At 39.5% G+C, this 144,179-nt stretch overlaps 2 protein-coding genes and 1 long non-coding RNA gene across 3 annotated transcripts; 2 read left to right on the top strand and 1 right to left on the bottom strand.

The window, feature by feature from the left end:
• Positions 1–11,891: 11,891 nt before the first annotated feature.
• On the bottom strand, positions 11,892–23,865 carry LOC134316455 (uncharacterized). The gene is made up of 3 exons (XR_010013103.1): positions 23,625–23,865; positions 23,296–23,446; positions 11,892–12,196 (listed from the first exon to the last, which is right to left on the bottom strand). It is a non-coding gene; the product is annotated as an uncharacterized LOC134316455 (long non-coding RNA).
• A 2,716-nt stretch (positions 23,866–26,581) lies between these two features.
• On the top strand, positions 26,582–29,291 carry pou3f3b (POU class 3 homeobox 3b). Its single transcript, XM_062996816.1, has 2 exons — positions 26,582–27,989; positions 28,314–29,291. The coding sequence occupies exons 1-2, from the start codon at positions 26,682–26,684 to the stop codon at positions 28,428–28,430; spliced, it is 1,425 nt and encodes a 474-aa protein (XP_062852886.1). The 5' UTR covers positions 26,582–26,681; the 3' UTR covers positions 28,431–29,291.
• Positions 29,292–65,244: 35,953 nt separating this feature from the next.
• Positions 65,245–110,941, top strand: mrps9 (mitochondrial ribosomal protein S9). Its single transcript, XM_062996815.1, has 11 exons — positions 65,245–65,343; positions 66,719–66,901; positions 82,012–82,074; positions 82,163–82,193; positions 82,307–82,386; positions 99,492–99,577; positions 100,204–100,279; positions 100,643–100,811; positions 105,062–105,170; positions 108,649–108,818; positions 110,646–110,941. Exons 1-11 carry the CDS (start codon positions 65,245–65,247, stop codon positions 110,735–110,737), a joined length of 1,158 nt encoding a protein of 385 aa, XP_062852885.1. The 3' UTR covers positions 110,738–110,941.
• Positions 110,942–144,179: the final 33,238 nt, after the last annotated feature.

Raw genomic sequence — 144,179 nt, 5'->3', positions numbered from 1 at the left:
TACTTCCTGCCAATGCATAGAATTAAAACCAAAAATACAAAAAGGAAAAAAAAAAACTATTTGAAAGGTCTCGAACCACAGCCCACATTTCTACTCTAAGCTTAAGCCCACAGAAGGTGGCAGTGTTTCTGGATGTTTGTTGATATATAATTCCACTTGCGCTGAGTTTTAACATGCATTTAAAGATGCAGTGACAAACTGTCTTTACTGTGGATTTGTGGAGTGCTGTCTGGATGGTTGATCATCTGATAGGTTCTCCCATCTCCACAAGGATACGCTGGAGCTCTGTCAGAGTGACCCTCGCGGTCCTGCTAACTCCCTGGCCAAGGCCCGTCTTCCCCGATCGCTCAGTTTGGCTGGGCGGCCAGGAATAGGAAGATTTTTGGTGGTTCCAAACTTCTTCCATTTACGAATGATGGTGGCCACTGTGCTATTTGGGACCTGTAAATCTGCAGCAATTTTTCTGTACCCTTCTCCAGATCTATGCCTTGACACAATCCTGTTTCTGAGGTCTGAGATAATTCTTTTGACCCCATGGCTTGGAGTTTGCTCTGATATGCACTGTCAACTGTGGGACCTGATATAGACAGGTGTTGGCAATCCCCAATCATGTCCAATCAATTGATTTTACCACAGGTGTACTCCAATGAAATTGTAGAAACATCTCAAGCAGTAAAACAAAATGCACCTCAGCTCACTTTTGGGTGTTATATCAAAGGGTGTGCACACTTGTGTACATATGATATTTAACATTTTGATAATTAATAAATTAGCACAAATGTCTAAACACCTGCTTTCACTTTGTCATTGTGGCTATTTTGTGTAGAATTTTGTGACAAAAAAGAACTCATGGAGACGGTGAAAGGGGCAGACTGTAGATACTTTATTAATCCTTTGAAAGAAAATCCTTTGTTACAGCAGCTCACATCAGACAAACAACTTGTTAAAAACAAACAACATCCACTGACAGTATAAAAACAAGCTAATAAATTCACAGGAATATCTATATACATGTAAACATTAAAGGTTGGTGTATACATAGCATACAATAATGGTAGGTATTTATTATAAATTATGAATTGTTGAATAGTCTGATTGCAGCTGTTAGAAAAGACTTCCTGTAGTGTTCAGTCCAGCTTCTAGAAGAAATCAGCCTATGAATGAATATTATCTATATAATGTAATATATAATTTATTGAATTTTATCTGCTATAGGTCTGGACTGCATTGTGCACTGAGGCAAAGTCTTGCTAAAACAGTGGTAGGCCACTGGAAGCACATCATTAGTTTTACATCACTGGGTTTTAAACATCTGTTAGCAACTGTTGCGCCTGAGACACATGAATTCATCATATGAGTGTCCACATATTTTTGTCCATATAGTGTTTAGTGTTTGAACTGGTTGGAGCTTTTTAGGTGTGTAATGAAGTGAACAGGTGAAATCAGGCAGGAGGTTTCTTGTGTAAGTCTCACACCATGATGAGAAGAGTGAGGGCAGTGCAGGGTCAACACACTCACCGCTCTGTCGAGTTCATTTCCACACCGTCCAATGAAGGGTGCTTCCTTCCCGGAGACAGACAGAAAAAGAACGAGAGAGAGAGAGAGACAGAGGAAGAGAGAAAGAGAGACTAAATCACAGTGACCCTGCATTCATACCCCTTAGTAGCCCTGCAAAGCCAATGCAGCTGGTCCTGGTGATCAGTGAAATAAAGCCCCCTTTTCCATTGCATGGTACATTTGAGTACAAAGTGGTACACATCCAAATACAGAATTATGTGAACCGTATGTAATATGCAGTTGAACATTTTATCTACACCAGGGTAACCTCAAACAGTAAACTGAAAAACAAGCTTTGTTGCACAGTCAAGTAAACAAAATCTATAATGGCTGGGTTGTAAATATGACTGTGTCTCTGTGCACAAAGTAAGCTTTTTTGTTTAAATAGGCACAAATACCCACCGACACATCTCAAAATCTTGTGGAAACCCTAATATGGTCACAAAGGGAGGAGCTACATACTTTTGGCTATTCATGATCCATATACACCGATCAGCCATAACATTAAAACCACCTCCTTGTTTCTACACTCACTGTCCATTTTATCAGCTCTTTGTAGTTCTACAATTACTGACTGTAGTCCATCTGTTTCTCTGCATGCTTTGTTAGCCCCCTTTCATGCTGTTCCTCAATAGTCAGGACCCCCCCACAGGACCACCACAGAGCAGGTATTATTTATCCAGCACACAGCACCCCGTGGGCAGCGTCCTGTGACCACTGATGAAGGTCTAGAAGATGACCAACTCAAACAATAGATAGCAATAGATGAGCGATCGTCTCTGACTTTACATCTACAAGGTGGACCATCTAGGTAAGAGTGTCTACTAGAGTGGACAGTAAGTGGACACGGTATTTAAAAACTCTAGCAGCACTGCTGTGTCTGATCCACTCATACCAACACAACACTCACTAACACACCACCAACATGTCAGTGTCACTGCAGTGCTGAGAATGATCCACCACCTAAATAATACCTGCTCTGTGGTGGTCCTGTGGGGGTCCTGACCATTGAAGAACAGGGTGAAAGCAGGCTAAAAAAAAAGTATGTAGAGAAATAGATGGACTACAGTCATTAATTGTAGAACTACAAAGTGCTTCTATATGGTAAGCGGAGCTGATAAAATGGACAGTGAGTGTAGAAACAAGGAGGTGGTTTTAATGTTATGGCTGATCGGTATAATTTTGGCCTTGCAGTGCAAAAGAATAGACATAGAAACATGCCAATATATAAAAAGGTGTCTCCAGCATGAGTCAGCTATACACCTGTATATACAGTGAGCAACTGCTCTAGTGAAGTACTAAGCATGTTCAGGATTGTAGTCTCTGTCCTTCATTTGTCCCCATATATGCAAATCCCAAACTTAGATCTTGTACCTATTTTTGAAAATTGCTAACAGACAGTTCTGTCTCTGACCCATCAGAGTCGGCATTGATTTATGTAGTTGTCTTGGAAGTCTGGAGGGTGGAAAAATGGCACATGAAGTAAAAATATTTGTATCAAAATAAAAGTGTCAAAGTAGCCAACACAATTTTTATTTAAGTAATACAAAAAAACAACTTTCTAGGTGCCCAGGTGGCGCAGCGGGATATTCCACTAGCACACCGGTGCCGAGATTCTAAACTCCTCGGGCCGAAACTCAGCATTGGCTGGGCGCTATCTAGTGGACATAATTGCCGGTGCCTGCAGGGAGGGATGACCGGAATATGTGGGCAGGATCTTCAAACGCTGTGCAAGGACCCTGATTGGCGGATAGAGGCACCTATGCAGAATGCATGGGTGGAAAAGGGTTCCATTAAGGGCTGCATGTGGTTCAAGGCATGAGCAGCAATATACCCTCCTCAACTGCAAAAAATCGGGGATCCCCAGCAGCGGAGAAAATGGGAGAAAAACGCATCAAATATATGTATAAAAAATGTGACCCCTCATTTTAAAATAGAACGTTGAACAAGCTCATCTGTGTTCAGATGTGCACATGCTTTCATTTTCATCAACCTCTATATACTGGTCAGAGTACACACCCAGCCTACCAGTAGCACCTCTGAGATTTGAATCTAGAAGGTGTTACAGACTGCACCACCTGAGTATCTTGGCTTTGTAGTGTAAGGTAAATAATTATGTGGACACCATCAAAATGACTGACGATGTGTTTTCCCCGGAATCACTAGGTGCAATACAGGCGGAGCCTTGGTCACCCCCACCTTCCCCCAGACATTGCCAATCATGTCTGGATGTTGACGCATGACCGGCTGATAGCACCACTGGGAGTTCAAACCCTGGACACCAGCAGTAATAGGCTAATGTCATTTTCCGCTGCACCACCCAGGCGACATGTATATAATAATAAATTATATAAATAAAAATAAGCTCCCAAATCGACATTAAAGCATGTGACTTTGGAATGGGATGTCCAGCCATTGGTCTTGTGTCCACATACTTTTGACCATTTACTCACTCACTCACTCACTTTCTTAACCGCTTATCCAATTAGGTTTATGGAAGGGGGGGGATTTGGGTTCTGGAGCCTATCCCAGCTTTTCAATGGACACAAGGCACACAGTAACACCCTGGACTGGGCGCCAGTCCATCGCAGGGCAGACACACATACACACACACGTCCATTTACCTATAGGGCAATTCAGTGTCTCCAATTAACCTGACTGCATGTTTTTGGACTGTGGGAGAAAACGGGAGCTCCCAGAGGAAACCCACACAGACACGGGGAGAACATACAAACTCCACACAGAAAGGACCCGGACCGCCCCACCTGGGGATCGAACCCAGGACCTTTTTGCTGTGAGGCAACAGTGCTAGCCACCGTGCTGCCCATTTAGACCATGTAGTGCAAGTTGAATCATTTAAACATTTCTACTGAAAAGCCAGTTTACGGCCAAAAGTCTGTGGACAGCGCTCCTAAATACAAAGTTTTGGAGTGGTATGTTCAACAAGCTTATGGTCATATGTTCATATAATTTTGGCTACATCATGTAGCATCCAGATAAAATAAAAACACATCATCACAGTAAAGTGCTGTAAAATCGAACTAATGGTTCATGAAGGTAACATTGAGCAGTTAAGAGGGAAAGAGTCACTCAGTGGCAGACGATCAAGAGAAAGTGTGCAGTTAGCGGATAAAACGGGCCATAGTGACTATAGGGGTTAATGAGCAGGCCTGGTCACTCGATGACCGCTCATTAAAGAGCAGTCAGATGGACTGCACAGGTGTTAACAGCATCAGCAGAGAAGTTTCTGTTCGGCAAGTTCCTGCTAACGATCAGGTAATCAATGATCAGTTCACTAACGGAACTACTGACCAGTTACACACACACACACACATAACCAGTGAAAGCAGTCTGCTGTAGGGTGATGCAATAAACTGGATCATGATCACAGATCTACAAGTATGGATACATGAGCAGATGGGATTATTTTTAATAAATGGAATATGCTTTAGAATCCTGTGAAATGCAGACATGCTGTTTATTAAATATGTTTGTAATTATTTGGCAGTTGTTCCCTTGCATTGATTCATCTAATAAAAATATAGATTCACATTCCATAATCAAGTTATTTAGGGTGTGTATATTATTATATTTTTTATGTTGTAACATCTGCAAAATAATTACAGGAGCAAGGGTGGCGCAGTAGGTGTGGAGTTTGCATGTACTACCTGTGTTCGTATGAGTTTTCTCCAGGTGCTCGGGTTTACTCCCACAAGTCATGCAGTCAGGACAATTGGAGCTACTAGAAATTGCCCTGTGTGTACACCGACTAGGCATAACATTATGACCACTGAGAGGTGAAGTGAATAACCCTGATTATCTCATCACTGCACCTGTTAGTGGGTGGGATATATTAGGTAGCAAGTGAACATTTTATCCTCAAAGATGATGTGTTAAAAGCAGGAAAAATGGGCAAGCGTAAGGATTTGAGCCAGTCTGACAAGGGCCAAATTGTGATGGCTATACGACTGGGTCAGAGCATCTCCAAAACTGCAGCTCTTGTGTGATGTTCCCGGTCTGCAGTGGTCAGTATCTATCAAAAGTGGTCCAAGGAAAGAACAGTGGTACACCGGCAACAGGGTCATGGGCGGCCAAGGCTCATTTGATTTACGTGGGGAGCGAAGGCTGGCCCGTGTGGTCCGATCCAACAGAGGAGATACTGTAGCTCAAATTGCTGAAGAAGTTAATGCTGGTTCTGATAGAAAGGTGTCAGAATACACAGTGCATCGCAGTCGCAGGACTGTTTTGGCAGCAAAAGGGGGACAACACAATATTAGGGAGGTGGTCATAATGTTATGCCTGATCGGTGTATGTGCGTATCTGTCTGTCTTTCTGCCCTGTGATGGACTGGCAACCTGTCTGTGGTGTTTCCTGCTATTCACACAACAAATCAGAGCCACTCGTGACCCTGATCATGATAAAATTAATGAATGCATTAAAATAATTACAACTGTTACATTTTAAACCACATATTGTAATGCTTAATTTAAAAAAAATTGTATAACATTAGATTTTTTATTGTTGATTATTTTTTGCTTACAACTAGCATTTAAGGGGTGCACAGTGGCCCAGCTGGTAGAATTGTAGAATGTCTGAATAGGTTTCTTAACATAGGTGTTTATGAATAAGGGTGCAGATTACTACAATGCAAATAAGTTAAATTAGTTCAATTAGTACCTGCAGGATGATTTAATATTATCAATATTACCAATTTAAATTACTAATAGTGCCAAGTGTGTCCACATTAACATCAGTAAAGGGTAGGTACACTCTAACCCACAATTTGCATGAAGAATTGAATTTGCTTACACCAACAAAGTTCATCACCGTGCACATTTTGGTGGTGTTAAAAATCTAGTATGTTAGGGGCCCAGGTGGCGCAGCGGGATATTCCGCTAGCACAGCAGTGCAGAGATTCTGAACTCCTCAGTTCGAAACTCGGCATTGCCACTGGTCAACTGGGCGCCATCTAGCAGACATAATTGGCAGTGCCTGCAGCAGACACGTTTCTGCTAGGGCGGGATGAACGGACTATGTGGGTGGGGTCTTCAAACACTGTGTAAGGACCCTGATTAGCAGATAGAGAGGCGCCTGTGCAGAATGCATGGGTGAAAAAGGGTTCCGCTAAGGGCTGCACGTGGGTCGGAGGAGTCGTGAGCAGCAATATACCCACCTCGACTGCAATAAGGGATCCCCCAGAAGCGAAAGACAAATTGACTACGCTAAATTGGAAGAAAATGGGAGAAAAATTCATAAATAAAATAGAAAAAAAAATCTAGCATGTTGATCTTTACAATATTCAGAATATTTGTTGTTGTAGTTATTACTTTTAAAATAAGTATGTACACTTAGTTCCCAATGTATGTACAGTTAACTTGTCTCTAAACACAATAGCCATTTTATTTGGTACACCTATCATAAAGATGCACTTTGTAGTTACTACAGTGCTGCTTTAACCATCAACCCTCCAATCTAAATGACTGAGAGTACTGTTGAGCTGCCACTGGACAACCTACAGAATTTTCTTTCCTTATGTTTATATTTTGTCATTTAGCAGACAGTTTCATCCAAAGTGACATACAGTTACATTCTTCAAAGGCCCAACAGTGTGGCCTTCAACTTACAGTCCTCAGATTGTTATTCCATAGCCCAAAAACTGACCATAGCCCACATCGTTGACCACTGACACTACCACTATCAATCTACTGTCAATGCCAGTGTTTTTTATAAAATGCAATAAAACAAGAATGTGATTTGTTAATTATGTTAAACCCTTATTTAACTGAAAAAAGTTAATTTAAGATCATTTTTACTGACCAGCTTGATTGTATTTTGGTAATGTAAACAGATTTTGAATTGTATGCCCTGCAACACACTCAAAAAAGTACAGAGGTGTGTTTACCACTGTGTTTCATCACTGTTTGTATTAATTACACTTTGTAAGCGTTTGAGAACTGAGGATAATAATAGTCGCAGTTTTGCCAGTAGAATTTTTGCCCATTTTTGTTTGATACAAGAATTCATGTGTTCAACAATCCGAAGTTGTCATTGTTTGATTCTTCTCCTCATGATGCACCACACATTTTCAATAAGAGACAGATCTGGACCGCAGGCAGGTGAGTCAGGCACATGGACGTATTACCTACAGAGCCCCGCTGTTGTAGAACATGCAGAATGAGGACTGGCATTGTCTTGCTGAAATAACCATGGACTTCATGGTTCAGCAATTCTCTGACTACGCTTAACACAAAGTGGGGAGCAATGACCTGTCTTTGCTTTCAAAGACTGAACCTGTGGTGGATGTGGTGGATCCTGCCTTTATAACCAAGCATAATATCCTCAACTGTTAACAGTTTACCTGTTTAATGTGGAATGTTTTAAAATAGTCTATAAATAGTCTATAAACTTGCCTGCCCCAACCTTTTTGACTGTGTTGAAGGCAACAACATTGTTTATTTTTATATATATATACCAAGTTGGCTAGCCATGAACAAACAACAGATTCTTGTTTTTATTGCATTTTACAAAATGTTCCAACTGTTCCATTCATGGGGTTTGTAATTTTACTTATGCACTTCTTAAATGTGCACCTACTAAAGGTGTAGCTGATAAAATTATCAGTAAGTGGATCTGCAGGGCATGTGTATCTAATACATTTGCAAATGAATATTTAACTCACAGCAAGTGTTGCCGCTAAATCTTTTGTTGAAAAAAAACAGTGTTTTTAGGCCTGAACTGGAATTAAATATTACCACCCATTCCTCTTTCTGCTCCTCTCTCTGCTGTCTTATGTGTTTCTGCACAGGAAGAGTCATTGTGCTGCACTGGAATGCCAGATAAAAGTGGTTTCATTCTCCACAGTCGGTGATACTAGATGTTGGTGTGAGTGATAAAAGGATTGTTGTGTTGGCCGGAGTTCAGAGAGCTGGACCACTCGGAACACGAGGGTTCTGGATGAAATCCAGAGTTGACAGGACACAGTGAGGGAGTGAGGGAAGAGAGTGGCTCTGGGTGACACAGTAAACAGCAGGAGGAGAGAGGCGATGGCTTAGTATTACAGAAACTTTATTGTTCAAGCATCAGCACTGTGTACACAGCTTACAGAGTTCATGAAAAAAAAAAAGAAATGTTTAAAAGCATTGAACAGGAGTATGTTAGAAAAGAATATGTTCTTTAAAATCTAATTTAGGTGTTAAATAACATTTATAAATATATGCAATAAAATCTAAGATGTATTTTATAATACACTTCCTCAGCTCTTTTTATTCTAAAGTGATATATTTACCTACTTGTTTTTTTTTACCTTTCCCACAACATCAGTGTACTGACTGCTTGGTTCAGATCAAGGGCTGATGACTAAACATTCTCATTTTGAATTTTCTGGTGGAAACCAGAACTCCTGGTTCCTTCAATTATGACTTGTGGTATTAAGTTGCACAAGTCCTGAATCAGCCAAGCATTCCTAACCCATTACACTATTGCCCTTCTGACTTGCTATGATGTTCTGATATACATAAAATGGACATAAGTAAAATTTGGCATGCATATACTTTGTGACTTTGCAGAAGAGATGAAATCTTGGTAGGCCATTCACTTCTAGGAAGATTCAATGTTCCAACTTTCTCTATCATCTCTATTTGGAGCTAACAGCTCTCGCTATGGTTCATTTGAGAACCATAGTTATGGCTTTTTATCACTTTCCAGGTGGATATTCTTTAATTACTTACTTTCCTTCCTTTTCCACATTTATTTTGATCGTGACATAGCATGCTGCTTGTTGAGACCTTTTAGACTACTGCATTTGGGTGGCTACCCCAAATTTAACTCAAATGTGTAAAATAGCTAGATTGCTTTCTGATACTTTGACTTTTATTACTGTTGTCTACATTCTTCTATGTTGTATTTCAAGTCCATCAGAGATGAGTTTAATATAGAAACATATATTAAATGTGTTCTAAGGAGAAGTGTTGTTGGCGCTGCAACCAAAACGATACATGCAAAACTTTAAAAAAAATAACAAATAAAAATATTCACATCATTTATTAATAAATTAATTTAGTACACATAAAGTCACTTACCTCTTTATCAATAAATGATTCAACCCTAAATCAGGAAAGTTGGGACAATATAGAAAATGATCATTCATGTTTTGTCTGATCAACTTTATTTCATTTCTTAACAAACATCCATTTCTGCATTTCAGGCATGCAACACATTCCAAATAGTTGCTACAGTAAAGCATTTACCACTTATATTGTTGCCATTCCTTTTCACAACACATAAAAGAAATTTTGGCACCGGGGATACCAAGCGATAAAATGTTCCAGGTGTTGTTTTGTCCCATTCTTAATGTGTGAAACAGTACGGTATTGTCGTTGTTGCATTTTACGTCTCAAAATTTTCCACACATTCTTTATTGGGGACAGGTCAGAACTGCAGGCAGGCCAGTTCAGTACCCATACGCTGATCTTCTGCAGCCATGCCTTTGTAATGTGTGCAGCATGTGGTTTTGCATTGTCTTGAAAAATACATAGACGTCCCTGGGAAAGATGCCGTCTCGTCTACATTAATGCTGCCATCACAGAAGTGTAAATTACATTTGTCAAGGTCACTGACACACCCCCATACCATGACAGACCCTGGCTTTTGAACTTTTTGCTCATAACAATTTTAGATGGTCCTTTTCGTCTTTGGTCTGGATCCCCAGGTGTCCATTTTTTTCAAAAAAGATCTGCAGTACTAATTTGTCTGATCACAAGACATGTTTCCACTGTGTGATGATCCGTCCTAGATGCCTCCAAGGCCCAGAGAACTCAAAGATGCTTCTGAACATGGTTAACCTAAGAATTCATTATTGCACAGTAAAGTGTTAGTTTTTTTTTTTATGTTACTCTGTATTATATATTATAGAGCTTGAAAAGTGCTACCCACTTAGCCACCGTGCCGTGTTGAAAATCATTAAAATTATTTAGTTTTTATATTCCATTACCGGGCGGCATGGTGGCTAAGTGGGTAGCACTGTTGCCTCACAGCAAGAAGGCCCTGGGTTCGATCCCCAGGTGGGGCGGTCCGGGTCCTTTCTGTGTGGAGTTTCTCCCCATGTCTGCGTGGGTTTCCTCCGGGAGCTCCGGTTTCCTCCAACAGTCCAAAGACATGCAAGTGAGGTGAATTGGATATGCTAAATTGTCCATGACTGTGTTCGATGTAACCTTGTGAACTGATGAACCTTGTGTAATGAGTAACTACCGTTCCTGTCATGAATGTAACCAAAGTGTAAAACATGACGTTAAAATCCTAATAAAACAAACAAACAAACAAATACTCCATTACTAGCCCCAAATTGCCCCATCCCAGTGTTTTTTTAAATGTGTTAAAGGCCTGAATTGCAGAAATGGATGTATATTAACAATCAAAATGAAGTTGACAAAACATGAAATATCTTGGGTTTATACGGTCTGCAATGAAATACAGGTCAAAAAAATTGTAAAACATTGCATTTTTTGTATTTGCATTTACCATACTGCCCCAGCTTTTTCTGATTTGGGGTTGTATTTACAGTGTATTCCTCTAGACGGCTTGTAACAACACTCAAAAGAACTACTTTCACTTTTGGGCGTATATGTGGCTGCAGCGTTTTTCCTAATTAGAACATAATCTCTTACTAAATGTGAAACATTTCTCTTGGATTTGGGTTCCTTTACCTTTTTCCCAATCTCTGGTAATTAATATTTGCCTATCAATGTTTTACTAATCTCCCCTGCTTTATCTGCACTGTTGAGTTGAAAAAATCTAATCCTGTATTTACTTCCCCAGCCGTTTTTCAGTCTCCTGATAATCTGTTTATGCGTGCGTGGCATTGTTGCCTGAGTCTTGTTGTGTTGAGGGCTTGGGCGCGATTACGTCGGCTCAGTCTTGGCTAGCACTCCGAGTTGTCAGAGCCTTTGATCTGAGGCGTCTTTGTAATCACTTCTGAAAGTGTTGACGGCACTATGAGGGCTTTGCAAATGTGCCTCCATACTTTATGCACTCTTTAAGTGCTTGATGCCATGTGTTTAAGACCTGGCATCCATGATGAAAGAGGGGCCTAGAGCGGCACTCTTGACACTGGACTGACAGAAGTATTAGAATGACTGCTTTTAAGAGCTATTTTTTAAATACCCCACCTGGTCATCTAGAGTGCATATTCACCTTGTTTCAGTCCGTCTATATGAAGATAAATGTGGGATTCTTTCACCCCGTGCTCTATAGTCTCACCAGGAACGCAAGCAGGGGGAAGAAATGCCTGTGCTTTCTTCTTTAACAATAGCATTTGCATATTTTTATAGTCTCTCAAAGAAAAATAGCCAGCAGGCGAAGGGCCGCAGCGGTAGTGCGAGCTGAAAGCGGAAACAGGGTAGACAGTGTGTGCGTGCGTGTGTGTGTGTGTGTGTAAAGAGAGAAAAAGTGAAGTATACATGAGTGTATGTGTGTTTTAGTGTGTACAGTATATGTGTGTGTGTTTGTGTTTTTGTGTGTTCGCAGCATGGCCACTTGGTCCCTCAGCTGTGGAGTAAGACACGGTCCAGCGTAGAGGCCCCAGTGCTCAAGAAAAAGGGATAGATTGATATAGAGAAGGGGAAGAAATGAAGGTCACCCCGTCCTGCAAGAAAAACATGAAAAATTATAAATTAGAAGCTGCTAGAATGAGCTAAAGTGTTTCTAAACAGGAAACTTTTTAAACTTTGGATGGTTTTCATTGATAATAGTGTGCACTGTATTAAGAGTAGAACTAAATTCATGAATAGGTCATTTAAAGCTGATTAACTAACCAAGTTATAAATTAGTCAGCAGATTGTTAATGCTGATAAAATACTACAATTAGAGAAAAAAGATTTCTACATTTTCAATATAATGACAAACTGCTATCTGAAATAAAAATCCACAAAGTACTCAAAATGGCATGGGAACAATACATTATTTTCATATGAAAAGATGAAATGATGACTTTAGAATCTGCTGCATCTGTTAAATGCTACAATTAAAATACCCTAGAACTTTTGTCACTGGTGTTACTGTAAGCTGTATACTAACTCTTAAAGAAAATCGTTGACCATGAACCACTTTTAAAGAAATGGTTTTAATATAATATAAAATAAAGTAAACAAGTAATTGTAAAGCATTAACAAAGAGAGAATTATAAATACTTCAGTATGTTTTGTTAATGCTTAGGGGAAAGTGGCCTTGGAACAGTTACACATTGTTTCCATTCTTCCTTCTTATCCTTTCATGATTGGAAGGCTAAATTGAATTGGAATCTGATAGAAGTGCTGTCATCTAGAAATTGAGGTTTTCATCATCACTGGTGTTACTGTTTATAGTAATAGGGTAAGTTCACACTGGAGCAGAGATGTTCACAAGTCACAAAATACGAGTCCGAGTCGAGTCACGAGTCTTTAGGCTAGAGTCCGAGTCAAGTCACGAGTCAATATAATATACACAAAACATATATACACAGTATATAAACAAATAATATGTAAGTTCAGATAAAAAACAACAGCAGATTAGCAACTGTTTTTTGCCGTTTTACTTAGTGCCTTCACTTTTCTAGTCATTGTGCAAATGTAATTTCCGTAACAAGAAGGTACCAGTTAAAAGCTTAAACTGATACGTTTTGTTTTCATTCCAAATTACAGCACAGCGGCCAAAATCCAAAACACAGCAAAAAATCCAAAACCACTGCTTACCTTAACTTATGTTGTTCCAGATGCTATTAAATTTATAACCGTGTGTCGTCCCTTTAGGAATAAAATCTGTTATTTTGTAAATTAAAAACCTCCAAACTTTTCCCGGTTGTGAAGTAAAACACTAATTCATTAGAAAGCCAATCAAGCGTTTCATTGACAATCATCTGTGTGATGCTGCAAACTAAATACATGCAAATAAATTTCCTACAAAAATGTATGTCAGAAGGTCTGATTGGTTCAGAAAGCGGTTCTTACAGTCATTGGGGCCAATTCTGTAGGAGCATTTCATTCACATTAGCTGTTACTGTGAAATGCACTACGTAGGGTATTCCACCATTTTAAGTGAGATTCATATTTAAAGTAGGGAGTAGGAAGCGACGCTTCATCTCTACGCCGGAAGCTGGCTGGAACATTTACCAGCGTTGTGGGTTAAGACGGCCGGAGCGTTATTAGAGAGCAGAAAATGACACGATCAGAATGATGTCGGATCATATATATAATTGTCACACGTAACTAATGTTAACACATTCTGACTTTTGTTGTCTACAAGTCATTTTTTGTGAGTAGCGAGTCGAGTCCGAGTCATTTGAAACGAGTCTCAGTCGAGTCTGAAGTCGCTGTGTGTGTGACTTACGTGCGACTCGGACTCGGGTCACAGACTCGAGTCCCCATCTCTGCATTGGATATTTAAGATATTTAAGATATATAAAAAGTGTCAATCCACTGACATACAGGTAAACTAATATTACCACTAGCTACTACATATGACTAACTGACTGACTGATTGATCGATTGATTACTTTATTGATCCCCAAAGGGAAATTGCACAAATATATCAAAAACAAACACATTAATGATTAAAAACAAGTCAATCGCATGAAGTGATACTTAATTTTCTTTAGCAAAGGGATTTAACTGTAAATTAATGCATTAATGTAATTAATACATGAATTTACATTAATACATGAATTTTTTTAAATGTATAATTATTGCAAGCAGTAGCCTAGTGGTTAAGGTACTGGACTAGTAATCAAGCCCCACTACTGCCAGGTTGCTGCTGTTGGGCCCTTAAGAAAGGCCCTTAACCCTTAATTGCTCAGACTGTATACTGTAACTGTACTGTAATTCACTTTGGATAAAGGCGTCTGCTAAATGCCGAAAATGTACATGTAATTAATGTAATGTAATAATTAGCTGAACATTGCTTTTGATCAGAGATTGTAAGTATATATAATTAAAGTGAAAAAGATTAACCAAGGTAATGGTGGTTTGTCCATAAATAAATATCTGAATAATAACTGATGCTACTGTTAAAACTTTAATAACCTTAACGGCATTAACGGCTGCTAAATTAACGTATCTGTGAAATTGACTCCAATGCTTTGATCTTACAAAATACCAACAATTTTCACTGCATGGTTCATTAAATGTGTTATATGACAAAAATTTACCCTTTCTAATAATTAAGTTCGGACAACTGACAATAGAAACAATAGAAACTACAGTATTTTGTATGCATTTCATTTCTGCCAACAATTTGGGGAAGGACATTTCCTGTTCTAGTATCTAGAACTTGAATCGCTGCCCATGTAAGATTCATAAAGAGGCAGAGATTCAAGTTGCCTGCACAAAACCATTACCTCAACCCTGTTTAAAATTGGAATGGATTGACTCTTGTTCAACATAACTGCCTGACCTCACGAAACTCTTTTAACTGAATGCGTACAAATTCTCACAGACACAGTCCAAAATTGTGTGGAAAGCGTTTCCAGATAAATAGAGGTTGCTAAAGGGGTGCCAGAGTTTTTAGGGGTGCCGGAGTCTAAAGCTACTCTCTGCAAAACTGACATTTTACTCTTAACAATTTCACATTTTAACTACATCTTCTGTTATTTTACCCCAAGGTTAAAGACTACACGTCGAGCCTGCTGTGCCAACAATGCTGCTCCAGCTAGATGTGACGGAAACCTGGCTTGTTTGCACCAAAAATGTCAAGAACTCACTACGGACCTTATCACAGACAAATAATAAAGAACTCCAATTAGTTTTTGCTAGTTATAACTTTTAGTTTAATTTAATTTTGTGTTTGTATGATTTGTGTAAATCCTATTTATTCAAAGTATACTCCAGGCCACACATGGAGGATGTGTCCCTACTGAGTCTGGTTCCTCTCAAGGTTTGTTCCTGTAATTTTAGGGGAGTTTTTCCTTGCCACTGTCGCCCTCGGCTTGCTCTGTAAAGTTGCTTTGAGACAATGTTCATTGTAAAAAGTGCTATACAGTATAAATAAAATTGACTTGACTTGACTAAAGCCACAAAGAGCCACATTTGAAGTGGGATACCAAACGTATGCGTATGGGCAGGTGTTTGCATACATTTGAACATACAGTATACTTGATATAAATGTTATGACATGTCATCTCATCACTGAGTATTAAAGTTGATATAGTATGCTACAGCCCAGCACGGTACTTGAGTAAGAGTATAATAAAGTAACTGTGAATTGATTTTTTATGAGAGTGAACACTGGAAATACAGAGAGAGAGAAATAAGAGAAGCTTTTTTGTCGACGCCTGAGGGCTGGGAAAGACAGAAATTTGATTATTTCAGTATAAAATCATTGTCTTTTTGTCATTTAAGTTGTATGTGTTTGCTGTGAGTTGAAATGTGTGGGGGTTTTTTCTATTTATATTTGTCATGTTTAATTTTCATATGTTTTTGCAATATTTCCCAGCAAGGAATATTAAGCTGGTATTGATGTAACATATATTAGTACTAAGCCAAGGTCTAACAGTAAAAAATTTTTATATCACTTTTAGTCTTTATTTGAATTTTTTCAATATTTTTTAAGTAGTCGTAAAATTATTTAATTTAGTTTTTATTTATTTTAATTTCAGTACCTTTAGTTCTGAAGACTAAGCTTACAGTTTAAATTTGCGTATGCAGACTAATAGTCAGTGTATGTATAGCTGAATGGTTTCCCATTAATGTGATATAATTAATAGAACTACATTAAATGATAATCCCTGTACACGTAGACTTTTTACACTGGGCTCACACATTTACTGCTTTGATGTAGAACATTTTATTCATTTTCAATCCATTTTTATCAATGGTTTTATCTTGGTCAGGGTCTCAGCGGGTCCAGCTCCCCCGGAAAACACTGGGTGCAAAATAGGAATACCCTGGACAGGGCGCCAATCCTTTGCAGAGCTTTGACCAATTCATTGGACATAGCCAATTATGTCTGTATAGACACCCGGCAAGCTGATAGCACAACTGAGAATTAAATCTGGGTTAGTGCAATAGACCACCCAGGACTTTTAGTCAATTGCAGAACTGAGAAATGTATATGTAAAACATATATATTACTAACATACACCGATCAGGCATAACATTATGACCACCTTCCTAATATTGTGTTGGTCCAACTTTTGCCATCAAAACAGCTCTGACCCATCGAGGCATGGACTCCACTAGACCCCTGAAGGTGTGCTGTGGTATCTGGCATCAGGATGTTAGCAGTAGATCCTTTAACTCCTGTAAGTTGCGAGGTGGGTCCTCAGTGGATTGGACTTGTTTGTCCAGCATACACTGTCCAGCTCGATTGGATTGAGATCTGCGAAATTTGGAGGCCAAGTCAACACCTCAAACTCGTTGTTGTGCTCATCAAACCATTCCTGAACCATTTTTGCTTTGTGGCAGGGCGCATTATCCTGCTGACAGAGGCAGCCATGAGGGAATACCGTTTCCATGCAAGGGTGTACATGGTCTGCAACAATGCTTAGGTAGGTGGTACGTGTCAGAGTAACATCCACATGGATGGATGTGCCTGGTCGGTGTATATTACTAATCTGTGACAGTAAAATAATTTGCTCTGCAACATATTAACTGTTTTGGGTTTTTTGTGCTAGGATGTTCTAGAAACAAATAAATATTATGCAGCAGGAGTAATACTTCTCCTAAGTGATCTATTTGGCATTGATACCTCTCTGTATTTCAAAGACTTAAGTAGATATGCCACAAATTGCACATCGTTTAAAGCTTAACATGTTATTTTACTCGTGTGAAAATACCATTCAAATTTTTGCAGGTGTTGTCAAGTTTGCAGGTGTTTATACACACAAACTTCAGTGGAGTGGAATGAATGAATGCAGACTGCTCATTATGTAACATATTGGGATGGGCCTTTATTCTTTCTGCCTGCGTTCACACAAAATATTCTTTCTTCTATTTATTTTTGGAGGCGTTTTTTAGTTTATTTACAGTCTCATTACAATTATTGGTAATTAAGATAGTTTGAATTTCTTAGAACAAGAATTCTTAAAATTTCTTATAGCTCTTTTTACTCATCTTTACCAGAGGTGCCAATAATTATGGAGTTGTTGTTGTTCTTTTTCATTTTAGCAATATTATTCTTTTTTGCTGTATTAATCCTGTTGCAAATCTACCCAAGCATTTCAATTAAAGACTAGAAACACTAGAACTGAACATACCAAACCCTATGCTTTCATTTATGGCTTCTTTGTGTTTCTGTTAAAACCAGACTCCACCTATAGAGGATTTAAAATGAACTAAAAATGACTGTCTATGTGCTGTGTATGTACGTGTGGTTTCAATTTGCATTGCTGCCTGCACACACGGCGGCATTACTGTCGAGGCATTACCATGTGCACTGCAAATTGGTCTCATTGACCTTTCCACCTTGTACACGAGACACATATGTTCCACCTGCTTTGGCTATTATTCAGACTTAATGCGTTGTTAAACACGTACTGTATGCGCATTTTTAAAAAGTTAGTGCAGATGATCAAAATACAGCATCTCATAACTGAAGGTTGCAGCTGGCCGATGTGCCCTGCACAAGCTTTGAGTAGTAAGCAGTGGGCAGCTTGGCACAATGTCAGGCCCAACTTAGTGGGTTGCTCAATGTTGCTTTTGTTGCCCCAGAGGTATGTGTGTGCAGCGAGAGAACGATATGGCACCAGCGAGTCTGAGCTATGGTACAACATTCTGTATAAGGCAAGAGCCAAGCAAGATGTATGCAAACCCATTTCTAAACAAATGCACCCTGACGCTGCTTGAACACAGAGAGGGCTATTAGCATCAAAAATACATAATGTGCACATGAATCACGGCTTCCCAACCGCAGCGCATGGCCACACATATGAAAACGCTAGAACGTCATCCACTCAGTACACGACGTCATTCACAAAAAAGAGACATCCAGATATATTTTTAATGTGACATTTGAGTCACCAGTCTGCACTGTTCCAAAGCAAACAGATTATAGTGCGGACCTTGGTCGCGTCGCCTTCTGTGCAAAGCAGACAAATCCCACAATGCATTTCACTTCATTTGCAGGTTATGATGAACCATCACTTTGCATCAGCGTGCACTTCTCTCTAAATGACTAGCCAGGCAGTGTAGCTGGCAGCAACGTTTTTCCAGCATTGCTAGCACGCAGTGGCTGTAGCTAACTCCAGCGGCGAGGCCATCATTTATCCCTGATTGGCCTGGGAGCACAAGAGCAAAATTGTGCGCCAGACTCATAAAGAGGCCGACATTTCCTCTGTTTTTTTTCCCCATGAATCTCACACAGTGCAAGTCAGCTACATTGGTACAATAGAAAAATTATGACCTTATTATTTTATTTGCATTACCTGTAATAGCTGGGTGTTGCTAGAGGTATTTATTGCACCCATTATTATAAAGCTGTTACTCTGACAGACGTGCACACTTCTTTTTTTTAAATGTATTATTTGTGACAAGCCGGGTAAGTTAGTAAAATATAGTATAGACAACCACACCAGGCTTGTTTCCTGGCTGCACATTAAGCTCCTTTCGATTTTAGGAGCATTTGCATTTTATTAAAATTCTTTTGGTTCCTTAAAATGATCCACGGTTGGATTTGATGACTAAGTGTAATGCTGTCTACAAGCAGTAATGCCAATGCATATCCAGTGTGTAATTATTTCAGTACTTTGCATTTACCTAAGTCTATTCTTTTTTTTCCATCTGCCAGGGATTTATGTGTTTAAATTGTACTGCAGAGGAGATTCTGGCTAAATCCTCAAAAAATCCACACCACACCACAACAACTACCCTTGTCTGTCATCACCACGGTATCACAAACCCACACTGTAACACTTACATTTATGCATACTTCACTTTCCTGACTAAAGCTGGAACTGTCTGAACTGTCGTTCCTCCCAAAAAAGAGAAGAGAAAAGGCAGAGAGGTCACTCATCGTACTATTTCTCTGTTATCCAGTTTGATTGGGATTTGAGCAGATTCGTGCCGTCATGTCTCAGGGGAAATAAAATGCTTTGATTAATGTAATCCTGAGCAGGAAGCTACCACAAACCGCTCTCATGGGGGATATGCTGCTGTTTGACAAACAAAAACACCAGAGCCACAAGCATGGGATAAACACAGTGGCCACCTCACACAGAAAACATCACAGCTCACCTTCCACACTTGGAGAAGAGCCATACTAAATGAGACTGCTGATGTTTGATTATACTGAAATATTGATCACTTGCGTAATCCTAATTCTATATCATATTATGCCACAAATATGTGTCATGTGACTTGTTTTGAACACCTTGATTACATAAACAGTGTAAAACTGAATCTGTTTTATCTCCAGGGGCCAATATTGGGCCTGTTTAACTCAAATGCCACCAGTACACCAATCTGTAAGCCTACAGCGAGACACTGCATCAGCAATTCCAATAACATATTCAAAATGTTGAAAATCTTGCCGAGCTGTCTGTTCCAAAAAACATCCTCTGACACTGACTTCTGCTTAAACTGACATACTAATTAGGATTAATTTTAGTAGTAGTGTTTGGTTCTAAAAAGCACTTTCCTTTTCATATTTCATATTTTATATTGTGATCAAGGTAACCTGGACAGATCCCTACAAAAGTAATAGTCAATTATTTCATCTAGACCATCATAAAATGCACAGCCTGTGCTTGAAGCTTAACCATTATGAATTATTCAAACTATGTTTAAGCAATGCAAGAGGTTTCAGTATTAGTAGTGGTTGTGCAAAACTAAAGCAACTTATTTACCATTGTTTTGTAATAAAACTATTTCATAAGTCATATGAATTTCAAACATCACAGTTTAAATACTGAAGTTTTGCTATTTAAAGTTAAATTTTTCATTCAATCTAAAATATTAAAAGATAAGCATCACCATTTTACAGTGCATGCTAAAGTCTCACACTTAATTTAAACTTTGTTAAGGTACTGAATATTCAATATTTTGCATTGTGTAGATATAAACTCTACTAGCCATAGGATGTTAAACAATGTTACTTTTGCATGGTGTTAATGGGTTAAAGACTGCTTATAGTCAGAAATGTTACATACATAATTTTACCTTTACTACTAGTGATGCCTAGGTTTGACAACAAGCTAAAATTTTACTGATGTTTTAAATAAAAATACAGTGGACAAAAAGAAGTTGTTTTAAATGGCATAATACGGTCTTATTAATTCAAACTGAATAACAAATCTTGCTAACTGAAATTTGAACATTAATTAAAAACATTAGTAGTAGTAGTAATAAATGGGGGGATATGCAAAGCAGTAAAGGTCCATCCAAAGCTGTTACATCACATTACATCTCACACTTATAAATGTATTTAAACTCATTGGACATTTTCTTATGCATTTACTTATGTGTTTGCTGCAACCTAACGTTTATACTTATTTTACATTCACCTCTAATGAAGAAATTAGTCTATAAATTATCAAATTATTAACGAGGCAAAATAGAAATAAAACATTTAACACAATTTATTGTGATTTTACTACGAATTGCATTAAGAACTACTAATCTGGCAGCATAACTCATGCATAACAGAATAAGAATAACTTTATTGGCCAGGTACACCTGCATACACTGAAAATTTGACTTAGTGTAGATTTGGTGTATATTGATATCATTTAAATTATAAAAAAAACTGAATGGGCTTTGATGGAAATTCGTTTTTAAAGAGTGGATTTAAAGACAATCAACGCAGAGCAAACACTGAAGTGGAGCAAAGCATAGTGAAATGGAATTTTCATATGTGTATCTAATAAACTGTAATAGGCTGCAGTATCCAAAGTGTTACTACAATAACACTTTCTTATTTTAAAATGAACAAAACGCATATTGTATTCATATTACCAATGCAATTATAATTATGAAAAATCACTTAATGCAAATAAGTAAGTAAGTAAGTAAGTAAAATTTATTTATATAGCACTTTTCACAGATAAGAATCACAAAGTGCTTTACAAAAACATTACATGACATAAAATATATACACACATTTATATAATACAATAAGTTTTATTACCAGTTTTATTGCATTTGTGTTCAGATTAGTTCAGTTAATAAGACTTTTTTTATTGCACGGATAAATAACTTTATTTTCTGTCATTCTTCATGCCCTGTCACTGGACTTTGCAGGGACTAAACTTTTTGGGTGTTTCGTTCTCAACTGCCCATGCGAATTTTTATGACTTGTGTAGTGCAGTTAATAAATAATGTATTAGTCTGGAAACTTAAAAGCTCAAAGTCACGTTTTGGCACATTCTTTTGATTCTTTTAAGGTAGATTGTGCTTCCTTAAAAAAAAGTTAAGTATAAAATCTAAACACGTTGTAAAGTGGAGTATGTGTAAGCTTTGTAGATTTGTAGAATTTAGTTTCTTGTTAAAGGCACACTTTTTGGTATATACTATTCGTTTATCTTAGTTACTTATTTGAACTTTTTAACCATTCTGAAATTGTTGCAGTTAATGCAATTTATATATACTTTTTAAAGGAATAAGAAACCCTCAGTCCATATTATCAATGCTCCACTCGCCAATCAGGCGCGCTCCCGTGACTAAGCGCGCCTCCTGCTGGAACCTACACGCGCCGCGCTACGCCAGTAACTAACTGATTGCCAGTTCGGGTTTTAGTCTCGGAAATCCACAACCAAAACAAAAAAAAAACCTTCCAGCGCTTCTGTTCAGCTCGGTGCAAAAACGTGGCGCTGAAGTAAAAAGGACTGTGAGGGGTCAGTTTGATCATCTTGGCTTCGCCAAAGGTCCTTTCATCTCGAGTCCAGTGCACAAACATATAGCTTAATGCGGCCAGTGTTCCCTCTTTTATTCCATTCGCCATGGCAACCCAAACGCGCGGCTCAGAAATGCAACCAGTGGGCTTTATTTGGGGAAGATAATGGCACGCAGTTCACCCTGGAGAAGAAGTTGGTGCGAGGAGAAAAACAAGGAAAAGCGTATGTTTTGTGCATGGAATAGATTCCATCCAAATGCATACATGCACTTGACGTATTCCCTCAATGCAATTAATTCTACAAAGCCAAATATTTAGCATTTTGCTTTTTGCGCATAATTCAGTCTGCTCGTGTTCGATGCCCCATATCTTTTACTCTGCGTGACTTTAACACCTCGGTTACAGAAACAACTCTAAAGCTTATGAGAGTGTTTGAACAAGTTACAAGTTACGCAAGTTTGGCACAGAGATCGATTCATGCGAACAAGGTTGATATGCCACATGCACGCGACTGCTGGAGAAATTCCACCGAGGGTCTCCTGTTTAGATTTGATTGATTGCCCTCTCTCCACTGGACATTCACTACAAACCGTGCAGCTTAACCGCAAAGCCCTATTGATTCTGTGTAAAAGCTCACTTCGTGTGCCTCACTATATATATATATATATATATGAGAGTGTATGAGATGTATATATATATATATATATATATATATATATATATATATATATATATATATATATATATATATATATATATATATATATATATATGTATGTATATGAGATATATGATATATGAGATATATGAGATATAGTGTTAGAATGTAGTATTAGTCAAAAGACGGTGTAAAAAGTATACGTCAACTGTATTTTCTTTGGGGCTAGCACACCACAGGTCAGAAGAATAAAGTATCCGACAATACAGTGTCCAATGTGCATCACTTACCTTCCCAGTTCTGGAAAAATGTCTTAAATGTTGTCTTTTAAGCCTCAGTCTGTGTCAGGCTGTGTCTCCCTCTGACTTGGTCCTTCCTAAGATTTTCTTCCCTCTGCCTCGACTGAGCGGAGAGCTCTCCTCGGCACCGCTATTATTTTCACTAAAATATATGAAAATTTATGCAAATGAAAATCAGCACTAACTGTTCGTCTCTTGTTATACTTGGGGATTTTCCCCCTCTCTTGCTTGCACCAAGAACAAATGACGTCCCCAGCAGGGAACGCGGGGACCTTGTTCCATAAACAAATAAATAATAAACACTCTGCATTTGAGATTACTTTCAAAAGAAGCGTTGAGTTTTAAAAGTTGATCGTCTGAGAGCATCCTTTCTCATTCTCTTCGTGCTGTTTTTTTTTTTTTTTTTTTTTTTTTTTTTGCGCGTTCCTTCACGGGCAGGCGAGACGCCCTGTTTCATGAAAGTGTGCGCTATAAGAACGCACGTATATTTTAGAATCAGGCTGTGTATTAATGAATAGACGGTCCCATGGCAGCGGCCTTGCTCTGGCGTTCAGTGTAAACAAATCCTCAAGCTTCTCTCGAATTTTTGGGTCTCATTCAAATTAAACCTACTGGGAGAAACGCACGCTTTTCTGTCGCACACTCTCGCAGTCTGTAGAATCTGCCTTTAATCAGGGCTTTCCCAGCACTGAAATTGATGTAGCATATAATAGTTTACTTTAAATATACCAATATAAGGAATTGGTGTTTACCTTTTATGGTCTAATAAAGGTTTGGTGGTTATACTTTCTACGGCACGTTAACCAGAGCAAATCGTTCCTTGCTCATCAGCTTTGTTTGGCTTCTCTTTGCCAAGAAAGCGTGCCAGCTCCAATTCATTATTTGACATTCATTTATGCCCCTGGATGCATCCAGTAGGGGTCTGATGTTGAAGCACAGGCAGTTTGAGAATAGATAGTATATGTGGCTGGTCTTTTGTTGGGCACGTTACACGAATTATTAGATTATTGAAATTTTAATGCGAATACTTAACGTTTTGCTTAATTTGTCCCTCAATCTAGTTGGCACTTTCACTAGTGCACTTGGAAGCTTCTCGCAGTCTTGAATGAACTTGTATTAAACTGTATCCAAGTGCAGGTGCTATTAGAAAACATATGTTTTGTTTTTGTTTTTATTTCGAACAGAAATAAAACCAATCATACAAATAAATAAATATTAGCTAGCTAGCTAGCTAGCTAGCTAGATAGATAGATAGATAGATAGATAGATAGATAGATAGATAGATAGATAGATAGATAGATAGATAGATAGATAGATAGATAACTTTATTAATCCCATGGGGAAAGTCAGTTATTACAGCAGCTCCAGTACATTAAAGCAAAAAGTATTAAAGTACAGAGAATTAAAGTATATAAGTACAAAAGTATAAAAGTACAAAGAATTAAGTACACAAGTAATGTTGTACACACTATGTAAAATACTAAGCTGTGGAAGTGTTAAATAACAACAGATATGTATACAGCTATAACAAATTAAGTAGGCTAACATAGAAAAATAAATAATTACAGGTACTTCGTGTGCACAGATACACCTGTAGAATACCTTTGTAATTTAATTAATTTAATTATGTTTATTTTAGACAACATAGTACCCATTGAGTCCATGAAGTCAGGTTAATTTCTACTGAATAATATTTTTACATTAATAATTTTTAATAATATTTTTTCCGTTTCAAAGCATCCTGAAAAACCTTTCTGTGTGGAGTTTGCATGTTCTCTCCGTGTCTGCGTGGGTTTACTCCGGGTGCTCCGGTTTCCTCCCACAGTCCAAAGACATGCAAGTGAGATACAAAATTGTGTTTGATATAAACTTGTGAAGAGATGAATCTTGTGTAATGAGTAACTAATGTTCCTGTCATGAATGTAACCAAAGTGTAAAACATGACGTTAAAATTCTAATAAATAAATGTCCACAAATAAATCACTCTTTATTGGTGTAAGAAAACCTAAAATACCAAAGAGTTTTACTTTAAACTCTATGTTCAATTACACATCATTTTACCTAAATAAAATACAGCACAATTTTGGCAAAGTAAGAAATCCTAAAGAGGGTTGTGTTGATCAGATCCATTCAGTGCAGCCGTATATCAATGCGGTGTGTTCGATTTCCAGCGCGCATTGAACTGTTATGTTTTACATTGCTGTTTTCTATTGCACTATGCTATGAAATATTCTTGGTAGACCACCACGGTCTGGTATCGATCCCTTGAGGATCGATCCAGTACATCTATGGACGATGCGCCAAAATGACAGCCAAACGGGCTTATTTAGGCTATTGGATGCCTATAGCTGTTATTTTCCTATTTTTAAAGCACTCGCTTTGTGCATCTTGATTTATTTATTTATTTATTCGAATTCAAAATTCAAACGCCAATTGCAATCGCCGGAAGGGGGGGTTACTTTACGCGCCCGAAGCGGGCTTTTTCCAGACCTGTCAATCATGCAACTGCGGTCCAATCGCGAGGAAGCATGCGCTCGACTTCCTCGTATTTTGGAAAGGGGGGACGCGGAGGACGCGCACGGCACAGGGTAAACAGTCGCGTGTCCTCAAGCGCTGAGGGAGGGACAGAGCTGAGAGAGAGAGAGAGAGAGAGAGAGAGAGAGAGAGAGAGAGAGAGAGAGAGAGAGAGAGAGAGAGAGCAAGCGAATGAGGAGAAAGGTTGGCGACGTCGCCTCGCACTGTAATAGTGGATTGTACTTCAGCTGGAGCGGCTTGGCAGGTTTAAACACATCAAAACAGAACAAAGACGCGAGACGCCACAGCAAAAAAGAATCTGCAAAAGAAAAGAAAAAAAGAACCAGAGCAAGAAATCTCTTCGTCCAGAGACAAAAGGAGCAAAGGAGAACCACGGTTAATATTTCCATCGTTAACGGTGCATCCATTCGGACTGTATTTAAGGACAAAATATCAACGTGTTACACCGGCAGAAGTTTTATTCAAGAGGCAAAGTTCTTTCTCCTTCAGTGATGCTTTTTTGGATATTTTTTTATTTTTGAAAAGCGCACAAAAGACTTCATGACTTCACTGTGCTTTTGGACTTTGACGTAACAATAGGAATTATTGTTTGAACTATTATGTTTGTAACGAATGAAAATTTGCATCGCATTGTTGAGTTTTGTTGAGTTTTTGTTGAGTTCTGGCTATTGTTTATTCTCACTTCGATGGTGTTGCTCCCAAAACTAAGCCTTTTAATGTTTGCATAATTCATGAGAAACAGTTTGGCTGAAACAAATCCAGAGTGAGAGAGAAAGTTTCTTCAAGAAAAAAAAAGAAAAGGGAGGGGGGCTTAATCAACAGTCGTTGATAAGATTGGCGGAATGGCCACGGCGGCTTCCAATCCCTACCTACCCAGCAGTAGTATATTATCGTCCGGCTCCATCGTGCACTCGGACTCCGGAGGCGCGGGCATGCAGCCGGGCGGTGGTGTTGTGACCTCGGTGTCCTCCGGTGGCTTTCGAGGCGAGTCGGCGGTGAAAATGGTGCAGAGTGACTTCATGCAGGGTGCCATGGCGGCCGCGAGTAACGGCGGCCACATGCTGAGCCACGCACACCAGTGGGAGACGTCGCTGCCGCACGCAGCCGCGGCAGCCGCCGCAGCCGCCGTGGCAGCCGCCGAGGCCGCGTCCCCTTGGTCCACCAGTCCGGTTGGCATGGCCGCCAGTCCGCAGCAGCAGTCTCAACAACAGCAGCAACAAGACGTCAAGAGCAGCACGACAAGAGAGGACTTGCATACCTCCAGCGCGCTGCACCACCGGCATCTAGGTGCCCACCAGGCGCACTCTGCTCCATGGGGCGGCGCCGCGGCTGCCGCGCACATCTCCGCCATTAGCGCAAGCCAGCAGCAGCAGCAGCAGCAACAACAGCAGCAGCAATCGCTCATCTACTCGCAACCGGGTGGCTTCACGGTGAACGGAATGCTGAGTGGCGGCCAAAGCCTGGTGCACCCGGGTCTGGTGAGAGGTGGCACGCCAGAACTGGAGCATGGCGCGCACGGTGCGCACCCTCATCATCACCACCATCAGCATCACCATCACCACCACCACCAGCAGCATCAACATCAGCACCACCACCAGCAACAAAGCCACCACGGCACCAACAACCACGAAGCACACTCGGACGAGGACACGCCGACCTCGGACGACCTGGAGCACTTCGCCAAGCAATTCAAGCAGCGGCGCATCAAACTCGGCTTTACGCAGGCCGACGTGGGCCTCGCTCTCGGGACACTTTACGGCAATGTCTTCTCTCAGACGACCATATGCCGCTTTGAAGCACTGCAACTCAGCTTTAAAAACATGTGCAAGCTCAAGCCGTTACTGAACAAGTGGCTTGAGGAGGCTGATTCGAGCACGGGCAGTCCAACCAGCATCGACAAGATCGCCGCGCAGGGCCGCAAGCGCAAGAAGCGCACCAGTATCGAGGTGAGCGTCAAGGGCGCTTTGGAGAGCCACTTCCTCAAGTGCCCCAAACCGTCAGCGCAGGAGATCACCAGCCTGGCAGACACCCTACAGCTGGAGAAGGAAGTGGTGCGTGTCTGGTTCTGCAACCGCAGGCAGAAGGAGAAGCGAATGACGCCGCCCGGGGTGCCACCAACGCCGGACGATGTGTACTCGCAAGTCGGCAATGTGAGTGCAGACACACCGCCCCCCTCTATGGACTGCAAACGAATGTTCAGTGAGACGTAGAGCAAGCATTAAAAAAAAAAAAGACTAAGAATATTTTATAGGCTATATACCTAATCTGACTATCATCGAGATAGACATTTTGATACTGTGATTGTGAGGGAAGTAGAAATGACTGCATATATGTTATATTTTCACCATAACCAGAACACACAAAAAAAGAAAACATTCTTCCTTTTTGTTCCCCTAAATATCGCCCCGCTTTTAACTTTCTTCCAGGCCCGTAATGTCTTTATCCTTAAAGGTTGTCTGCTTTTTTTCTTTCAGGGACATTTTTTAGTAGATTACTTAAAAGACGCAAGTTTAAACGGGCCGAGCGAGCCGGGCGACCAGAGGGTGACACCAACCACACGTTCATTCCACCAGGTAATTTTGGCGCATTGACATCAACAAAACTTGGAAATGAATTGAAAATGAATTTGCCCCCCTGTCCCTCCTTACCCACTATCCCCTAAACACTTGTGTTTTTGAAATGGAACCAAAAGCAGGCATTGCATGTATTGGACGTTAAACCCTTCAAAAAGGAATGACATTCGCCAGCACAGAAGAGAAAGCATAAAGCATCCACGACGCTTCCGACTTTTTTTTGAGAGAAGACAGACTGCACGGTATATATGATTTTCCCTACAAAAACACAACACACAATGGGATTTTCCCTTGCCTTCCAGTAAACACAACGACATTTTTGAGATCTCTAAGATCAAATATTTTGTGAACGTTTTTATGCTAAGGACTAAACGTCACACGGATTTTTGGACATTGGAAAAAAGACTTGAGGCTTTCTCAGCTGCACTTATTTAAAATCCTCTGCGGGAGCTGTGGATGTTCTTCATGCTGCCATTTCCAAGCAGTATTCTTTGGTAGGTTTTATTAAACGTGACTATGTAAAGCCGGCAATATATAGATTCCCTATCAGATGTTGATCGGAATTATTTACTTTATATTTTCATCCAAATGCTTTGATTTAATATTTTATTCGGGATACATATAAAATATTCCAAACAGTAATTTATTTCTCCCCCTTGCAGAATTGTGTAAAATGTTCATGTTCCCTCTCCTAATTTTTGTTGTCGATCTAATTTGTTTCGTTTAATTTTGTATATTTTTTGAATAAGCACAAATCAAAACGAACTGACTTTGGCAGTAGGCAACAAAGGGTATTTTGATGTGATGATTTGATTGTAATTTAATTTCATTAGTGATTCCGTACGAGATGATTGAGAACAATAAATTTCTTAGAATGAACAAAAAGCTGATTGTGTGTTTTGCCTAAACTTGCAGGTTTTTCATCTTTGTGTACAGATTATATTTTGGTGTAATTGTTTTTTGGTAGTTTAAAATATGCTAAGAATATAAACTAAGGTAATGCTGTGTTTTTTAGAATTGCCGTTCAACCAATATTTAGGAATTTAAAATATTTATTTTTTTATAAAAGCCTAATTTTAGCAAAAAAAATATAAAAACGTTGCTTTAATTGTACATGATTAAAATACGTACAGTTTTACATAAACAAAACATATCACATCAACACAATAGTTTATTTTAGTTTACTTTTAACAATAAATATGCTGATGTAATGTGTTTACAATTGGAAATGATGTACTTAATTTAAATAAATACAATATAATAATAACAAATTGACATTACTGTTGCACCCCAAGAGCTATACGCTCTTCTTCACAATAAATTAAATATTTACCATTTTTTCTCCATTAACACAAGCGACATTAGTAGTGTTTTTTTCTGTCTCTCTGTGCTGTTCTGCTTTGCGCCATGTTGTGGAGCAGCAGCAGTGGCTATTCTTTAAACCTGAATGAAAATCCCATGGGGCAGAAGTTGACGGCTTGTCCGAGGTGGAGTGTTTACAGCTGCTTAGCTTGTAGTGTGAGCTTTTGTTTTGCAAACTGAATTATAATTTCTGGGTTTTTGGGGACAGATGTGAACGCACAGATACATGCAACAAGATCTGTTACATTCAAATTGAACATTTACATTTGATAGGTTTAGTTGATGCAGTAGCTGTATGGTTAAATGCACTGAGCAAAATAGTGTAGTATAAAATGTAGTGGCTTTTAAAAGGGGAATGCTGATGTTGACAGTGTTTTAGTATTTGGCTAAAATTTTACGTTTAAATAGGTTTGCAATTAGGTCAAAGTCTAAGATTAAAAGATGGTTCTGTCTTAGCTGATGGTTATTGTTAGGTATACGTAGTTACGTATTAATATTTGATTGTTGCTTTTAATATTTAAATCACATAATGTGCTAAAATTGCAGTCTATAATGGCGATCTGTTGTTTTGTTTCTTTAGTGTTTTTATTTTATAATGCCTCTACACATGCATGGCCACCAGCAAAACACAGTTCTAGCAGCCAACACTGCGCAAAACAGCAATATACAGCACAGGTGCCTTCCTAGGTCTTTTAACTCTTTTTACACGTTTTGTTTTGCTTTTCTTGTCTTTTTCTCATTGTTCCTGTTTGTAATTAGTTAGGCATAGCCAAGACAATGCAAATGCTAAAAAATGCAACTCGGCCACAAGAATACAAGAACTACGATGCACATTTAAACATCAAAATGTTTAGGTAAAAGTGTATAGTTTATACATTTATAGTAAATGTCTAGATTAACTTAGATTGATTGGTTTGCATAATAATAAATTGTTTCGATGTAGCACACAGGCTCTTTCATTGGACTATTTGATTAAGCGCATGTACATTAAATTACAGGCCAAATAAAACAATTCAGCAATATCAGGTTAACCATCTTTTATGAATTAGTTTATACCATAATCGCTGTTCGTTCAAATTTAGTAAAAAAAAAAAAAAATTTTAATGTATACATGTTATTCCTAAACATTTTCAAACTGACTATTTAGTAAAATGCACAATTCCAAACTCTAAAATATTTTTAAATTTCGCGGATGATTTCACGTACATGAGTTGCTAAGCAACTGAATTCAATTAGTGTAATAGAAGTATGCGTCTTCTCTCTTAGTGCCCAGTCATATGAATCCGACCTTCAAACTTAGTGGTATTATACGAAGCAGGACAAAAATACACACTAAGAAAAATATAATAATAAAAGTAAAGTAATAATGGTATATTTTAATTGTGTTTTAAAACAAAATGTATTTTAAAGCAAATTTGGGGGGGGTTTTTTCTTTTTTTTCCTTTTTATTTAGCCTTTTTTTTGGGGAGGGGTAAGATCTGCATTATGATATTTAAAAGCTAAATGTTTTAACAGCTAACCTATATATATATATATATATATTTAAATGCCATATTATATACGTATACTATATTTAACTTCAGTCTGTGGAGCCAACATTTTTGTACACTGTCACATTATTACGTCACACGTGTTTACATTTCCTAAATAACTAATCAGCTTTCTTAGCGGTAAAATTTGATTATATGATATATTTATTCTTTAAATAGAACAAACAAACAAAAAGCAAAATAAATAGAACTGGCGTAATATATAAACAAATACATAATATAAATATAAATGCGTTGAATACTGTGTTTACAATTAATTACTTTGGGAAACAATTACAAACTTGGGTTTGCTGGTCAAACAAATCTACCTATAGCTTCAGCGTGGTTGTGGGTTTTCTAGCTTGACATTACAAAATGCTAAAGCGTTGAACAATGTAGAACCAAGTTATGTATACTTCTAGTATATTCGATTAGGACCATCAGTACCTGAGTAATCGCATGGTTACAGTTCTAGCAATTTAATTTATCGATTATTCTACAGTACTCTACACATAGGCTACTGTACAATAAATTCTCACAAAGTTGTATTAGAATATTAATTCTGCTACCTTTAGTTATTTACAAGCAATCGGGAATGATAAAGAAAACATGTTTAGTTAGACGGATCCATAGGGCTTTCAATTGAATTGAAAATATCATAATCACAACAAGACTAAACACAATTGTCTACTAAAAAAACGTAAACGATTTCTTTAAGTGAACAGAAAAGCTTTAATTATATTTATAGTTTATATTTGATTTAAAAAAGACATATACTGTACACTTATACATAAAAAAATAAAAATATTTTTATGACCAGCGTTTTCATCTAAACTAAGATTACTGGTTGGAAAACAACAGGGCATGTCATGTGGTTTTGGTCACCAAAACCTTTACGTTAAGACACCAGTTTGGGTGTCTGGTTTTATTAGTGCTTTAAAGTTTTTTACACCAGATATAAATCACGACTTTATAAGAAGCAGAAAGGCAAACTATCTAGTTGTCAATCAGTCAACTGCAGAACGACTGCTATTCTTAAGCTACTACTAAAATTATATATATATATATATAATATATTTTGTTGTTGATAGAAATGTTGTTGTCACTATTATAAAATAATCCAACAAAAATGAAAATAACAACAACAATTCACGCGCGTTCACGATCTGCGTGCACATTTCCAACACTTTAAAAGCTGTGCGTGTGTTTCGCGCGCTCATGCATTCAAAATTATCGACCCCCAACAAAAAGACCGTATTAAACCGTATTTCTCATCATGGGTGTCTTTATGTGGACAGTGCCAAGAAGGTTATGCACATCCATAGGCCTGTATACAGTTTTACTCATCTTTAGTTAGTCTGTTCAGAGAAGCGTTATGAAGCTTATCCCAGACTGCTAGGTTTTCCCTCGTAGCTGCTCATAATCAGCATTACGAGCTCTCCTCGGGATTGTGGCCTGTTTAAACGGAGTGCTGTGCATCCCCAGCTGTCACTCAGTGCACTTGTGCTGTCTAATGAGCTGTCGTACAGCCTCGACTGCTTTTGATAACAAAAACGCTGTAACACTATAGCTATATACCCAACCCTTAACACCGTCTTTGCCACCCCCCAACCCCGCACACTCACTTTTTGCCACGGGACAGGCATGGAGAGAGGGTGAAATTGCACGCTTTGGATCATATGCCCCCCTCAAAGGGGCACCTATACTCTCTGAGCCTGGCTGCCACTTCCTCTGTGAGCACGCGCGCATCGTCTTTCTATAGAACAGCACAGGTGAGGAGGAGCAGAGCCAGCCATCCAAAACTCTCAAAGATATCAACATATACCTTTTGATTCCTCATACTGATTTTAAAAGTGTACATTTATTGGTCGTGGATGGCAGTCATTTTTTTAATAAATAAATAAAATATACTTTTTGTGCTAAACATATTTTTATGTTTACTTTGGCTTTACTGGAAATCCTCTAAAAATCCTCACGTTATATTATTAATTTGATGGTGTAGAAAATTCTATAATGTCCTTTTCCGCATGGCATCCCAATTCATCCTTAAATATTATTGACTTTGGCTGGTGTCCTTCTTTGTGCCCATAAAACAGGGCTACTTTTACTGCACCCAAGTCATCCCATGCATGATGGAGTATAAAACCAAGAGTGTAACATTTTTACTTATTGGATTGTTCCATGCTGCTGAGTATTGCGTGCAGTATAGAATGGCAGTAACAAAGTAAAAGTTTAATTTTAAATTCAACTATAATTCAGTTAATCTCATAACTTTACGGATCATCAATGATGGGATAAAAATGATGGGTTTAATTTATCTTAGATATCTATAGAAATAAGGAATTACTAACTAGCTAATTGTTTGAAACTAATTGTTCTTTTCAATCACATGCCCTTATAAGTGATAAATTACTTTTGTAAAAAGTAAAAACTTAACAAAAATAAAAAATAATACAACTACCATAACTGACTTCAGGAGGATTTTTTTCAAACAATTTAAAGTTAAATAAGTGCATATTTTTGCAGTGCGCAAGCCTGCTAACTTTACCAAAGATAGAAATGAACATCAGTTTGTTTGGTTTGCTCTGAATGTTTCTTAAATATGTGAACTTACAGTCCACGCAAAAGGTCCCAAAAAGCCATAATAAGTCAAAGTCGTGCAACATTTTAACTTTCTTAAACATCAAAAATGATCGTTTACCCAACAAAATAGTTTACTAAAAGTGTCTAATGAATGTATTAAAATTATTCTGCCAACTTAGTAACTTTAATTAAGTCAAATGTGTAAATCTTTGGTGTGCAAAGCCAACTAGCCAAGAGTTCCCCAATGTGAAGATCTTCACTGAACTTGTAAAACGTAAAGAGTAGGCTGAAAATGCATGGCCAAACTCAGGTCCAACTTTTTTTTTCCAAATACGTGCTTTTCGGAGCTTACTTAAATATTCATGCAGTTACATTCCACATGTGATTCCACATGTAATCGTTAAAAAAGCTTTAAACTTCCCTCAATTCTCACACTTCAGTAAAGCTATACTATACGCATGCATGTAGATCAGTTTGCACACTGTAATGCTGCTTGGCTACTTTTTTTCCATTTTGTCTACTTCTGTAGCAATTTTCTATTTAATATATTACATGCAGTTGTGCATAAAGTTGTGACACTAAGATTAATTTATTTAACATGTTAATGGGCGGTGTAGTTTATTCTAAAGTAGTGGCTCCTGTGACTAAATGAATGGTTAATGGTCAGTATTCACAGACGTATGTAGTACAGCCTGTTTAGAATAATCATATGCTGATTTACTGAACATATAGTCTGACTTACACTGACTTACACTTTATGTTTTTAAGTTCATACTTTGTAAATGTCTTATTTTGTAGCTTGTTTTTAATTATAATTACATTATATTTTAATTAGATATGAATACGACTATCACATTCTACAATAAAAGAGAAGTTTTCATTAAGAATTTTCATAATAAAGTATATTTTAATATACATTAACTTAATTAATAATTGAACGTGATTAAACACCCATTTATTGTGAAGACAGTTTACAACATTCTTATTCTTATAAATAAATTCTTAACATTATTAACTTCAAGTTGCCTATATTACAACTTTAAGGCACCGTTTTGGTAAGCATATAATATTTATTGGTAATTTATTGTTTTTTTTTTTTCATTCATAATTGTGTGCTTGAATACACACTCTGCTGTGTGTGTGTGTGTGTGTGTGTGTGTTAAATCTGACAAAATTGAATAATAACTTTTTTTACAGAACATTTCTTAAACTATAGGCAGATTGGACTTTTATACTTCTAACTTTGTAAAGGCACTTTATATTTTTTTCATGTTGTGTCTATTTTATATAATGTACATATAGGTATATGATTTGTAACAATTTTTGTAGCATAACTATCACAATGCACAGTCATGTGTAGAATTGAGCATGTGCTTTAGACTGATGAGTTAAAGGTCAAGTATATAGATGTAAACTGAATTAAATATGTTGTGATGTGTGATGCTGTTTAAGCATTTGTTATACTGTACTTTCTTTATATTCGGCGTAATGTTTTGTGGATTGACACAGGGACAAACTCCTATTAATCAGTACTGAAGTCCAGTCTAAAGTAGTTGGTAAATTTTTTTTATTAATATGTGATAGTAAATTGTGCTAAAATTGGCGTGATGTGAGTCACATTCCTAATACACTGTTGCAGTCAAGTCTGAAACAGAGGTCATTAGTACTACAGTGATCAATTTATATTAGGCTACTATTAGTATATTCAAACTGGCAGATCGATAATGATATAGTCTATTTCAACTTTCTGGGTTCGAGCCATTTGAGATGATATTATTTAAAAGAAATGTGGTTAGTGTGATTTAATAACAAAAAGAATTAGGGACCAGCTTGGCGCTACTTGAGCTCCTGAAATGGACAGATTATTGCGGACAGAATAACCCGCAGTAAAACGAATCCAAGCACCTTTTTGGTTAGTGCTGCTAAATCAAACAGGTACTGAGAGATAATGAGCGGTAATTTATATGCATTAGAAAAGACTTAAACAGCTTGGGAAACCCAGAAAAAGCTTTAAAATGTAACCTCTGTATTAGCATTTCAAACAATCCGCAAAGAGCAAAGTAGCGTTCCTGAAACGCGTCGCTCCGGTGTGTCTGAGCAAAAGCTATCAATGACCTCTAGATATTTAAAATAATAATAAATGTTTATTTCAAAACTTTTGGACTTGTGTACAATATGGTTTTGACATGGCAGAATGTGCATTATTGTGTACATTTTTAAACCCTAATAAATAGGCTGTATAACATGAATCTAACAGATTATTCTATATTATATTAATGATGCATCACAATAAAATTCCTTTTAGTACTCAAGTGACATAATAGACACATACACTCCACAACTATATTCTCTTATAAATTATTAAAACTATTAAAATAATAATGCTCCAAGTCGAATTAGTTTGGCGTGGCTCAATGCTCGAACGTTTGGATGGTTTGCAAATGTTGTGCCATGAATTCTGATTTCCACAAATCCTGGGAAGAAGTTTCAAGGTCATTCGTCCTTCCACATACATCAAAATGGTCATTTCTGAAGTTAGGCTGGTTGAGTTTACGTTGTAATGTGGAGTGAATTCTGGAAAACATTTGAATTTGCCTTTGTATGTAAAATATCGTATTTATGTTCGAGGTAATAAGGAAGCTACACAAAGTTTTGTAGTTTACAGTACTGTCGTATAATAGATTCTTTTTATTTGTAAAATGTTTAAAATAATATGAATCATTATACTTTTACTGCTTTTAAACTTACCTAAAACAGGTTTGTTGGTTATATATACAAAATACAATTTGGTGAAAACAGCCCTTACAATGTTTGTTGTTTACATTTACAAATAGTCTAGTTTTTTACTTACACAGCATTCCTTCTTCTTATTATTATTATTATATTTATTATTATTATTATTATTATTATTATTATTATATTTATTATTATTATTACTGACTTTAGGAACATTGCTTGTTTTAATTAATGGACGTTTTTTGCAGAACTTTCACGTTTTCTCAAGTATTTTACAATATAAACACACAGAATTCCCTGCTATTAATAAAACAAGTAGTCTAAACTGTTTTTTACGTTTTCCCGTGACATGTTATGACAGCACATTTTATTTTAAAATATATAACCTGTTATCTGAAAAACAAAAACGGGAAAACAATGTTCAGTAATAGTGACATGAAGTTTTAAAACATCCAAAATCTCATATAAAACACAGACCTAGTCCTATATAAACGTTGCATGTGCTGTATGAGTTTGTACAACAATGTTCAGTTCGTGCTGTTGGAAAGCTGCGTTGTTTATGCGCTTATACGGCTCAACAGCGCCACCTGCTGTACACGATCAGTCGCTTCAAAAAAAGAGAAACAGAAAAATGCACTAATCACTAATAAGTCTTGTCTAACACGTGTTTTGTTTTTGTTTAAATTATATTGTGGCCGAATGTACCAAAATGTTCAAGCAGTGACGTAATCAGGATCTCATGATTACTGTTGATAAGGACATTCTTTTTATCATGCTTTTGTGACCAACAGGTCGTCGGTGTTGCTATATATTGGAGTGTGCGGTATAGCTTGTATCTTCTTGATTCTCATATTTGTTTTGTTTCCACATGCCATGCCCTGTCCAGGATAAGTTCTGGATGCAATGTATTTAAGAAGAACTTTATTACTACTTGGGCTGCTCTTCATTTAAGCAACATGGAGTTTAACAGTTTACAGGGTGGTCAAACTCAAATCCTGAAGGAACGCTGCCTTACAAATGTTTGATTTTTCCATTTTCTTAAAGATCAAAAAATGTTGATTAGCTAGCATGTTAAATAAGGTGTTCTAAAAATCCTGGAAGAACTTTCTAAGTCAATACCAGAAACACTAGGTACAATGCAACTTTCCACAGGGCACAGACTTATCTTGACACTTACACTCATGTAGTACTTTTGGGATATGAGAAGAAATCAGCAAGGACTGGGGAAACCCACATGGAAACAGGAATATATCAACTCAACACAGTGTACACAGCGTAACGGAAGGTAAGAAATTAACCCAGGTACCCAGGATCATAGAGCTATTTAGTACTGCTGCAGCCCTCTGCTAATGCAAACTGTTATTATATGAGCATTTTTAAACTTACACTTCATCACACCACATGCATGTAAAACTTTTTTACCTAGAATTCAGCCAGTGTAGGTGTACAGTCCATTAACAGTTAATTAACACTGTAAAATATAATAGTGGTAACATCATGTTATGGGAATACTTATTAGCCGCAGAAATAAGGAACATTAAACAGTGTTCATCATGAACAAGAGGACATACATTTGGCAGAACAGATAGTAAGGTGATCATGTCATTCAGCTGTTTCCAATGTCTGAGTCATCTTGTGTATTGGCATTGGCCCATCCATAAATTTGTCAGTACTGCTCAAGACCCATTCCAGACCAAAACAAGACCAAAATGTTTAATGATCAAAACCAAAAATGGACCGATATTAAATGGGTACAAGGGTCAGACCTGGTCCTTAAAAGTCACATCAGTGCCTGAATTTACAAATGCATTTGACAAAATACAGTGTATCACAAAAGTGAGTACACCCCTCACATTTCTGCAAATATTTTATTATATCTTTTCATGGGACAACACTATAGAAATAAAACTTGGATATAACTTAGAGTAGTCAGTGTACAACTTGTATAGCAGTGTAGATTTTTGGTCTTCTTAAAATAACTCAACACACAGTCATTAATGTCTACAGTGTATCACAAAAGTGAGTACACCCCTCACATTTCTGCAGATATTTAAGTATATCTTTTCATGGGACAACACTGACAAAATGACACTTTGACACAATGAAAAGTAGTCTTTGTGCAGCTTATATAACAGTGTAAATTTATTCTTCCCTCAAAATAACTCAATATACAGCCATTAATGTCTAAACCACTGGCAACAAAAGTGAGTACACCCCTTAGTGAAAGTTCCTGAAGTGTCAATATTTTGTGTGGCCACCATTATTTCCCAGAACTGCCTTAACTCTCCTGGGCATGGAGTTTACCAGAGCTTCACAGGTTGCCACTGGAATGCTTTTTCACTCCTCCATGACGACATCACGGAGCTGGCGGATATTCGAGACTTTGCGCTCCTCCACCTTCCGCTTGAGGATGCCCCAAAGATGTTCTATTGGGTTTAGGTCTGGAGACATGCTTGGCCAGTCCATCACCTTTACCCTCAGCCTCTTCAATAAAGCAGTGGTCGTCTTAGAGGTGTGTTTGGGGTCATTATCATGCTGGAACACTGCCCTGCGACCCAGTTTCCGGAGGGAGGGGATCATGCTCTGCTTCAGTATTTCACAGTACATATTGGAGTTCATGTGTCCCTCAATGAAATGTAACTCCCCAACACCTGCTGCACTCATGCAGCCCCAGACCATGGCATTCCCACCACCATGCTTGACTGTAGGCATGACACACTTATCTTTGTACTCCTCACCTGATTGCCGCCACACATGCTTGAGACCATCTGAACCAAACAAATTAATCTTGGTCTCATCAGACCATAGGACATGGTTCCAGTAATCCATGTCCTTTGTTGACATGTCTTCAGCAAACTGTTTGCGGGCTTTCTTGTGTAGAGACTTCAGAAGAGGCTTCCTTCTGGGGTGACAGCCATGCAGACCAATTTGATGTAGTGTGCGGCGTATGGTCTGAGCACTGACAGGCTGACCCCCCACCTTTTCAATATCTGCAGCAATGCTGACAGCACTCCTGCGCCTAGCTTTCAAAGACAGCAGTTGGATGTGACGCTGAGCACGTGCACTCAGCTTCTTTGGACGACCAACGCAAGGTCTGTTCTGAGTGGAACCTGCTCTTTTAAAACGCTGGATGATCTTGGCCACTGTGCTGCAGCTCAGTTTCAGGGTGTTGGCAATCTTCTTGTAGCCTTGGCCATCTTCATGTAGCGCAACAATTCGTCTTTTAAGATCCTCAGAGAGTTCTTTGCCATGAGGTGCCATGTTGGAACTTTCAGTGACCAGTATGAGAGAGTGTGAGAGCTGTACTACTAAATTGAACACAACTGCTCCCTATGCACACCTGAGACCTAGTAACACTAACAAATCACATGACATTTTGGAGGGAAAATGACAAGCAGTGCTCAATTTGGACATTTAGGGGTGTAGTCTCTTAGGGGTGTACTCACTTTTGTTGCCGGTGGTTTAGACATTAATGGCTGTATATTGAGTTATTTTGAGGGAAGAATAAATTTACACTGTTATATAAGCTGCACACAGACTACTTTTCATTGTGTCAAAGTGTCATTTTGTCAGTGTTGTCCCATGAAAAGATATACTTAAATATCTGCAGAAATGTGAGGGGTGTACTCATTTTTGTGATACACTGTAAATGGCTGGCAACATAAGTGAGTACACCCCACAGTGAACATGTCCAAATTGTGCCCAAAGTGTCAATATTTTGTGTGACCACCATTATTATCACTGCCTTAACCCTCCTGGGCATGGAATTCACCAGAGCTGCACAGGTTGCTACTGGAATCCTCTTCCACTCCTCCATGATGACATCACGGAGCTGGTGGATGTTAGACACCTTGAACTGCTCCACCTTCCACTTGAAAATGCGCCACAGGTGCTCAATTGGGTTTAGTCCATCACCTTTACCTTCAGCTTCCTCAGCAAGGCAGTTGTCATCTTGGAGGTTGTGTTTGGGGTCGTTATCCTGTTGGAAAACTGCCATGAGGCCAAGTTTTCGAAGGGAGGGGATCATGCTCTGTTTCAGAAAGTCACAGTACATGTTGGAATTCATGTTTCCCTCAATGAACTGCAGCTCCCCAGTGCCAGCAACACTCATGCAGCCCAAGACCATGATGCTACCACCACCATGCTTGACTGTAGGCAAGATACAGTTGTCTTGGTACTTCTCACCAGGGCACTGCCACACATGCTGGACACCATCTGAGCCAAACAAGTTTATCTTGGTCTCGTCAGACCACAGGGCATTCCAGTAATCCATGTTCTTGGACTGCTTGTCTTCAGCAAACTGTTTGCGGGCTTTCTTGTGCGTCAGCTTCCTTCTGGGATGACGACCATGCAGACCGAGTTGATGCAGTGTGCGGCGTATGGTCTGAGCACTGACAGGCTGACCTCCCACGTCTTCAACCTCTGCCGCAATGCTGGCAGCACTCATGTGTCTATTTTTTAAAGCCAACCTCTGGATATGACGCCGAACACGTGGACTCAACTTCTTTGGTCGACCCTGGCGAAGCCTGTTCCGAGTGGAACCTGTCCTGGAAAACCGCTGTATGACCTTGGCCACCATGCTGTAGCTCAGTTTTAGGGTGTTAGCAATTTTCTTATAGCCCAGGCCATCTTTGTGGAGAGCAACAATTCTATTTCTCACATCCTCAGAGAGTTCTTTGCCATGAGGTGCCATGTTGAATATCCAGTGGCCAGTATCAGAGAATTGTACCCAAAACACCAAATTTAACAGCCCTGCTCCCCATTTACACCTGGGACCATGACACATGACACCAGGGAGGGACAACGACATATTTGGGCACAATTTGGACATGTTCACTGTGGGGTGTACTCACTTATGTTGCCAGCTATTTAGACATTAATGGCTGTGTGTTGAGTTATTTTCAGAAGACAGTAAATCTACACTGCTATACAAGTTGTACACTGACTACTCTAAGTTATATCCAAGTTTCATGTCTATAGTGTTGTCCCATGAAAAGATATAATGAAATATTTGCAGAAATGTGAGGGGTGTACTCACTTTTGTGATACACTGTAGGTACAACTTAACACAGACACACTCTCACAGCTCTGGAAAGTGGAGGCTGTGATGACTGCAAATTATATACTGTATGTAGTAATGGCCATGGCTTTGGAATTGGATGTCCATCAATCACATGGTCAAGTGTCTACAAACTTTTGCCATATAACTTATATGGCACATTACAGTTAAAGTAAAAGTCTGGCCTTTTTACAGCAGTTAGGGAGGAATACGTGTGTGCAAAAGTATGGCTTTAATATGATGATCCTGAAAAATGAGACCATCGTTATTCAACCTCAAGGAGGTGTTTTGGATCTCTCTTAACTCAGGGCATTGCAAAGCTTCCTTGACTGTGAACAGTGACACCTGTAATCCAGCAGCCCCCAATTCATGGACATTTGAAGACTTGATTTTGGTGGTTCTTGGATTACATCTGTTTTATCTTATCTTATATTTTGTACTTATGGACAATTGTTTGTACAGACCTGAAGTTGCTCAAAAATTACTCTTGGCATTCGACTGAAAATCTGTAGTTTGCTCTTTAAAATCTATACAGAGATCCCATAGTGGTGCTTGTGGCTCATTTTAATAAGTGTAGTGAAAGTAGCATTTTTATATATATGGGCACACAAAAGTAATCACATGTAGTCAATCATAAATACTAACAGGGATTTAAAAAAAAAGGTTAACCAACATTACAAACCACCAAATTAATAACAGATTGTCTTCTATTTGTGCATGTAATCTTTTGACTTTAACAAACATAAATCTATGTCTTTTAGACTTTTTTTCACTAATGGTTTACAAATCCATTTCATACTCTAGATCAGACCTGGGCTTTGAATGGCCCCTGGGCCACATCCTCAACCAGGGGGTAAATGTTAATTAGGGATCAAACATAAATAAGTGTACATCTTAAATCTGCATTGATTTCATTTTGAAGGGACTGCTAATTTTTTCAATTTACATAAGTTCTTGCTTCCGTGTGTGTGTGTGTGTGTGTGTGTGTGTGTGTGTGCGAGTGTATGCAGCTTTACTGTAATGTGTTGGCAAACAGAGCCCAGGAGAGAGCCTTTCAAAGTTGTCACATCGCTGTACTGTTTTTACTACACTACTCTCTTTAAATCGGGGGTCTTTTTAAGTCGTTGTGGTTTGCAGTGATGGGGGTCACACATTACACAATCTTTCACCAGGATTATATTTGTAAGGAATTAAATAGTGTCGTGTAAACTTAGATTTAGCTTAGATTTAGATCCTCAAAAATGTTAGCTCATGTAGAGTTTTAACTAGACATCACACTTGTTCAAATCCAACACAGAATAGATTTCTCTCATTGGACATGAAAAAAGAACTGAAAAACAACAAATGAGGTAATTAGACTACAAACAAAATAGCAAAATAGCAATAGCATTTGTATACAGTTCATTCAATGCTGGTCTTTACTGCAAAAACATTTACATTTTCAGCATATGCTTTTATCCAAAGTGACTTCCAATACTGTGACAGTATACTGTCTAAGCAATTGAGGGTTAAGGAACTTGGTCAGTGGCCCTACAGTGACAACCTGGCAGTGGTGGGGCTTGAACCAGCGACCTTTTGATTACTAGTCCAGTATCTTAACCACTAGGCTACAACTGCACATATTGTTCACAATAGTTTGTGAATGTTGATTAAAAGTGATATAAAGCTGGCATTTTTACTCTGCCTGCTTTACATTTTCATTTCCTAATTGTAACATTTATTCTTACCAGTAACAGTTTATCCAAACCCTTGGAGAATTTACTGCTTTTTATAAAGAGCCAAAATTAATACTGAGTGGAATTAATTTCAGCCTATAGGTCTGGCCCTCCACAACAGTCCTAGTTTCTCATATGGCCCCTTGGGAGACAGAATTGCCCACCCCTGTTCTAGATGTTGCCAGTCTTGCTATGCTGAGCTGACTGACTGCAGTGAAGAAGCATTGGCAGTAAGAGTGGAACATTTTCTGTCACATAAATCATACAAATCCCCACCAATATACATGAATTTATTGATTTGAGGTTTCATTTTTCAAGACATTATCAAGTTCGAGACTAAACCAAGATCAGGGTAAAATACAACTTTGGTATGCAAGCTAGCAACCACAAACATGCAGAGCCTTGTTCAGACCCGGGCTCATCCCATTGCTCGGATACACACATGCTTTCTGATACATGTGTGGATTAAGCAATATGTTTGGGGAGGGTAAGGACAAGCCGGCTGATAGAATTACTGTATACTCAGCAGCCCACAGAGTGTGTATTTGTGTGCATGTGTGTATGCATGCAGGGAGGGGGGCGTCTGCTGGGATTTAATTTCTAATTAACCAGGCAGGGATTTGGGCTAGAGAGAGAAGCTGAGCTCTGTTTAGCTCCAAGGGTTGCATTGTTAACCATTTGCAGGTTGCAGGGTTTAATAGATTACTAATGATAGGGTGCAGGTATTTCAGATTAGCTATTAATGCCTGAAACCACAGCACAGGCAGCTTTACAGCTCAGGTTTTCGACTCATCGAGTTCATCTAAGCTATGTTGAAATTCAGAAAGGAGGATCGCAGAGGGGAGTCAGTAAGTTCGTCTGGGTCATCAGTTAAGAGCTGGAGTGTTTACACACACACCGTCTTCAGGACTGATCACCCTCGGTGAATGACAACCCAAGCAAGTACAACCAAGAGCAGGAAATACAGACAATTGCATTGCAGTTGCACTTGCTTGGGTTGTATTGTTTTCCACTGAGTTTTGGCTCCATCTGCTTTTGCAATTAACATAGTCTCATTTTTGCATTCAGCTATAGGGAGGGGGTGTACTATAATTGAAAGCATCTAATGTAAATCCAAACAAAAGGGTGTTTCTTTTATGTAACGTTAGGACTGATAGTATCAATTAAGGCAGAGCCAGTTGTCATTATATGCATGGTTTGAAAGTAAATGAATGCAAATCTTCAGAGTATATATTTAGAATACAGAAAACAACAAAATAAGCTTTTGTTTTCAGTCCAGTATACATTTCGGAAAGACACAGAATACAATTAATTCATCATCTGTCAGGACAGTAGCTTTTAAACTTCTTGTCACTTTATGCCAAGATAAAATTTGTCTGGTCATGACCAAAAACAGTTACACTGTATACCAGTGGTTCTCAACTAGGGGGCCAGTCCAGATGGGGGTTCAGTTGCATTTAATTGAGAAAAGTTAAAGAAAAAAGTGATAGGATGGAAATATCAATAGGCTACTGGTATGTGAGAGATTTATTTTGAATGGACACATACACCGACGAGGCATAACATTATGACCACCGACAGGTGAAGTGAATAACACTGATTATCTCTTCATCACGGCACCTGTTAGTGGGTGGGATATATTCGTCAGCAAGTGAACATTTTATCCTCAAAGTTGGTGTGTTAGAAGCAGGAAAAATGGGCAAGTCTAAGGATTTGAGCCAGTTTGACAAGGGCCAGAGCATCTCCAAAACTGCAGCTCTTGTGTGATGTTCCCAGTCTTCAGTGGTCAGTATCTATCAAAAGTGGTCCAAGGAAAGAACAGCGGTAAACCGGCGACAGGGTCATGGGCGGTCAAGGCTCACTGATGCACATGGGGAGCGAAGGCTGGCCCGTGTGATCCGATCCAACAGACGAGCCACTGTAGCTCAAACTGCTGAAGAAGTAAATGCTGGTTCTGATAGAAAGGTGTCAGAATACACAGTGCATCGCAGTTGCAGGGCTGTTTTGGCAGCAAAAGGGGGACCAACACAATATTAGGAAGATGGTCATAATGTAATGCGTGATCAGTGTATTTGATACATATTTGATTTGCCCACTACAAAAGTGCAAAGGTGAGTGGACAGCAATTTGCTGAAAGCATAAAAATAATACCATAACCTGTGTCAAGAGGGTTCCAATTTTTAATATTTATATTTCTAATAGAAAAAAGTGGTTGAGAACCACTGCTGTAGACAATTATAATCACTAATGCCACAAAAGTAAATTATGTTATAGAAACAGTTTCCTTGAGCCACTTTTTTTAAAACACTACACTTTTTTCTTTCGCACTACATACGGTCTGTTACTACACTGTGTGTTCATTCCCAAGTCATTACAGACCTTATTCGCTGAAATAATAGTAATTAATTGGTGTAATTCACAAAGGACATAATTATCTTTTTTTTCTGCACAGGCACATTTAATTACCGTAATTGTTCCTCAAGCCTTGTTCAAAAATGGGTGTAGCCTAGATAATCATAATACATTATATGCTAATCCCATATTTGATTTTCAATCAAGGGGCTATGGGTATCAAAGCGGGGAACAAAAACAGTAACAATGAAACAATGATCGAGCGTGTTGCAATTGTTTTAAAGTGTACACTGATACAAAAAGGGGAAAATGAAAAATCCCACAGCTCTATGAATAAACTTGTTTCCACCAGCTGCAGGTCTGTCTTATCTGGGCAGGCATTAGACGTGTTAATAACTGCCAGATTTAGCTCTTTCCCCTTGCAGGCCAAGAGCAAAACTACTGATTAACGGGAGTTCCTGTGAAGTGCGGCCACTCGCTGCACGGCTCTTTGAGCGCTAGATGGAGTTTAATAAGTAAACACAGAGTGACAAGAACAGGAGCTCTGATCAGGAGCGCGTCAAGCCTTCCAATGCCAGCTGATTAGCCTGGGCCGATTGGACCTGGTAATTGTGGTGCCTTGACCCCCTTCAGGCAAATATTAAATTTTAGTGGTTTAACCTTTCGCAGCGGGCTTAAATTGCCTCTGCAGATGTTGAGCGGTAGCTGGAGAGCTCCTGTCCTCTCATCAGAGACGGGATGGTCTTCAGACTCTGCCCTTATTACCCTCCTCTCATCCAAAGCCTGCTCTTTAGGCCTGATTGGTGATTTCTTCCATGATATCATCATCAACATCATCATCGAGATCATCAGTGGATGCTTTGTTGTTCAAAGTGTTTATAATTATGATGGGGAGGGGGGGTCTTTTTTGCGCAGCTGCTATGCAATGCCATCTACACAGTTTTGTTGAACTATTCAGATTTTTTTCTCTAACATCAGGACCCAATTATACTCATAGAGCAAAACATGAGAATGGCAAATATGTAAGTAGTTTTGAGGGTAGGAGATGGCAGCGAGGACCCCAGGGAGACCCCGACGTCCATTAGAGAGAAACAGCAATGGGACAAGGCGGTAGGAAGTTTTTCTTGGGTCGCTCTCGGCTCTTTCCAGAGTCTAGGGTTACTCTCGTCCTGTCTGGGATGCCGGACCTCTTCCTCCCAAGCGACCGGCAGCTGCATCCCACGGCCCCTCTTGCCATGCAGTAATAGCTTCCTTCCTCCTGCCGCCCCTCCTCCAGACACTCACCTGGGGAAAAAAGTCAGACACAAGACCAGCGAGGAGAGAAAAAAAGACACTGGTCTTTTTATCCATGGGAAGTTTGGAAGGAACCTTTAACTTGTCTCAGGGTGGAAACTCAATACAGCCGCTCCTCTGGTGATGGGTGTATAATGAGGGGGGGTGTTCGGAAGGAGGGCTGAAAAGTGGTTCCATCTGAATGTGAGGGAGACGAACACAGAGTCCCGTAGCAGGTACCTGACAGACCGTTTTAGATATGACATGAGTAAGTATGTTATGAATTGGAATAGCCAGTGATCTTTCTTTGAAACCTGCGAGAAACACCTGGACGGGAAACTAAACTATGGAAATAAAAGATTATATTCTGAATTTTGAACATGCTTTTAATATATTAAAATATTATTCTTTATGAAGTTCTTTCATCTCCTTCCAAAAATCTCACAATTATAATGTCAGCCACAAGTCCATACACAAAACATACCACAATACCACACACATTCCTCAGTGTCTTGAGAGATAGAATGTCAAATATATTCAATTTCTCATTAATGACAGATCATGCATCTGCAACACATTTTGAATGTTTTAAAGGTTATTTCAGCCATAGGCAGTATAATTTAATTTTGTTTTTTAATTATTTTATGTTTACATTTTATTTTAGACAGGACAATTTAGACATTGTTAGGTTAGATTTAGCGTTTACTAATTTAACATATTATAGTTTCAACAATATTGGTTTAGATGGCTAATTAAAGTCTAGATTTGTTAAGATCCCAAAGAAATTTGTAAGTATAGTCTAATACAGCGGTCCCCGGCCGCTCAGGTGGCACAGCGGTAAAAACACACGCTGGAACCAGAGCTGGTATGTTGAATACATAGTATCGAATCTCGAACGATTGGCCTGTTGTTCAGATATGGGTGGGACTTAGCCGGATGGGGTCTCTCTCTCATGACTGGTGCAATTACGACCCCTGCTGGCTGATTGATGGCGCCTGCACAGAGATGAAAAAAGAGTGCTGTCAGGGTGTGTCTCTCCGTACACAACGCTGAGCTGCACTGCGCTCGTCAAAGTGTAGGTGATAAGATGCATACGGCATGCTGCCCACGTGTCGGAGGGGGCTTCATTCTCCTCAATCAGAGCAGGGATCGGCATTGGTGGAGAGGAAGCATGACGCAATCAGGCAATTGGATGCGCTAAAAGGGAGAAAAAGGGGAGAAAATGCATAAAACAAAAAAAACAAAAAAAAATATACAGCGGTCCCCAACCTTTTTTGCACCACGGACCGGTTTCATATAAGATATTATTTCACGGACGGGCGGGGCGGGAAGATTTAAAATAGAATAACTATACTACTCACAAATGAGCTTTTTTTTGCTGCAACCAGACGCTGCTCCCACCTAGTGGTGATTGTGGAAAATAACCGTAAAAAAGTAGTGTTTTCATTGCTGATGTAGCAATCTCTAAATATTTATTCTTTCTGTGCGGCCCGGTAATAAATGACCCACGAATCGGTACCGGTCCACGGCCCGGTGGTTGGGGACCACTGGTCTAATACACTGTACAGCTAAAGTGAGTATTGAGGCTGCCTGTGTTTTCTGAACAACAGATTTTGGTAAAGATTTTAGAGACCAAATTGCCTCTTAGTATAAAGTGACATGTTACTCCTAACTTTGGCACAAAGGCCACAGTTTTATATTATTTTCATCAACTGCTTTATCTTGGACAGAGTCACTGAGGGCCCAGTTTTAATGGGAAACACTGGGAGCAAAGCAGGAATGCACTGTGCAATGTGTACTGGAATACAATTCATTGCAGGGTTGGCCACCCTTACCCTCAGACATAGCCAGTCAGGTCTGTGTAGACGCTCGGCCAGCCAATAGCACCAAGATTTTAACCCAACCCAGTGGACTAGCATAATAGTACGTTCCACGTACAGTAGACCCTTGACTTACGAATTTAATTGGTTCTAAAGGGTTGTTCTTAAGTCAAAATGTTTGTTAGTTAATCCTATTTTTCCCATAAGAAATAATGTAAATAGAATTAATCCATCCCAGACTTTCCAAACCACCCCCTTACCTAACCCTTCTAATGTCTTTCATGGTCTTTTTTGTTATAAATACAAGTATATTTTCTCTTAAATCTTAAATTATAGAATAGACATTACTGTAATAAACAATAATAAACAACATAGTAGTACTGTACATAAAACATACATCACATTTCACTACAGTACGTGTGCTGTACTATACACCATAATAAATTTCCTTCTTTTTTTATGAAATGTATCTACCAGAAACAACAATAACTCTCATATTACTCTATGACGATTTCCTTCTTTATTTCAATAGTGTTGTATTTTGTAGATGTAATTGCATGAAATAAAGAATACTTTACTCAGCGAATTCCTTCTTCGCTCTCTCACTCACTTTCCCCTCTGTCTGATACACAGTGATACCTACTGGCAGGAGTAATTATACAACAACAAATAATAATAGATTCAGTCTTTGAGGCCATTTTAATATAGTATTTTACAAAATATAAAGAAAACACACGCTCACTGTATATATATAGAGAGAGAGGCGGTCGGAGTCAACTTGTTCGTGACGTCACGTGTTTCGTGAATTTTGGTTCGTAATGCGAAATTTGTTCGTACGTTAAGTTGAAAAAGATCGTTCGTTACCCAAAATGTTTGTATGGTAAATAGTTCGTAACTCAAGGGTCTACTGTACTTTGTAATAGGTGCAGTCAAAGTAAGCCAACAGCTGAAATCAATCATAGTCACAATTAGAAGGTCATGTAACAAGGTTCAATAACATTATAACATTTTTTTCACCAAAATGTATTTTATATACATAATTATTGCTGCATTGCAGTTTTTACCCAGCAGATTTTGTCATATTTCCAGAAACACCACAAAAACTCAGAAAATGACTCCAGTTTGTAGAAACTATGAACAAAGAAGTACTGTGTGTTCCAGTCATTCAATTAGAGAAAATGAATGATTGTGAACGTCATTGAAAGCCTTCCATAAAAAAATAACATATGGCCAAAAATATGTGGACACCTGGTCATGAGCTGATTAGATGTTCCATTTTTAAACTATCTATGGGCAATACTATGGACTTTTTAATCGCTTCACTCTTATGAACAGACTTTAATTTACTGAAAAGACTTTGGATTGTGTCTGCATACCTGAAACTGCTGCAGGATGACTAACAGACTGCAATCAGATGTTTTGTTTAACAGGATTCCATACATTAGTGTATGTGTGAATTTAGAAAACTCTCCTTTGTTACACACGATTTACTATTTGTTTTTTTAGAAAATAATGTAATTTACATATTTGAAAAGAGAAATTAATAAAATGCAGAACATTAAAATAACCAAAAATTCATTGGTGAATTTACTGTACTGTTGAATTTGCCTATTTAACATTAAAAGGCCTAAATTACATGAGTAAAAACAAGTACCACTTTTGTTAAATATGTGGACACTGTATGTGAGTTAGGAAGGATGAAAAAGAGAAAAAGCAGCAGCATGAAGTGACTTGGCAACAGTGACTTGATCCCATGAGTTTCTACAAGCTACAATAGCTGAGCTGGCAGGGCTGAGTATTCGCCTGATCTAAATCACTTTATTCTTCTTTATCACCACCGTACGGGGAGCGATACTCAGGTAACCCCCTCCGCTGCCGGCTCCTTCTTCAGCAAAAAATCCCTAATACTTTTGGATGGCCGTGGCCGTGTCCCAATCTGCTGTGCTGCTCGTTTTGGTTTCACGCGCTGCCATGATTGCTTTGTAATTAGGCTGATATTGATGAGGCCTGTGTCCAGCAGGTAATCGCTTGGCGGTTCAGCTTGTCTCCACTTCTCGGCCAAACGTCTCTATTTATTAGGATGCTTTTGCTATCAATTAAAAGCTAACTCTCTGCGAGCACCTCTAGGAAAACTTAAGGAGTAATTTTCATGCAGAAAGCTGGGTTAAGTGTCCTCCATGGAGAAGGAGTGATGCATAATAATGAAGAGCCACACATAAACTAGGTTATATACTAAAGCTTACAGTCAAGTCAAGTCAAATTTATTTGTATAGCGCTTTTCACAATAGACATTGTCTCAAAGCAACTTTACAGAATCCAGGACTGACGGAAGAAAATACATCAAGTCATGAGCAATATGACAAAAAAACCCAGTGAATTTCAATAACGACATTATCCTGATCAGGGTCAGGATACCTGTTCAGGAATATAAAGTGGGAATACATTGTGAATAGGGAGCTAATTCATTTCAATGCACTTTATGCATGTTTTAGGTGGAAAGTAACCAAAGTACCTGGAAAAACCCACAGACACAGGAAAAACATACCAAACTCCACAAAAACAATAATGCTTTAATTGTCATGCATTTAATGCATTATGGTATTATTATAATGAATTAATTTATCTATATTTAATAGGGGCGGCACAGTGGCTCGGTGGGTAGCACTGTTGCCTCACAGTAAGAAGGTCCTGGGTTCGATCCCCAGGTGGGGCGGTCCGGGTCCTTTCTGTGCGGAGTTTGCATGTTCTCCCCGTGTCTGCGTGGGTTTCCTCCAGTCTCCTCCCACAGTCCAAAAACATGCAGTCAGGTTAATTGGAGACGCTGAATTGCCCCATAGGTGAGTGTGTGTGTGTGTGTGTGTGTGTGCCCTGCGATGGACTGGCGCCCCGTCCAGGGTGTTACTGTGTGCCTTGCGCCCATTGAAAAGCTGAGATAGGCACCCCACCCCCCACCTCACTTCCCACGACCATAATTGGATAAGCGTTTAAGCAAGTAAGCGAGTGAGTATATTTAATAACCGTCCTTTCTAGATCAGGGCTATCTATAGTTGATTGGGATCTGAACTCAGATCTTCACTTATTTACTCATTCCCTCACAACTAGGGGCAAATTAGAGCAGCCAATTTACCTTCTGCACATTTTAGGAAAATGGGAAAGAAAACCCAGCACCCAGAGAAAACCCACTTGAATGAGGCAGCAAGATTCAAACCCAGGTCCCCAGGACCCTTTGGCTGTACAACACCACACTACTTGCTGCATTATATACATTCAATAGAAAATGTTACATTCAGTGAATATTAGTGCTTGTTATGTCCTTTAATATACAGTTATTATTGACAATCACTGAAATCATGTTGGCTGGTCAATTTGTGGCAGAGCTGAAATGCAGTGAAATTGGGGATTTTGTGATTATGTTAATTTATGACAAGGAATGACTTTGCAATTAATTGCAAACTAGAGTTAAAAACAATCTAGAGTTAGTGCAAATTGCCACCATAAAAACTGAAGCAGCAAACTTTGAGAAAATCAAAAAGTGTGTCAGACTCAAAACGTTTGGTCACGACTGTACAGTTGTCAAAGTCAAAAAAGTAAATGAAGTGACATTAATGTAATGGTAGTTTAATGATTACTGCCCCTGCGCATAAAGCAAGGTCAATAACGGCATGGTTTGAGGTGTTTCGTGAACTGAAATTAAATTGACACAAATTTCTCATAGATATAATCCAAAATCTTGTGGGAAAGGCTGGTATTACCACAAACTGGATGGCAGCAGGTTTAGAATAGGGTTGAGGTCACTGAAGTTTCTTCATATCAAGCTCATCAAACCATGTCTTTATTGACCTTGATAGTGGCGTCCTCAAAGTACTGTCACAATACTGGAAGCATAGCATTTATTTAATGGGTGTGGCTAAATTAACTGTTTTGAATGATTAGGATTCCATTTATTAATATGGTGTATGTATACATCTGGAAAAAAACTAGACTCACATATTGGATGGTAGAGTCATTAAATTATCTGTGAAAAAAGAAATCACTAAAATTATATTAAAGAAGATTAAAATGAAGGAAAGGTAGATATCTTATTTTGTTTTAATGTTTTTACCACCACTTTATCCTGGTCAGGGTCACGGTGGGTTCGGTTTTCCCTGAAAGACATAATGCAAAAACACCCCCTGGACAGGACGCCATACCACTGCGGGGCCTCAGCCATCCCCACCCTTTCAAACATATCCAATCATGCCCGACCATCCAGAATTTATACCCTGGATCCCAGCAGTAGTGGGCTAGTGAAATTTACCACTGCACCACCCTTAAAGGTAGTTAAAATGCAGAAAAAAGTGACTATTTTATTATTATTATTTGATGGCATACAAAAAATAGAAAATTCATGTACTTGTATCAAAACTTTTACAAATGTGAGATCTTTTATAATTTTTGTTTTCAAAAAGGACAAAATCTGTTATGTTAAAAAATTACAAATGTACAAGTTAAAATATTTTAAAGCACAATGAAAACATACTGTAAGTCTGTGATATTAAACCTATAGCCATTCTTGTCTGTATAGATGCCCGGCCTGCTGATAGCACCGCTGAGATTCAAATCCAGATAATAGCTCATTGCATCACCCAAGTGCCCAGTTTAATTGTTTCTTTGTAAATACACAGGTACCTTGAAACCCAGGAGTGGCCTTGAGTTTAAAAGGTGGTGAGTTTCAAGATATCTTTTTCCCATAAGGATGTATGGAAAACCTGTTAATGTGTTCCATGGTCTCATGGAACTGCATATATTTTAGGCTAATGTAAAATAATAGGGTTGTTTTTGACACTTATACACTGAAAATAACACAAATATAATATAAAAATACCATATTCTTTTTGCGAGCTCAGTAATTCACATAAGAAGTGACAAAATCGCTTTTGCACTGGCTGTGCCATTATTTCCTATGAAGTGGGTGATTCAAAATCTTTTTGAGTTTTGTTTTTTTATGTATGTAGATTTATATAATTTGTCTGTCCTTGTGTTTTTTTTTCCAGCTTTGTTTGTAGAAGTGTGTGTTTGTGTGTTTCTGTGTACAGGGTGTGTATTATTCAGTCATGTCTCGTGGGCTGTGCAGGTCTTGGGTGAGTCTCTTGGCGGCTTCATACTGAGGCAAGGACACCATGTGGCCCTTGCTCATGTCCCGCGGCTGCTTTTTTCCAATCACAGTTTTCCCACTGCAGCGCTCCCTGCAGATAAGAAGCCAATCATCAGTGGCTTAGGCACATGTGCTGGTTCACGCATGGAGGGGATAGGATGGGGGAAAGTTGTGGGGTGCTTAATGGGCCTGGGGCAAGAACAGTTCACTGGAACCTATGACAAAAATGCACACATATACACATACACACAGATGAATACATTTGTTACATTTGATACACACTACATTTGTTCATTTGTTTCTTTTTCACTCTGGTCAAACTTCATTTATTTTTACCTGTCAGCAGTTGCGGATTATGAGGTTGTCGGTCAATGCTTTTTCCCAGTGTTTGAAAAATTAGGTTTGTATTTGATTCATTGGATGCCATGTAACTCGCAAACTTATAGGTATACATGTCCTCTGCATTTGGTTCTTCAAATCCACAAAAGTATACACATACAACAGTGGTCTCTTGCCAAGGTCTAGAAAAATCCAAATTGTCAGCTAACACCTAATAAATAAAAATGAAATTTAGGGTGGCACAGTGGCTCGGTGGGTAGCACTGTCACCTCACAGCAAGAAGGTATTGGGTTTGATTCCCAATTACAGCAGTCCTGGTCCTTTCTGTGTGGAGTTTGCATGTGTTTCCCATGTTTGTGTAGGTTTCCTCTGGGTGATCCAGTTCTCTCCCACAGTCCAAAGACATGCTGCCAGATTAACTGGAGATACCGAAGTGTCCTTAGGTATGTGTGTGTGTATGAGAATGTGTGTGTTTGCCCAGTGATGACCTGGCAACCTTGCCAGGGTGTTTCCAACATTTGCAGTAAACTGGACCCACCGCGACCCTTAATAGGATAAAGCGGTTATAATACAGTGAATAATTGAATGAATGAAGTTCAGGTCTGACATGATCTAAACACTTCTAGAACACTTCTGTCACTGTCCACAGTCAATCAAATCAGGTGACAGTTTAGTTTTTCTTTCTGACCTTGGCAAGACAGTTTTTAATATACAACCCCAAATCAGAAAAAGTTGGGACTGCATGGAAAATGCAAATAATAAAAAAACAGAGTTTCTTACATTTACTTTGACTTTTATTTCATTGCAGACAGGATGAACCTGAGATATTTCATGTTTTGTCTGCTCAACTTCATTTCATTTATTAATAAACATCCAATCCTGCATTTCAGGCCTGCAACACGTCCCAAAAAAAGTTGGGACAGTAAAGCATTTACCACTTTGTAATGATGTCATTCCTTTTCACCACACTTAAAAGATTAAGTAAAACACCATGAAAAGGTCACCAGTCCATCACAGGGCAAACACACACACACACACACACACACACACGTAGGGCATTTTTAGTAGCTCCAATTGGTCTGACTGTATGCATTTGGACTTGCATTGGGAGGAAACCGGAGCTCCCGAAGAACTCCACACAGGAGGGACACGGACCGCTCCACCTGGGAATCGAACTCTGGACTTTCTTGCTGTGAGGTGACAGTGCTACCCACTGAGCCACCGTACCACCTTTAGCAAGATATTCTGTTCAATATACAATCTAGTGGAGCAGCAGGATATTACCTAAGGAGACTTTGCTAGCACACCAGCGCCGAGATTCTGAACTCCTCAGTTCGAAACTCGGCATTGCCACCGGTCGGCTGGGCGCCATCTATCGGGCATATATGACAGTGCCTGCAGCAGACCCTAATTGGCTACCGTGTCTGCTATGGCAAGATAACCGGACTAAGTGGGTGGGGTGTTTTAGCGCTGCACAAGGACAGGGTCATTAGCAAAGGACATTAGCAAACAGAGGCGCCTGTGCAGAGTTCATGGGTGAAAAAGAAAGGGTCTGCTAAGGACTGCGCACGGGTCGGAGGACGCGTGAGCAGAAAATATACCTTCCTCGAATGCAATCAGGGATACCCAGCAGCAAAAGACAAATTGACTATGCTAAATCGGGAGCAAAATGGGAGAAAATGCATAAATAAATAGAAAAAAAAAAATAATACAATCTAAACTCATTATCAAACGTTTAGAGTCATATTTATATTTTTTTATTCTGTCTAGAAGTATTTTGTGTTCCATAGTGTTGAATGCAGCAAAAGGTCCAATGGCACAATTGCTAATATTTTGCCTGAATCTGTGTTATGTCCTTTAGAACCTTTACCAAAGATGTCTTAGTGCTTAGACCCAAATGCTTAAATTAATAGGTGCATATTGCATTATTTACTATATATGTACATTTTTAATAATAAAAGTTTTTATCTAAATCATGTTGAATTAAGTTCTCAGGTGAGCTTTGAGCTTTGGATTTTAGGCGTGAAATGTGATTAAATGGGTGAAAATACAAGCAAAAAAGCAGCTCTAAGCATGCTGCCCCATGACTGTGATAGTGTTGGCCATAACTCAGCAGTGCTAAATACTATAACAGCTTTAAGGCGAGATGGTGAGAGTGCTTATCCTGGCATGAGCCAGTAAGGATATTAGGAAATCGCTGTAAAGCACTGTGAAAATTGTGATTACAATAAGCCCTGAACCACAACCACTAAAGGCTCAGCAAATTTCCTTTTCACTCCGTCTTTTCAGCTCACTTACACACACGTGTTGTTTGTTTGTTCATTTTTTAAATATTCAAATGCCTTTTTATGCAGTGATTTATTTCATGGATTCTGACATTCCCCTCATGTTCTGAAAATAGACATGCTTCTTTTGCTTTTCAAAGATTAATGACTTTCTGGACTAAGCCCAATTTTATAAAATTCCTTGAGCGACAGAAGATGGTAATAAATCCCCACAGAAGGACAACTAAATCAGAGACTGTTACAGCAAGTTACAGCCTAAAATCAGACTGGTATTAAAGTATGATAAGCAAATTGGGCATAACTTGTACTTTTAATAGTCCAATGCTACCTCAGTTAGGAAATTTTTTAGCATGTGATTGCTATTCATAACACAGTAAAAAAACAGTTGATATTTTGTACACTGTTAGACATTGCATTGTCTTTTTACAGCAAAATACGAGCAAAATCAATGCTAGCATGTTACTCTAACTAGTCTGTAACTCTGTGTTTAGAACAGTTGCTACTAGGTATTAATAGTGGTACATTTGAGCTATTGGTTAATAACTATTATATTAGTTTCGGAACTCCTTGGTTCGAAACTCAATGGTGCCACCGGTCGCCATAATTGGCAGTGCCTGCAGCAGATACTGATTGGCCACCGTATCTGCAGGGTGGGGGCTGGACTGTGTGTGGGGGTGGGTGGGTCTTCATACGCTGTGTAAGGACCCTGATTGGCGGAAGAGACGCCTGTACAGAATGCAGGGGCGAGAAGAGGAGGGCTGTACATGTGTCGGAAGAGGCGTATACAGCGACGTGCTCTCCTTGGATGCAATCTGGTATCTCTCAGCAGTGGAAGACAAAATTGAGTGCGCTAAATCGGGAGGAAAATGGGGAGAAAATGCATCTTAAAAAATGTATTATATTTTCATACATGTATTATTACATATTTAAAAACTATTTTATGTATTTGTTAATAATATTTATAGTAATATACCTGCTGAATCAGATTAGATGTGAATGCTTTCACAATATTATGCATGGCAGGTGGTGAAAGACCTAAATTATTTGCAATTTTGCATTGAGAAATGTTCGTTTTAAACTGACAATTGTCTCATGAAGTTTGGTACTATTTATTTATTTATTAGGATTTTAACGTCATGTTTTACATTCATGACAGAAATTGTAGTTACTCGTAACACAAGATTCATCAGTTCACAAGTTTAATGTCAAACACAGTCATGGGCAATTTTGTATCTCCAATTCACTTCACTTGCATGTCTTTGGACTGACTTTGGGAGGAAACCGGAGCTCCCAGAGGAAACCCACGCAGACACGGGGAGAATGTGCAAACTCCACACAGAAAGGACCCAGACCGCCCCACCTGGAGCGAACCAAGGACCTTCTTGCTGTGAGGCGACAGTGCTACCCACTGAGCCACCGTGCCTCCCAAGGTACAAAGTGGTGAGACACAACCCATAATTGCTAATGAGAGTGAATCCTCTTTTTATACACAATCATGAGTCCTTCCACCTGTTATTAATTTATCTGCTTATTGTAGAATGTTTTAAAACACTGTACTTTAACTTATTTTGCCTATTTCCCAACTTTTTTGGAGTGTGTTGCAGGTATAAAATTCTTAATGTGTTTTTATTTACAAAATACAATAAAGTTAGTAAAAACATTGGAAATCTTTTCTATCTACTTTTGTAAACTAAATTAAGATGCAAGAGAATTAACAATTCACATTTCTTTTCTTTTTATTTCATGGCTGTCGAAATGTGTCTTAACCATTCAGTCAAAATAAAGAATAGTTGCAGAAATCTTTAAAAGTATCATGATATACATGTTCCTTACAATTTAAGTTAATTTTTGATCTGAATTGTTTAACATGAACATATATTACAAAGACGAATTGATAATCTAAATTCCATTTGATGAAAACAAAACAGCACAGAGCAGCATTAAGTGGTTGCTGCTTTTGTAAGGGAACGGGTCGCACCTGTAGGAATTACAAATGACCCAATCTGCAGGATGTTTAACCAACATAGAACAATTATGTGGCTAAAAAACCACAAGCAAAAGGGGCAAACATAAAAGTCATATGAAAAAACAACAAATGAAAGACACAAAACATCCACAGCAACAGAGAAAGTGGATAGAAAAGGGATAGCGCAGAAATATAAACTGGTTCTCACAATATGGCAAGCTGGTCAGAGTGCCTGCAACAACCAAGTTCTAAAAAGAGTAAAGAAAGGAAACCCAGAACAATGACCAAACAACACCACACCACACCCCACCAACTGGCACAGCTCCAAACATGGGACTTACTCTGGAAAGGGCCATCATACCGTTACTTAGACTAAAACAGCACATTTTTAAGCTAGAATTTTAGCAAACAGTAAATTGTATCACATTGGAAGCTGGCACTTTTAAACCCCTAATCCCATCAAATTGAATGGTGTTTTACAGTTTCAATTTTAAAGTACATAAGGTTTTAAAAAAGGAGTTTAATTTCAGTTATGAGTGATGAACTAGTGACTAAATGTAAAAAATGCTGTAGATTTTATGCAACAAGATCATATAAGTTTGATAATAAAAATGCAGCAACATAATAAACTTCACTTTCTAAAATCGTCCCTTTTGTGTGGCCCTAGCACTTCGTATTACTCATGTACAACACGTGTGGCTTATTACCTAATTTAAGCACTATTTATATCCCATTATTTCCCAGTCTTGTTACACAGAATTACACTTTACTAAGTGACATTGCTAATACTTCCAAGGTTTCCTGTATTAGTTCCAGACTCACCGAAATGCCACAGGCTTCAACAGTATAGGAACAACAGGGAGTGGAGAAGGTATCATCAGCTTGTGTTGTTACTAAAGATTGTAATTGGCCATCCTATGGCATCACTTTCCACACCCTGGCAGCATGGTGGATATTGATAATTACTATCAGAGATTCATTAGGACCTTTAACACTGTTGCTGCAACTCTCACCTCCCAGCTTAAGAGTGCTCCACACCAACTTACCTGGTCACCTGGTACAGACAAGGTTTTTGTTTCACACCAGCAGCACTTCACCAGATCCATGACAATCCTTCTTCATATAGATAGATGCCTCAGAAGTTGGTGTGGGAGCCCTGCTGTTGCAGAGACAAGGTAACTCAAAGAAGTTTTATCTTTTTGCATACAGTATTTCTTCAAGAAGCTCTGGTGGTGTGTTGGTAAGTATGCATTTAGATGTCTAAAACTTCCTCCTGTTCCATATGTGCCCAGGCTAAAACCCCCAGACAACTTCCTGCAAATATATTCCAATGCATTAAAAGGGTGACAAGTAAATTACACCTCCCCTCATAATCTAGAGTACTACACTAACTTCATGTCTCAGGCCTGTAGTGTTTGGGCCCCTGCAATAACCTGTCCTTTCTAAAACACCACCTTCATGGTCACCAAACTTTCCACCTATGCACTAAGGGCACTCCTGGAATCATGCAGGAGAGGGGGATTTAGTATTTGTTGGATTGGGAGGAATATGGTCTGGTGCAGCGCTCATGAATCCTAGCCAAGGATGTTCTGGACTCCTTCCAAAAATCAAATGTTCATTGTTGCCACCCTGAACAGACAAGAATGACCCACAACCCAGGCTTACATTGCCTCAGGAGCAACTCCTAGAAGAGGGACTTCTGTCAAGTCAAGTCAAAATTGATTTATAAAGCGCTTTTTACAATAGACATTGTCTCAAAGCAGCTTTACAGAGTCCAGGACCAACAGATACAAAAACCCCTGTTGAGCAAGCCGAGGGCGACAGTGGCAAGGAAAAACTCCCTGAAAATTACAGGAAGAAACCTTGAGAGGAAAGAGACTCAGCAGGGCCCATCCTTCTTGGGTAGCCAGGAGGATACTTTAAATAAATGGGATTTACACAAATCATACAAACACAGAATTAAAATGAACTAAAAGTTATAACTAGCGATAAATAAATAAATAATAATAGAGTTATTATTCAGTCCAGTCTGCAATAAAGTCTGTAGTGAGTTCTTGACATTCTTGGTGCAAACACGCCAGGTTTCCGTCACATCCGGCAGGAGCAGCATTGTTGGCATGGCAGTCTCGACTTCATTCCTTAACCTCAGGCGGGTAAACAGGTTTCCATCAGAACCACCTCGGGGTAAAACAACAGAAAATGTAGTTAAAAATGTACAATGCGAGTTGAGTAAAATATCAGTTTTACAGACATTTTCTGTACTCTAGTTCAAAAATGACACAAACGCGGCTCACTTCTAAACCCCTTCAGCAGCTGAGCCGTGTAACATTTTTTCTCTTGAATCCTATAAAAAGTATTAAAAGAAAAGTCCATGAAAGTGACCTTTTGTGACCTTTAATTAAAGACAGTTCAATAATATTAACAGACAACAATTGATCTATAATGCTGCAAAAAGCTAGTTATGCTACAGATGTCTACAAAGCTGTATTTACTAACAGGGCCTTTGCGACAAAGTTCACAAATTATTATCTCATGGTGTCTAAACGTGTTTTTATGCCCATAAATACATATTTTTGTTAATAAAACTGTAAATATATTACTTCCATATATGCTTCTGGAAAATACTCAGTTGTGATTCAGGTGTCGCATAATGTTTCAAAGTTTACACAAGGTAGGCAAAGACTCTTGTAACAGCCATACAAAATACAGACACTTGGCGCACTACTTTTGTGTTATGTGAGGTAGGCCAAGGCTTACATATGATTTATGCCTTCTTCTCTAAACCCCCTACAGTGAATTAGACACCAGAGGTCGAGTCTATTTTTCTTACAGAGCAGCAACATGCTCGTAGCTAAAGTCCGAACACAAACACAGTCCATCATGGTACTGACGAGTGTAGCGAGTGGACTGGCACGAGCCAGAGGCTAGTAGCCCTTCAGTTTGATGAATATCCCTGAACACTGGCTCTAACTCCATCATCGGGGTGCTGGTAAAGACAGAGCATTGATCTGTAACATGCCTACTGAGCGAGCATGGTCTTGTGAAGTTCCTGCTGCTGCTAATAAATGGCCAATTACTAGTTACATAGATAGGCAGTGGTGAAAAAGGAAACAGAACAGTAATGATTAACCCCTTAAGGCACAGACACATAATTTATTTGGAGACTTACTTGGATATGTATGGGTCATAAACCCACATGTCACAAATGATTTGGGTCAGATTATTCAGGCTCAGGGTCAATGGTCTGTGGTGATTTCTCACAGTCAGTCACTGTGACTTAAATAAAATAGTTAATTGTAAACAGAAGTGGAACTATATGTTTAATTTAACTACACATCATAGAAACACACAACCTGTTAATTGTTTTAGTTTACTGCAGTCCTAACCCCACCTAAAGTATCTGGAAATCACTTCTACAGTAATTATTGAGTTCAGGTGTTTTTAGCCACACCTATAGTTATAATAGGAAAATATTCAGCACACAAAAAAAAAGTTTGCAGAGCTACATTCAGCATTAAAATAAGTCTTTATTGTTGCATGATATAGCAAATTAACAAAGAATACGAATTATGTAATATTAGAGTAATAGGATATTGGTAATAGTACCATGTCACAATTATTCAACCACTACATAAGATTGCTCATCTTAAAATCTACTCCTAGTTTGTTTGACCTAAAGTTGGGTTACAACATGATTAAGCCATTGGGAGCTCAATAACAATCCTAAATTTGGTTCAGCTGTGATGTGTTACATAAACAACACCCAGAAATGTATTTAAGGTGTTGTAATTATTGTACAAACTAAGGAGCTGTCACTGCTGAGAGAGGGAATGATTCCATTGCACCAAATTACAATAGATATAAAAACAATTCCAATACATTTAATGTTCCTAGAAACACTATTGGGAATATTGTCCAGAAGTTCAAAACTAATCTCAAAACAGCAAACCTGCCTGGCTGTGGGTTAAAGCCCAACCTTTTATCCAGAGGACAGCAAACCCTGTGTTACTGTAAAAGACTTACAGGATGACCTGATGATGACTGGGACAAATGTGTAAGTGGCAACCATGAGATCATCACTTAACAACCAATGACTTCATGGCCAGATTCCATGATGAAAGCCACTCATGATTAAGAAGAACAGTTAAGGTCATCTAGAATATGTCAGTAGTAATTTGGATAGGTACAGTTTTGTGGAGTGACGAATGGAAACTGAAACTCTTTGGCCATATGGTTTAGCGGTTTGTCTGGCACTAGAAAGATGAATACCTTCACCACAGTCAAGCATAGAGGTGGGTCAGTGATGATGTGAGGATGTTTTTCTTCTGTAAGGACTGGCAGTCTTGACTGTGTAAGTGGCATCATGGATTCACAGAAATACCAAAGGAATATTATGAGGAGGAATATTATGCCTTCATTCCAAAAAAGTGAATGTTGTTCAGCACTAACGGCATTTTTTGAATAAATACTGTAAGTGCCATTAATACAATACATGCTGATTGATGGTGTGATTTTTATAAATACAGTACTAGGATATAGAATATTCTACATAATGTATTCTACATCCCCAAATCAGAAAAAGTTGGGACAGTATGGAAAATGCAAATAAAATAAAAATGCAGTGTTCCTTACATTTACTTTGACTTTTATTTGATTGCAGACAATTTAAACCCAAGATATGTCATGTTTTGTCTGCTCAACTTCATTTCATTTATTAATAATCATCCATTCCGGCATTTCAGGCCTGCAACACATTCCAAAAAAGTTTGGACAGGGACAGTTTACAGCTAGCAATGAGGTGAAAAAACTAAATAGTGATGTGATTCCAAACAGGTGATGTCAACAGTTGATTGTAATCATGGTTTGGTACAAAAGCAGCATCCAGGAAAGGCTGAGTCTTTGAGCAAAGATGATCAGAGGATCTCCAGTTTGTCAACAAATGCATGAGAAAATTATTGAAATGTTTAAAAACAGTGTACCTCAAAGAAAGATTGGAAGGGATTTGCATATTTCTCCCTTCACAGTGCATTATCATTGAACGATTCAAGAAATTGGGAGGAATTTCAGTGCATAAAGGGCAAGGGTGTAAGCTTAAGCTGAACGCCTGTGATCTTTGATCCCCCAGACGGCACTGCATCAAGAACCACCACTCAACAATAGCTGATATAACCACATGGGTGAGGGATTACTTTGGCAAACTTTTGTCAGGCACTACAATACAGAGTTACATGCACAAATGCCACTTAAAACTTTACTGTGCCAAAAAGAAACCTTATGTTCACCATGTCCAGAAGCGCTGTCGACTTCTCCGGGCTCAAAGGCATCTAGAATGGACCATCACACAGTGGAAACGTGTATTGTGGTCAGATGTATCAGCATTTCAGGTCTTTTTTTGAAAAAAAAATGGACGCTGTGTGGTCCGGACCAAAGACAAAAAGGACCATACAGACTGTTATCAGCAACAAGTCCAAAAGCCAGGATCTGTCATGGTATGGGGCTGTGTCCGTGTTTGTTTGTTTATTAGAATTTTAACGTCATGTTTTACACTCTTTGGTTATATTCATTACAGGAACGGTAGTTACTCGTAACACAAGATGCATTTATTCACAGGGTTATATGGAACACAGTCATGGACAATTTAGTGTCTCCAATTCACCTCACCTGCATGTCTTTAGACACAGAAAGAACATGCAAACTCCACACAAAAAGTACCCGGACCACCCCAGCTGGGGATCGAACCCAGGACCTTCTTGCTGTGAGGCGACAATGCTACCCACTTAGCCACCGGCTGTGTCAGTGCCCTTGGCAAAGGTCATTTACACTTCTGTGATGGCAGCATTAATGCAGAAAAATACATTGAGATCTTAGAGCAACATGTGCTGCCTTTAAGAGGTCATCTTTTCCAGTGATGTTCATGCATTTTTCAACAAGACAATGCAAAACCACATGCTGCACACATTACAGAGGCATGGCTGCAGAAGAAGAGGGTATGAGTACTGGCCTGCCTGCAGTCCTGACCTGTCCCCAATAGAGAATGTGTGGAGAATTTTAAAACGAAAAATGTGACGATGACCCCGTAATGTTGCACATCTTAAGACGTGTTTGCAGGAAGAATGAGACAAAATAAAAGCTGAAACACTAAATCACTTGGTATCCTCAGTGACAAAACGTCTTTTAAGTGTGGTGAAAAGGAATGGCAACATTACAAAGTGGTAAATGCTTTACTGTTCCAACTTTTTTTGGAATGTGTTGCAGACCTGAAATGCAGGAATGGATGTTTATTAATAAATGAAATGAAGTTGAGCAGACAAAACATGAAATATCTCAGGTTCATCCTGTCTGCAATGAAATAAAATGTAAGTACATTTAAGAAACTCTGTTTTTTTATTATTTGCATTTTCCATGGCGTCCCAACTTTTTATGGTTTAAGGTTTTGTAAAATATAGAATGCTGACAACAGTAAGTTATAACACAAAAGTTAAAATAATAGATATTCAGGGGACAAATTAACTCAATTAACAAAATACATAAAAACAAAAATAAATAAATATATATATATATACAACATTACAATATTTCACAACATACAACGTTTTGATTTTGGTCGGTATCGAGCTTTAACGACAGCGCTCCACAAACCGGACGTGACGTAGCCTGTGCGCGTGTGACCACAATCTGACATGGCTTCCTCCAGTAGCAGAGTGGTGACGGCTGTTCTGTCAAAATGTAACAGTTGCAGTTGGAGTTTATTTACAGCGACACCGAATAAACACCGACAGGTAAAAGATTTAAATCTGCTCCTTAATTCGTAATCGCTTGCACAAGTTGCTAGTGGTGAAGATGACTGCGCTTGTTCCTAATTGTATATAACAGCACTAGGTAGTGCGCTAAACTAGTGCACTATATAGTGTTCACGTGTGTTATCTGGTCATCCAGTGTAGTGCTGTGTTATGCGTTTTGAATGCAGCCCATGTTGTCCCTTCAGCATGAACCAGACATGTAGGTGATTTAAAGGAGTTTGAATAGAAAGAAGGTTTTTTAAAGATTTATTCATAAAAAAATGCCCATGTTGTCCCTTCAGCATGAACCAGACATGTAGGTGATTTAAAGGAGTTTGAATAGAAAGAAGGTTTTTTAAAGATTTATTCATAAAATCATAAACAGGGCAGTGGTAGCTCAGTGGTTAAGGTACTGGACTAGCAATCAAAAGGTTGCTAGTTTAAGCCTTGCCACTGTCAAGTTACCCCTGTTGGGCCTTTGAGCAAGGCCCTTAACCCTCAATTGCTTGAATTGAATTTAGCCATAACTGTAAGTCACTTTGCAGCATCTGCTAAATGCCACAAATGTAAATAAACTGAAACGTCTTATTCTTAGGAATATCATAATCTTTAATTCAGAAGCCTCTTTTGCAGCAATTACAATTGCTAGTCTTTATGGATATGTGTGTACAAGCTTTGCACACCTGGATTTGGGCAGTTCATCCCATTCTTCATGCCCTATATGCCAGTTTGGATATTGAAGTGTCTGTAACCTGCCTTCCTCTGGCAACTCGACCAAGGTTTGAGGTTGTGTCTAGCCACTTCCAATTCAAATGTTTTAAATTCTCGCCTTGATTGATTTGATTGTAGAGATTCACAGACAGTTCCCTAGACTTCATGGCTTGTTTTTTCTTCTGACAATGCAGTGTAAAGTGTGAGCTCTTATAGACCCAGATGTGTGCCTTTTCAAACCTTGTCCAATAAATTCAAACTACAACAGATGAACTTCACTTCACAGGTTTATTCCAGACAAGGACCAGAGGTGAAGCTCCAGACTCAGTTCACTAGGACCAATGATGCTGTGCTTCATCATTTACTTAATTTCATTTTTTACATAATAAAATTATTTAATCATTTAAATTACGTATTTGTCACAAAAGGTCTGCGGGATTCATCATTCTACATCCAGGACCCCTAAAACAAACAATGAAGCGTTGATGCTTGCTGTATTCCAAACTGCATACTATCATTGGTGACAAAAAACTACATTTATTGAGATTAACTCAATAGAGTTGGCATTTTAATGTGTTGTTTTAAGCTTACTGGACACAGCTTTTATATTTTTGAGATTATGAGTAATTATTTTATTCGTCTCACTTTCTTCCTGTTTCAATAGCTACTCAGCAGGCAGATATGTCTATCCTCGGCTGTGTGGAGGAAGAATCTGGCAGCAGCTGGACCTGAGAAGTTCTCAGAGGAGTACATTAAGAAACAGATAGAAGAATTCAACATCGGAAAACGACACCTAGCGAACATGATGGGAGAAGATCCTGAGACGTTCACACAGGAGGATATTGATGTAAGATCTTAATTAATTGTACTGGAACACAAATGGATAGCAAAGGAAAAAAGCCAAATAAGTTGTAAAAGTAATAAATGCAGTTGCTTTCAGACAGGTGTACTGCATTATACAATTAATTCAGTATAAAAACGCTAGTAACTATATAGTTAGAATTAACTATAAAAGGAAGTAGTGTTCATTTTTTTAATTCTAGACACTTGTAGGATATGGCCATGACTCATTAAGGCTATTCTGGTGGCGTCTGAGGCTAATACCATAAAGTAAGATTTTTAGATTTGAGAAATTACAATTTTTTAATTTACGAAGCATATTGCAAAGGTGTCTTAGTCACCAGGACAGACAACATCCATGCTGTCCAAATGGTGAACTTCAGAATGTTCAGAGGACCACATCCCTTTTTCCATATTCCAGACAGCAGAAGTTGCTTTTGTAGCACCAAGCAACCTTATCTGACCCTTTCTCTACTCAACACAACCAATTGTGTCCGAGTTCCGGCCAGGTCAGTGGCATCACTTAGACTCAAAATCTGGAGCTCAAACTGTCAGTGGTGGTGGGTTAGCATATTAGACCGCTGCACTACCCAAACACCCTTAACATTTTTAAGAAGACTATTTTTAACTTCTTGGATTTAATTATTTTGCTTTCTTCCTGCCTCCCATTAATGTGAGTGAGTGATGCCCTGTGATAGAATAGATTAGCTTCTGTTCAGGGTGTTTCTGCAGTGTTACTGGTTAGGTTTCAGACCCACTGCAAACCTGTCAGGATTTTTCACTGGGATGGGGCAAAAATCTTTTGTAATGTTTTCTACGTTTGCTGTATAGTTACTGCTTGTACGTTGTTATATCTGTTAGTTATAGAGAGCTTTGAGTTCCTTTTTGACAAGCAATAATCCCTGAGTGGGAATTATGAAATGAAAAACAGTAGAAATGTTGTCCTCTTATGTTAGATTGGCTAAACTGCAGACAGCTACAACATGCATTGTTATCTTTTTATTATTTAAATAGTACTATGTAATGTCAGCATGGTGTAGCATGCATTTACACACTGTGTGTGTGTGTGTGTGTTTTGTGGGGGTGCCGCTGGGGTGGGACCACAATTGAGCTAAAAAAATAATAAAAACATCACAAAGGCCCCTTTTCTGGGCCCAGTTTTACTGTACCTGTGAATAAGGTGTGAGAAAATCAAGGCTAAATTGACATGACTAGGTCCAAATAAGTTGTGTAGACAGTATGTAGAATGCATATTAAAGATAAAAAATCATGAGGTGGAAAAAAAACAAAAATCTAAGTTTTTTGTTTATAAATGCTATATTGTAATTATATTTTTTTCAAAGAAAGTTGGGACAGTAGCATTGTAAAACTGAGGGTTTTGTGAAATTAATAAAAATGGCCATTTGGACTTTGCAGAGGTGATGCTATCTTTGTAGACAGTGGTCTTTAACAAGCAAGCATGGGTTTGAGGGTCACCACTGTGCAAAATACTGCATAAGCGAATAGTCCAAGAGTTTAAAAACCTTGTTTCTTGATGCACAAATGCAAAGAATGTACAGATTTTACCATCTACATTTCATAGCAGGGTGGCTCGGTGGGTAGCACTGTCGCCTCACAGCAAGAGGGTCCTTGGTTTGATACCCAAGTGGAGTGATCCGGGTCCTTCCTGTGTGGTTTTTGCATGTTCTCCTTGTGTCTGTGTGGGTTTCCTCCGGAAGCTTTTGTTTCCTCCCACAGTCCAAAGACATGCAATTGAGGTGAATTGGAGATACAAAATTGTCCATGACTGTGTTTGACATTGAAGACTTGAACTGATGATTCTTGTGTAACCAGTAATCACCTGTCCTGTCATGAATGTAACCAAAGTGTAAAACATGATGTTAAAATCCTAATAACTAAATAAATAAACATTCTATAGCATTATTAAAAGATTCTGAGAACATAGACGAATCTCTCTGTGTAAAGGGGTCGAAAAACAGTATTGACTGCCTGTGATTTTCAAATATATACTGTATATGTATATATGCGTTTTTCTCCCATTTTCTCTCAATTTAGTGTAGTCAATTTGTCTTCCACTGCTGGGGATCCCTGATTTTTTTGCAGTCGAGGAAGGGTATATTGCTGCTCACGCCTCCTCCGACCCGCGCGCAGCCCTTAACGGAGCCCTTTTCCACCCATGCACTCTCCACAGGTCCCTCTTTCCGCCAGTCAGGGTCCTTACACAGCGTTTGAAGACCCCACCCACATATTTCGATCATCCTTCCCTGCAGGCACTGCCAATTATGCCTGCTAGATGGTGCCCAGCCGACCGGCGGAATATCCCACCGATTTTCAAATGTAAATGACACTATGTTAAAAATCCAACATGCTGCTGTAATGTAAATCCGTTAAGACCATACAAAGCAGAAATCGGAAATGCTGTACATTTCTCTGCTCTCAAGCTCATCTGAGATAGACTGATGCAAAGTGGAAATGTTTTGTGATTTGATGAGTCCAAGTGTTGGAAAAGAATGCAAAAATTAGGAATCCAATGGTAAATAAATAAAAAATCAGGAATTTAGTTTATTCCATAAATGTATATGGGGTTTTCTGAAAATATGTTGAAAATATATATAAACAGCATACCACATATGGTTATATTTCCATCATCGGCCACTTTTGATTGCCAACAACGAGGTTCTGACCCGCTCTGGTTGGATTTTCGATTACATTACTTGGCAGAATTGGTAAAGTTGAGCTCAATCTGTTGCGAGCTGAGTCTGGTTCCTCTCAAGGTTTCTTCCTGTAATTTTCAGGGAGTTTTTCCTTGCCACTGTCGCCCTCGGCTTGCTCAACAGGAGTTTTTGTATCTGTTGGTCCTGGATTTTGTAACAGTGCTTTGAGACAATGTCTATTGACTTGACTTGTTTTTTTAATGTGGACTTTTGGGTACAGTCCACACATTTTAATCCCATATTTTGGCCTAATTAAGCCATTCTGCATTTCTGCATTTAGCAAAGCGACTTACATTACAGTATACAGTCTGAGCAATTGAGGGTTAAGAGCCCAACAGCAGCAACCTGGCAGTGGTGGGGCTTGAACCAGTGACCTTCTGATTACTAGTCCAGTGGCTTAACCACTAGGCTACAGCTTGCCCATTCCAGAACTAATTTTGATGTAGGTTTTTGTATTGTGTGTTGGTACACATCTGGCTGTTTCAACAGGACAATGACAAGTTTCAACCATGTGCTGTGTGCAGATTTGTGTCCCAGTGACAGTTTAAGTTTTAATCATTCACTTACTGGCACAACACGCATGTGTTAAATAATAAAATTTGGGTTTAAACATTTTTTATTTACAATAATAATGCAAATATGATTGCGCAGCGATTTCATAATAATAGTAAACTTGCTGCTTATGGACTAGTGTTTGCTAATGCATGCAAATGAAGTACGATTATGAAGCCAGATTGCGGTCATCTTGAAAAAATCAAGATGGACTGAAAACACTGTGATTAGAAATAATTGTGACAAGCTTAACTGGGATCTAGATTCGTCCATCCACATCTGCCATAATGCCCAAAGCTTTCATTTTGGAAACAAGCCAGCCCAAGCCTCTCGCATGGTCACAGGAAGTCAGCGATGTTCAAAGACACTTTCATGCTTGGCTCTTGTCTTTTCCTCGACTCTAATGGATTCATCACACCAAATGTGCTCAATTTGCATTTATCCCCAAACCTCCACCATCGTTAATGAATGGAGTCCTCAGCACCAGCGTGGCTAAGAGGCAGTGACACCCACCATGCCTCTGCCAGATGAGTGGGGACTGGCTTGGACTGCCGGGCCGCGAGGCAGGCGCCTAACCGACTGCCAGCTCTGGCTACACAGTGTTCCTGCGAATGCAGCAGTGGTGTGAGACAGCTGTGCCTGAAGGATCCAATTCACCCTCTTTTCACCTGTTTACTTTTCACTGTCAGGAACAGACAGGGTTTTGCATGGTGTTCTTGCTCTCGCATCATGTCGTCGAGCCCACCAGGTGGGTCTGAACACCTGGATATGTGATGCTAGGAGTGGTGACAACTGTGATGTAAGCGGCACTGATGGTTATGGGTTTGAACGTGCTGAGATGCCCTGATGAACTTATTTCTGGGGCACATGAAGATTGTGCCAGCTTGTTTGCATTGACCGTTAACAGAGCTGTTTGACTGTTTTTGCTATGCAAAGACATGACGGTGACGTGCTGTGGCTCTTTTACGTCCTTATCAGAGCTTACAGCCCTACCATCTTTTGTTTTGGGTTTTTTTCTAATATTGTAGTGAATGGTTATCTAATTTTTGCTTTAGTGGTAGTGGCGGCGAAAGTACTGGACCACTGCCAAGTTGCCACTGTTGGGTCCCTAAGTAAGTTGTGTTTTGTCATAATTCTTAGATTTACATTTACATTTTCGGCATTTAGCAGACGCTCTTATCCAGAGCGACTTACAGAAGTGCTTCCATAGTAAACATTACCACATGCTACCATGGCGAGAAATGGCCAAATCTTCCTTATGTTGTAGAGGAGGAACCTGCACGATCTTGTCATGTTGGCTACATGAGGAGAGAAGGTCAGCTGGTTATCCAGGACGACACCAAGGCATCTTACATTATCAGATGGTCTGATCTGGGAGTCATCAAGAGAGATGACTAGGTCCTGGGTTGGAGATTGATCTCCAGGAATAAGTAACAGTTCTGTCTTGCTGGGATTGAGTTTTAGATGATGAGCTGACATCTGTTGTGAGATGTCTCGCAGACATGCTGAGATGCGAGCTGAGACTTGTGTGTCTGAAGGAGGAAATGACAGAATGAGTTGAGTGTCATCTGCATAGGAGTGGTAAGAGAAGCCATGGGAGGCTATGACCTTACCAAGAGAGCGGGTGTAGATAGAGAATAGAAATGGGCCAAGTACATAGCCCTGAGGAACACCTGTTGAGAGAGTGCATGGAGGGGATATAGATCAGGATTAAATAAATAAAACAGGACTACCTGTCTGACCTGCTGTGACACAGACTCTGAAAGACGTCTTATAGAGGACTGTGCTATCTGTAAATAGAATCTCACCATCAGATCCTTCAGTGTCTGTACATTGCAGAGTGGTAATGCAAACATGCATGGCCATTCACAGTATCTCGGGTGGGGGGGAGGAAGACTTCCATTGTTTTGATGTCCAGTTCCGATTCCTGCATGCCAATAGTAGGTGGTTTTAGTGGTGGACAGGAGTTACTGTGGGCACTATGACTGGCCTGCGACTATTCAGGTTCATGAACAGAAGGGTTTGATGCACTGTGTTGTGAAACATTCACCTCTTCTCCTCATTGGTCCATACTAGATACCATAGCCTTTTTGTCATTTGGCACCAATGAGTCTTGGCTGCCCAGCCATTTTTGGCTTGTCCCTCCTCAGACCACTTTCTGTGGGTACTCACCATGGCTGCCTGTGCCTTTTTTGTAGATACTTTAACCCAGTCGTCCGGCCCTAAAAGATTTGACCCCTATTAAGGTTGCTTAGGTCTTAATACCTGGTTGTATCTGCTCCATTCAGCTCCATTCATTTTACAAGTAACTACCGTCAGTCCAACATTCATATATTTCTTACTGTGAAATGCACAATTGTTACGAAATAGGCATTGCTATGCACATTTTTTCGGAAGTGGCGCTAATATTTTGGCTCATCAGTGTATGTATAAGTATGTAGACACCTGACCTTAAGCCTGTTGGGTGTGCCTTTTCAAAACCATAGGCATTAATATGGAGCTGGCCCTCTTTTTACTGCTCTAACAGCATCTATTAGGCAGCACGTAGGCTCAATGGGAAGCACTGTCGCCTCACAGCAAGAAGGGCCTGGGTTCGATCCCCAGGTGGAGCGGTCTGGGTCCTTTCTGTGTGAAGTTTGCATGTTCTCCCCGTGTCTGTGTGGGTTTCCTCCAGGAGCTTTGGTTTCCTCCCACAGTCCATAGACGTGCAAGTGAGTTGAATTGGAGATACAAAATTGTCCATGACTGTTTGACATTAAACTTGTGAACTGATTAATTTTTGTGTAACCAGTAACTACCTGTCCTGTCATGAATGTACCCAAAGTGTGTAAAACATGACGTTAAAATCCTAATAAATAAATAACAGCATACCACTACTGCTACTCTGAAAAGAATAACAACAAGATTTTGGAGTGTGTTTGTATGGATTTGTGGCTATTATGTCAGAATTTATATGAGGTTAGGTGTTACACTCGAAGGCCAGCTCCCAAACAACATTTCAATTAATTCCAGTGTTTTAATTTGATGAGGACTTTGGCCTGACTCTGTTCAGGCCACTAGAATTCATCCACACAGAACATGACCAACCATGTCTTATGGTCAGCGCTTTTTACACAGGGCCACAGTCATACTTGGCACAAGAAAAAGCCTTCCCCAAACTGTTTCTACAAAGTTTAAAGGATATACGAGGGATCTTCAAAAAGTTTCCGCACTTTTATATTTTCATTGGAAGCGGTGAGGGTGGGAGGAGTAGTAATTGGTCGTGTCTGAGAGACTGAGAGAGAGCTTATAGTCCAGATTTATCACCATCTGATTTCCTCCTTTTTGGATTGCTCAAAGAAGCTTTAAGGGGAAGAAGATTTTCATGTGATGATGTGAAGGCAGAGGTGCATCAGTGGCTACACGCTTAACCAAAAACATTTTTGCAGATGGCATTAAAAAGTTGGTACAATGATGGTAAAAATGTATCGGAATGTAAATATGTAGAAAAGTGATGTCATTTGAAGTCCCGAAACTTTTTGAAGGTTGATAATTGATTTTCTACACCTGTTTGCAATTGGCAGGTACAGAAGACCTGAAATTAATGATTTGGAAAATACTTTATTGTTTGTTAATAAAATGTTAGATCTGTCGTTTATTCTGTGAGCATAAGCTAATTAAGGACAGTCATTAAATCCCCGAGCAGATCAATAATTTTGAAGCTGACTGTACCCAACGTGGATGGGGTGGCCCACTACGCCCTGAGTACAGGATGCCGGTAAAGTGTTTTCTTCATCTGCTTGTATAAAGTTTGAGCACCTGGTATAAAGTTTATGTGGCGGTGTTTTGTGGAAGAGTTTGATGAGGCTACACCTCCCTCGGGGAGTTGCACCATATTGCCTTTCAAGATATTAACAGGTGCTGCCTTCATCTGTCACTATATTCAGCATCCTTCCCCCTCTCATCCTCAGTCTCTCATTCCTCCTTGTGTGTTTCCTTTTCCTTTGCCTCCTGCCTGCTCTCTCTTCACCGCTCCCTCTAATTCACCCATTTTGACAGTGTGACGCATGGCTGCGTGTCCTTTTCCTCTGCATCTGCTGTCATCGCACTTCATCCCACTCTCTTTCACCTTTTTTAAATCTCAGTGTACCTTTTTTTCAACTTGCTCACATTTGGCCTTTCTTTATTGTCAGAGTACACATGGTCACTTGAAGGGTAACATTCTAAGCCCTATGTATGTGCTAGACTTTGCTGGTAATCATTGTTTTAGGAGGTTTGTGGGTCAGTTAGTTACAATTTGCCCTGAAAAGTCCATGACCATGAGCTTGTTGGACGCCCCGTTTTAAAACCATGGGCCTATAACAGCCTCCAACTTTCACTGTACAGTGGTACCTTGAAACTCGACCTCAATTGGTTCTGGGAGTGGCGTCGAGTTTAAAGCAGCTGCATCCAAGCCTTACATCACCAAGTGCAATGCAAAGTGTCGGATGCAGTGGTGTAAAGCACGCCACCACTGGACTCTAGAGCAGTGGAGACGTGTTCTCTGGGGTGATGAATCACGCTTCTCTGTCCGGCAATCCGATGGACGAGTCTGGGTTTGGCGGTTGCCAGGGGAACGGTACTTGTCTGACTGCATTGTGTCAAGTGTAAAGTTTGGTGGAGGGGGGGTTATGGTGTGGGGTGGTTTTTCAGGAGTTGGGCTCGGCCCCTTAGTTCCGGTGAAAGGAACTCTTAATGCTTCAGCATACCAAGAGATTTTGGACAATTTCATGCTCCCAACTTTGTGGGAACAGTTTGGGGATGGCCCCTTCCTGTTCCAACATGACTGCACATCAGTGCACAAAGCAAGGTCCATAAAGATATGGATGAGGGAGTCTGGTGTGGAAGAACTTGACTGGCTTGCACAGATACATATTAAACCCTATGGATTAAGAATGGGACGTCACTCAAGTTCATATGCGTGTGAAGGCAGACGAGCGAATACTTTTGGCAATATAGTGTATTTTAGACTAATGTCAAATAATGGGATTGTTTTTGACACTTATACACTGAAAATAACACATATAATATGAAAACACTGAAATACAATTAAAAAACAGTAAAAATTCAATAAAATCTGCACTTCACCTTTACTTCTTTATCGTTTCCTAATGCTACTTAATTGTGGAGATGCTTGATCTTGGAATACTGTATTCCTATCGAGTTCAGAAAGGACACATTCACATAAGAAGGGTACAAATTTCTCGACGAAGTGCGTTGAGTTTCTAAGATTATTGGTTTAGGGGACGTTGAGTTACAAGGTACCACTGTATTTGTAAGTTTAGGCACAGACTAAAACAGACAAGGCTTGTTTTATAGTTATTGTTGTAATCCATCCTAGCACTGTTATTTTATTTATGTTTTTACATTTTTGAGGGAGATTTAGTCCTTTCCAACTCCCTTCTGCATTTCGCAATCCTCTGCCTCCAACACCATCCCGTTCTGGCTGCGGGGTGGACGCAGATTGTCACGCCCCCTCTGATTTTGCACCAGGCAGCGGTGTGAGTCCTCACACAGATCTCATCATGGAGAGTCATGCTTTACTCCATATGAGTTTTTTTCCAACACTCATTCGGCACCTCAGCCAGTCACCGAGATGTCGCACAGCAGACAGGAAAAAACCTCATCCAACTTTCCCACCTAAAAACCCGGCACTGCTAAGATTCAAACTCGGGTGGCACAGCTGTCTAATGCACTACCACACTACCACTGTGATCTGAGTGCCCCATCCTAAAGATGTTTAATAGGCTTTAGTTAAGGCTTTTGTGTCTTCAGCTGGGATTCCTGCACACCAGACTTGTCAAACCATGTCTTATGGAACAGAAAAAAATCTTGCACAAACAATTTATATAATTAAGTTTATAGTTGGGTTTGTCAGCAGTGGGTGTGGCTAAAACACCTGAACTCAGTAATCAGCAGACATGTCTACATACTTTTGATCATATAGTGTCTTAAATTTTAGGCTACAATAAATTTTAATCAGGTGTTATTTTATTTTTTACAATATCATCTGTACAAGAAATTGCCCATAAATACAAACTAGATATGCCAAGTTGACCCAAACTGTCACCTGAACTTTTTCCTAATGGTCAGATGTGTTTTAAAAATGAAAAGCTGATGGAACACAGCTGTTTCTTTCAATAGTCCAGCAAGATTTACATCTTAATGGTCTTAGAGGATGCTGTGTAAAAAAGAACCCCCTACTCCAAATTCAGGACCTTTAGTCTAAACTTAGTTTGCTGCTGACAGACAAAGAAGTCTTCCTGGGAAATGTATTGTCACATGAAACAAAGATGTATAGAAGTAAATTTGGAGAAGAAATGTTAAGCATTTAATCCCAGCAACACATCATTAATTGTGGTATGTATTATGTTTTGGGGCTGCTTTGCTGTTAGATGAACATGTGCATTTTAGAACGTGGATGGAATAATAAATTAAAAGGAGGTAAAAACCCAAATTATAAAACGAATAGTTCCGGTCCTACAATCTGATTGGCTGAGTCGCGTTCGAAGCCGTTGTAAAATCCCCGATATATGCACACCTATGACCATTTCACATCATTCCATATTAATACGCCACTGAAAAGAAAAAGTACAAACTTGGTTGAACACTATTTTAAATCATGTACTATCCATGGAAATGTCCAGATTAATATAAACAGTAATCCTAATCATTAAGCGGGTGTTTCGTCCAAGAAATAGTGTAATAGTGTTTGTGGAGGAGTGTTTATTGCGAATGTTATGTTCGCCCTCATGTTGCCTAGCAACACTGTTAACGGACTACCTGATTTTGTGGAAGAATGCTTTTTGTAAGTGTTTTTGTAAATAAAAACATTTATAAATCGAACATTGTTGTATTTTATTATATTTTATGTTGACCGCCGTTTTATAAAAGCAATAAGCCACGAGAGACTGTGCGTTACTGCTATGATTTTATCACGGGGAAGGATGTTTTTTTAAAAAAAGGTCTTTTCCGTGATAAAATCATAGCAGTAACGCAGTAAATCACATTAGCGCACAGTCTCTTGTGGCTTATTGCTTTATTTTAGAATGGTTAAGTTCCGCTAAAATAAAGCTTTGCAATGACCTCATAAAGCTCTGACCCTAAACTGACAAGAGAATATGTTGACTGTACTAAAATGTCAAATTATTTTAAGAAAATTTGGATACATTTAACACATTCTGATAAATAGTTAAACCGACTTGTGCTTGCTGACTGCTTAAAGCAGCTGATCAAGGTAAAAAGAGCCAAGGGACATAAAACAATTTGCCCGGTCAAAAATATACCTACAGCACACCTGATATTTGACTATTTTTTAGAAAACCCACAATTCATTAAAAAAAGAAAAAAACTTATTTATAAACTTTTGTACACATTAGTAAGTGTTCCAACAATTAAGTCAAAAACAAAAAGCAGTTGCAAAGTCGACCGTCATGACTTGCATCACTTACAAACTTAAACTTGTAAACTTATGATCTCAGCTCAATCTGGGGAAATAGGATATAAGCTTGCTGCCCAAAACAAGTCTCTGGCAACGACTCTGAAACACAGGTCGCACATTAGCATCACATTTTTAAACTAGGTGCCACAGGAATTAAAGTGGTTAAATCTTGCCTAAATAGCAACAGCTATGTGTCAGCAAGTCCAATTCTGAAGATAAAATCACAGCTATTAAAAATTAGTCTCTGATGTTTACTTATTTTATAGTTAATCTCCAAAGCTAACTAGACACATTGCATACAGATCCAGTGATAATATTGTTGAGTTTGCATGTTCTCCCCGTGTCTGCGTGGGTTTACTCTGGGTGCTCCGGTTTCCTCCCACAGTCCAAAAACATGCAAGTGAGGTAAATTGGAGACACCAAATTGTCCATGACTGTGTTCGATATGGCCGTGTGAACTGATGAACTTTGTGTGAAGATAAACTACCGTTTCCTGTCATGAATGTAACCAAAAGTGTAAAACATGACGTTAAAATCCTAATAAACAAACTAACTAAATCTGTGTTGCCATATTTTAAGCTAATTCAGACCTTCTGAGGTGTTTTTTGTTGTTGAAGTGTGTTGTAAAAGTATTACATTTGAATTTGGATATTTGGAGACACTGTAAAATATATTAAGATGTCCAACAATCACCCGTGAGAGGCTGCAGAATGTTTTTAGAACTTTGGAAAAGCTTCTTTGGTTCATAATCTAGCAATACGTTTTGATAGACCTGCGATCTCTCTTGTTATGCTAATTTAGATAGCCAGTATTGTCTTGGTCTGAACTAGTAGGTTTGGTGACATCTGCTGGTATTGTAGAGGAATTGCATGTTTTACATATGCGTCAATGCTTTTTTTTATTTTTAAATATTTAAACTTATTCGTGAAATAAAAAAGAGTAGCATTCAGTATGACCAAAAACCCAGGATATTTCTGACAAAGCATGGATTCTATTTTAATAAGCCAAATCAATTTTACAGAATTATTCAAAATATTGACATTATTTCTGTATTAAATTCAGCAGGAGGCTACACAAGTGGAACACATTTTTGAAACACTCTTGCTTTTCACTCCTCCTTTAGTTTCCACAAGCTTCTGCAATGTCACAACATTTATTTCTGTCCAGAGTTGCATTCATTTTTCCCCAAGATCTTGTATTGATGATGGGAGATTTGGACCACTGCGCAAAGTCTTCTCCAGCACATCCCAAAGATTCTCAATGGGGTTCAGGTCTGGACTCTGTGGTGGCCAATCCATGTGTGAAAATGATGTCTCATGCTCCCTGAAGCACTCTTTCACAATTTGAGCCTGATGAATCCTGGCATTGTCATCTTGGAATATGCCCGTGCCATCAGGGAAGAAAAAATCCATTGTTGGAATAACCTGGTGGTTCAGTATATTCAGGTAGTCAGCTGACCTCATTCTTTGGGCACATAACGTTGCTGAACCTAGATCTGACCAACTGCAGCAACCCCAGATCATAGCACTGCCCCCACAGGCTTGTACGGTAGGCACTAGGCATGATGGGTGCATCACTTCAGCCACCTCTCTTCTTACCCTGATGTGCCCATCACTCTGAAACATGGTAAATCTGGACTCATCAGACCACATGACCTTCTTCCATTGCTCCAGAGTCCAATCTTTATGCTCCCTAGCAAATTGAAGCCGTTTTTGCCGGTTAGCCTCACTGACAAGTGGTTTTCTTAAGGCTACACAGCTGTTTAGTCCCAATCCCTTGAGTTCCCTTCACATTGTGCGTGTGGAAATGCTCTTACTTTCACTATTAAACATTTCCCTGAGTTCTACTGTAGTTTTTCTACCATTTGATTTCACCAAACGTTTAAGTGATCGCCGATCACAATCATTCAAGATTTTTTCCGACCACATTCCTTCCTCGAAGATGATGTTTCCTCACTGTCCTTCCACTTTTTAATAATGCGTTGGACAGTTCTTAACCCGATTGTAGGAGTTTCAGCATCTCCATAGATGTTTTCTCTGCTTGATGCATGCCAATAATTTGACCTTCTGAAACAGATTAACATCTTTTCCACGACCACAGGATGTCTTTCCACGTGGTCGTTTAACAAATGAGAAGCTACTCACTGCATGATATATATATATATATATATATACAGTGTATCACAAAAGTGAGTACACCCCTCACATTTCTGCAAATATTTTATTATATCTTTTCATGGGACAACACTATAGAAATAAAACTTGGATATAACTTAGAGTAGTCAGTGTACAACTTGTATAGCAGTGTAGATTTACTGTCTTCTGAAAATAACTCAACACACAGCCATTAATGTCTAAATGGCTGGCAACATAAGTGAGTACACCCCACAGTGAACATGTCCAAATTGTGCCCAAAGTGTCAATATTTTGTGTGACCACCATTATTATCCAGCACTGCCTTAAACCTCCTGGGCATGGAATTCACCAGAGCTGCACAGGTTGCTACTGGAATCCTCTTCCACTCCTCCATGATGACATCACGGAGCTGGTGGATGTTAGACACCTTGAACTCCTCCACCTTCCACTTGAGGATGCGCCACAGGTGCTCAATTGGGTTTAGTCCATCACCTTTACCTTCAGCTTCCTCAGCAAGGCAGTTGTCATCTTGGAGGTTGTGTTTGGGGTCGTTATCCTGTTGGAAAACTGCCATGAGGCCCAGTTTTCGAAGGGAGGGGATCATGCTCTGTTTCAGAATGTCACAGTACATGTTGGAATTCATGTTTCCCTCAATGAACTGCAGCTCCCCAGTGCCAGCAACACTCATGCAGCCCAAGACCATGATGCTACCACCACTGTAGGCAAGATACAGTTGTCTTGGTACTTCTCACCAGGGCGCCGCCACACATGCTGGACACCATCTGAGCCAAACAAGTTTATCTTGGTCTCGTCAGACCACAGGGCATTCCAGTAATCCATGTTCTTGGACTGCTTGTCTTCAGCAAACTGTTTGCTGGCTTTCTTGTGCGTCAGCTTCCTTCTGGGATGACGACCATGCAGACCGAGTTGATGCAGTGTGCGGCGTATGGTCTGAGCACTGACAGGCTGACCTCCCACGTCTTCAACCTCTGCAGCAATGCTGGCAGCACTCATGTGTCTATTTTTTAAAGCCAACCTCTGGATATGACGCCGAACACGTGGACTCAACTTCTTTGGTCGACCCTGGCGAAGCCTGTTCCGAGTGGAACCTGTCCTGGAAAACCGCTGTATGACCTTGGCCACCATGCTGTAGCTCAGTTTCAGGGTGGCTCAGTTTTAGCAATCTTCTTATAGCCCAGGCCATCTTAGTGGAGAGCAACAATTCTATTTCTCACATCCTCAGAGAGTTCTTTGCCATGAGGTGCCATGTTGAATATCCAGTGGCCAGTATGAGAGAATTGTACCCAAAACACCAAATTTAACAGCCCTGCTCCCCATTTACACCTGGGACCTTGACACATGACACCAGGGAGGGACAACGACACATTTGGGCACAATTTGGACATGTTCACTGTGGGGTGTACTCACTTATGTTGCCAGCTATTTAGACATTAATGGCTGTGTGTTGAGTTATTTTCAGAAGACAGTAAATCTACACTGCTATACAAGCTGTACACTGACTACTCTAAGTTATATCCAAGTTTCATGTCTATAGTGTTGTCCCATGAAAAGATATAATAAAATATTTGCAGAAATGTGAGGGGTGTACTCACTTTTGTGATACACTGTATATATATACTGTATATATATATATATTCGTTTATGCATTTTCTCCCCTTTTTCTCCCTTTTAGTGCGTCCAATTGCCCGATTGCGTCATGCTTCCTCTCCACCAATGCCGATCCCTGCTCTGATTGAGGAGGACGAAGCTAAGTGGGCAGCATGTCGTATGCATTTTATCACCTGCACTTTTTGACGAGTGCAGTGCAGCTCAGCATTGTGTACGGAGAGGACACACCCTGAGAGCGCTATTTTCTTATCTCTGTGCATGCACCATCAAATCAGCCAGCAGAGGTAGTCCTGCCCATATCTGAACAACAGGCCAATCGTTGTTCATGTGGCCGCTCAGCCTTAGCCGGTAGGCAGAGCTGAGATTCGATACGATGTATTCGAGATCCCAGCTCTGGTTCCAGTGTGTGTTTTTACCGCTGCGCCACCTGAGCGGCACAGTTCTTCTTTATGTCCAGTGTTTCTAGATGGCACCAGAGCCACCAAGACCCTGACCAGGACAAAGCGATTGAAGTAAATAAGCTTGCTAATACATTTGTTTGTAATTTAGTGGGTATGCAGAAAGTTAATTTCATCTCAAATATTAATTATAATGTTATTAACTTTTCAATCCTTTTTTTTTTCGGCAGAGGTGCATTTTGTATCTCTTCCCCTCTGGTCTGTTTGAGAAGCAGGCACGACCTGTCATGAAGGTAAGCTTCAGCCCCACTTTTTTAGCTTTCGTTTTCTTTAAAAAGAACAACACAGAAACTTTTAATATTTTTAATATTTGTTTTTTAGCACCCGGACCTGATATTTCCAAAACAGGCTGGTATGTAAATAATAATTTTAATACTAATTTGAGGATGATTGTAGTACTTTAATAGTGAAATAAATACAGTTTTGATAATTATGTATGTATTTATTTCTTTATTTCTTGCACAGCGGTGCAGTGGGGTGAGGACGGCCGGCCTTTTCACTATCTATTCTACACTGGAAAGCAGGCCTACTACTCCCTCATGCATGTGAGTACTGTTTTTCTCTCCCACTCTCTCTCTTTCTCTCTCTTTCTCTCTGTGTCTTTCTTTCTTGATCTGTCATCCAGGATTTTATTCGCTCTGGTTAAAATGCCTAGCTACTGGATTTTTCATTCATCTTGATTCCGCTAATACAGATTTACAGGTATATTGTAGAATGGTGTAAAGTTAAAGTTTGCATTTGTTGATTTTTAGTCCATGAATTTGGGTCTATGGCCAACAGCACACCTGCTGTGCAGTTGATGTTTGAAGGGACGGTAATACTGTTAAAACACAGTTGATCCAAAATGGCTAAGTGCTTACGTTGGCAGTGTCCTAAGGGTTTATATAATATTACACAACCTGATTTACGTATCATGACTTTATAAAATGTAGCGACATAGTTTTCAGTTTATCAGGAGGCTTAATTAGATTAATTAGAAATCTATGCATGCCTTAAAGAATACATTGTGAGACATTACCTTGCATTTATGATATTCTGAAATTCATAAATTGGAACTTGGGCATAGCTGAAATGTTAAGCCATGGTTAAACTGCTTGATTTACTACAAATGCGATTTCTGGAGAAAAATTATAACATTAGGACAAAAAGATTTTGATGTTTCAGCTGAGCAACTTCACTGTATTTAGTGAATATGAACCAGTTTTAAATTTGATGCCTGCAACACCTAAAAAAATGGGACAGGTACGAAATAAAACTGAAGAAGTTATAGAATATGTAAGTTACACCATTTAAAACAATTTGGTTGATGCAATTTGGTAAACCGAGTTGATGCAGTGTGCGGCGTATGGTCTGAGCACTGACAGGCTGACCTCCCACGTCTTCAACCTCTGCAGCAATGCTGGCAGCACTCATGTGTCTATTTTTTAAAGCCAACCTCTGGATATGACGCCGAACACGTGGACTCAACTTCTTTGGTCGACCCTGGCGAAGCCTGTTCCGAGTGGAACCTGTCCTGGAAAACCGCTGTATGACCTTGGCCACCATGCTGTAGCTCAGTTTCAGGGTGGCTCAGTTTTAGCAATCTTCTTATAGCCCAGGCCATCTTAGTGGAGAGCAACAATTCTATTTCTCACATCCTCAGAGAGTTCTTTGCCATGAGGTGCCATGTTGAATATCCAGTGGCCAGTATGAGAGAATTGTACCCAAAACACCAAATTTAACAGCCCTGCTCCCCATTTACACCTGGGACCTTGACACATGACACCAGGGAGGGACAACGACACATTTGGGCACAATTTGGACATGTTCACTGTGGGGTGTACTCACTTATGTTGCCAGCTATTTAGACATTAATGGCTGTGTGTTGAGTTATTTTCAGAAGACAGTAAATCTACACTGCTATACAAGCTGTACACTGACTACTCTAAGTTATATCCAAGTTTCATGTCTATAGTGTTGTCCCATGAAAAGATATAATAAAATATTTGCAGAAATGTGAGGGGTGTACTCACTTTTGTGATACACTGTATATATATACTGTATATATATATATATTCGTTTATATAATATTACACAACCTGATTTACGTATCATGACTTTATAAAATGTAGCGACATAGTTTTCAGTTTATCAGGAGGCTTAATTAGATTAATTAGAAATCTATGCATGCCTTAAAGAATACATTGTGAGACATTACCTTGCATTTATGATATTCTGAAATTCATAAATTGGAACTTGGGCATAGCTGAAATGTTAAGCCATGGTTAAACTGCTTGATTTACTACAAATGCGATTTCTGGAGAAAAATTATAACATTAGGACAAAAAGATTTTGATGTTTCAGCTGAGCAACTTCACTGTATTTAGTGAATATGAACCAGTTTTAAATTTGATGCCTGCAACACCTAAAAAAATGGGACAGGTACGAAATAAAACTGAAGAAGTTATAGAATATGTAAGTTACACCATTTAAAACAACATTTTTTTAAACATTTAAACCAGTGGTCCCCAACCACATTTATTACTGGTCATTTATTCCGGGCCTCACAGAAAGAATAAATAATTAGAGATTGCTAGAAAAGCAGTTTTCACTGCTTCCATTTCTAAAACACTTAGGTGTTATTGTCTCCTATCACTCCTAGGTGGGAGCAGCATCGCATTGCAGCAGTGTGAGCAGTATAGTTAAATCCTCCCGCCTTTGCCAGTCCGTGAAATTATATCTTATATGAAACCGGTCCGTGGTGCAAAAAAGGTTGGGGGCCGCTGATTTAAACAACATTTGTTGCAAGATTGCAAATAATTTAGGAATAATTTATTATCTACTGTACATAATATTGTAAAAAGATTCACAATTTACAATGCAATTGAGTTGGTCAGTGAAATCACTAGACATATTTTATTCTTTTCTAAGTTCAATTCCATTTCTATGGAGCCGTTGTTGGCCACTTAACCCTGTCTGTTCTGGGGGGATACAATGGCTGACCCTGCGCTCTGACCCCAGCTTCCACACAAGCCGGGATATGCAAAGAAGGAATTTTGTTGTACTGTACATAGTGCTGGACAATAATTCGATATCGATATACAGTGTATCACAAAAGTGAGTACACCCCTCACATTTCTGCAGATATTTAAGTATATCTTTTCATGGGACAACACTGACAAAATGACACTTTGACACAATGAAAAGTACTCTGTGTGCAGCTTATATAACAGTGTAAATTTATTCTTCCCTCAAAATAACTCAATATACAGCCATTAATGTCTAAACCACCGGCAACAAAAGTGAGTACACCCCTTAGTGAAAGTTCCTGAAGTGTCAATATTTTGTGTGGCCACCATTATTTCCCAGAACTGCCTTAACTCTCCTGGGCATGGAGTTTACCAGAGCTTCACAGGTTGCCACTGGAATGCTTTTCCACTCCTCCATGACGACATCACGGAGCTGGTGGATATTCGAGACTTTGCGCTCCTCCACCTTCCGCTTGAGGATGCCCCAAAGATGTTCTTTTGGGTTTAGGTCTGGAGACATGCTTGGCCAGTCCATCACCTTTACCCTCAGCCTCTTCAATAAAGCAGTGGTTGTCTTAGAGGTGTGTTTGGGGTCATTATCATGCTGGAACACTGCCCTGCGACCCAGATTCCAGAGGGAGGGGATCATGCTCTGCTTCAGTATTTCACAGTACATATTGGAGTTCATGTGTCCCTCAATGAAATGTAACTCCCCAACACCTGCTGCACTCATGCAGCCCCAGACCATGGCATTCCCACCACCATGCTTGACTGTAGGCATGACACACTTATCTTTGTACTCCTCACCTGATTGCCGCCACACATGCTTGAGACCATCTGAACCAAACAAATTAATCTTGGTCTCATCAGACCATAGGACATGGTTCCAGTAATCCATGTCCTTTGTTGACATGTCTTCAGCAAACTGTTTGCGGGCTTTCTTGTGTAGAGACTTCAGAAGAGGCTTCCTTCTGGGGTGACAGCCATGCAGACCAATTTGATGTAGTGTGCGGCGTATGGTCTGAGCACTGACAGGCTGACCCCCCACCTTTTCAATCTCTGCAGCAATGCTGACAGCACTCCTGCGCCTATCTTTCAAAGACAGCAGTTGGATGTGACGCTGAGCACGTGCACTCAGCTTCTTTGGACGAATAATGCGAGGTCTGTTCTGAGTGGACCCTGCTCTTTTAAAACGCTGGATGATCTTGGCCACTGTGCTGCAGCTCAGTTTCAGGGTGTTGGCAATCTTCTTGTAGCCTTGGCCATCTTCATGTAGCGCAACAATTCGTCTTTTAAGATCCTCAGAGAGTTCTTTGCCATGAGGTGCCATGTTGGAACTTTCAGTGACCAGTATGAGAGAGTGTGAGAGCTGTACTACTAAATTGAACACACCTGCTCCCTATGCACACCTGAGACCTAGTAACACTAACAAATCACATGACATTTTGGAAGGAAAATGACAAGCAGTGCTCAATTTGGACATTTAGGGGTGTAGTCTCTTAGGGGTGTACTCACTTTTGTTGCCAGTGGTTTAGACATTAATGGCTGTATATTGAGTTATTTTGAGGGAAGAATAAATTTACACTGTTATATAAGCTGCACACAGAGTACTTTTCATTGTGTCAAAGTGTCATTTTGTCAGTGTTGTCCCATGAAAAGATATACTTAAATATCTGCAGAAATGTGAGGGGTGTACTCACTTTTGTGATACACTGTATATCGCGATAGAAAATGTTTCAATAACGGTGATATGATTTTTAAACAAATTCGATCGATATGCTTACGTTAGTGCGTGATGACGTACGCCACAGGCACGAAGCCGGTGCTCAGCGTTACCGCTCTGATTACACTCCGCTACAACACGGTGGATATTAGCGGCTAAATGAGTTCAACAGCTGTGAGTGAACGAGCATCCACAGTCAGGGGCGGAGCCGGGGGGTGGCCGCTTTGCCGGTGTTACTTTTTTGCGGAAGCATTTCTGCTCGCAGGTGTTCCCACAGGGACGCAATTCAACAGCGCACGTCAAGCAAGTAGTTCTCCACCAAAACAGTGCAGTTACACACTCAACATAAATGTCAACCACCAACACTATTACTGAAGAAGTACTACTACTGAGTACTAATACCAGTTATTACTACTACTTCTTATTATATTCGCGTTCCAGTGTTGCCAGATTGGGCGGGTTTCCTCTAAATTGGGCGGGGTTTTTTTTTTCCAAAACAATTTAATAGCATTTAAATAACACTTCTATTGAAAATAGAATATTCAGTTTTAAGAAGCCCCAGCATTGTAGAAGGATATTAGAAGTAAAGTCAATTTTCACTGCTGATTTAGCTTAATAGTGTTGGTCAGAATGTGTCATATTCTTGAAAGAAAATTAAAATTTGTTTTCCATGCATTCACACTGGCATGTTCTGGGGTTCAATTGAGTCTCATCAGTACACACAAGTTTGCAGTCAAATGATGAAGTATTGCAAAGGAATATCTTTAAAATTCTGTTAAGGTTATAGGCTATATTTTAGCTTTTCACAGGGAAAATGAGAAAAAATAAAAAGCTTATTATGCTAGGCTTGATGTAATTCCACATGGCACTCACTGCCATAGGTAAATGAGTGAGTGACCAAAACACTACTGGATCAACAGCCACTAGCCTAGGGTGGCCACATTCATAGTCACAAAAAGGAGGACAATACACCCAAAAGTAGGGCATCATACCAGGAACAGGGGGACATGATACTGCAACACACAGAATGAAACCAGAACCCATATAACAGAGTTTTTGACCAATTTAAGCAAGTTTTTGGCAGTTTTTCTGACATTTGTATTATTCATATCGATATCGGAATTATATCGTATCGACTGAAATTAGGAGTTATATCGTGATATAAATTTTAGCCACATCGTCCAGCCCTAACTGTACATTTGTATCTGTATATATGACAAATAAAGGCATTCTAAAGGCATTCCTTATAATAATACCTGTGGTTTGGGGGGGCTCAGCTATGCATTATAACGGTAGAAAAGATTCGTTCTAATTGTTACAGGTACAGGGAGGAGACATAGCTGGAGGAGTGTAGCATCATGTACCTCCAAACCCTGAAGGGTATTAGGGTACACATGGATCATAGAAAAGGGGGTAGTAATGAGCGCTTGGGTGGCGCAGCGGGGAAAACACGCTAGCCTACCAGTGCTTCGCTTTTGAGTTTGAACTCAGATCTGGTATCAGGCAGGCACCTACATGTCTGGTGGAGGGTGGGCCGAATTAAATCTCTCATTGCTTCTGCAATAACTGCCTCTGCTGGCTGGTCGATGGCGTCTGCACAAAGTCGGTGAATAATGAAATACTGATACCTAAGGGCAGCTGTAGCCTAGTGGTTAAGGTGTTGGTCTAGTAATCAGAAGGTTGCCGGTTCAAGCCTCACCACTGCTAGGTTGCCACTTGAGCAAGGCCCTCAACCCTTCTGCAATAACAGCAATCTGATTGCATACTGTCACAACTGTACGTCGCTTTGGATAAAAGCATCTGCTAAATGCTGAAAATGTAGTGTAAATGATACCTGTGTGATACCTGCCTCGTGCAGGTAAAAAGAAGCGGTTGGGTACTGCACACGTGTCAGTGAGGGTGTGTGTTAGCTACAGCCCTCCTCGGTCAGGGTAGGAGTCTACAGCAGTAGAGGAGATACAACTGGGTAATTGGAGATGACTAGATTAGGTGAAAAGGGGGGGATAGAGACAGAGGTTTTCTGGGTAAAACACTTTCTGTATAATGATTTGTAGATCGGATCTGGATCTGCGGAGTGATGAGGATGTCAGAAGAAAACGTAGGGCATGAGGTTGAAAGAAGGCGGATTCACTGTACCCATTTTCTCACTCTCTGCCTCTCTAAATCACATTTCCAGCAGGGAGTAGTGCACACTCCACTAGGCATGGCTGGGCTTTGTGCTATTCCAGACGTACGTGTGTGCATTAAAGAGTTACAGCTGTGCATCAGGGATTTAGAGTCTGAACCCCAGAGACACCCCTGCACTCCAATCCGTTCTTTGTCACCTCAACTAATTCCTTTTCAAAGTTTGTGTTCCTTTTTCCCCTCTACCGTTTATCTCCGGAGTCGACCTTGGGCTAAGACATGACGCTAAAGCAGTGCAGATCAGTGTGTGTGTGCATGTGCTGATTAATGTGGCATTGTCCTCGACACGCCCGAGCCCCTGTGCCTCTCCCCTTTGCCCGGCAGTAGCCGAGACCCCTGCTGTTCATTTAAATAAGTATGTCAAATCAGAAAATAACAAACGGCTCCCCAGCTGACAGAAAGCAATATTTTATTGGGATGAGAAATGAAGGAAAAATGGAATCAGGTGCATGAATGCACTTATGATCTATAGTTTAGATTATTGATATTTATGTTATTTTAATTAGAAACAGGTAATGTTAGTTGGATTTGAATTTTTAAGTCAAGTTGGTTGGCTTTTTAGGTGCAGGTGAGATGCATTCTGGGTTAAACAGACCCACAAGACTGGCATATGAATCTGAAAGCAAAGTTTACATCCACTGTCACAAAGTATGTGAATATTGATCAGGTTCATGTGTTTCGGCCACCCCCTACATATATAGATACACCGATGAGGCATAACATTATGACCACCTCCTTGTTTCTTTACTCACTGTCCATTTTATCAGCTCCACTTACCATATAGAAGCACTTTGTAGTTTTGCAATTACTGACTGTAGTCCATCTGTTTCTCTACATACTTTTTTAGCCTGCTTTCACCCTGTTCTTTAATGGTCAGGACCACTACAGAGCAGGTGTTATTTAGGTAGTGGATCATTTTCAGCACTGCAGTGACACTGACATGGTGGTGGTGTGTTGGTGTGTGTTGTGCTGGTATGAGTGGATAAGACACAGAGTTTTTAAACACCTCACTGTCACTGCTGGACTGAGAATAGTCCACCAATCAAAAATATCCAGCCAACAGCGCCCCATGGGCAGCGTCCTGTGACCACTGATGAAGGTCTAGAAGATGACCAACTCAAACAGCAACAATAGATGAGCGATCGTCTCTGACTTTACATCTACAAGGTGGACCAACTAGGTAAGAGTGTCTAATAGAGTGGACAGTGAGTGGACATGGTATTTAAAAACTCCAGCAGCACTGCTGTGTCTGATCCACTCATACCAGCACAGCACAACACACACTAACACACCACCACCATGTCATTGTCACTGCAGTGCTATGGCCTGACATATGTGGGCACTTGAGTATGACTTAGTTGAACATGCCTGTTCGTAAATGTTCCCTTTTGCAACTCTAACCCTACGTTCAGACCGGCAGCGATGCGACGTGAGCTGCCAATGACGGCGGCAGGAGCTGGAGCGAACGCTAGCGATGCGAAAAGGTTGTTCAAAGTTTAATGTTATGCAAATTATGAGCGAAGCAATGTGCCGATTAACAGAACGCTCCTTTTTTGGTTCCTACTAATAAATAATAATAGTTCCTACTGTAGATGGAGAAGAAACTTGTTGCCGTGTCAAACTTCCGCAAAAAGACTGCAGCGATCACAAAGAACAAACACAGTTCCTAATTGTTTTCTATATGCTCTGTAGCCAGTAAAGTACGCTGTACTGCCATTTTTTGCTTGCCATCAGTTAAAAGATAGCAAACAAACGCCCACAGGCGGTGGTGCCGTTTCTGATGTGAACACAGGGCAATGAGCGTTCAGTGATTTGGGCAACACTGGGTGAAAAATAGCTGCCTATCTGAATATCCCACACTTCATTGGGGCCAGTCTCTCGCTTGGAGAGTCACACACTGATCTCTGCATTCCTCAACCTCTGTACAGGCAGGTACAAGACCCCACCCTCTTTTAAGTCTGGTCTCTTCCCACCCAGGAAAGTAGTGTCCAATTTTGTCTGCTGCAGGCTCTGGCAACTGTGGGGGGCGAGCAGAGCTGACATTCAAACTTGCAAAGTTCAAAATCCCAGCGGTTTGGGATTCTAACCCTCAATAGCGTTACCAGCGGTGTAGATTTTATTATTACGCCACATAAGCTCACTTAATGTTATTATTATGAATGATAATTCTATAATATCTGATTATGATATGATATGATAGGGCTGTTGTAGCCTAGTGGTTAATGTACTGGACTAGTAATCAAAAGGTTACTGGTTCAAACCCCACCACTGCCAGGTTGCCCCTGTTGGGCCCTCAATTGCTTAGACCAGTGGTTCTCAAACTGTGGTACGCGAAGCAGCACGAGGTGGTACGCCAGATAATCTCGGAAAAGTAATTACATGCACCGAAAAAATAAATAATTTAATAATTATGAATAAAAAAAAATCATATGAAACAAATTGTGTAAATTACTAATAAAATCTGTTTCAAAGTTCTTATAATTCTGTTTTAATAAAATCAGTTTAATTAAAACAAATTGTATTAAAACTAATGTGTTTTTAAAAATATTCTGGGCTACGCAGCCACCGTACTTCATTACGTCTATACTTCACGTTCGCGGTTTCCATCTCGGAATTTCCGAAACGTTATCAGTAAAGTTATCAGTAGATCTCTCACTTTTATCAGAGACAGATCTGCATTTGAAGCTCACTGATCTCGTTCCTGACATCACAAGGCTACTCCGCTAAACAGGCGCACTCACTGAAATGGTCAGTGGTAACTGCATATATTCTAGTGATGAGTCGTTCGCGAACGATCCGATTCTATTGAACGGATCTTTGAAATGAACGAAAGGAACCGAGTCTTTTATTTCTGAGCAGTTCTTATCAGCTGTAATCCACCCATTCTGCTTCGCATCAGTAGAGGGAATTAATCATAACTCGTAATAAGAGCTGTTTATTGTCGACATTCAAATCTGAAATCACTTTCAGTATCGCGGAGAGCGAGCGAGACACACACACACACACACACACACACACACAGAGAGAGAGAGAGAGAGAGAGAGAGAACTAGTAGTATAATAACAAATAATTGAGAAATAAACTATAAACTTGTTTAATTGTGTTAAATACAAGAGAGGATTTTTCTGAAACTTAATGCAATGTAACCACAGTGTGTCTCTTCTCTGTAGTTTTATTCCTTTTAAAATAAATCTTTTTTTCTCGTTTAAGTGTTGTTTGAATTAGGAATACATTTAAGGCAAAGTAGCAAAATTTGATATTAATATCGGGGGTGTCTTATAGTTTACGCAGTAGCGCCTCCCGAAGAACGAAGAGCCATTTTTTTGAACGGCTCTTTAAAAGGAACCGAGCCAAAAGATCCGACTCCCTTCAAGAAGCCATAATTCCCATCACTAATATACTGTATATACACACACACCTAATTAATGTGTGCCATATGTGGTTCTGAGATGAGAAACATAGGTGGTACTTGGAAGTTTTGGTTTGATAATGGGTGGTACTTGGTCTAAAAAGTTTGAGAACCACTGGCTTAGACAGTATACTGTCACAGTACTGTAAGTCGTTTCGGATAAAAGCATCTCCTAAATGCCAACAAATGTAAATGATACTGGTGCTAGTGCTTATTTTAATGATTACACTCCAACATGGTTATATTTAGTTAGGCACATTTGATTGAGGCATGGACACCCTGTCTATGGTATTACTTCCATGCATCCTGTATTTAAGGGTGAACCAGACCCACAGTGACCCTGACCAGGATAAAGCAGTTGATGAAAATGAAATGAAATTGAAAAGAACCACTTGAGTTAGCCGCTCAGGTGGCGCAGCGGTAAAGTACGCTAGCTCACCAGAGTTGGGGTTTCGGATACATCGTATCGAATCTCAGCTCTGCCTCTCCGACTGGGTTGGGCGGCAGCATGAACAACGATTGGCTGTTGTTCAGGGTTAGAGGGTAAGAAAGTCGGATCATAGGTCCTCATAACTGGTGCGACTGTGGCCACAGCTGGCTGACTGATGGCGTCTGCACAGGGCTGAGAAATAATGCTGATGGGGGTGTGTCCCTCCGTACACAGTGCCCGTCAAGTGTATGGACTCGTGCAGGTGAAAAATGCAGTCTGCACTGACTGTACGTACGTCAGTTGAGAGGCGTCCTCAGTCAGCATTGAAGGGGTCAAATCAGTATAGAGGACGCATTCAATTGGTAATTGGACACCACTAGACTGGGGGGGATAAAAATTTGGGGAAAAAAGAGAGGAAAAAATATATATATAAAAAAAAAACACTTGAGTTAAATCAGAATTAAACTTGACCTAATCAAATTATTATACTGTAATTTATAAGGAGTTGAGTTAAAATAAAGAGTTATAAGGAGTTAAAAGACATCTGCCAGCCAATCAGAAACGAGGATTTTTGGTGCCCTTTGCACTGGAAGCAAAATTTGAGAAGTACAACCTTGAGACTTGTCTTGCCGTAGACTGGTCCTCTGATTTATTAAATTTCAAAAGCCAGTTTGAAGTTTATATCAAAGCTTCTGATTTTCCCCTCACCAGAGCGTTCACGATCAAGCAGCTCTTCCTTCTACCTCTGCTTCTCCTTTGCTCGTTTGAATTCCTGGCTACATTACGGGTGTCTTTTAACACTCATATAATGTGCATTCCAGTCGGCTTACCTTGTTTCTTTCATTCTGTCGATTTCTTTTCTATTACTCCTGTCTTTCTTTTCTTCCTTTTTTTTCTCTCTCTTGCCCTGACTGAAAATTGGTTTTTGCCTGATGTTTGCTTTTTTTTGCCGAGTGCCGGTGGATTAGACGCACTCTATCAGGACGGAATTAAACAAACAGCTGCGGAATAATTGCGGGGGGAAATGAATTCTCGCGCGGCTGAGGGGAAAGGGCCGACGTGAGCTGCATGCACGCACGCACACACACATGCACGCACACTTACTTATTCGCATACCCTGTACCGCTCCGCTTCATCGACTTTGTGCCTGACGGGCACTCCAGGCTCGTGGGTGCGATGCCAATTTAGACAAGCGTGCCCGAGGATGCCATTCGGCTCTGCATGGCGGCTCCTCCTGCTGGGAGGAGGCAGGGTGTGTGTGTGTGCGTGTTTGAAAAAGGGGTTACAGCCCAAGTGCTCCCCAATTCAATCCCCCCCACACACACACAATTAAACTCAGCCAGTGCTGAAGAGACAGAGATGGGATCTGCCTTCATAATGGGGATTTCTGTGTGTGTGTGTCATTCAAACACCAGATTTTACAGGCTTTTATGTGCATTAACAATGTTCTGACACTATGACAGAATCATACCACATTAAGTTCTATGCCAAAAAAGTTTGTGGACACGTGACCATAAGCTTGATGGACATTAAATTGCAAAACCAAAGGCAGTAATAGCATTAAAACTTGGGTGCTGCTTAGGTGTCGGGTTTTGCTATTGGTTGGCTGGACACCTACACAGACATGATTGGCTATGTCTGAGGGAAGGTGGCTGAAGGGATTCCTCAAAGCTGCTGCAGTTGTGGCCTCTGCTGGCTGGTCAATGACGCCTGCGTAGAGACGGGTAATAATTCATGCTGGAATCAGAAAGGACCTTTCCCTAACTTTCCCTAAGCATATAGTTGATTTCATACACCTGTTTGCATATATATATATACAGTGTATCACAAAAGTGAGTACACCCCTCACATTTCTGCAGATATTTAAGTATATCTTTTCATGGGACAACACTGACAAAATGACACTTTGACACAATGAAAAGTAGTCTGTGTGCAGCTTATATAACAGTGTAAATTTATTCTTCCCTCAAAATAACTCAATATACAGCCATTAATGTCTAAACCACCGGCAACAAAAGTGAGTACACCCCTAAGTGAAAGTTCCTGAAGTGTCAATATTTTGTGTGGCCACCATTATTTCCCAGAACTGCCTTAACTTTCCTGGGCATGGAGTTTACCAGAGCTTCACAGGTTGCCACTGGAATGCTTTTCCACTCCTCCATGACGACATCACGGAGCTGGCGGATATTCGAGACTTTGCGCTCCTCCACCTTCCGCTTGAGGATGCCCCAAAGATGTTCTATTGGGTTTAGGTCTGGAGACATGCTTGGCCAGTCCATCACTTTTACCCTCAGCCTCTTCAATAAAGCAGTGGTCGTCTTAGAGGTGTGTTTGGGGTTATTATCATGCTGGAACACTGCCCTGCGACCCAGTTTCCGGAGGGAGGGGATCATGCTCTGCTTCAGTATTTCACAGTACATATTGGAGTTCATGTGTCCCTCAATGAAATGTAACTCCCCAACACCTGCTGCACTCATGCAGCCCCAGACCATGGCATTCCCACCACCATGCTTGACTGTAGGCATGACACACTTATCTTTGTACTCCTCACCTGATTGCCGCCACACATGCTTGAGACCATCTGAACCAAACAAATTAATCTTGGTCTCATCAGACCAAAGGACATGGTTCCAGTAATCCATGTCCTTTGTTGACATGTCTTCAGCAAACTGTTTGCGGGCTTTCTTGTGTAGAGACTTCAGAAGAGGCTTCCTTCTGGGGTGACAACCATGCAGACCAATTTGATGTAGTGTGCGGCGTATGGTCTGAGCACTGACAGGCTGACCCCCCACCTTTTCAATCTCTGCAGCAATGCTGACAGCACTCCTGCGCCTATCTTTCAAAGACAGCAGTTGGATGTGACGCTGAGCACGTGCACTCAGCTTCTTTGGACGACCAACGCGAGGTCTGTTCTGAGTGGACCCTGCTCTTTTAAAACACTGGATGATCTTGGCCACTGTGCTGCAGCTCAGTTTCAGGGTGTTGGCAATCTTCTTGTAGCCTTGGCCATCTTCATGTAGCGCAACAATTCGTCTTTTAAGATCCTCAGAGAGTTCTTTGCCATGAGGTGCCATGTTGGAACTTTCAGTGACCAGTATGAGAGAGTGTGAGAGCTGTACTACTAAATTGAACACACCTGCTCCCTATGCACACCTGAGACCTAGTAACACTAACAAATCACATGACATTTTGGAGGGAAAATGACAAGCAGTGCTCAATTTGGACATTTAGGGGTGTAGTCTCTTAGGGGTGTACTCACTTTTGTTGCCGGTGGTTTAGACATTAATGGCTGTATATTGAGTTATTTTGAGGGAAGAATAAATTTACACTCTTATATAAGCTGCACACAGACTACTTTTCATTGTGTCAAAGTGTCATTTTGTCAGTGTTGTCCCATGAAAAGATATACTTAAATATCTGCAGAAATGTGAGGGGTGTACTCACTTTTGTGATACACTGTATATACGTATATACAGTGTATCACAAAAGTGAGTACACCCCTCACATTTCTGCAAATATTTCATTATATCTTTTCATGGGACAACACTATAGACATGAAACTTGGATATAACTTAGAGTAGTCAGTGTACAGCTTGTATAGCAGTGTAGATTTACTGTCTTCTGAAAATAACTCAACACACAGACATTAATGTCTAAATAGCTGGCAACATAAGTGAGTACACCCCACAGTGAACATGTCCAAATTGTGCCCAAATGTGTCGTTGTCCCTCCCTGGTGTCATGTGTCAAGGTCCCAGGTGTAAATGGGGAGCAGGGCTGTTAAATTTGGTGTTTTGGTACAATTCTCTCATACTGGCCACTGGATATTCAACATGGCACCTCATGGCAAAGAACTCTCTGAGGATGTGAGAAATAGAATTGTTGCTCTCCACAAAGATGGCCTGGGCTATAAGAAGATTGCTAACACCCTAAAACTGAGCTACAGCATGGTGGCCAAGGTCATACAGCGGTTTTCCAGGACAGGTTCCACTCGGAACAGGCTTCGCCAGGGTCGACCAAAGAAGTTGAGTCCACGTGTTCGGCGTCATATCCAGAGGTTGGCTTTAAAAAATAGACACATGAGTGCTGCCAGCATTGCTGCAGAGGTTGAAGACGTGGGAGGTCAGCCTGTCAGTGCTCAGACCATACGCCGCACACTGCATCAACTCGGTCTGCATGGTCGTCATCCCAGAAGGAAGCTGACGCACAAGAAAGCCCGCAAACAGTTTGCTGAAGACAAGCAGTCCAAGAACATGGATTACTGGGATGCCCTGTGGTCTGACGAGACCAAGATAAACTTGTTTGGCTCAGATGGTGTCCAGCATGTGTGGCGGCGCCCTGGTGAGAAGTACCAAGACAACTGTATCTTGCCTACAGTCAAGCATGGTGGTGGTAGCATCATGGTCTTGGGCTGCATGAGTGTTGCTGGCACTGGGGAGCTGCAGTTCATTGAGGGAAACATGAATTCCAACATGAATGAAACATGAATTCCAACATTCTGAAACAGAGCATGATCCCCTCCCTTCGAAAACTGGGCCTCATGGCAGTTTTCCAACAGGATAACGACCCCAAACACAACCTCCAAGATGACAACTGCCTTGCTGAGGAAGCTGAAGGTAAAGGTGATGGACTAAACCCAATTGAGCACCTGTGGCGCATCCTCAAGTGGAAGGTGGAGGAGTTCAAGGTGTCTAACATCCACCAGCTCCGTGATGTCATCATTGAGGAGTGGAAGAGGATTTCAGTAGCAACCTGTGCAGCTCTGGTGAATTCCATGCCCAGGAGGGTTAAGGCAGTGCTAGATAATAATGGTGGTCACACAAAATATTGACACTTTGGGCACAATTTGGACATGTTCACTGTGGGGTGTACTCACTTATGTTGCCAGCCATTTAGACATTAATGGCTGTGTGTTGAGTTATTTTCAGAAGACAGTAAATCTACACTGCTATACAAGTTGTACACTGACTACTCTAAGTTATATCCAAGTTTTATTTCTATAGTGTTGTCCCATGAAAAGATATAATAAAATATTTGCAGAAATGTGAGGGGTGTACTCACTTTTGTGATACACTGTATATATACAGGGTGGGCCATTTATATGGATACACCTAAATAAAATGGGAATGGTTGGTGATGTTAACTTCCTGTTTGTGGCACATTAGTATATGGGAGGGGGAAAACTTATATATATATATTAGCGCTGTCGAAGTTAACGCGATAATAACGCATTAACGCAATCTCAATTTAACGCGATTTTAAAAAATAGTGCCGTTAACGCAAATTCTTTTTGGCCCTGTGAGTCATCCATAGTTCATGTTGAGACTTGACCGTGCACCAACGTTTTAACGTCGGACTTGCCACCGTTTGTTTCATTTGCGGTTTGTTAACATAATGTAACCGAGCATTGTAGTGATGCACTTGCTTAATAAAGAAATAAATACACGGTATATTCACAAGTTGTCGGAAGCAGAACACTTTATTAACTTCTTCTGTTACGGTACCGAATAGAGGACAGCTAGAGTCATCACTATGGAAGCCCCAAAGGGTCAAAACACACTCACAATGTTTGCTGATGGAGAAATTTTAACCTACAATCTGACATTTATACAAAGTCAAGGGTCTCTGCTGGATAGTATTACTGCCTAGTATGTGAGTGAATAAAACAACCTTACAGTTTTCTCTTGTCCCAGCAGTTTTTAACATAAGTACATTTAGCATAAAATGTGTTCACCATTTTAATTGTAACATTTCACTTAAAAATCCTTGTTTTCTATAACATTTACACAGATTTTTTTTAAATGCGATTAATCGCGATTAACTATAGGAGTTCAAATTTTTTGTCTTTTTTTTTTAACACAGAAAATAATTCAAAATAATTCATTTGGTGTCTGATGAAAAGGTGTTTGAACCACCGGACAAAAGCTATTAAGCAAATATCAACACATAATTGCTAATATGATAAAGCATGTTAGTTATTTTTAAAATAATTGCATTCATTTTTATTTATTTATTTTTTATTTTAGTTTTTATGCGTTTTTTCCCTTTTTTTCTCCCGACTTTTAGCGCGTCCAATTGCCCGATTGCGTCATGCTTCCTCTCCACTAATGCCGGCCCCGGCTCTGATTTGAGGAGAACGAAGCTAACCCACACCCCCTCCGACACGTGTGCAGCAGCCATATGCTTCTTTTCACCTGCACTGAACGAGATCAGCTGCGTATCAGCTCTGTGGAGAGACACACCCTTATCCGCACTCTTTTCCCCGCCTCTGTGCAGGCGCCATCAACCAGCCAGCAGAGGTCGTAGTTGCATTCGTTATGAGAGAGTCCCTATCCGGCTTGATGCCCCGCCCCTATATGAACAACAGGTCAATCGTTGTTCATGAGGCTGCTCAGCCCAGCCGGCAGGCAGAGCCGAGACTCGATACGACGATTCAAGATTCCAGCTTTGGTGTCAGCGTGTGTTTTTACCGCTGCGCCACCTGAGTGGCTATTGCATTAATTTTACATTCGTTGTATGCTTAATATTATTGGGGCGACACTAATAAACAAACATGTTAAGCTAATAAGAAGAAGGCTGTCAGTTATTTTTCAAATAATTGCTTTAATTTAATAGCACCATTACCATGATTAATACAATTTTGCTCAATTTTACTAATTATTTATATTATTATTGTTATTGTTTTCTTCCCTCTGTTCTGCTATTGTTACATGTTTTCTCATGAAACACCTTATTCAAATCAATCAGAAATAATAAAATCAAATGTTTTTGTTGTTTTTTGTTTTGTTCATGTTTACAACATCACCAGGAAAAGTACAGTCCGATTTCTCTCCTCCTTCAGAACATCAGTGTTTACTTCACAGTTTTAATATGCTTCATGTTCCTTTCTGATTTCAGGATACGTTTGGGAAGGTGCTGGCGATAGAGAAACATCAGGACAAGTTGAGAAACAAAGGACTTTTTACCCTTGACACCAAACAGATGTGAGTACCACGTACAAAAAGTGCCTGAACTCAAAAATTAATAACATAAATGGTGGAAAAGTTCTCAAGTTTGCTGCTAATTATAGAAGTTCTCTGTATGGATGTATAAAATATATAACTCAGCCAAAAACCTAGCATTAGAATAGGACAGTTAAAGAGACGATGTGATTGGTCAGTATTACTGTCATTTGAAATTTGGCTCAAACCCTCTGAGAATGTATAAGTGGCCTGACTTCCTTCTACCAGCAGAGGGCGACAGTGGGGCTTCTTTAATCTAATTTTTCATATTCCAACAAAAATTGAATAGGTATGAAGGATTTATTTGCATAGATTTGTATATGTTTAAATGTTTATTGTTAAATTATAAGTAGATAAAATTAGAATTGATCACTTATATTACTATAATAAGGCCTGTGAGGGCCTATTGGGCCCTGAGAGTTCCTCTCTGCCTCGTAGTCACAGAGAACACATATTACAGCAGCAGTGGGAAGAATCCCCGTCCAACCTTCCCTCCTTTAAGCACAGCCAGTTGTGTTTTTTGTGGACACACTGCCAGATTGGTGCCTCTGCTGAGATTCAAACTTGATATAAGAGTATAAGTGTATAATGTGTGTGTTTGTTTTCAGCTCTTTGGCTGGAAGCCGATGGCTGTTAAAAGAGGAGCTGGAGCAGTTACTAGTGGAGAATATCTCCGACCATGACGTAAGAACCAAACAGATGTTTACACACCAATTACTTCAAAGCACTTTTAAGGGAGTCAGTACTATGTTATGATATCCTAGTTTAATTTATGGACTATATCGAGAAATAATGCTAAGGTTTGAGTTTCTAAATGAATTGAAACTTCAGTTTCTACTGTTTCACATTGGAACCAAGAAGTGGAACAGCAGTGTCTCCAAAGAACCCCTGCTGTATTGAAAGCCCAACAGCTACATCATTTCCCCAAAGCACCAGAAGAGGGTCCTGTTATGAGGTCTGATTAAATGAGTTTTCCTACCTCTGTGTGTGTGTGTGTGTGTGTGTGTGTGTGTGTGTGTGTGTGTGTGTGTGTGTGTGTGTAAACAGTATGCTCGGTTCATCCAGCTGATGGAGAGGCTCTTGTCTCAACCCTACTGTTCCATGGAGGAGGAGTTTGTGCAGCAATACCGTCGACAACTGGAGGTTCAGTCCAGCAAGCAGGAGATCCCCGCTCTCCAGCACAGTGAGGACGGAGTGGCCTTCAGCCAGGCTGACGGTACGACACCAAAGGAACTTTTCAGTTACACTGATCAGCCATAACATTAAAACCGCCTTCTTGTTTCTACACTCACTGTCCATTTTATCAGCTCCACTTACCATATAGGAGCACTTCCAAAAACCTTTTTAGCCTGTTTCACCCTGTTCTTCAATGGTCAGGACCCCCACAGGACCACCACAGAGCAGATATTATTTAGGTGGTGGATCATTCTCAGCACTGCAGTGACACTGACATGGTGGTGGTGTGTTAGTGTGTGTTGTGCTGGTATGAGTGGATCAGACTCTGCTGGTTTTTAAATACCATGTCCACTCACTGTCCACTCTATTAGACACTCCTACCTAGTTGGTCCACCTTGTAGATGTAAAGTCAGAGACGATCGCTCATCTATTGCTGCTGATTGAGTCGGTCATCTTCTAGACCTTCATCAGTGGTCACAGGACGCTGCCCACGGGGCGCTGTTGGCTGGATATTATTGGTTGGTGGACTATTCTCAGTCCAGCAGTGACAGTGAGGTGTTTAAAAACTCCAGCAGCGCTGCTGTGTCTTATCCACTCATACCAGCACAACACAGACCATCACCATGTCAGTGTCACTGCAGTGCTGAGAATGATCCACCACCCAAATAATACCTGTTCTGTAGTGGTCCTGACTGTACCTAACAGCATGAAAGGGGGCTAACAAAGCATGCTGATAAACAGATGGATTACAGTCAGTAATTGTAGAACTTCAAAGTGCTTCTATATGGTAAGTGGAGATGATAAAATGGACAGTGAGTGAAGAAACAAGTAAGTAAGTAAGTAAGTAAGTAAATTTTATTAATAAAGCACTCTTAAAACAACTTACGTTGACCAAAGTGCTGTACATCGAATAAGCATACATAACACAACATTATATTAAAAAAAAAAAAGTAAAAACCAAATAAAAATACAGAGTAAGAGACAAAATAAAACAAATACAAATAGACTAAACAATTAAAATTAACACAGCTCCTCACTGTTCAAATGCCAGCTTATAAAGGTATGTTTTTAGGAGTGATTTAAAAACAGCGGCCGAAGGTGCTTGTCGAATATTAGGAGGTAGAGTGTTCCATAGCCTCGGAGCATAAACTGCATATGCACGATCACCTTTTAGCTTCAAACGAGCCCTAGGAACAGTCAACAAATTCTGAGTGGCTGATCTTAAAGATCGCTGTGCGGTTGCGGGAGAAAGCATACCACTGAGATAAGCCGGGGCTTGACCATTAAGCGCTTTAAAAACAAATAAAAGCACTTTAAAATGAATCCTGTGCTGAACAGGCAGCCAATGTAGTGAGGCAAGGACTGGTGTAATATGGTTTCTTTTCTTGGTATTAGTCAGTAACCTTGCTGCTGCATTCTGGACTACCTGCAAGCGCTGCAACAGAGACTGACTAATCCCAATATACAGAGAATTACAGTAGTCAATTCTTGCAGAAATGAATGCATGAATAACTTTTTCCAGGTCAGAATAGCAGAGAAAATGCTTAATCTTCGCAATATTTCTGTGCTGGAAGAAGCTATTCCTTACCACAGAGTTGATTTGTTTATCAAATCGGAGGTCAGAGTCAAAGATAACACCAAGATTTCTCACAGATGTTTTGACATATGTAGACAAGTGACCAAGGTTATTGGAGACACTATTGATGTGATGAGGACCCCCAAAAACGATAACCTCTGACTTGCTTTCATTCAGCTGAAGAAAATTGTCAGCCATCCACCTCTTTATGTCCTCAAGACAACTGCTAAGAGATGTTAACGAGCCATTGTCATTCGGTCTAATGGGAAGATAAAGCTGTATGTCATCAGCATACAGGTGAAAGCTGACATTGTGCTTCCTAATTATTTGACCCAATGGCAGCATATAGAGAGAAAAAAGGAGGGGCCCTAGTATGGACCCTTGTGGAACACCACAAGAGACATCAGCAGAAGAAGAGAAATAGCTGCTAATATTCACTGAAAAGGTTCTATTTTTAAAATAAGATATGAACCAATTCAGGGCCTCTCCCTGTAACCCCACCCACTTTTCCAGGCGACCAACAAGTATGTCATGGTCAACAGTATCAAAAGCAGAACTAAGGTCCAATAAAATGAGGATGGCACAATTTCCCTCATCAACAGTACGTAGCAAGTCATTTGTCACCTTCAGAAGAGCAGATTCAGTGCTGTGCATAGACTTAAAGGCAGATTGAAAAATCTCAAAAATACCATCTCTACTCAAAAATGGTAAAAGCTGAGAATATACAACCTTTTCCAGTAATTTAGCCAAGAATGGTAATTTAGAAATCGGCCTATAGTTACTAACCACTGTAGCATCAAGATTATGCTTTTTGAGCAGAGGTGTAACTACAGCATGTTTAAAGCATGCTGGAACAGTACCAGTGGCTAGGGAAGTATTAATGATATCCAGGACAAAAGGTCCTAATATATCAAATGTCTCCCTAACTATCTGTGGGGGCATCACATCAAGTGGGGAGGTTGTTGGCTTTGTTTTCAGCACCAAATCTGTTAATTCGGAGATTGAAACAGCCTCAAACTTTTCAAACACACCTGGGCACGGCGGTGGAAGTGGAGAATCTATACCCAAGTAAGTAATGCCAGACCTAACTGTTTCAGTTTTTTCCACAAAAAAGTTTAAAAACTCTTCACATACTCTAGGAGAAGGAACATTTCCAACTTCGGGTGATGATTTAAGTAAAGAATTTATTGTACTGAACAGTACTTTAGGTCTGTTGTAATTTTTGGCAATTATGCTTGAAAAGTAAACAAGGAGGTGGTTTTAATGTTATGGCTGATCGGTGTATATTAGTGCTTTGTAGCTTGTCTGCACACACACACACATACCACAGTAGTAGACATCCTCACCAAAGCCAGTGCATTATGGAAGCAACAATACCAAATCATGTTCATACCCTGGGCTATTATGGGATTACAGGAAATGAACATGCAGTTAGCACTGCTAAAAGCACTTAAAGAAAAAACATCAACCTCATACTAAAAACCTCCATTACAGACAGATGGCAAACAGAATGGAATAAAGAAATAAACCACAAGCTTTATGAAATCCCCATCATTAGAAAAATACAAGCACAAAAATTAATAACACAAGAATATTTTACATTAGATGCCTTAGAAAACATCCCAACCAACCACCTGCTCCTGTTAGAGGTCACCACAGTAGATCATTTATTTCCATCTTTTATTTAAATTTTCACTTGTGGCCGCTCAGGTGGCGCAGCGGTAAAGTACGCTAGCTCACCAGAGTTGGGTTTTTAGATGCATCGTATCGAAACTCAGCTCTACCTTTCTGACTGGGTTGGGCGGCAGTATGAACAACGTTTGGCTGTTGTTCAGGGCTTAGGGGTAGAGTCAGAGCATGGGTCCTCATAACTGGTACAACTGCGGCCCCTGCTGGTTGACTGACGGCGCCTGCACAGGGCTGAGGAATAACATTGAGGGGGGTGTGACCCTCCGTGCGCAGTGTATGAACTCGGCTCGTGCAGGTGAAAAATGCAGGCTGTACTGATTGCGTGCCGGAGGGGGCAAAGGGTCGAATCAGTATAGGGGACATAATCAGGGTAATTGGACACGACTAGAATGGGGATAAAATGTTGGGGGGAAAAAAGTGGGAAAAAATTGATAATAAAAAAAAAAATTTCACTTGTGAATTCGTTGCCGCTTGCACAATCCCTGATCTGATCAAGGAGAGCCGTATCACCACACGGCCCCTCTGACACGTGTCCAATTTCTGGCCGCTTCTTATCACCTGCCAGAACGACGATCTCCAGCAGTAACAAAGACTTGAGAAATAATTGGTATAAAAAAAGCGCATTTAAGAACAGCACTTGACAAGGACGATAGACTGACATGAGACTGATATGTCAGCACAGCATTAAACAACTAAATAAATAAACATCACCCACCAGTGTTGAGTTCCCACACAGAGCTGTATCGTGTACCACACTGTATTTCAGGTGTTAGACCGCGGCACCCGAGTGGCCAGTATTTAACATTTGTGAAAAGCATTCGATTTGTGCTTTGGCATTAAACAATCTTATTAAAAACAGAGAAAAATGAATAGAAGAGTAAAAAATATATAAATTGCAGTTGCATTGACAATATAGTGATTTATCAAGACAACCATAATGTACAAGCATTCAGATGTATGCAGACTTTTGACTTCAACTGTACTTACGGCTTCAGATGTCTCTTTTATTTATCTGTCTGCTGCAGGAAGGAGAAAATCTTCTAATGCCAGCATCACACTCAGAGACCGGGGCTCTGGTCGCATCATCATCAATGGAAAGAATTATCTTCAGTACTTCCCTATACTGCAGGACAGGTGAGAAAAAGTGTCTGTGCATATGCCAGTGTAGGTATGTCTAAGCCTGTGTACTGTTTGTGTCTGTGTAGGTGTACAAGTGACAGTGTAGGTGTACAAGTCTGTGCCTACACTTGCGTACATGTGCCTGTGTCTGTGCCTACGCCTGTGTACATGTGCCTGTGTCTACACCTACGTGAGCCTGTGTCTGTGCCTACACCTGTGTACGTGTGTCTGTGCCTACACCTGTGTACATGTCTGTGCCTACACCCGTGTACATGTCTGTGCCTACACCTGTGTACGTGTCTGTGCCTACACCTGTGTACGTGTCTGTGCCTACACCTGTGTACGTGTCTGTGCCTACACCTGTGTACGTGTCTGTGCCTACACCTGTGTACGTGTCTGTGCCTACACCTGTGTTCATGTGCCTGTGTCTGTGTCTACACCTGTGTACGTGTGCCTGTGCCTACACCTGTGTACGTGTGCCTGTGCCTACGCCTGTGTACGTGTGCCTGTGCCTACGCCTGTGTACGTGTGCCTGTGCCTACGCCTGTGTACGTGTGCCTGTGCGTACACCTGTGTACGTGTGCCTGTGTCTATACATGTGCCTGTGCCTACACCTGTGTACGTGTGCCTGTGCCTACACCTGTGTATGTGTGCCTGTGTCTGTACATGTGTCTGTGCGTACACCTGTGTACGTGTTCCTATGTCTGTGCCTACACCTGTGTACGTGTGCCTGTGTCTGCCCACACCTGTGTACATGTGCTTGTGCTGGTGCAACGTGTACAAATGTATGTGCCTGTTTAGTTTTTAGAGACTAGCGGGCATTTTTTTTGAGATTCTTTAAACAGTACTGATGTTAAAAGTGACCATGCCCATAAGGGGAGCCAATTTAATGTTAAGGCAAAGGCTGCTCATTAGTAAACATACAGGTCTAGCAATCAAAAGGATGCTGGTTCTAGTCCCACCTTTGGACTCTAACAATGTTTGTAACCCGTAATTGATTGGATTGTAATCGCTCGTAAGTGTTGTAGGTCATTTTGGGTAAAAGCATCTGCTAAATGCAGTAAATATTTCTAGGCCAGCAATGAAAGATGACCAACAAGATCATGGTCAAGTGTCCAAATATTTGTGGCCATACGGCTTATCACTATTAATAAAAATGCATTCTATATTATACATAACTGTAAGGCATAATGAATTTGAGTTTTAGTTAATGTTATTTATAATCAGATCCACAGACCATTTAAATTATAAACACTAATGAAAGGACATGTCCAAATCTTGTCTTTTTACTGTTTAGTATTCTAATACTAAAGCCTCAAGCAGAAAATGTCCATATGCAGCAGTGTTTTTTTCTCTTTACACTGCTGAACTTTTCCTCGTTTATTCTCAGAGGAAGGTTAATTACAAGGCTGAGTGAGTAGTACGATGGGTCTTATCACACAGCAAACGATAGGTAACGTTTCCTCAGTGTCAGGACTCTGAGCTCATGTCTCCCATACAGTGCACACCATTAAGTTAAAAGTATACATTCACTTGTGATGGACATGTAGTGTGTCATGGCTGTTTAAAGATTATTTCTGTGATTCTGTTCAGTTTTTTGACTAAATAATTGATTGACATACTCATTTTTCCCCTGCTTGGCTTATTGTGGGGCCGTTGAGGATTAACTCCTTACTTAGGGTCCAGCCTACTTAAAAGGCTAAATTTGTTCTGAGCCATTCAGAAGTGGTCTTGCTTAAGTGCACATAAGTTTCACATCGTGGTCGGATGATCCCCACTACTGGCAGGTTGCCACTGTTGGCCAGTTGTAGCCTAGCAGTTAAGGTACTGGACTAGTAAGCAAAAAGTTTGCTGGTTCAAACCCCACTTCTGCCAGGTTACCACTGTTGGGCCCTTGAGCAAGGCCCTTAACCCTCAATTGCTTAGACTGTATACTGTAAGTCACTTTGGACAAAAGCATCTGCTAAATGCTGAAAATGTAAATGACTAAGCATTCGACCCAACAGTGGCTGCATGGCAGAATTTGGAATCAAACCCAAAACCTTCCAGTTGGTAACCCACAGCTTGACCCCCTAGGCTACCACTGTACCAGTAGCCTAGTATCTACACACCATCCAGAGCAAAGCATGCACACACCATCCCATACCCACCACCATGTTTAACTTGTAATATGATGTTCCAATTGTGCAATACTGTGCAGTTGTATCCTAACGGTTAAGGTACTGGCTTAATAATCAGAAGGTTGCTGGTTCAAGCCCTACCACCGCCAGGTTGCCACTGTTGGGCCCTTGAGCAAGGCCCTCATTTGCTTAGACTGTGTACTGTAAGTATCTTTGGATAATGTCAATTCAAATGTAAATATAGACTTATGTCTTGCGATTTTCAGTATATCAGGGCTCCTGGGCAATGATAAAGCTGATCATGCATCAAAAAAGCCACAGGTGTGCCAAGAGTAAAACATCAAATACCACCAATGGACATTGAACCTATAATAAACATACACCGATCAGCCAAAACCACCTCCTTGTTTCTAAACTCACTGTCCATTTTTTCAGCTTCACTTACCATATAGAAGTATGTAGCACTTTGTAGTTTTACAATTACTGACTGTGGTCCATCTGTTTCTCTGCATGCTTTGTTAGCCCCCTTTCACTCTGTTCTTCAATGGTCAGGACTCTCCCAGGACCACCACAGAGTAGGTATTATTTGGGTGGTGGGTCATTCTGAGCACTGCAGTCACATGTGTGTGTCGTGCTGGTATGAGTGGATCAGACACAGCAGTGCTGATGGAGTTTTTAAACACCTCACTGTAACTGCTGGACTGACAATAGTCCATCAACCAAAATATATCCAGCCAACAGTGCCCTGTGGACAGCGTCCTGTGACCACTGATGAAGGTCTAGAAGATGACCAACTCAAACAGCAGCAATAGATGAGCGATCGTCTCTGACTTTACATCTACAAGGTGGACCAACAAAGTAGGAGTGTCTTATAGAGTGGACAGTGAGTGGACTCGGTATTTAAAAACTCCAGCAGCGCTGCTGTGTCTGATCCACTCATACCAGCACAACACACACTAACACACCACCACCATGGCAGTGTCACTGCAGTGCTGAGAATGATCCACCACCTAAATAATACTCTGTGGGGTCCTGACCATTGAAGAACAGGACGGAAGCAGGCTAAAAAAGTATGTAGAGAAACAGATGGACCACAGTCAGTAATTGTAGAACTATAAAGTGCTTCTATATGGTAAGTGGAGCTGATGAAAAGGACAGTGAGTGTAGAAACAAGGAGGTGCTTTTAATGTTATGGCTGATTGAAGTATATATTAAGGGCAAATGGCTGGCCATTTCAACAATCTATTTCACAGGTTCATCTCTATTTCCCTCTTTGTTTATTTCCATACCACTTAAATATTTAATATGCATTAAAAAAAAAGTAAATTGACAATGAAGAGAAATACGAACCTTTATATATTTTTCTTTTTCAGAGAGCAGCTGATGTTCCCACTTCACTTTGTGGACATGTTGGGAAGGTTTGATGTGGAGGCCACTGTGGAAGGCGGTGGACACTCTTCTCAGGCTGGTGCTCTGAGGCTGGCAATTTCACGTGCATTGCTTAGTTTTGTTTCTAGTAAAGATGTAGAGTTCATGAGGCAAGGTGAGTAAAATATGCACACAACACATACTGTATAAACACTACAATTCTGGAATATTTGTCATCTTTGGTCATGATGGGTAAACGGTTACACTTATTCTGATGGCCCTCTTTGGTCAGAAGGCAAAAATACAAATTAATCAGTTGGATACGACTAAAATGGGAGGGAAATGAACTTTTCTTTGCATAACTTGAAGTCTAAGAACACTGAGTCTTTTTGTTTTGACCAATTGACTTTCACTCAAACACATACACTATATGGACAAAAGTGTTGGGACACCAAACCATATGCTTGTAGGGCATTCCATTCCAAAACCATGGGCATTAATTTATTTTGTGAAGATAACAGCCTGCACTTATTGCTGAGGCTGAAGTGTGTCTATGTCTAAGTAAATTGGTGCCCCTTCAGTTGAAAGAGCTTTTGTAAAATCAGGCAATAATGCTGACCTGACTCGCAATTGACATTCCAATTCATCCCAAGGGTGTTCAGTGGAGTTGAGACTAGGACTCTGTGCAGAATATATATCGTAGCAGTTCACTAAACACTTCCAAATACTCAAGGGTTCTGATAATGTTGACCACAAGTACATGTTCCTAACAAATGTATATACACTAATCAGCCATAACATTAAAACCACCTCCATGTTTCTACACACACTGTCCATTTTATCAGCTCCACCATATAGGGCGGCACGGTGGCTAAGTGGGTAGCACTGTCGCCTCACAGCAAGAAGGTCCTGGGTTCGAACCCCAGGTGGGGTCCTTTCTGTGTGGAGTTTGCATGTTCTCCCTGTGTATGCGTGGGTTTCCTCCGGGAGCTCCGGTTTCCTCCCACAGTCCAAAGACATGCAAGTGAGGTGAATTGGAGATACAAAATTGTCCATGACTGTGTTCGATGTAACCTTGTGAACTGATGAACCTTGTGTGATGAGTAACTTACCGTTTCTGTCATGAATGTAACCAAAGTGTAAAACATGACGTTAAAATCCTAATAAACAAACAAATCCACCATATAGAAGCACTTTATAGTTCTACAATTACTGACTGTAGTCCATCTGCATGCTTTGTTAGCCCCCTTTTATGCTGTTCTTCAATGGTCAGGACCCCCACAGGACCTCTACAGTGTAGGTATTATTTGGGTGGTGGGTCATTCTCAGCACTGGAGTGACAATGACATGGTTGTGTTGGTATGAGTGGATAAGACACAGCAATCCTTGTCACTGCTGGACTGAGAATAGCCCACCAACCAAAAATATATCCAACCAACAGCGCCCCATGGGCAGCGTCCTGTGACCACTAATGAAGGGCTAGAAGATGACCAACTCAAACAGCAGCAATCAATGAGCAATCGTCCCTGACTTTACATCTACAAGGTGGACCAACTAAGTAGGAGTGTCTAATAGAGTGGACAGTGAGTGGACACAGTATTTAAAAACTACAGCAGCACTGCTGTGTCTGATCCACTCATACCAGCACAACACACACTAACACACCACCACCATGTCATTGTCACTGCAGTGCTGAGAATGATCTACCACCTGAATAATACCTGCTCTGTGGTGGTCCTGTGGGGGTCCTGTGGGGGTCCTGACCAATGACCAGGTTAACAAAGTATGTAGAGAAATAGATGGACTACAGTCAGTAATTGTAGAACTACAAAGTGCTTCTAATGTTATGGCTGATCAGTGTATATACTTTGGCGTGTAGTTGACGATTAATTTCTCTTATCTTCTATCCTATATTGTTTCATATTGGCATATCATTTTTGTAGAGGTAATATATAACTTGAATTTCTGTTTAATATATACCTTGTTTGCATTTTGCATTTAGCTGGCCTGCTGACGTCCGACCCCAGAGTGAGAGAGAGGAAGAAGCCTGGCCAGGCTGGAGCCCGCAAGAAATTTACCTGGAAAAAGCGCTAGAAATGTAAAGCACGGTGGACCTGACTGGACTCCTCGGCATGACAGCCACAAATGTGTTTAAATACAGGTTTACTGTACAATTGCCCTCATGCTGAACCTGCACTTCTAAAATCTGCTTTTTGTGACCGATTTCATTTCATTTTTCTCTACATTATTTATGGAAAGTTGTAATCATGTGAATTGCAATAAAACCATTGTCATGAACCTCATGAAAAAAGTGTCAGTTTTTAGTGCGACGTTTTTACTAAAAGTAGAATGCTTTGTTTGGCCTCTTTTGTTATTCACACAACAGTGTGTAGCAGAAGCTATACACTCAGTTATGTCATCTACCTTTATTATTAATTCATTCTATTATTTTGTTCTACTAATGTATCCTGATCTGGGTTACGGTCCACCTAGAGTACAAGTATGTTACTGATGGGAGAAGTGCTGGATATAGAGATATAGCATAGGTTTTTAGGTGTCCCAGGTACCATAAAAGGAACTTAATAATTTAGCTATCATTTAGAGGCATTTACCTTGCCTGTCATTTAGGGCTGGGCGATTTTCACGATTAATTCGGTTAATTCGCGTGAACGTTTTCACCCGATGTTAGAATGTGACAATCGCGATTGTTTACATACTTTATATTTTAATTAAAATACCAACATGTCACGGGGCAGAAACTGACCAGACGCTCGCGGAATATAAATCAGGGAAAGTTTAATATAAAAAGGGCGAAAACAGTGTACAAAATCAGGTAGAGTCCAAAACCAGCGAAAACCAAAACAGTAAACGGAAGACAACAAGGATTATACACGGTAACGGTTAGATTCAGTAATAAGGAGCGCAAACACGATCGGCAAAACGAGACACGAACAGAAGAGTTTAATTAACATTCACTGAATCAAACACAGCCGAATTGATTAAAAACTCCGGAGACGGATTGGCTGGTAAGTAAACGCGGTCACGCCATCTGCACTTAAAAAAATCTCGGTCACGCTATCTGCACTTCGCTTTTTACTGCGCGTCTAAACCGTATTATACGGTAATACAGCTGCGAAGATGAAATAATCTCTTCACAGCTTAATATAAATTTAATATACATTACTACCGAGCTCTGATGCACATAAAGTGTAGCAGAAACAAAAGTGTGTTACAATCTATGTATAGAGCAATCTAAAAAGTTAGAAATTCAGACCTCTTTTATGAAAAAAGTGTGTATTTCTTTGTGTACAGACTCCTATTTTAAGATCAATACAATGAAATTAACAAATCAAATTGTTATCAAGTTCCACTTATACAATCATGAAGAACACCTAATCTAGTACTCATAGTGTGATTTTGGGACATTTTTACTGTAGGAATTTGAAATAATGGCATGGCAAACTTATGTAAAATGTCAATTCAGTTGAATTTACTCTATATTTAAAGTACAATAAAATAAATAAATAAAATTGTTATCAAGTTCCACCCATAGAGTCATGAAGAACACTTCCTCTAGTACTCATGGTGTGATTTTGGAACAATTTCACTGTAGGAATTTGGAGTAATGTGATAACAAACTTGAGTAAAGTGTCTATTTGGTAGTGTACAGACAACTCTTTGAAGATCAATAACATTAACAAATTAAATTGTTATCCAGTTCCACCCATACAGTCATGAAGAACACTTACTCTAGTACTCATGGTGTGATTTTGGGACATTTTTACTGTAGGAATTTGAAATAATGGGATGGCAAACTTATGTAAAATGTTTATTCGGCTGTCAGACCACTATTTGAAGATCATTAAAATTAACAAATCAAATTGTCATCAAATTGTTATGCCACCCCTACATTCATAAAGAAAATGTACTTTTGTATTTATATTGTGATTTTGAGACAATTTTACTGTAGGAATTTAGAGTAACAGGATGGCAAATCTACATAAAGTGTATATTCGGTTGTGTTAAAACCACATTTTTAAATCCAATAAAAAACCTAATCATTTTGTTATCAAATGAGACCACTAGGATCATAAAGAGCACTTACTCTAGTGAGATCAATAAAATAAGCAAATCAAATTGTTATTAAATACCACCCTTACATTCATGAAGAACAATTAATCAAGTACTCGTTTTGTGATTTTTAAGACAACTTTACTGCTGAAATTTGGAATAATGGCATCACAAAATTGCATAATTGGTTTTGTATATACCTTGGGGGTCCAAAGTGTTAATGATCTGAAAATTGTGATAAACCATTAACAAATGATGAAATGAATGTAATACTACATGCTTTTAATAATGTAATATTTAATTAGTACGTGTGTAATTAAAAAATCTAATATTTATTCTTGTAACAAAAAAAAGCAGTTGATATTTAAGTATTAATGTAATATTGTCAGTTACTAATCAGTAAGCGACTGTTGCTTATAATGATATTTAATAAATTAAATCAGTAAGTAAAAAATATTTAGATATTATACTATACATAGGCAAATAAACACATTTAAAAAATCAAAGCAAAATAAAGAGCATCAATGGAATTTGTCTGTCTATAATTATTTTTATGATTATTTATGTATGAATATATCTAAATAGACATAAATATATATATATATACTGTATATATACAGTATATGTATAATATCTATATAGATATAATAAAATCAAAAAAAGAATAAAAGTTTGTTTGTTTGCGTCCAGTCGACAGTTTAAAGTTTACTCAAATAAACAAATCAAATTATTAAATGACATAACTACATTTAAAAAAAATACTATTGTACTGAATAATTAAGACTTGAATAATCAAGTCATAAATCTTTACAAATATAGTTTAATTAAATGTAAAGGAATTCAAAAAGTAGTTCTAAAACAACCAAATAGATACTTTACAAAGGTTTGCCAACACATATATATATACATAATACATATACATAATATAATTTCCTACAGCAAAATGAAACTAATATTTTTAGTACAAGAATACATCTTCTACAGAATATAGTGGTTTGACTTGATAGCAATTTAATTTGAGTATTTTATTGGACTTAAAAAATTATTCAAAACAAAACTGAATACAAACTTTACATAAGTTTGGCAAGTCATTACTCCAAATTCCTAGACTAAAATTGTCTCAAAATCATAAAATGAGTACTAGCAAACGGGTTCTTCATGAAGCTGGGTGGTGGGGGGCTCTTGATGACAATTTGATTTGCTAATTCTATTGGACTTTAAACACAATCAAATAGAGACTTTAAGTTTGCCATGTTATTATCTTAAATTCCTACAGTAAAAGTGTCCCAAAATCACAAGATACATTCTAGAGTAAGTGTAGTTTATGAATCTAGGGGTGGCATTTGATAACAATTAGATTACATTTACTTGTTAATAATTAATTAGATTACATAAACACAACCGAATAGACATTTTACACAAGTTTGTTATCACATTACTCCAAAATTCTACAGTAAATGTGTCCCAAAATCACACCATGGGGTACTAGACTAAGTGTTCTTTAATGACTGGATGGGTAGAACTTAATAACAAGTTGATTTGTTTTGTTACATTTACATTTACATAACAAGTTGATTTGTTTTGTTAATTTTATTGATCTTCAAATAGTGGTGTGTAAACAACCAAATAGACACTTTCCTCAATTTTGTTATCCATTACTCCAAATGTGTACAGTAAAATTGTCCCAAAATAACAACATGTGTACTAGTGTAAGTGTACTTAATGATAGTATGGGTGGCACTTGATAACAATTTGATTTATTAATGTTATTGGACTTTAAAAGTGGTGTAAACACAACCAAATTGACAATTTACATAAGTTTGTTATCATATTACTTCAAATTTGTACAGTAAAATTGTCCCAAAATCACACTATGTGTACTAGAGTAAGTGTACTTAATGCCAGTATGGATGAAACCTGATAACAATTAGATTTGTTAATTTTATTGATCTTCAAATAATGGTCTAAACACAACCAAATTGAAATTTTTCTTAAGTTTGACATCCCATTATTTCAAATTCCTACAGTAAAATTGTCCCAAAATCACACTATGTGTACTAGAGTAAGTGTATTTAATGACAGTATGGGTGAAACCTGATAACAACTTGATTTGTTGATTTTATTGATCTTCAAATAGTGGTCTAAACACAACTGAATTAACATTTTACATATGTTTGTAATCCCATTATTTTAAATTCCTACAGTAAAATTGTCCCAAAATCACACTATGTGTACTAGAGTAAGTGTACTTAATGACAGTATGGGTGGAACTTGATAACAATTTATATTGTTAATTTTATTGTATTTTAAATATAGTGTAAACTGAACTGAATTGACACTATACATAAGTTTGCCATGCCATTATTTCAAATTCCTACAGTAAAAATGTCCCAAACTCTCACCATAAGTACTAGAGTAAGTGTTCTTCATGACTGTATGGGTGGAACTTGAAAAAGATTTGATTTAAATATTTTATTGTATTTTAAATATAGTGTAAACTGAACTGAATTGACACTATACATAAGTTTGCCATATGACATGTGTACTAGAGTAAGTGTTCTTCATGACTGTATGAGTGGAACTTGATAACAATTTGATTTGGTAATGTTATTGGACTTCAAATGTAGTGTAAACACAACCGAATTGACATTTTACCTAAGTTTGCCATGCCATTATTTCAAATTCCTACAGTAAAATTGTCCCCAAATCACACCATGAGTACTAGAGTAAGTGTTCTTCATGACAGTATAGGTGGCACTTGATAACAATTTGATTTGTTCATTTTATTAGTCTTCAAAGAGCGGTCTGTACACAACCAAATAGACACTTTCCTCACAGTAAAAACATATGTAATGTATTTCATTAATAACAGAATAAATGCTTGTATTTAATGTAGTGGCTTTCGTGTATCAGAATACGGTAGATTATGTTTATTAATCTGTAAACAGCAGCTCTACTCTCATTAACGCTTCGGCTACCGTAAAATACTTTTTAAACGCGCAGTAAAACTTTAAGTGCAGATAGCGCGACCGAGCTTTTTTAAAGTGCAGATGGCGTGACCGCAGTGAAAGACACGAATGACATTTACTCGCGTTACAGTAATTAAGTAGTTTTTTTGTGTACTTGTACTTTTTAAAGTAGATTTTACAAGTTTTGTACTAAGAATTGTAATTCGCTACATTTTAAATCACATCCGTTACTGAGTAAAAAAAATCGCGTCTGGGAAACTGCTGCAGTGAAATCTGCGATAGGGAGTCGGATCTTTTGTCTCGGTTCCTTTTAAAGAGCCGTATGTATGTAACGACTCCCAAATGCGCGAATCGGTTCCTTTATTATCGGCTTAAAGGGCCGTTCAATAGAATCGAATCATTCTACGACACATAATAGTGGTTAATACAGTTTGAACGTTTTATGGGACTAAAATGACACATTACACATCCTTAAATGTTTAAAATGTTGTATCCACCCCCCAAATCACAAGAGGACAAAATCAAAGCTGAGCTGAGTGATCACTTGATGCCCCCCCAATGTAGATACTGATACAGACTCACTCAGTGGTGGAAACAGCACAGTACAGGCTCGTGTTCCTTTTAAGAAACCTGTAAAGAACTTTTTGTAGTTTTTTTCCTAATGTAAGGAGGTTCTGCTGAACATTATTTAAAATAAGAGTTGTTTGTGAGCTATTCTTAGATATAGATAGATAAGGATATAGATAATTTAGATCTATTTTGTTTTAATTATTGTTAATTATTGTGATATTGTTATTGTTATAAAGTTTGAGTCCCTTAAAAGGATAATTATAGGTGGTGCTGTTACTATTTTTGCACTTCTGCAGCCTTTAATTACAATGCAAAAAAAGAAATTTGAGTCTTATTTTAATTGCTTTATACAAGAACAAAAAAAAAATCGAAATCGTAATCGACAATCGGGTATAATTTTAAAATAATCGAGTTTTTTTTTTTTTTTTTTTGCAAAATCGGCCCTACTGTCATTCATGTCAGAATGTAGAATGTCTTGGAGAACACTGATAAAAGAGGGTAAACTGATTCACTGTTGCTGAGCGCTTAAGTGACACAGCGGCCTAATGCACTAGCCCACCACTGCAGAGACGCTGAGTTTAAACCCAAGCCGATACTATTGACCTGGAGGGGCTTACGAACAGGCACAGTTGAGTTGTTCTTGAGGAAGGAAGGTCCACAGGCCTTTAATGCAACTGGGGAATTATGACATCTGCTGACTAACAGGGGACTGGTTAACTACTAAAACCCTAGTCATATCAAAATTTGCACTTCTACATTTTTGTTAATCTATATTTCATTATTGCTGTCCCTTTACTGTGGTACATTTTATGATTGATCCAATACCCATGCTGTATGACTTTTGGTGCAGGAAACTGGACAACCTGTTTGGCGGTGAGGAACTACAGCACAGCCAGAGAGCATAAAAGTATAGTTCGAGTTCAGTGTCTCTGCTTCTGTAGTAACGCCGTTTAAGTGGAGACTGCGGGCCAATCTCAAATGTCGCCTATGCCCTACTTGGGGTACTTCCTAACAGTACAAAACATTTCTTTTAACTGGCACTAATGATTAATAAGTAGTTATCTAAGCTACTGTTGGATACCGGGGGCTTTAAACCAGCTGTTTTAAGGACTATTTTTGTGAAAGTTCTATTATGTCATGTCCAACATAGTGCACTACATACAGTGGGGCCAAAAAGTATTTAGTCAGCCACTGATTGTGCAAGTTCTCCTACTTAGAGAGATGAGAGAGGTCTGTAATTTTCATCATGGGTACACTTCAACTATGAGAGACAAGATGAGAAAAAAAAATCCAGGAAATCACATTGTAGGATTTTTAAAGAATTTATTTGTAAATTATGGTGGAAAATAAGTATTTGGTCACCCACAAACAAGCAAGATTTCTGGCTCTCACAGACCTGTAACTTCTTCTTTAAGAAGCTCTTCTGTCCTCCACTCGTTACCTGTATTAATGGAACCTGTTTGACCTCGTTATCTGTATAAAAGACACCTGTCCACAGCCTCAAACAGTCAGACTTCAAACTCAACCATAGCCAAGACCAAAGAGCTGTCGAAGGACACCAGGAAGAAAATTGTAGACCTGCACCAGGCTGGGAAGAGTGAATCTACAATAGGCAAGCAGGTTGGTGTGAATAAATCAACTGTGGGAGCAATTGTAAGAAAATGGAAGATACAAGACCATTGATGATCTCCCTTGATCTGGTGCCCCACGCAAGATCTCATCCCGTGGGGTCAAAATGATCATGAGAACGGTGAGCAAAAATCCCAGAACTACATGGAGGGACCTGATGAATGACCTGCAGAGTGCTGGGACCAAAGTACAAAGGCTACCATCAGTAACACACTACGCCGAGAGGGACTCAAATCCTGCAGTGCCAGGCGTGTCCCCCTGCTTAAGCCAGTACATGTCCAGGCCCGTCTGAAGTTTGCCAGAGAGCATATGGATGATCCAGAAGAGGATTGGGAGAATATCATGTGGTCAGATGAAACTTTTTGGTAAAAACTCAACTCGTCATGTTTGGAGGAAAAACAATGCTGAGTTGCATCCCAAGAACACCATACCTACTGTGAAGCATGGGGGTTTAATGGCTGTGTGTTGAGTTATTTTCAGAAGACAGTAAATCTACACTGCTATACAAGCTGCACACTGACTTACTCTAAGTTATATCCAAGTTTCATGTCTATAGTGTTGTCCCATGAAAAGATATAATGAAATATTTGCAGAAATGTGAGGGGTGTACTCACTTTTGTGATACACTGTATATACACATACACACACTGTATCATTATAAGTTGATATGTGTGCTTGTGCTTGTAGTGGGCTGGTCAAGGAAAACAGTCCAGTCCAGCCCTGATTACAACAGTATTTGGGTCATTCTTCAATTGCGGGTTCTTTTTACCATCTGAATTTTTGAAAAATAAAATTAGTAATAATTTAGTTTTAATTATGTCAAGCTAATGCTTACATGCTTTAGAGCAAAGACTAAATGATGGCCACAATTGAATTTTAATATTTTATATTTATATGCAAAGTGGCATAGCAAAATGTCATTATGTGTTGGTTATGACGTGTTGTGGTAATGACAATTTTTACTTTTTTTAAGAAAAAAAACTAGCTAGGCCATGGATTTGCTAAAGCTAGTCAACAGCTAGTACAAGATGCACTTTAAATACATATAAATAATGTGTACATTTCTTTTTTTTTGTTTTTTTTTGGTAAGTACTGCCATATTGATGTAAATGTTAATGACGCTGAATAAATATACTCTATGATCAGGAGGAATACATGATTAAATTACTCACATTTCCAGACATTAAAATGTTAATTTTCTCTGATGGCTGGCATGTGCTTCCTTGCTAGCCAGCTCCCTTGAGATCATTGACAAGCTCCTCCCATGTAGTTCTGGACTGACCTCACCTTTCTCAGAATCATTCTTACCCCACCAGGTGAGATCTTGCATGGAGTTCCAGAGCGAGGGCGATTAACTGTGATCTTGTATTTCTTCCATTTTCGAACTATCGCACCAACAGTGGTCTCTTTCTCACCAAGCTTCCTGCTGATGGTCGTGTAACCCATTCCAGCCTTGTGCAGGTCTACAATCTTGTCCCTGACGTCCTTTGATAGCTCTTTGGTCTTGCCCATGGTGGTCGAGAGATTTCAATGGAAGAAACTGATTCTGTGACAGGAGTCTTTTATACAGGGACAGGACTAATTTGTGTTCCTCATGGGCACATAACCGGTCTGTGGGGATCAGAATTCTTGCTGGTTGGTAGGAGATCAAATACTTATTTCCCTTAATTAAATACAAATTAATTTATAACCTTTATTTAATGATTTTGTTCTGGATTTTTTTGTTGATATTCTGTCTCTCTGTTAAAATAAACCTTCCATAAAAATTATAGACTGTTCAAGTCTTTGTAAGGGGGTAAACTTACAAAATCAGCAGGGGATCAAATAATTATTTTCCCCACTGTATACTATTATTTCATAAATCTACTAATAAACATTTTATTACTGTAATGTGCAGAAACAAGACTGGGAAATACTGTTTTAAATTACCATTTACCACAAACCTATAAGTACCTGAAACAGTCAAGGTTCCACACATTGTCTTTACTTTGTAAATGTAAAGTTTTTGACTGTAGCTATAAAATAGTTCAATTGTGTTAATTAATACATTCCATGTAAACACTTAGTCCATATAAATATCAGATACAAATACATGTGTTTAATGTTAAAACACTACAAACATCACAAATATAAATCATGTTTACAACCATGTGATAATTGGTCATTTTAATATTCGCTGCTATGGACAGAGATTTACACCCACAGCTAACACATGTAAAAAAGTAAAAACCGCTAAAAGTGTTTTAATCAGACAGCGACGATATTTTTTGTTTCTATTTGACTGTACTGGCGGCCACAAATTATGCAATTTAAAAAGAAGACGCGGGCCGTATAAAATCTGATCGCGGGTCGCGATTGGCTCGCGGGCCAGACTTTGGCCATGCCTGCATTAATATAACCATCTGATTGGTATAGGTGAGTCCACCCCCTCTACCGCATGATCAAGATTCTACTTAGAAAAAGCAGCCAACTTGTCACTGACAAGAGAAGTGTGAGGTGCCTAGAGAATTAAGAGAGGAGGATTTATTAAAAGAAGATTAGTACATGGAAGACAAGTGATATTTGGATGCATTTTCATGCAGTAAATCGATCGCAATCAGAATGTCAGGAGAAGTGACTAAACTGACTCAAGTGAACCGAATCACATTAGTGAGTGACTCAGATTCACCTGAGTCCTGCCGAACAGCCAATGAGAACTCAAGAACGCTGATTGGCTATGGGATTGGGCGCTCTTGAGATAAAAAAGCCGCCTCGAGCACCTGCCGAGGGTTTGATGGACGATTTCACAGGTATGTTTGTTTGTTAACTGTTTAGTTGGACCTTATTCTTTAGTAGATAGGGGATTTGTATGATGTATGAAGTATTATGATTCATTTAGGAAGTAAGGTTTAGAATAGCATTTGCAATACGCGGGGGCTTGTGTTTGGTTTGTATTTGGTTTGTCTCATTTTAGGATTGTCCGTGGTTTGGTTGTTTGGGCCTAGTGGTACCGCGGTCACGCCAGCTGCACTTTTGATGCACAAAATCCACTGCGTTAAAGAAGAGCGTTGATTCTGTTATTAATGAATCGTTATATCGGTTGTGTTTAGACCACTTCTTCTTTGTGCGTCAGAACACGATACATTATGTTTATTAAACTGTAAACAGCAGATTTACACTCTTCAACGCTTCGGTTAACGTAAAATATGGTTTAGACCAGGGGTGGGCAATTACATTTTTCAAGGGGCCACATAAGAAACTGGGACTGTTGTGGAGGACCGGACCAATAAGGTGAACTTAATTCTGCTCAATATTAATTTGATCTCTTTATTTATGTTTACATTTTCAGCATTTAGCAGACGCCTTTATCCAAAGCGATTTACAATACAGTTACAGTATACAGTCTGAGCAATTTAGGGTTATGGGCCTTGCTCAAGGGCCCAACAGCAGCAACCCGGCAGTGGCAGGGTTTGAACCAGCAACCTTCTGATTACTAGTCCAGTACCTTAACCACTAGGCTACAACTGCCCACTCTTTATGAAAAGCAGTAAATTGTACAGTTCTAATAAGCTGTTCATGTTTAGATATTACAATCAGAAAATAAGAAGTAGGCAGAGTAAAACATCAACATTATTTCACTATTTAAACAAACATGCAAAAAAAAAAAAGTGAACAAAATGTACAGGTTTTTAAACTTTACACTATTTTGTTTGGAGTCTATTCACCTCATTGTTTTTCAGTCCTTTGTTATTGGTGGATTTTCTTTTTAAAATCACAAAGCTGGTCCTGACTGCTTCAGTTCTGGACGTGTTAAACGTTATAAACAGTCCTTGTTGCTTGTGCAGTTTAGTTAGTGAAGCTTCAGGTGTGATGCTCCGCATCGTTAAGGTTCTTGTATTTCTCTGTTTAGTACCGCGATTTAAAGCCTAAATTGTGATACTTCACCAGCGTTACATCTGACTTTAGTAAATAAACAATTCAAAAGTTCGTGTCTTGTTAAAAACTCCACCGTCAATCACACTCAGTTCTGTTCGCATTAAGTTGAAGCCCGATACACTCGCACACACGTAAATCCAAACTTACGGATGTTTGAAGACATAGCGCTCCCGTCAAAAGCAATCCTGTTGTATGGCATGTGTGATTGTACATTTATTTACATCTCATTTTTAATTGCCACGAACCTCATGCGGGCCGGTTGGGGATGTCTCGCGGGCCGTACAATGCCCAGGTCTGGTTTAGACGCACAGTAAAACTTCAAGTGCAGATAGTGTGACCGAGCTTTTCCAAAGTGCTGATGGCGTGACCGCGGTTAGCAGAGTGGTGGTTGATCTGTTTTTTGGAGGGTTGCTATGTGTGTTCTAGGCCTTTCTGTTGTGTAAAATCTTGCGGTTTTATTATCGTGGTTGGGTTGTCAACTTTTGTGTTTGGACCCTTTGTGGAGGAAGGTTCTTACAAGTGACTCCTAGGTTGGCTTTTGCTCACACCTGGAGTTTTATCTGGTTCTAAATGTATAGTTATCCCTGTTGCGTTTAATTAGTTTATTTAATTATGCTTATGGCTTAATATAAGGTAAATATCTAAATGAATGCATGCATTGTCATCTTAATTTAACTTACATAAAAACCAAACTAAATTTATGTTTTTATGTGTTTATTTGTATGTTGACTTTTCAGCCCCCCTAATTCTGTGTTTCCCAACCACACAAGTGTGTCCGGAGAGAAATAATCAATTTTGCCTTATTGGTACTGCTGTTTGTAGTAACAGGCAGAACAATTACATTACATACAACTTGGTGTGCTTTTTATTTATTTATTTTTATTTATTTTTTTCTCTCTAATGTGAAATATGTGCCCTGGCTCCAAAAAATTGGGCAACACTGCCTTAATTTATTGAGGCTTTAGCATAAACAGCTGCTTGTTTGTGTTTGTTTTGTCTCCTTTTTGGGTAGGATAGTTGTTTGTGTTTGGTTGTTTGGGCCTAGCAGAGTGGTGGTTAATCTGTTCTTTGCAGGGTTGTTGTGTGTTCTAGGCCTTTCTGTTGTGTGGAATTTGGCGGTTTTCTTATTTTTGTGGTAAGGTTGCCAACTGTTGACCTTTGTGGAGAAAAGTTTTTGAAAGTGACTCTTACAAGTAATTTTTACATTTCTACAGGTGATTTCTACACTGACTCCTATGCTGACTTCTACGCTGCTGATTCCATTAAATATGCATGGTACTATTTTGTGTATAATATGTATTTATATATATATATATATATAAATGGATGGATGGATTTAGTTAGTTTTGTACATTATGTATTGACCACTCTAGCGGTCGTTAGTTTGGTATTTTGTTTGTTTTCCTTTGCTTCCCTCTCTAGGTTTAGGTTTTCATGAAGATTTGGAAGACTACACTGACTACTCTGATTCCATTTAATATGCATGGTATTATTTTATGTATTTTTTCTTATAATTTTATATATATATATATATGGATGGATGGATTTATTTAGTTAGTTTTGCATATTATGTATTAACGACTCTAGCAGTCGTTAGTTTGGGTTTGGTCGTGTTTTCCTTTGCTTCCCTCTCTTAGGTTTAGGTTTTCATGAAGATTTGGAAGACTACGCTGACTTCTACGCTGACTACTCTGATTCCATTTAATATGCATGGTATTATTTTATGTATTTTTTCATATAATTATTTATATTTATGGATGGATGGATTTATTTAGTTAGCTTTGTGTATATTATGTATGTACAGTATTTTAACGACTCTAGCAGTTTAGTTTGGGTTCGGTCTTCGTGGCGGGTGTTCCTTTTTTGGTCCTCCCCCAAAACCCCCCTTATTGGCTGGAAGCCAATATGTGTATATATACATGTACACGCACATTTTTTAACTCCGCCATTGCCGGTCCCAAGCCCGGATGAGAAAGGAGGAGGGTTGGGCGCAGGGATAGCAATCCGCCCTGTAAAACCAAACTGCTACATGAATTACACATCGTTGATTGGAAATCAAAATGGGGAAGCGGATATATATTCATTATAGTGTGTATGTAATTAATTTTATATCCATCCATCCATATATTTTATGTACGTATATCTATACATTGGTGTATATATGTACGTATTTTATTAGATAATATTTATATTTGCATGTTATGTATTATGACCCTAGAGGTCGTTGGTTTGGGTTCGTTTTTGTGTTCTTCCTCCCCACCTTCTCTCTAGGTTTAGGTTTTCATGAAGAAGATTTGGAAGACGTCACCGGCTGCTAAACTTTGCAGCAGAAGAGGAAGCCTCAAAGTTATGAGTGCATCATGATGCACAAGCTGATTGAGTTTGTGAGTAAATGCAGTATTCGGTATGTTAATTTTTTGTTTAATATAAATATATATATATATTTACATATATGGATGGATGGATTCATTTAGTTAGCTTTGTGTATATTATGTATGTATTTTAACGACTTCAGCAGTTGTTAGTTTGGGTTCGGTCTTCGTGGCGGGTGTTCCTTTTTTGGTCCTCCCCCAAAACCCCCCTTATTGGCTGGAAGCCAATATGTGTATGTATACATGTACACTCACATTTTTTTAACTCCGCCATTGCCGGTCCCAAGCCCGGATGAGAAAGGAGGAGGGCTTCATTAGAAGTGTTTAAATGTCTCTTGTTAGTTTGGTCTTCAATCAAAATATGCACTACTAAGAAGCTGTTAAGCTTTTAAATGACACTGAGAAGCCATTATGTGCTCCGTGTTCAATAAACAATTGCAGATAAACCCCTGTCTGTTGTGAATTCTTTTTCCAGTCTATTTAGCATTGACAAGATGCATGTAACATGCAGTACTTTTTTTTTTGTGTTGGTCAGTGGATGAAAGTACTGTACATTTGTCAAATAAATTACTAGGGTAAATGGGTAAGATGGATCATAGTCTTTTTTGCATTATTATACAGAAAAACGAGGCCCTTAGTGATGCATTTCAAGTTATCTTTGATTCCTACTCTGCACTTAGACTTGTGTACACAAAGTTTTAGATCTGAGGTAAGTATACTGAACAAAAATATAAACACAACACTTTTTTTGTTTTTGCTCCCATTTTTCGTCGTCCTCATCGGGGTCTCCACCTGACTGCAGTTTGTCGTCGTAACCGACTTGAGTGGGCAAATGCTCACATTCGATGGCGTCTGGCACGTTGGAGAGTGACCTGCCTGAGACCCATCACTGCATCCAAAGTAAGCTAAAAAAAAATGTGTTCACAGCAACAGTTTTATTTATTATACAAAACAGGATCTGTCTATTTCTAAAGCTTATCTCCACTTTTCTCTCAGATTACAGACGGCTGGTGGCATCGGACCCAGTTCCTTTTCCAGACGGACGATCCTAACCTGCTTCCAATAGTGGATGTTGTGAACCGGGATTCTCTTCACGGATGAATCCCGGTTTTCACTGTACAGGGCAGATGGCAGACTGCGTGTATGGTGTCGTGTGGGTGAGCGGTTCACTGATGTCGGCGTTGTAAATCGAGTGGCCCATGGTGGTGGTGGGGTTATGGTATGGGCAGGCGTATGTTATGGACAACGAACACAGGTGCATTTTATTGATGGCATTTTGAATGCACAGACATACCGTGACGAGATCCTGAGGCCCATTGTTGTGCCATTCATCCACGACCATCACCTCATGTTGCAGCGTGATAACGCACGGCCCCATGTCGCAAGGATCTGTACACAATTCCTGGAAGCTGAAAACATCCCAGTTCTTGCATGGCCAGCATACTCACCGGACATGTCACCCACTGAGCATGTTTGGGATGCTCCGGATCGGCGTGTACGACAGCGTGTTCCAGTTCCTGCCAATATCCAGCAATAGTTGTTTTTTTTTTTCCCATTCTTGACCAACAATGGAAAAGAACATGCAGCCCGAGTAATATTATATTAATCTGATTGTTAACATTTTACAAATTAGTTTTTTGTGTGTATCCATATACTTTTAATAATAAACTCAAAAGCATCTTTGTGCTGACTGTTTAGTTATTATTATTGTTAGAAGTAGTAGTAATAGTAGCAGTATTATTAATTTCATATTAGTATTGGAGTCAACAACCCAACATTCATGGTGAAATTAACCCAGCGTTGTGGAAACGACCCAGCACAGTGGTTCAATTGCATAACCCAGCAAGTTGGGTTAAAATAACTCAGTGTGTGTTCTGTCCAATATTTACCCAGGGCTGGGTTACCAAATAACCCAAGTTGGGTTGTTTTCAGCCCAGCATTTTTTAGTGTACCACCAAACCATCTCATCCCCAGTTCTTGCTTGATATAACATTTTAGCTGCTCCACAGTTGGGCGTCTCTGTTGATGTAGATTTTTGCAGGCAGAATACTCTCAAACTTGGAAGCCACGTGGAAAGTGTCTTGCCAAAGCTGGGATGCTCACTAGATGGCAGCATTTGTTACTTAAAATGTGTTTCACACAGACGCAAGCTGGACCTGGATGTAACTGCTGCATTACATTGTGCTACTGCATTATAGTGTATTATAATCTCTTGTCTTGTTCTTTGAGTGACGACCAAATTAGTACTGCATTCAGAGGTGTCTGTCGTACTGAAAATGTGTCTAATACAAGAAGTATGCTATTTTAAACGGTCACTTTGCCCTGCATATGTATAAAGTAAATTACAAATATTTAACATCTTTTTGATGTATTTCTTGTATGTAGTCATACACTGACACGGACCTTCCAATGCTGGACCAGGGAACCGACATCTTTAAGACCCTTCACTACCTCAGTAATCTGATCTACAGCATGAAGAACCCCCTGGGCACACAGGAGAACCCAGCTAGAATGTGCAGGGACCTGCTGGACTGTGAGCACAGGTTAAACCATGGTGAGAAATTACAGCATAAATTGTATTAATGGAAGAATGTAACACTGTAAACTACAGTAAATGTAATCAATCAGGATTTGTAGAGCTAAATAATAATAATTAACTGTCCCTTAATCTTTTTTTTAATGTAACTTAAAAGGCTCGTGTTGGATTGACCTGCACCTCTGGAATTGAGGTCACCTGCAACTTTACCGGAGGAGGACAGATCTGCCTGAGACCCATCACTGCATCCAAAGTAAGCAATTTAATTCAACTTTGTCATTATACAATACAGGGTTGTACAGTATAACTCTACATCTACGTCTCCAGCGCAGACAACAAAAGACAATAGTGCAAAGACGATGGGGGAGGTTACCAAGAATGTCCATACATAAGGTGCATAGACAGATTTGATGTAGCAGCTAGGTTTAGGTAAACAAAGTCCAGTAAAGTGAGTGCAATGAAAGTACAGTCTTATGAGTTATTGTGCAGGGTTGGGTAGTGACAGTCAGAAAGGTATGTTATGTCCTGGTAGATGTTGACCAGCTTAACCGCTCGTGGGTAGAAACTTAAGTCTGGTGGTTCTGGCTCGAATGTTCCGGTACCTCCTTCCAGGTGGCAGTGGCTGGAACAGGAAGTGGCTGGGGTGTGTGGGGTCAGAGGAAATGTTCCTGGCTTTCCTCAGACAGCTTTTACTTGTAGATGTCCAGTATGGGTGGGAGTGCGGTTGCAGTAATGTGCTGGGCAGTTTTCACCACCCTCTGAAGAACCTCGCGTTCAGCAGCAGTGGCACTGCCGTACCAGACCGTGATGCAGCTCGTCAGGATGCCCTCTACAGTCGATCTGTAGAAGTTAAAGAGAAGCTGCTGCTGCAGGTTGACTCTCCTCAGCCTTCGAAGAAAGTGGAGACGCTGTTGAGCTTTTTTGACGACATGTGATGTGTTGAGTGACCAGGTGAGATCCTCAGCTATGTGGACGTCGAGGAACTTGAAGTTGCTCACTCTTTCCACAGTTGTCCCCTCGATGCTCAGTGGTGTGTGCACTCTGCTCCCCCGTCTGAAGTCGATCTCCTTGGTCTTGCTAACATTGAGGGACAGGTTGTTAGCAGTGCTCTACTCTGTGAGCATCCTCACTTCCTCATTGTACAGTCTCTCGTCATCATTGGCGATTCTGCGATTATTGTGATGTCGTCGGCAAACTTGATGATGGTGTTGGAGCTGTGTTTTGTGATGCAGTCGTGTGTGTACAGTGTGTACAGCACGGGTGAGAGGACGCAACCTTGTGGGCATCCTGTGCTGTGTGAGGACAGGGGAGGTTGTGTGACTAATCCCAAGTGTGCTCAGTTTGGAGACCAGTCTGGATGGGATGGGAACTGAAGTCAACAAACAACATCCTGACGTATGTGTTAACTCCATCCAGGTGTCTGAGTGCGGTGTGCATTGCCAGGGAAACTGCGTCATCACCAGATCTATTGGTGCGGTAGGCAAACTGATGAGTGTCCAGTAGGGCTGGGCGATATGGATCAAAAATTATATCTCGATATTTTTTTCTGAATGGCGATATACGATATATATCTCGATATTTTTTTATGCCATAAGGTAATAACAAAAAGACACTTCTGAGACAAAGCTACATGTTCCAGTTTTTTTACAGGCACTTTTATTAATATTCATGCTGGGGAAGCTTCACACAAGAATTATGTTTCCTTAAAAAAAAAAAAAAAGAGCTATTCTAAGAAAAAAAAAGTTGTTTTCTAAGGCATCTCCTGTGGTCTAATGTGAATTACAAATATATTGTCTGGCCCTTTAATAATGTTAAGTGTACTATAGGGCGCAGGGAGCGAGTGTGTAGGGAAGATGTTGGAATGACACGGTTTCCGGCTGAGCTTGTGTGACATTGAAAGTAAAACCCCGTTAAAGTAAACCCCTCGTTAACCCCCCACCAGGGCTGGACTGGGAACAAAATTCAGCCCTGGACTTTTTTCTTGACCAGCCCACTACAAGCACATCGCGCCACACATATCACCCCTAATCAAATGTTAGATGATTGATATTAATAGTTTTCATCTATCTTACCACTAAAGTTAATAACTCACTATAATAAAAATTAAAATAATAAAAAACAAATATATATATTTCCAACACTTTCCTTTGGGATTAATAGTTCTATCCATCTATCACACACATAAAACTTACAATTTCTTAAATGGTTCTATTGGATTTCCCCATCCTGTCTCATTAAACCACAAGAAATAAAATTAAACCTTTCTTTCATTAAACCTTTAACACGGGTAAATATGCTTTTTTCGCACTTTTATTCACACTTGATTCACGTTTGTTCCAAATTAGTGCATTGCTCCGATGAGCAAAAAAATAAATACTTTATATGTTGACAAGGGAAATTAACCATGTGAGCTATGCACATAATCACTCTAAAAAATGTCCTGAACAACTGCATTTTCCTTTCTGTATTATAGAGGACAAGATAGTGTTTACTTTTTATGAAGAGCAGAGACTAATGGTACCATCTCAAAATATATCCACCGCCCTATGTAGTGCACTATGTTGGACATGATATCATAGAACTTTTACAAAAATCGTCCTTAAAACGGCTGGTTTAAAGCCCCTGATATCCAACAGTAGCTTAGATAACTACTTATTAATCATTCAGTGACTGTTAAAAGAAATGTTTTGTACTGTTAGGAAGTACCCTAAGTAGGGCATAGGTGACATTTGAGATGGGCCCACAGTCTCTTCTTAAACGGCGTTACTAACAAAGCAGAGTCACTGAACACTAACTTTTCCTTTTCTGCTCTTTGGCTATGCTGTAATTCCTCACTGTCAAACAGGTTGTCCAGTTTCCTGCACTTTTCTGCATCTGCTTGCAGCTTTTTCTGTTTTTTTTTTATCACGGGCTTTTTCTGCACCTCTTTTACGCTTTTTCGACCCTTTCTCTATCTCGCACTCATTCACAGTTTTTGTACCGGTGGTTGTGATTATGATTAATCCTGGGGGAGGGACATTTCTGTGATTGGCCAATGGACATGCAGTGAGGATACTGTGGTGGGCCAATGCACACTTCAGGATTATTATTCAGGAATATTTAAAACAGAATTTATTTTTCACTCTCTCAGAGGCCCACATACAGAGCGGCCCACCGGGAAAACTCCCGACCCTCCCGATGGCCAGTCCATCCCTGCCCCCCACCCCCCATGTTTGGACTTTATACATTATTTTATGTATATGTTGCCACAACATTAACATTTACATTAATATTTTCTTTTACTGTATAGAGCTCAGTTCTGTAATACAGGCAGAACTAATCGTTCATGTTACTGTGTAACTGTTACAACATTTAATGCATTTTAATCAGCGTTCTTCTTCATGCACTTTATTATTATTTAACAGCTTTATTTGTTGTTTAATTGCAGTTTGCTCCTTGTTTACTGCAGAGTTAGTTCATGCAATTTAATAATGTTTGGTTGTTTACTGGCCGACAACAAGTAATACTATAATAGAAGATAAATAAATAAATGACGTGTCGGACGTCGGGCGATCGTCCAGTATAAACTAACACAACCACGTACAACATCCAGTACAGAAATCACTCCCCATAATGTTTGTTTTTTATAGATAGAGCAAATATCTATACATGCACATCACATATACAAACACGAGTCAGAACAATAGGAGACGCACCGCTACGTTATTATTACTTTCTCAACACTTAATGTGAAGTAAATACGTGCATGTCAGCGCGTGCATGCCCTTGTGTTGGTTTTTAAAATAAATAACGACTCGTTTTCTTGTTTTTTAACTTTGGGATCTGAAGTGAAAAACGAATGAAGGTACACGGAGCTGGAACCTTTTGTCTGGACTTGTTTTCGGCGTTCTCTACAGAATACATTATTCTGCTGCTCATCTGACACTTTGAATTCGAACCATCTTTAAATAATTCCAAAAAGAGTCATTATTATTCTTTTTAGTAAGCAGCTCCTCTTCGATAGCTTCTGTCATGTCTTTATCCGTCTCCAAGCTATCGCTGCCTGCAGGACTTACTGGTGAAGCGGTGGGGAGGGGTGAGTTGTGTTCAGTGAGGGAGAGAGGCGGGGCAGGTGAACATGTGCAGAGACAAACTGGGAGAAGAGAAAGTCGAACTGTTGGATCGAACTGGAACGCAACATCTATATCGATATACGCGATATTGTCTTATCTTATATCGCGTATGAAAATATATCGATATTTTATAAAATCTCGATATATCGCCCAGCCCTAGTGTCCAGGGTGCTAGGAAGACTACTCTTTATATGAGCTATGATCAGTCTCTCAAAGCACTTCATCACTATGGGTGTGAGAGCGATGGGGCGCTAGTCATTCATACATGTGATGCTGGACTTCTTTGGGACTGGTATGATGGTGGTGGTGGTGGTCTTGAAACAGACAGGGACAGTAGACTGTGCCAGGGAAAGCTTGAAGATGTCTGTAAAAGTGGCAGCCAGCTGGTTGGCACATGTCCACCTCAACAGTTTTATATATATATAATATACATATATATATATATATATACAGTGGTGTTCAAAAAAATAGCAGTGATTTTAAAAAAGCGAATAAAGCACAAAATCATTATAATAACTTTTATTTCCATAAATGCAAATGCACTGAAAATACTACACTTTCAATTCTAAATCAAAACATTAACAAAATATAGCCAGTTTGTGTTCATCCTTTACAGAAAGTTAAGAAAAATGAATATTAGGCTGTTCCAAAAAATAGCAGTGCCAGCAATTTTCTATAAAAACTCAAAAAAATTGTCTATAAACTGAAAAAAATGTTTGAGGTTTCACTTCACTTTAAATTACTGAACTAATATTTAGTGGCATAACAATTGTTTCCGAGATCTGTGTTGCATGGAGTCGACCAACTTCTGGCACCTCTGAACAGGTATTCCAGTCCAGGATGATTAGACTACATTCCACAGTTCTTCTGCAGTTTTTGGGTTTTGCCTAAAAAAAAAAAAAAAAAAAAAAAAAACATGTTTCAGATGTCAGAACACAAGTTCTCTATGGGATTGAGGTCAGGGGATTGTGCTGGCCACTCTATTACCTCAATCTTGTTGGTCTGTAACCAAGATGTCCTTAAAATGGGTGTTTCAACATGACAATGACCCAAAACATTTCTTCTTCGACATGGGGCAACATGATCTAAAGTATTCTGATACATTCAAACTGATCCATGATCCCTCGTATGTGATAAATAGACGTAACACCACGGTATGAAAAATATCCCCATATCATCATTTTGTACCACCATGCTTTACTGTCTTCACAGTGAACTTTGGCTTGAATTCAGTGCTCGGGGGTCGTCTGACATACTGTCTACGGCCACTAGACCCAAAAAGAACAATTTTGCTTTCATCAGTCCACAAAATGTTGAGCCATTTCTCTTTGGACCAGTCAATGTGTTCCTTGGCAAATTTGAACCCATTCAGGACGTGTATTTTTCATAACAACGGGACTTTGCAAGGAGTTCTTGCTGGTAAATTGGCTTCACTTAATCATCTTCTGTACTCACTGGTAACTCCTGGAGGTGATCACTGGCTGAACCTTTGCCATTTTGGCTATTCTTCGATCCTTTCGAACAGTAGTTCCACACTTCCTTCTGCGTCTTTCAGGTTTTGGTCGTCACTTCAAGGCATTTGAGATCATTTTAGCTGAGCAGCCAATAATTCGCTGCACTTCTCTGTATGTTTTTCCCTCTACAATCAACTTTTTAATCAAAGTACGCTGTTCATCAGAACAAGGTCTGGAACAACCCATTTTACCCAGTATTTCAGAAGGAAATGCGCTATGACCAACCTGTGCAACATTTGCCCCCCTCCTACATTAAATAAGGGCCAAAATTGACACCCGTTCTTCTGCAGAATGAATGACTTCACCAATTGAACTCCTCACTGCTATTATTTTGAACAAGCCCCTTTCAATCAATGCTTCGATTACTCAGAATGAGCGGCATGCATGTCCTAATGGTTGGGTTTGTTTTGTTTTTAATACTCTACTACACTGAAGTAAAATTTTTGCTATGTAGAATTAGCATTTCTACTAAAAACAGTGATTTATCAGGTTAATGGTGTTGGACTGCTATTTTTTTTAACACCACTGTATATATACAGTATATATGAAACAAAATCTGTCTATTTCTAAAGCTTACCTCCACTTTTTTCTCAGATTACAGACGGCTGGTGGCATCAGACCCAGTTCCTTTTCCAGATGGACGATCCTAACCTGCTTCCAATAGTGGATGTTGTGAACCTCCCAAGCAAGAATCCTGGCTCTAATCATCACCTAGAGGTTGGACCTGTGTGTTTTCTATAAAGAAATGGAGACGAGAACTACAGCTTATTGTCTCAGAATGTTTCATCTCGTACTGCTCAGACTTGGACTGCAGATTCTTCATGAAGGAACCCCACAGCATTTTTGGAGAAAAACAAAACACAAGAGTCTTAATGCTAGAAGCTCCGGTGACGAACAGCTCGTGTTAAAGGGCTTTTTCTCATTTGACTTTGATGAGGATTGGGTGACACTTCAAACTGAATTTATTTTCATATTGGTGCTTTCTGCACATGATTTTCTGTTTTAGCGTGAGAGGAAATGGAAGTTGAATATGTATAACAAAACAAGTACTGTAAATGCAAATACATTTTGTATTTATATGTATTTTTGTAAAGTGCAATGTGAGATCTCGTATAAAGATAAATAGTATATTTGATTTTTTGTAAGAAATTAAGGTTTACTGTCACTTGTATGGGTGTTTTCAGGTTTGATGCGTGTGTGTCATCGCACTGTGTGTGTGTGTGTGATATGATCTGTAGTTCTTGTTCAGAACAAACTTGGTGGATTTTAAATTGTATAAATACACACACTCAAAAGTGTAACATCAGGTTTAGTTCACATTGATGGAGGTGGATTTATTCAGACTTGAAAGTGTCATTCAGTGTCTACCTCCAATCTCATGATTTATGGTGCTTTTGGGAGCTTCTAAAATATACAATAATGTGTCTCCTGTGGTTAAGCTGTCATTCAATGCCAGTTACTTACTTTTAACAAATGTCTATACATGAAGTTTGTTGTACTAAAGGAAATATTTTGTATGAACTGAAAAATAAAAAATTCTAGAATATTTGTTGTTGTTTTTTTTTATACATAATTTAGTTTGAATGCCACCATCCTTTAGGTGGTGGATCATTCTCAGCACTGCAGTGACACTGACATGGTGGTGGTGTGTGGCTGATGGAGTTTTTAAATACCATGTCCCCTCACTGTCCACTCTTAGACACTCCTACCTAGTTGGTCCACCTTGTAGCTGTAAAGTCAGAGACGATTGCTTATCTATTGCTGAGTAGGTCATCTTCTAGACCATCAGTGGTCACAGGATGCTGCCCACGGGGTGCTGTTGGCTGGATATTTTTGGTTGGTGGACTATTCTCAGTCCAGCAGTGACGGTGAGGTGTTTAAAAACTCCATTAGCGCTGCTGTGTCTGATCCACTCTTACCAGCACAACACACACGAACACACCACCATCATGTCAGCGTCACTGCAGTGCTGAGTGATTACAGGCAGTATTCAAACGATTATTATTTGGGTGATTAGTGTTTGAACTGAATAAAAATACATTTTTGTATTTTAAGTACCTGTACTTTCAACCTTGTAAATACAGTATGATGGTTAAATACAAATATAGTTATATTTTTACATCAACATTCAGCATAATGGAACACTGACTAGAGTCTCTAGTTCATGTGCAGCTTATTGATTTCTGCTAATAGCCCTGATTAAATATTGCTTACTGTGAAAATCTATATTTGCAAAGATCATACAAATATGGCAGAAATGGGAAGTACAGTATATTTTTTATGGGCAGCAGACACATTGATCCATGCTAAAAAGATTTACCCTGTGTTATAAAAACCTAGCGTTTTTAACACACTCTCTATTTACCATATCTGTTACATACTGGTCATTTTTACAAGCAATTTTTGCCATGGAGATGGCTCATTTAAGATTGCTCATTTAAAAAGTTTGAAAAAGGCTAAAGGTTATGGATGAACAAATTTCAGCCCCACGAACAGCCTTGGAATGAACCGGAACATCAATTGAGGCTCAAATCAGTGCCACATCCTCCAGTGCCACATCCTTTAGACATTTACCGTGCGCCATCCGAGTGCCCCGATGCAAATGTTTTTAAGGGATTTTTGTTGTTTGTTTTTGTGTGTATGAATGCAGTGATTATATCTTGTATGAAAAATATTTTTGTCATTCTAAATGAATTATCAGAAGATTGGTTTGTGTGTACATTTCTCTGTTTTGCTAACATGAATGTGTGGCACTTTTATACATTTAGCCTAATAAATTGGTTTTACTCGACACTTTTTGGTCTCGTTTTGGGTTTTTTTTTTAAACACGGTCGGCAGAAGGGCTTGTAGTGGAGAGCTCTGTGACACTTTGCTCTGATGAAGTGAAGCCAACTGCTTATTCATTCCCATAGTTTTAGTTGTAATGTTGGCATCTTGGCATGTTGTTCTCAGCCCTGCATATTTTTATTTATTCATTTCTTTTTCTTTTTTTTTGATTCACAGACACCTGATGTATATTCTACATTCAGCAGGGCCGCAGCTATTAAGTGTTACACACTGTTCATTTATGTAGGTGTTAATTAATTTACTTAGTAGAATTTCAGAATGTTATATGTAAACTGTATAATAATAATAATAATAATAATAATAATAGTTGTTGTTATTAATATTATTATGATTTTAACCGATAATGAATGTTTGGCTTTTACTGTATGCCTAAATGATTCGATACCTAAATGATATCGGTTCATCTACATAATTCTTCGGCTCGGAATCGACACATGGAATCACTTCCACTGTACAGGTCCTTCTCAAAAAATTAGCATATTGTGATAAAGTTCATTATTTTCCATAATGTAATGATAAAAATTAAACTTTCATATATTTTAGATTAATTGCACACCAACTGAAATATTTCAGGTCTTTTATTGTTTTAATACTGATGATTTTGGCATACAGCTCATGAAAACCCAAAATTCCTATCTCAAAAAATTAGCATATCATGAAAAGGTTCTCTAAACGAGCTATTAACCTAATCATCTGAATCAACGAATTAACTCTAAACACCTGCAAAAGATTCCTGAGGCTTTTAAAAACTCCCAGCCTGGTTCATTACTCAAAACTGCAATCATGGGTAAGACTGCCGACCTGACTGCTGTCCAGAAGGCCATCATTGACACCCTCAAGCAAGAGGGTAAGACACAGAAAGAAATTTCTGAACGAATAGGCTGTTCCCAGAGTGCTGTATCAAGGCACCTCAGTGGGAAGTCTGTGGGAAGGAAAAAGTGTGGCAGAAAACGCTGCACAACGAGAAGAGGTGACCGGACCCTGAGGAAGATTGTGGAGAAGGGCCGATTCCAGACCTTGGGGGACCTGCGGAAGCAGTGGACTGAGTCTGGAGTAGAAACATCCAGAGCCACCGTGCACAGGCGTGTGCAGGAAATGGGCTACAGGTGCCGCATTCCCCAGGTCAAGCCACTTTTGAACCAGAAACAGCGGCAGAAGCGCCTGACCTGGGCTACAGAGAAGCAGCACTGGACTGTTGCTCAGTGGTCCAAAGTACTGTTTTCGGAAATCAAGGTGCCAGAGTCTGGAGGAAGACTGGGGAGAAGGAAATGCCAAAATGCCTGAAGTCCAGTGTCAAGTACCCACAGTCAGTGATGGTCTGGGGTGCCATGTCAGCTGCTGGTGTTGGTCCACTGTGTTTTATCAAGGGCAGGGTCCATGCAGATTTTGGAGCACTTCATGCTTCCATCTGCTGAAAAGCTTTATGGAGATGAAGATTTCATTTTTCAGCATGACCTGGCACCTGCTCACAGTGCCAAAACCACTGGTGAATGGTTTACTGACCATGGTATTACTGTGCTCAATTGGCCTGCCAACTCTCCTGACCTGAACCCCATAGAGAATCTGTGGGATATTGTGAAGAGAAAGTTGAGAGACACAAGACCCAACACTCTGGATGAGCTTAAGGCCGCTATCGAAGCATCCTGGGCCTCCATAACACCTCAGCAGTGCCACAGGCTGATTGCCTCCATGCCACGCCGCATTGAAGCAGTCATTTCTACAAAAGGATTCCCGACCAAGTATTGAGTGCATAACTGAACATAATTATTTGAAGGTTGACTTTTTTTGTATTAAAAACACTTTTCTTTTATTGGTCGGATGAAATATGCTAATTTTTTGAGATAGGAATTTTGGGTTTTCATGAGCTGTATGCCAAAATCATCAGTATTAAAACAATAAAAGACCTGAAATATTTCAGTTGGTGTGCAATGAATCTAAAATATATGAAAGTTTAATTTTTATCATTACATTATGGAAAATAATGAACTTTATCACAATATGCTAATTATTTGAGAAGGACCTGTATACGGGCGGTCCAGAGGAATCGGTTTAAGTAAGTAAATAGTTTGACTCTGAATCGACACCGGACACTTAAACGCCTGGATTAAAGAAGCGTGAACGAATCATTGACTCTTCCTTATCGATTCCTTAAAAAAAAGACAACTGAAATGTAAATGAAAATGTGTAGTAAAAATAAAAGGAAAAAAAGTGAGTAAAATGTTTACGTTGTAGCCGTAGCAGAAACGAGTCGGTGCTGCAACAAGATTTTCAAGGGGTTCAAGGTATGTGGGAATTTGTTCCCAGTCAGTCAAAAGGACACAGTCCTTACAAACCTTAAAAACATAAAAATATTTAAAATATTATCCCATAAAAATGCTGTACTCTAAATACAAAGTGTGCTGTTTAAAGGGTTTAATTAATTGGTGATTTAAAATGACAACAATCTTTGTTGGACTTTTAAATGCATCTCTGAGCAGCTAGATCTAGCTCATTGAAAAATAATATAGTTTTAAACAAGTGCTATTTTGGAAGTTATTAAACTATAACTAGGCAACTCCGAGTCAAATGAGTGTATTATTAATACAACTATTAATTAAAAATATATGCTAATAATTAGTTTAATAATGAAATAATAAACAAATTCATAGTTAAATAACATTAAAAACCTTTTAAGTGGGAAGTTTTACAACTTCAACTACATTTAATGTACAGCTTAATTAAATTAAAGAAAAATCTATTTTGTGAATCAACTCCGATGCTCAAGAGTCGATTCCGCGTTCTCCGTGTTTTGAATCGAGTAATCGATTGTTGTGGGTCGGCTCCCAGCCTACAGATGCGAACCGAACGACTAACGGCATTCTATTTTTTTGAAACCGGTAGCTACTAATTACAATGTAACAGTAATACTATGTATGATGTTTTAGTTGATCTGTAAGTATAGTTTGATTAGTATTCTGGAGAGCGCATCCCCACACTGCGAGCGAACATCAGCTTCCTTCTGCGAGCCGCGCTGTAACTGCTGTGGAATGACCGAGGGGGAAAATGGCACACATATCTCACTGTCGGTTGTTCGCTTCGTTTTCGATGTCACCCACACCTACCGTGTTGCAGAACGACGAACATGGCGTAACTGACTGAGAATTAAAAAGCAGAGAAAGCCAAACTTAAGCTGAATCACGTCGAACGCAGACACATACAGGTGAGTTCAGTATATCAAGTATGAATGAATGGATAGGCTTTTGCGTACTGCTGTTCTACATAGTATGTGAGAACAGCATCCACTAACTGCTGCGTACTGTTTTTTTTTTACCTACTATTTAGTAAGAAAGTATGGACGAAATTGTACTGCCTGGTATTTATAGCACAACGGCAACGATTTGATTGTTTTAAGATAATACTTCATACAGTGGTAGGCGTCTTTGGCCCAATAGTGATAGAAATAGAAATAGTCCAGTGATAGCTCAGTGGTTAAGGTATTGGACTAGTAAACACAAGGTTGCCGGTTCAAGCCCCGCCACCACCAAGTTGCCACTGTTGGGTCCCTGAGCAAGGCCCTTAACCCTCAATTGCTCATTGTGTTCAGCTCATTGTGTAAGTCGCTTTGGATAAAAGCGTCTGCTAAATGCTGAAAATGTAAATGTAAAATGTATTTCACAGCTACAGTCAAACGAGCACATTATTAATTCTGTACGGATGTTACATATTTAGCACTGTTATTAATTGTGCGTTATGTACCATAGTCGTTTTACTCATGCTTTGCCAGTGCACCTAAAATAGCATACTATTGTACTAAATAGTATTGTAAACTAGTATATGACCAAGTGTGCTACCGCATACTACTGTACCAAGTATGTAAACCAAGCGTGGATGCATAGTTGTTGTTGTTTTTTTTTTTTTACATGCTATTCAGTACAATTGAACCTAGATTATAATTGCATACTTTAGCACTAAATAATATTTCAAATCAGTAGACCACCTATTGTGGTACTATTTTGACATACTGTTAATTAAGGCAGTATGAATGTTTAGGATTATTGTTGTATGTAGTACATTGTATGACCCAAAAGTCTGTGGACACAATTAACTTAATCATTCATTTAATGTGTTTCAGCAACACCCATTTCTAAGATCTATATAAAATAACTGATATACTTTAAACTGGGAGGCAGCAGTTTTGGGAAGGCCCCTTACTGTTTTAGGATGACTGTGCCCCTGTGCACAAAGTGATATCCAGAATGTTTAAAATTCATTTCAAAAAGGTTTAATAAAGTTAAAGTCAGTTGCAAGCCAGGCCTTGTAGACGTTGCAAATGACACAGTTAGTGGTTTTGGACAGTGTTGTGACCATGCAGTAGTTTGCTCAAATATGCAGGTTTAAACCTAGACCTTTTTTAAACCCTGGGTCTTGGCCCTTGGGTGGGTCGTGAGCGAAAAAAATAGGTTGCGCAGACAGATAATAATTAAATCAAATTTTACCAGGCACAAACACAAAATAAACTTGTACACAAACGCCCCCTTGTGGAGGCTTTACGTTACATCTTGTAAGGTACAGTGGAACCAGATTGTCACTATTTTTATTAATTAAGTATATTTTGTTTTGTGGTACTTTTTGGTGCATTGTTTATGTTGCCTGGGTCGCGATAAAAATCATGGACAAAATGTGGGTTGCCTAAAAAAAGGTTGAAAAATCCATTGTTTACTATTATACTAAATATTACTAATAAGTGTGTCAACAGATGTGACTAAGTAGTATGTCACTACTGTGTGCATTTTTTTCATAATTAATAACGCCAATTTAGTTCATTAACACTCTGGATACTATTTTGAAATGTACTTTGGTGGAAACATTAAGTAGCAAATTAAACAGTGTGTCAACAGTGTGTTTTTATACATAATAGAAGATGCGGTTTTGGACCCAGACTAGAAACACATTTAATTGTATGTCAGATTAATACATCAGCAATATTACCTTTACTATTTAGGCATAATGTTTAGAATGGTAGTATGCTGTTTATAATTTTGGACAGATGAAATTCGTCCTACAGTTGCAATCAAAATTATTCAACCCCTATTACAAATTAGGTTTATGAGCAAAAAAAAAAAAAATCTAATTTATAAACCATTCGTTCATTCTGTTTTACTACTGTTTATCTTAGTAAGGGTCGCGGTGTGTCCATTTCATTGGGCGAAAGGCAGGAAACATCCTGGACAGGTCGCCAGTCCACCACACGGCAAACACACTCACACTCATACCTAGGATGACTTTTAGTCAACCTAACTGCATGTCTTTGGACTGTGGGTGAAACTGGAGCTTCCAGAGGAAACACACACAGACATGGGGTGAACATGCTAACTCCACACAGAAAGAAGCCGGACCGCTCCACCTGGGAATCAAACCCAGGACCTTCTTGCAGTGAGGTGACAGTTCTACTCATTCCATGAAACATAATCCCAAAACCTCTGTGGCTTATTTATATGGTTTTGAGCACATTGGAGCAGTCTTGTCATGTGCTTTTGGGTTAGTAGAGGTGTACATCTTGAAGTGGTATAGAGACCTTCAGCATTTAGTATGTAAAACCTCAGTGTCTGCTGCCACCAAATCTTGCTGCAGGTCTTTTGCAGTCACTATAGGGTTTTTGACTACCTGCCCACTCAAATATCTGGTGGCAGCCGGTGATACCTTCCAGTGTCTGCTATATGCAGGTAATGTAGCCTGTGTTCCTTTAAGTTTGAACTTGCAGACTATGCCTCCTACAGTATCTCTAGGAACATTCAGTACCTTTGCTATATTTTTGTATACTTTTCCTTGTTTGTGCAGGACAAACATCTACTCTCCTAACTTTTTGGACTCTTTTTTAAGCCATAGTTCTAACATGCAGTCAAACATCACAGTCAACAAACCCCCTAGACATTCCAGGGGTTTGATGTGTTTTGTTCCATGCACACCTAATCATAGGCGTTCTTACTGAAGGTAACAGGTTTGCTTGAGACATCTGATTTGAAAATGTGTGCTCTTGTGAGAGATTTTATTCAAGGGCTTAAATAATTTAGATACTGCAGTGGGCATTAAAAGTGGCATTTTATGTTGGAAATGCATCAACAATTTATCCAAGAGGTCATGAAGGCAAGCCGTAGCCTAGTGGTTAGGGTACTGGACTAGTAATCAGAAGATGACTGGTTCAAGCCCCACCACTGCCAGGTTGCTGCTGTTGGGCCCTTGAGCAAGGCCCTTAACCCTCAGTTGCTCAGACTGTATACTATAACTGTACTGTAAGTCGCTTTGGATAAAGGCGTCTGCTAAATGCCGAAAATGTAAAATGTTATAAAGAAGCCCAGACGAACATTTTAAGAACTGCAGGCCTCACTTGACTTGGTTAAGGTCAATGTACACAATTCCACAATACGAAAAACACTGGGTGAAAATGGAATCCATGGGAAAGTTGCAATGCTCAATCCAGCGCTGACAAAAAAAAAAAAAAGAACATCAAAGCTTATCTTACATTAACTAGAAACATCTGCAAGATTTTTGGGATAGTATTCTGTGGACTGATGAGTCAAAGGTGGAACTTTTAAAAAGACATGGGTCCCGTTACATGTGGCGTAAAGCTTACATCACCCTCTACCATAAGAGCATCATAGCAAGATGGTCTGGGGTCGAGGACCTGGACGACTTTTCATAATTGATGGAACCATGAATTCTGCTCTCTATCCAAAAATTCTAAAGGAGGGAGTTTGTGACCTATAGCTCAAGCACACTGCTTGATTCAAAGCACACAAGAAAGTCCACCTCTGAACTGCGAAAAAGAGACAAATAAAGGTTTTGGGGTGGCCAAGTCTCAGTCCTGACTCGAATTTAATGAGATCCCATGAGAGATGCTGTGGCAAGACCTTAAATGGTCTTCAATGTAGCTGAATTTAAACAATACTGAAAAGAAAAGCTTAGATGTCACAAGCGTTTGATTGTAGTTGTTACTGCCAAGGGTGGCACAACCAGGTATTAGGTTTAGGGGGGCATTTACTTTTTTACATGGGGTAATAGAGGTTTGGAATAAATCTATATATTCAATAAATTGACTGATCATTTAAAAGCTGCATTTTGTGTACTCGCTCTGCTCTTATTAAATTATCTGGAGAATCCGACATTTAAATGTGACAAATTAGCAAAAATGTAAATAAGATGAGGGGTAAATACTTTTTTACAGCATTGTTAAGGGTAATGCACACCACATTTTGGCACTTAAACACAGTAAGGATGGTCCAATCCAATGCAAAAGCGCCATTTAAAAAGCAAAGAATGCTGCATTTCTCAGCCTACTATTTTTGACCATTGCTCACTTTCTCACACCCTGAGAGCTCTGGTTGCCATGGAGCTTCTTCCCAGTTTCCTTGGTAGCGAAGCACAAAAATTCAACACCTTTATTCCTTCATGGAACAAGCCCTTTCTGGTTTTAATTTGAATGTTCTAAACCGTTCCTCACTTTAATGTGTATTGTGTTTTTAGAATTCTTGTCTCTTCCCGTGAGGTGGAACTGGTTTTCTCAGAGCCTCCTCTGTGATGTGGAGGTGGTGGAGGAGCATCAGCCTCAGCCAGGACAAAGAAAACAATGTTAGCATCACGAAGCAGAAAGATTTTTCTGGTATGATCTCACCTTGGTATCACAAGTTTACAAAATCACACTGCTAAAAAATTGTAGTGCTGTATGAGGTCTTCAGATTGGATTGGATTTCGGATGGATTCAATTTGGATAGGATCTTAAAAAAAAAGGAGTAGCCAATGTTTTATTTCATTAGCCTTTTTATGCAGGTTCTTATGCCAAGTTCACACTACACGACTTTCCAAGTCGTCAGGTCGCTGTACAGTTCACACTACACAACTGGATCTCTCGTAATCGGGAGTCTTTTAAGCCGGTGTGTATTTCACACTACACGACTGATCAGTGATAGGGGGTTTCACATTACACAATCTATCACCAACTGGAATCGCAGGCGAGCTTCCCTGGTCTCTCAAACTACGTTTTGTCACGAAAACAAACGCAAGAAATGACGAGGGGTTTGATGATACCACGTCCAAAAATGCACGTCAACAAGTAGCGAGCGATCAAAGTTTGTGCGCTGACGTGCAGCAGAAAATAAAGTAGGAATAATAAAGGAATCTGAGTGGATTTGGCTATGCGAGCAGCATGGATTGTTCTATAGTGAGTTGGAGGTTAATAAATATTTTTTGCAATGCAACGTTGGTGTTTTGTAGAGAACGATAAGAAACCGCTCAGGTGGCGCAGCGGTAAAAAAAACACGCGCTGCAACCAGAGCTGGATCTCGAGTACCTCGTATCGAATCCAGCTCTGCCTTACCGACCGAGGCTGAGCGGCTATATGAACAACGAATGGCCTGTTGTTCAGATGGGTGGGACTAAGATCGGAAGTGGGTCTCTCTCTGGGACTAAGATCGGAAGTGGGTCTCTCTCTGTCAGAATGGTGCAGTTACGACCTCTGCTGGCTGAATAGAGGCGCCTGCGCGGAGATGAGGAAGGAGTGCTCTTAGGGTGTGTCTCTTCGCACGCAACGCTAGGTGGCGCCACACTCATCAATGTGTGGGTGGCAAGATGCATACGGCTTGCTGCTCGTGTGTCGGAGGGGATGTGGGTTAGCTTCGATCTCCTCGGTCAGGGCAGGGATCGGCAATGGCACAGAGGATGCGTGATGCAAATTGGGTAATTGGACACGCTAAAGGAGGAGAAAAAGGGGGAGAAAATGCATATATAAAAAAAAAAGAGAACGATAAGGTCAGAAATACTGTAAAACTTGTGTGTGCCGATGTATTTTGATATAAACTATATTACGCTCCTGTTCCACCTTTTAACAACTTCTCCCCTGCGTTTCCCCTCACCCCGTATCTTGCGTTCTCATTGGCTGTTCGAGATAGCACTCATTGCCAGTCGGGCAACTCAGATTCAGATATTCGGCATGCCAGAAATCCCTCTTGGGTCGCTGAGTGCTCAGCGA

Source organism: Trichomycterus rosablanca, chromosome 6 (genome assembly GCF_030014385.1).
Source record: "Trichomycterus rosablanca isolate fTriRos1 chromosome 6, fTriRos1.hap1, whole genome shotgun sequence".
Classification (NCBI taxonomy): Eukaryota; Metazoa; Chordata; class Actinopteri; order Siluriformes; family Trichomycteridae; genus Trichomycterus; species Trichomycterus rosablanca.
This window is presented reverse-complemented; position numbering and strand designations above follow the sequence as displayed.

Excerpts from the sequence above, each read along its gene's own strand:
- pou3f3b (XM_062996816.1), top strand. The coding sequence starts at position 26,682 with ATGGCCACGGCGGCTTCCAATCCCTACCTACCCAGCAGTAGTATATTA. Across the intron at positions 27,990-28,313 it reads TGTACTCGCAAGTCGGCAAT|GGACATTTTTTAGTAGATTA; the intron begins GTGAGTGCAGAC and ends TTTTTCTTTCAG.
- mrps9 (XM_062996815.1), top strand. The coding sequence starts at position 65,245 with ATGGCTTCCTCCAGTAGCAGAGTGGTGACGGCTGTTCTGTCAAAATGT. Across the intron at positions 65,344-66,718 it reads CACCGAATAAACACCGACAG|CTACTCAGCAGGCAGATATG; the intron begins GTAAAAGATTTA and ends CTGTTTCAATAG. Across the intron at positions 108,819-110,645 it reads TGTAGAGTTCATGAGGCAAG|CTGGCCTGCTGACGTCCGAC; the intron begins GTGAGTAAAATA and ends TTTTGCATTTAG.